At 40.8% G+C, this 125,295-nt stretch overlaps 1 protein-coding gene, 1 long non-coding RNA gene and 1 pseudogene across 2 annotated transcripts, besides 11 other annotated features; all 3 read left to right on the forward strand.

Moving 5' to 3' along the window:
• Positions 18,047–18,630: an enhancer, noted in NCBI's record as "OCT4-NANOG-H3K27ac-H3K4me1 hESC enhancer chr2:118561637-118562220 (GRCh37/hg19 assembly coordinates)". NCBI's record gives its function as "activates a minimal SCP1, AML or CMV promoter by ChIP-STARR-seq in naive H9 embryonic stem cells {active_cell/tissue: H9 hESC(naive)}" and the evidence as "EXISTENCE:reporter gene assay evidence [ECO:0000049][PMID:30033119]".
• Positions 28,439–28,733: an enhancer, noted in NCBI's record as "tiled region #195; HepG2 Activating DNase unmatched - State 1:Tss, and K562 Activating DNase unmatched - State 1:Tss". NCBI's record gives its function as "activates a minimal TATA promoter and a strong SV40 promoter by Sharpr-MPRA in HepG2 and K562 cells {active_cell/tissue: HepG2 | K562}" and the evidence as "EXISTENCE:reporter gene assay evidence [ECO:0000049][PMID:27701403]".
• Positions 28,439–28,998: a biological region, named in NCBI's record as "Sharpr-MPRA regulatory region 195".
• Positions 28,461–28,998: an enhancer, noted in NCBI's record as "NANOG-H3K27ac-H3K4me1 hESC enhancer chr2:118572051-118572588 (GRCh37/hg19 assembly coordinates)". NCBI's record gives its function as "activates a minimal SCP1, AML or CMV promoter by ChIP-STARR-seq in primed H9 embryonic stem cells {active_cell/tissue: H9 hESC(primed)}" and the evidence as "EXISTENCE:reporter gene assay evidence [ECO:0000049][PMID:30033119]".
• Positions 28,544–28,673: an enhancer, noted in NCBI's record as "active region_16435". NCBI's record gives its function as "activates an Ori minimal core promoter by ATAC-STARR-seq in GM12878 lymphoblastoid cells {active_cell/tissue: GM12878}" and the evidence as "EXISTENCE:reporter gene assay evidence [ECO:0000049][PMID:35858748]".
• On the forward strand, positions 28,677–46,363 carry DDX18 (DEAD-box helicase 18). The gene is made up of 14 exons (NM_006773.4): positions 28,677–28,848; positions 31,430–31,714; positions 33,635–33,778; positions 35,147–35,282; positions 35,636–35,736; positions 35,848–36,047; positions 36,133–36,247; positions 38,555–38,694; positions 38,926–39,087; positions 39,433–39,585; positions 40,255–40,368; positions 42,935–42,991; positions 43,275–43,452; positions 44,568–46,363. The coding sequence occupies exons 1-14, from the start codon at positions 28,764–28,766 to the stop codon at positions 44,708–44,710; spliced, it is 2,013 nt and encodes a 670-aa protein (NP_006764.3). The 5' UTR covers positions 28,677–28,763; the 3' UTR covers positions 44,711–46,363.
• Positions 28,804–28,853: an enhancer, noted in NCBI's record as "active region_16436". NCBI's record gives its function as "activates an Ori minimal core promoter by ATAC-STARR-seq in GM12878 lymphoblastoid cells {active_cell/tissue: GM12878}" and the evidence as "EXISTENCE:reporter gene assay evidence [ECO:0000049][PMID:35858748]".
• Positions 28,874–28,923: an enhancer, noted in NCBI's record as "active region_16437". NCBI's record gives its function as "activates an Ori minimal core promoter by ATAC-STARR-seq in GM12878 lymphoblastoid cells {active_cell/tissue: GM12878}" and the evidence as "EXISTENCE:reporter gene assay evidence [ECO:0000049][PMID:35858748]".
• Positions 28,999–29,534: an enhancer, noted in NCBI's record as "NANOG-H3K27ac-H3K4me1 hESC enhancer chr2:118572589-118573124 (GRCh37/hg19 assembly coordinates)". NCBI's record gives its function as "activates a minimal SCP1, AML or CMV promoter by ChIP-STARR-seq in primed H9 embryonic stem cells {active_cell/tissue: H9 hESC(primed)}" and the evidence as "EXISTENCE:reporter gene assay evidence [ECO:0000049][PMID:30033119]".
• Positions 34,570–34,619: a silencer, noted in NCBI's record as "silent region_11892". NCBI's record gives its function as "represses an Ori minimal core promoter by ATAC-STARR-seq in GM12878 lymphoblastoid cells {active_cell/tissue: GM12878}" and the evidence as "EXISTENCE:reporter gene assay evidence [ECO:0000049][PMID:35858748]".
• Positions 34,630–34,699: a silencer, noted in NCBI's record as "silent region_11893". NCBI's record gives its function as "represses an Ori minimal core promoter by ATAC-STARR-seq in GM12878 lymphoblastoid cells {active_cell/tissue: GM12878}" and the evidence as "EXISTENCE:reporter gene assay evidence [ECO:0000049][PMID:35858748]".
• A 1,353-nt stretch (positions 46,364–47,716) lies between the features above and the next one.
• LOC107985939 (uncharacterized) lies at positions 47,717–55,642 on the forward strand. Its single transcript, NR_158150.1, has 7 exons — positions 47,717–47,783; positions 49,448–49,602; positions 50,371–50,510; positions 50,641–50,886; positions 51,644–52,337; positions 53,961–54,317; positions 55,238–55,642. It is a non-coding gene; the product is annotated as an uncharacterized LOC107985939 (long non-coding RNA).
• Positions 72,206–73,158: an enhancer, noted in NCBI's record as "H3K4me1 hESC enhancer chr2:118615796-118616748 (GRCh37/hg19 assembly coordinates)". NCBI's record gives its function as "activates a minimal SCP1, AML or CMV promoter by ChIP-STARR-seq in primed H9 embryonic stem cells {active_cell/tissue: H9 hESC(primed)}" and the evidence as "EXISTENCE:reporter gene assay evidence [ECO:0000049][PMID:30033119]".
• HTR5BP (5-hydroxytryptamine receptor 5B, pseudogene) lies at positions 73,413–117,666 on the forward strand (annotated as a pseudogene).

A 125,295-nucleotide genomic window follows, 5' to 3' on the forward strand; every position in this document is an offset into this window, starting at 1 on the left:
TAATGTTTTCAATACTTATAGTTTGTCTGTCTCAACCAAAATTGATTCAATCTCTTTATATGTAGTCTTCTACAAAAGAAAAAATGTTTTTTCTTGCCTTTCAGTTTGCTGCAACTTAACAAAGAAAATAAACATTTAGTATCTTCACATGAAGAATCCTCTCTGTTTCTCTGTTTAGATAATTTTAACCAAAAATATCGACCTTATACAACACCATGGTTAGTGTTTCACAATAAAAACTCATAAATCTGTGTATGATTCTATCTATTTACTTCTCCTCGGCACTGGGAAATGAATTACTGTTGAAGCAAATCTTTTAAATGTCAATATGTTGCTAAAAGTGGTGAATTTAATAGCATAAAAAGGACATAACTGATTTTCATCAAGAATTGCAACCCAGAAAAGGAGTTACTCAGTGGCCTATTAGAGTTAGAATACTCTACCCAGCCAGTTGAGATTGATCTAATAAACCACCTCTCTAAAGCTACCTGAAAGGTAGACTGACTATTTAGTAGAACCCAGATTCACCAAAGCACCTGCTCAAAGGTGCCTGTATTAGTCCATTCTCACACTGCTAATAAATACATACCAAAGACTGAGTAATTTATAAAGGAAAGAGGTTTAACTGACTCACAGTTCTACATGGCTGGGGAGGAAACTTACAATCATGGTGTAACAGTAAGCAAACAAGTCTGTATTCACATGGCAGCAGGAGAGAGAAGTGATGAGCAAAGTGGGGAAAGCCCCTTATAAAACTATCAGCTCTCATGAGAACTCACTCACTATCACTAGAACAGCATGTGGGAACTGACCCCATGATCTAATCACCTCCCATGAGGTCCTTCCCCCAACACATGGGGATTACAATTCAGATTACAATTCAATATGAGCTTTGGGTGGGGACACAGAGCCAGACCATATTAGTCCCCTACCCTTGGCTGAACATTATAATCAACTGGGGATTATTTTTTAAATGAGGAAACTAGCCTACTTACAGAGATTGTGATTTAATTGGCCTGGGCTGAGGCCAGGACATCCGTACTTTGTAAAAGCCCCTCGGGACATTCTTAAGGACAGCCAAGGTGGAGAACCACTGCATAGAGGATGCACTTATTCTCAAGACCCCCTAAGCAAGGCATTTCAGGCTGCTCCTATCTGACTGTAGCTGAGTCCATACTATAAAGTAGCACTTTCTTCATTCACCTTTCTCCACTTCTGATGTTTCTCCCTCTTTGTGATTATAATTACAATGCAAGATTATAATTGCAAGATTGTGAGGTAGTCAATAATAAGCTTTACCTTACTATTGAATATGTCATGTTTATAGCCAATTACAAATTTGAAAATCTCATTGTTCACAGAAATTATAAAAGTTGAGCTACACAGAAAATTTTGGAGTTATAAAGTTGGTAAGTTAGTGTTTTTTATGTTGTCCAATCATCAGATACTGAAGTTGACTGGGGAACTTCTCTGCAGGGTTTTGTTGTAAATTAATAACCTTTTGAAACATTTTGATCCTTGGCTTCTGTGACACCACATTCTCTTCTTACCCTGCCATTCTCTCTGGTTACTCCTTGCCATTCTTATACTCAGTGTTCTCACACTTTAAGCAGCATAAGAATCATCTGGAGGCCTAAAACACAGATAGGTAGGTCCCAGCCCCAGTGTAGGTCTGGGGTGTGGCCAAAAAATGTACATTTCTTTTTTTTTTTTTTTTTGAGATGGAGTCTTGCTCTGTTGCCCAGTCTGGAGTGCAGTGGTGCAATCTCGGCTCACTGCAACCTCCACCTCCTGAGTTCAAGCGATTCTCTGGCCTCAGCCTCCAGAGTAGCTGGGACTACAGGCATGTGCTACCACGCCTGGCTAATTTTTGTATTTTTAGTAGAGACAGGGTTTCACTGTATTGGCCAGGCTGGTCTCAAACTTCTGACCGCAAGTGATCCACCTGACTTGGCCTCCCAAAGTGCTAGGATTACAGACATGAGCCACCACACCTGGCCAAGAATGTACATTTCTAACAAGTTCCCAAGTGATTCTGCTGTCATTGGTCTGGAGGCCACACTTTAGGAACCACTGTCCTACATTACATGTTGAAGTTGCTCAAGGCTCTATCCTAGGCTCTCCTCTCATTTTAATCTACACCCTCTCCTTCACAATTACAGCCAAGAATGCCCCCAATATTACAAAAATAATCCCACATTTCTATCTCTGGCCAGACTTCTGGTAAGTTTCTTCCAGGCTCCAATTGGCTACTCAACACCTCAACTTTGCGGTCTTATCAGCATCACCATCTCAACGTTCCAAGGCCAGATTTGTGGATCTTGAACCTACCCAAGCCTGGTTGTCTTCCTCTTCCAGCATTCTGTAACATAGTGAATGCCTTCATCACTCAATTGTACAAGCCAAAATCTTTTTTTATTTATTTTATTATTATTATACTATAAGTTTTACGGTGCATGTGCACAACATGCAGGTTTGTTACATATGTATACATATGTGCCATGTTGGTGTGCTGCACCCATTAATTCATCATTTAGCATTAGGTATATCTCCTAATGCTATCCCTCCCCCCACCCCCCACTCCGCAACAGTCCCCGGTGTGTGATGTTCCCCTTCCTGTGTCCATGTGTTCTCATTGTTCAATTCCCACCTATGAGTGAGAACATGCGGTGTTTGGTTTTTTGTCCTTGAGATACTTTGCTGAGAATGATGGTTTCCTGTTTCATCCATGTCCCTACAAAGGAAATGAACTCATCATTTTTTATAGCTGCATAGTATTCCATGGTGTATATGTGCCACATTCTCTTAATCCAGTCTATCATTGTTGGACATTTGGGTTGGTTCCAAGTTTTTGCTATTGTGAATAGTGCCGCAATGAACATACGTGTGCATGTGTCTTTATAGCAGCATGATTTATAATCCTTTGGGTATATACCCAGTAATGGGATGGCTGGGTCAAATGGTATTTCTAGTTCTAGATCCCTGAGGAATCGACACACTGACTTCCACAATGGTTGAACTAGTTTACAGTCCCACCAACAGTGTAAAAGTGTTCCTATTTCTCCACATCCTCTCCAGCACCTGTTGTTTCCTGACTTTTTAATGATCGCCATTCTAACTGGTGTGAGATGGTATCTCATTGTGGTTTTGATTTGCATTTCTCTGATTACCAGTGATGATGATCATTTTTTCATGTGTTTTTTGACAAGCCAAAATCTTATGATTCATCATTGACACCATCCTGTCCCTCCTGCCCATGACTAATAAGCAATTTATTCCAAGGTCTATCTATTTTTACCTTATAAATTTTTTAAAATTTTTATTTTAACTTTTCTGCATAATAGTAGGTAGATATAGATATAGGTATATATGGGGTACATGAGATGTTTTGATACAAGCATGCAATGTGTAATAATCACATCATGTAAAATGGGGATATCCATCTCTTCAAGTATTTATCCAAAAACTATAATTGAATTGTTTACTGCCTAATTTTTTTGCAAATATGTTCACTTTTCTCATAACTGCTACCTTCACCCTAATCCAGACCATAGCCATCTCTCACCTGGACTATTTTAGTTTGTTTTGTGTTGCCATAACAGAATACCTGAGACTGGCTAATTTATAAAGAAAAGAGGTTTATGTAGCCCATGGTTCTGCAGGCTGGGAAGTTCAAGGACATGGCTCTGACTTCTGAAGAGGGCTTTCATACTGCATCAGAACACAGAGGAGAAGATCAAAGAAAAAGCAGACACATTGAAAGAGAGAGAGCTCAAGGGGCCTCCTGGCTTTATAAAAATGCACTGTCATGGGAACTAATCCATTCCCACAAGAACCAATCCAGCCTCACCAGAATGAGAACTCAGTCACTACCAAAAGAAAGGAACCAAGCCATTCAAGATCATTCAGGATCTGCACCCATAACATAAACACCTCTCACTTGGCCCCATCTCCCAACACCACAACATTGGAGATCAAATTTTAACATAAGTTTTGATGGGACAAACCACATCCAAATGGAATACTATTATTCTCCCATATTCACACCACATTCCCTACCCCATCCCTGCACTCCAGTTTTTTCTCTACACTACAGGCAGTTATTTTTCCAAATGAAAATCTGGTATTACTCTCTTCCCTTCACTGGCTTTCCATTGACTTTTCAACTAAAATGAAAGTCTAATTTAACTTAGTTCACAAGTTCTGGAAGGCACTGGCCTCCACACACCTTAATAGCCACTTTTGGCTCACTCTATGAACACCAGCTACAGGATCTGCCTTTCAGCTCTTTGAACTCTTTCCTAGTGTCACCCTCCACAAAGACCCCACCCATATCATCTGACACTACACACAACCTCACAACCTCTCCCCTTCTACTCACGCACTTTCTTTGCCTAGTTAACCCAAGCTCATCGTTCAGCCCTCAGGTAAGATGTTCCTTTTTCTGGAAAGTTCTTTGTTATACAATTAGGCTTCTTGACTCCAGAAGACCAAACTCATTTTTCTAAAACAAATATTTGTAATGTCACCTTTATGGTCCTAAAATTAAATTTACAGATTATTTAACCTCCCTATACATATAGTTTAAAAACAACCAGTGCAGTGCCAAACCATAATATGAAGCAGAAATAACAGGAAAGCAATTAATAATTAAAAAATTCAATATGTGACTGCCTAGTCATGACCACCTGAAAAGATTCAACAAGGTAATCTCATGCTTGTATATGATTTCATGTATGGAATAATTACGAATGAAAGAGACCGAAATGCAGATCAATACAGGTTTGTTGTGTTGGTGACTCAAACGCCATAAGCAGCTTTGCCATCAGTAACATGATTTCCCAAAATGATGAACAACTCTCATTAAAGTTGCAAAAAAGATGAAGTACAATCTTCCCTCAATTTACGCTGAATTAAAACTATAACCTAACAGTATCAGGAAGGATTAAGGGGAGATTTGATTTAAAAGGAAATGTTTTCTATCATTGCACAAAGTTTAAAAAGCTTAATATCTTAAAATTAAAATATAGCGATATGTAAGTTGGGTACCATTTCTAGATACTTAAAAATACAATGGTACCCGCCAGGCAAAAGAGCTTAGAAAGTTAAAGCAAGTTGTCACTGGGATGGAGATTGGAGTAGAAGACTTATTTTCTACATGTTCAAATCATGCAAACATATTTTGCATTTATATGTAAAATGGAGTTTTACATATAATGAGTTCCAAGCTCAGGTAATTAAACACATGAATCTCTAGAGGATATTTGAAAGTCACGTGTGAAGGGAGACAATCCTTTGAATCAGCTCTGTCCTGGGAGGTATAGGGTGTCTAACACTCTGTTTCTCTCCCACTGAATGCCTCCAATCATATGTGAGGAGAAACAAAGATGCTCCCACAAATTCCCAAAGTTCCTTCTAGGTGACAGAGCTGCCCCCATGACAAACAATGGCTATCATTGCCTTCAGCACTTACACCATACTCTGTCCCAGAACCCTGTTTTTCATTTGTAATAACATGTTAACCTGAAAATATTCAATTAGTGCCTGATGCCTTCCTAGACTCTCAGCAGTGGGAGAACCGCGAGTGTCTAAATTTTACTCCCTGTTGTGTTCCTGGTGCTTTGCATGATGCCAGCATACAGTGAGCACTCAATCGGTTTGGCTGAATGAATGATTGCACACGATTTCTCTCATGCTGAGTGCCACAAGAGTGAAGAGCTCTATGCGTGGCTCCACAGTAGTAGCAGAAAGGGCACTAACTGGAGTCCAGCACAGCCAGTAAGGAATGCTGCCTTGATGAGAGTTCCTATGCATCATTCCTGTTAAATTTAATGTACTTCCTTTTTTCTTAAGAACTATCAAGTTAGGCTTATACTTCCATTTCCACCAATGCCAAAGTGAGAGCCAAACCACCTGATTTGTTAATCTTTTTTTCTTTCTTTCTCTTTCTTTCTTTCTTTTTCTTTCTTTCTTTCTTTCTTCCTGTCTGCCTTCCTTCCTTCCCTCCTTCTTTCCTGTCGTTCTTTCTTTCTTTTATTTTTTTTCTTTCACAGGCTAGAGTACAGTGACACAATCATAGCTCACTCCAGCCTCAAACTCCTGGGCTCAAAAGATCCTTCCACCTTAGCCTCCTGAGTAGCTAGGACTACAGGTGCATGCCACCATGTCCAACTATTTTTTAAATTTTTTGTAGAGATGGGATCTCACTATGTTTCCCAGGCTTGTCTCATACTTCTGGCCTCAAGCAATCTTCCTGCCTCGACCTCCCAAAGTGCTGGGATTACAGACGTGAGCACCACGCCTGGCTGTAAGTCTTTAGGCTCTCAAATATGGTCAAAAAGCCACAACACAAATTGTTCATAAAAACCAAATCTGGAAGAGTTAACAAAAAACTTCTGGTTTAATTCTCTGCCTTCAGATTATTCACAAATAATGAGTAGCCAGGGCAGTTAGACACCCAAAAATACATTCAGATCACTATTGCTTTATTTCATATATGATTATCAGGAGCAGAAAGAGAGGCTAGATTACTCCAAGTTAAAAAACACATTGAGAACTGGCCAAAATCAGGCTGGATTCATGATGGGGTGACAGAGAACTTTTTCTGCAACAAGTCACATATGAGAAAAAAAACCATATAATTTATATGTATATAATTACATGTATCATAATTATATAATATAGTGATATTAACATATTACATATTGTGATATATAATGAGAAAGACCTTATAATCTTCCTCATTATAAGTGAAATACAGCTAACTCTCTCCCCTCAACACACTTCTTACTATATTGGAGGAGATATTTATCAAACCACATAATTATGCCCCAACTTATTGAAAATGTTGGCATTAGGTAACAGGTCCAAGAGCAAACAGACGAGATTGAAGAAGTAGGATACAGACATCCTTATAAAATTAAAAATAGGCAGATAATAAGTTATTTAAATGAAAAGCAAGACAATTAATGTGTCTGAGAAAGACAAAAATCTACATGTCTCTGTAAGGATAATATTTGCGTGGATACAATGAAGAGGGCATGAATAATTAATAATTAAAAATAGTAACATAACTCTATCAAGAAGGATTAAGATGAAGACTTATTAAAGGGACGAAAAGTGTCCTATAATTATATAAAGTCAAAAAAATCTAGATATTTAAGATACAGCAATAAATGAACTACTTAGAAATATGATATTTACTTAGAATTTAAAAGAAAGAGCAGAAAGTTAAAGCAAGTTTCCACTGTGATGAAGACTGGAGTGAGAGATTTATTTTTTCCCTTGTAAATGTCACAGTACTTTTTATTTTTATTTTTACAAGTATTATCTTGATAACTTTTTTTTTGTTTTTGAGATAGGGTCTCACTCTGTCACCCAGGTTGGAGTGCAGTGTGTGATCATAGCTCATTGCAGCCTCAACATCCTGGGCTCAAGCAATCCTCCCGCCTCAGCCTCCCAAGTAGCTGAGATTACAGTCGCTCACCACAACACCAGGCTAATTTTTTTTTTTTTTTTTTTTTTTTTTTTTTGGTAGAGACAGGGATTTGCCATGTTGCCCAGACTTGTCTCGAATTCTGGACTCAAGAGATCTGCCTACCTCGGCCTCCTAAAACGCTGAGATTACAGGCATGAGCCATTGAACCTGACCTCTTGATAACTTTTTAATATTTACATTTCTAAGGAGATCTCTAATCAAGCACTATGAGCCACGTGAACTTTTAAATCACGTATTTATTCAATTCTGAGCCCTGTTAAAAGTATATGATTTGCTGGGCGTGGTGGCTCACGCCTGTAACCCCAGCACTTTGGGAGGCAGAGGCGGGTGCATCACCTGAGGTCAGGAGTTTGAGATGAGCCTGGCCAACATCGTGAAACCCCATCTCTACTAAAAATACAAACGTTAGCCAGGCGTGGTGGCAGGTGCCTGTAATCCCAGCTACTTGGGAGGCTGAGGCAGGAGAATCACTTGAACCCGGGAGACAGAGGTTGCACTGAGCCGAGATCATGCCATTGCACTCTAGCCTGGCAACAGAGCGAGACTCTGCCTAAAAAAAACAAACAAATAAACAAGCAAAAACAAATTATATGATTTAATATATTGTTCTAGTCACAAAAATCCAAATTCTCAAGACTGCACATACTGTACAGAACTTGAGCGATGATGGATGTATTTTCTCAGACTTTTGTTTAGGAGCAGACTGTGGACTAGAAATTTTAAACCCAGAGCCATAATGACTTAATGGCAAACTACATATTTCTAGGTGACTTCTTGGCCATAAGTTACTTTAGGTACTGAAAAGGGTGAGCTAGGTCTGCAGGTTTAGTCCATAGTTCTGTGTGTATTTGAGAGAGAGAAAGGGAGAGAATCCCTTACCATGATTCCTTAAAACATTTCTTTTTGGTAGCTGAATAGGTATAAATAATTGAGGTGCACATTGTTGATGGAAAAGAGATTGTAATCCTTTTTTTGAGAACCTTCATATTAAAAAAAAAAACAGAACAGCTTATCATAGAAAAGTCCTCTACCCTAGGGAAAATTATGATTTTAAAGATTATGAACCTGTCAGTCTATAAGTTATGAGCTAGAGGCAGCATCTGAAGTCTTGATTAATCTGCTCATTATTCAGTTGACCCTACTTGCTAGCCTTGAAAAATCAGTAGTGCTAATGTTACTTCAAGTAGAAAAACATGGGAGTCACTTCTCAACTGCAAGAGTCTGTGAAGTTTTCTTAATGGTGAAATCTGTACAGAAGTGATCTACTAAAATGGGTCCTTGGTACTTTATGGCTTAAAGTCTGTGCTTCCAAAAGGCTCTATTCTTCTCCCGCCCCTTGGAGAATTTCAAGCCAAGGTTTCTGAGCTGTACTGTGTGACTCACATGTCTGTATGAAAGGAGGCATGCCTATAGCCAAGAATCTAAGCAGGACTGAGAGCATTTTCATTCATTCATTCATTTTCTATTGAATCTCAACCATGTGTCAGCCACCATACTGCATGCTAGAAAAACAAAACAAATATAATAAGATATGTTCCCTGTGGCACCACGAGCCCAGAACCCACAAAGCACATCTTTGACGAGCTCTCCAGCTACTTTCAGCCTGCTTAAGGCTTTCTTTACAAACACAAAACAGCAAACCAGAGAAACACCTTAATGATACCTGCCAATGTTTATTGAGCTATTTTCTGTATACTAGGATTGTTCTAAGCACATGACACATATTGACTCATTTCACTTTCTCAGTGATCCAATGAGGTAGTTACTAACATCATCCCCATTTTATAGATAAGAAAATGAAGCACGAAAATTTAAGTAACTTGTCCCAAGTTTTTATAGCCTGGCTCCAGGTCTTGCAGGTATAATTATTCCTTTCACACAGGTGTAAGGCAAACCAAATGAAAAGGGAAAAAAGAATAAAGAGGCATTCTTCTTTCATAGTCACAGAGGTAAGTGACTATGTGAGTGAGTTTAACCCAAGATAAAGGGAATCAATAATGGCCAGTTACCTGGACATGCTGTCAGCTAATACCACCACATGCATAGTTTAGGCCTTCCTTTGCCTCCACCTTTATCCTTACTCTAGGAAGTCTTATGCATACGAATTCACAGACAGCTATTTGCAAAAAACAAGCCTATGGGAATGAAGCACTAAATATAATACTTTTTAATATTAGGTTGAGCTGAGAAGACAACAAAAATAGAAAATAACTAATGATGTACACTTTTTAGTACCATTTGCTCCATTTCAATGCCTTATCTAAGGAACCTAGAGGGAGATGAACCACTACAGGGGTTAGAGGGCCCAAAATGTGTAGATAATATTGATGCTATAGACTCACAGGTAACCTCTACAGCATGGGACAATGAGGCATGTACATGACAGGAAGACACATTGAGAATGCAAATGTGGGGACGTGGGGGTCAATTAGAAGATGCAGGTGAATCTCAATAAGAGCCACCAATACCTATGGAAATTTCTTAGAATTGAGCCCCTTGTTGGATGTGAAGGACCTCTTCAAGGAGAACTACAAACCACTGCTCAATGAAATAAAAGAGGATACAAACAAATGGAAGAACATTCCATGCTCATGGTTAGGAAGAATCAATATCGTGAAAATGGCCATACTGCCCAAGGTAATTTACAGATTCAATGCCATCCCCAACAAGCTACCAATGACTTTCTTCGCAGAACTGGAAAAAACTGCTTTAAAATTCATATGGAACCAAAAAAGAGCCCGCATTGCCAAGATAATCCTAAGCCAAAAGAACAAAGCTGGAGGTATCACGCTATCTGACTTCAAACTATACCACCAGCCTACAGAAATCCAAAACAGCATGGCACTGGTACCAAAACAGATATGTAGATCAATGGAACAGAACAGTGGCCTCAGAAATAACACCACTCATCTACAAACATCTGATCTTTGACAAACCTGACAAAAACAAGAAATGGGGAAAGGATTCCCTATTTAATAAATGGTGCTCAGAAAACTGGCTAGCCATGTGTAGAAAGCTGAAACTGAATCCCTTCCTTACACCTTATACAAAAACTAATTCAAGATGGATTAAAGACTTAAACATAAGACCTAAAACCATAAAGGCCCTAGAAGAAAACCTAGGCAATACCATTCAGGACATAGGCATGAGCAAGGACTTCATAACTAAAACACCAAAAGCAATGGCAACAAAAGCCAAAATTGACAAATGGGATCTAATTAAACTAAAGAGCTTCTGCACAGCAAAAGAAGTGACCATCAGAGTGAACAGGCCACCTACAGAATGGGAGAAAATTTTTGCAATCTATCCATCTGACAAAGGGCTAATACCCAGAATCTACAAAAAACTCAAACAAATTTACAAGAAAAAACTAAACAACCCCACCAAAAAGTGAGCGAAGGATATGAACAGACACTTCTCAAAAGAAAACATTTATGCAGCCAAAAGACACATGAAAAAATGTTCATCATCACTGGTAATCAGAGAAATGCAAATCAAAACCACAATGAGATACCATCTCACACCAGTTAGAATGGTGGTCATTAAACAGTCAGGAAACAACAGATGCTGGAGAGGATGTGGAGAAATAGGAATGCTTTTACACAGTTGGTAGGAGTGTAAACTAGTTCAACCATTGTAGAAGACAGTGTGGCAATTCCTCAAGGATCTAGAACTAGAAATACCATTTGACCCAGACATCCCATTACTGGGTGTATACCCAAAGGATTATAAATCATGCTACTATAAAGACACATGCACACGTATGTTTATTGCAGCACTATTCACAATAGCAAAAACTTGGAACCAACCCAAATGTCCATCAGTGATAGACTGGATTAAGAAAATGTGGCATGTATACACCATGGAATACTATGCAGCCACTAAAAAGGATGAGTTCATATCCTTTGTAGGGACATGGATGAAGCTGGAAACCACCATTCTCAGCAAACTATCGCAAGGATGGAAAACCAAACACTGCATGTTCTCACTCATAGGTGGGAATTGAACAATGAGAACACTTGGTCACAGGGCGCGGAACATCATACCCCGGGGGCCTGTCATGGGGTGGGGAACAGGGGGAGGGATAGCATTAGGAGAAATGCCTAATGTAAATGATGAGTTAATGGGTGCAGCAAACCAACATGGCACATGTATACCTATGTAACAAACCTGCACATGGTGCACATGTACCCTAGAACTTAAAGTATAACAAAAAAAAAAAAAAAGAATTGAGCCGCTTGTCTTTGGAATTCACTGGGGACTCTGCTTGTCCAGGTCTTCAGGCAAAGAGGTAGATGAGGAATGGTGGCTAAAAAAATAGGGAAAGTAACTCTCTACCACCAATATATGGTTGTTTGCATAAGAAGAAAGCCACCCAAACCAACAAAGAAAGTAGAACCAACTCTCCATGGAAAATCAAAAAAGGAAATGACTTTCTGCCTTTTTTTCTCTCCCTTCTCACTGCAATGCTCAAGGAACAAGCACAAGCAATAGAAAGGAAGAGGAAAGCTTGCAGGCAATGCATCATTCCTCACCTTCAAATCTTTGGAGAACCTAGCCTGCTCTGGAAGGGGAACGGACATTTGAATTGAATGTGAGAGTGAGACAATAGGCCAGACGTTTTAATAACTAAAGATAGCAGAAATGATAGAACCAAACTGAAATATAATTAAGGTATCTCACAGCGTAGTGTGTTTAGAGATCTGACGGGACACGGTAAGAGTTAAAAAGCCATACTCTACAATGTTTGCACCCCAAAGGGTTTGAGTGAGGTCCCTCAATCCCATCAGCTTCAAGCTGATCTGTTTTATGAGGTGAAAAAAAAATCATCAGTTAATGTAGAAGTAATCTCGAGATGTATCTTAAACTACCCCAGTCCAAAATATGTGACACTCATAAAATCCTAGTGCAAATAATTCTAGTTTGAGGCTAACTCAATGGCTAATTATGAATGGCTAATACCATTGATAAATACCTGATATAAGTATGTCCACTGTGTACTGGACAGAGATGAACAATTTTTTCTTCAATCAAATGCCTATGTGACATGAGGGCAGCAATAAATATCACAATTTCAAAGGAAAAAATGATTTACATTTGGATTTCTGCCTGAATTCTGGGCCAGACTTGCCACTGAGCCATCATCAGTATTTCCTTTTTTTTTTTTTTTTTTTTTAGTATATATATGAGACAGAGTTTTGCTCTGTTGCCCAAGCTGGAGTGCAATGGTGCAATCTCGGCTCACTGCAACCTCTGCCTCCTGGGTTCAAGTGATTCTCCTGCCTCAGCCTCCTGAGTAGCTGGGATTTCAGGCATCCACCACTACCGCCCAGCTAATTTTTTGTATTTTTAGTAGAGACAGGGTTTCATCATGTTGGTCAGGCTTGTCTTGAACTCCTGACCTCAGGTGATCCACACCCCCTCGGCCTCCGAAAGTGCTTGGATTACAGGCATGAATCAGTATTTCTTTTGGGGTTTTTTTGGGTTTTGTTTTGTTTTCTTTTCTTTTCTTTTGAGACGGAGTTTCGCTCTGTCGCCCAGGCTGGAGTACAGTGGCGCGATCTCGGCTCACTGCAAGCTGTGCCTCCCAGGTTCATGCAATTCTTCTGCCTCAGCCCCCGAGTAGCCGGGATTACAGGCGCCCGCCACCACGCCTGGCTAATTTTTTGTATTTTTTAGTAGAGACGGGGTTTCACTGTGTTGGCCAGGATGGTCTGGATCTCCTGACCTTGTGATCCGCCCACCTCGGCCTCCCAAAGTACCGGGATTACAGGCATGAGCCACTGTGCCCGGCCCAGTATTTCTTGTGGAATATCCCAGTTCATATTTTTTGTGGATAGTGATTGAAAAATAACTTTTGAAGGACAAACAGATTATTATATTAAATAATTTTAAGAAAATATGTTATTGTTTCATTTTGCATTTAAAAATGATATTTTAACTTGAAAGTGAAGGTTAACACAGGCTCAGTATTGAAAGGACAAGACGTGGAGATCCCATTAATATTGAACCTAATTCTCCCTTCACGATACTCGGGTACAGGGCCCTTTTGTTTTAATGGAATTATTCTCTTTGTCTAAAACCAGGTATATGATGCCTGTTTCACTGCCTCCTTTCAGTGTGTAGGAAATACATATGAATATATAATCAATTGCTTTTAATCAGCAGGCCTAAGGTTCATGACAGAGAGTACTCAGCTCTATCTTCTCCATGCTCCAATCCCAGAAGAAAGGCCTTTATAGCCCCCCAGCCTCTGCTTTGCAAGGTATATACTAGATACCCCCAACCCTCTTTCCAGCTCCAGCAATCCATGAATCCTTGTAACAACAGTACTTCTGCCTTTCCTATCCCAGATCAGGCTCCCGATACCCCTCTTTGAGAATATAAATCAGACATTCTGTCAAATACGAGGAGTTAGTCTCTGCTTATCTTTGCATAAACCCAAACAGGAAACTTTTGGTGAATTGCAACAGGCTATTCTCTGTCATAGGCTGGAGAATCAAACCAATTACCCATTAATTTCATATGTTCTATATCATGTTCAGCTAAGGTATATGGAGATACTCCTTTTGGTTTTTGATAACCATTTCATTTTCATCTTCTGAAAAGGGATATCCAACATCAGTTTTCAGCATGGGGCTTTAAGAAAACCTCATCTCAATAATCATAACCCTAGACTCATAGCTAACACATTCTTTTTCCTAGGATGCTGAAAGGTAACTCTGGTTTGGGTATATTATTCCAGATTAATCATATTAATGTGGTTATTACTTCAACACAAATTTTCTGTATAAAACATAGAAATTCTTCATGCTTTGGTAATTATAGTTATCTTTAATTTACTCAAAAGTAATTACATGAATGTATACGAGATGTTTCCCTTGTCCGTAATTTCTGACCCTGGCAGAAATTCCTATCTTCAGCTCAAAGGCTTTCTCATAGTTGTTGGTTTTAACTGGCTGTTCCTATTCCTGAATAACTCCCGATTAATTCTATTATGTGTGCATGAATAATAGGGACTATCGTCATTTAATAAAAGCTAAGCATCAAGCTACAATGTGCTTAACATACGACCTCACTGAATCCTCGTACAACTCTGTGGGATAATTATTACTATATCCTTGAGTAGATAAAGAAATTGAAGCCAAAAAAAGGTAAATATTTGCCTAAAGTCACATAGCCAGTAAATGACAGAGCTGAAATTCAAGCCTATATCTCTCTTATTCCAAACCTTGAGTGCTTAACCGCCCCATTTTATTTTTTTCTTGGAATCTAAGTATTTTGTTTGAAAACTGTAACATGCTATATTCATATGGTTATAGTTTCTAAACTAAATGTTTACATATTTGTATATAACATTGTATATAATTGTATATACTTATATATTATGATATACTCTATTATAGATTTATGTTGTATAATGTACATGAGAAATATTATATATAAAATATATATATATGTATTTTTACATATTTATATATATTGCATATACATGATGCTGTTCCTGACTGACTTTATTACCTTCAAAACAACTCACCACTTCCACTCCACCCTCAATGAATATATGCATTCTATAGGTGACAGTTCTTTCCTTAAATTATCCAGTAAATATTATCAGTTATGTCCTCCAAATGTATCCTTAATTCACTTTTCTTTCCATTCTTCCGTCATTAATTTATTCAACATAAATCAGAATCAATTTACTGAATGTCTACTATATGCTCAACCCAGTTCTGGAACCCACAGGTAGTTATCTCTACCCTTAAGGAACTCAGTGTACTAGAAAAGAAAGATACTCAAGAGAGTACATTACCATCCAGTGTGAAAAGGGCATCCATAGAAACCATATACAACACATTGGCAGCCATCAGGAGGGCATAAGAGTTATGGGAGCTTTCCAGGGGAGGCTGCATTGAAGCTGAGTCTGGAAGGTGACAGGTGGGTAAAACTAAGTGGAAGCAGAAAAGACAAAGGAGGATTGCCAAGAAATGGAGGTCATACAGGGGCATGAAACAAGCACTCGAACTCTTTCCAATTCATTCCTGAATTACCAAGCCAGTCACCAGCAGGTCTCAACGCTCCCCCATTATCCAAGCCCACCTGAACACTGCTGACAAATAGATCCTCCAAAAGCATAACTTTGATCATCCCACTTCCCTTCTCATTAATCTAATATCGCCATATATCATCAAAGTATGCCCACACTGCCACCTCTTGTTAGAGACCTCATGATGTGTTCCCACATATCCTTATCTTGACTGTTACTTACCAGTGCCCCTCAAAAACTGCTAATGAGTCTGCTCCTTGTTGACAGGAGGCACAACTTCTATTTGTCTTATTCCCCAGCCAAATTCTATCCAGGCTTAGGATCCAGCTCATGTGCCACCTGTTCTTGGCCCTTTTTTACCTGCTCCAGTTGCCAACACTGTTGGGCAGTTTCCATCACAGACTCAAAATTGTATCTACAGAACAAATTTAGCCCCAGTGAGTTCAACTTCCTCATCAATCCACAGTTACTCAAGTTGTGATGCATTCCTTCCTTTACTCATTCAAGAAGTATTTGTGGGTCATCTTTTATATGGAATTCTTTTCAAACTAAATGTCCCATACCAAATTAATTATCTTTCCCATTTTCTCCTTTCCCTTCCTCCTTTCTACCAGCATTCTCCAAACTTGTTTCCTCTTCCTGTATTCTATATAACACATCCCAAGCTGGAAAATTCAGAAGCATTCTTTACTTCCTCCTCTCACTTTACTCCCATATCCAATTGGTCACCCAGTTATGTTCATTCTTTCTCAGAAAATATACTTAAACTCACTCTGTTCTGACCCTGTGAGCTTCATAACATCCCTGCTGAACTGTTGTAACAGTCACCTGATTGATCATCTCACCTCCATGCTCTCCACTGCTACCAGAAAGCATCTTCTTAAAACAGGATGCCAAACATTTATTGAGTGCCCACTAAATGCTAGGAAATATGTGGGGCATTAGAAGTCTAAATGTGACTAAACATGTCTTTGACTCTTATCAAAGCATGAGCATTTTGAAGATGAGCGCTTTGGTTAATTTCTCTCTATCCCTAGCACCTAGACAATTTCCCAGCATATTATCGTTGATAGTCAATAATGGTTTGAAAATATGAATGAATGGAAAGTTCTAAGTGTGAGTGGTCTCTAAAGATAAATGAAATAACATTCCTGTCCTCAAGTAGGTAAAATTAGCTGAGACGTTATAACACAGGAAGGTAGTTTGATAGATTTCATGAAAGCAGTTGCTGGGGAATCAGAATTCTCATTCATTTTGTTGGAGTAAAATAGCTAGGTAGAGGGTTGGGATCTAGTAGGTGCTTCCCTAAACTCATTCTCCAAAAGTGGTCCGTTTTCAAAAATGTTTAAGGAAATAAGTTGGTGGGATGATTGTAAAAATTATTATGAAAGGATGATCATGTAAAAATACCAACACTACTTCAAGAGGGTAAGGGGTTGGCATGGAGGAGGGAGACCATAGGTTCTACTAGGTAAAGTGAAGAAAGAGTTAAAAAAAAATGTGGTAAGGACTATGGGGTGGAAGTTAGCTTCTGGCTGGTAGTCACACCCCTCATTTATTCCCAAATACAAATTGTTTAGGAAATGGCAAAAGTCACATTTCAGAAAATTTTCTACATACAATATGGTAACCTGGATTAGATCCTGAGACAGAAAAAGGAAATTAAGTGTAAGGAAGAGGTCCAGTTTCAGTTTTCTGCATATACAAAAAAATAACTCAAGATGGATTAAAGATTTAAATGTAAAACCCAAAACCATAAAAACCCTAGAAGAAAACCTAGGCAATACCATTCAGGACATAGGCATGAGTAAAGACTTCATGACAAAAATGCCAAAAGCAATTGCAACAAAAGCCAAAATTGACAAATGGTACCTAATTAAATTAAAGAGCTTCTGCACAGCAAAAGAAACTATTATCAGAGTGAACAGGCAACCTACAGAATGGGAGGAAACCTTTGCAATCTACCCATCTGACAAAGGCCTAATATCCAGAATTTACAAGGAAATTAAACAAACTTACAAGAATAAAACAAACAACCCCATCCAAAAGTGGGTAAAGGATATGAGCAGACACTTCTCAAAAGACGACATTTACGCAGCCAACAAACAAATATGAGAAAAAGCTCAACATCACTGATCATTAGAGAAATGCAAATTAAATCCACATTGAGATACCATCTCATGCCAGTCAGAATGGTGATTATTAAAAAGTCAGGAAACAGGAATAGGAACAGCTCCGGTCTACAGCTCCCAGCGTGAGCGACGCAGAAGACGCTCATTTCTGCATTTCTGCATTTCCATCTGATTTCTGCATCTCCATCTGAGGTACCGGGTTCATCTCACTAGGGAGTGCCAGAGAGTGGGCGCAGGTCAGTGGGTGCGCGCACCGTGCGCGAGCCGAAGCAGGGCGAGCATTGCCTCACTTGGGAAGCGCAAGGGGTCAGGGAGTTCCCTTTCTGAGTCAAAGAAAGGGGTGACGGATGGCACCTGGAAAATTGGGTCACTCCCACCCGAATGCTGCGCTTTTCCGACGGGCTTAAAAAAACGGCGCAGCACGACCTTATATCCCGCACCTGGCTCCGACGGTCCTACACCCACGGAGTCTCGCTGATTGCTAGCACAGCAGTCTGAGATTAAACTGCAAGGCGGCAGCGAGGCTGGGGGAGGGGCGCCCGCCATTGCCCAGGCTTGATTAGGTAAACAAAGCAGCCGGGAAGCTCCAACTGGGTGGAGCCCACCACAGCTCAAGGAGGCCTGCCTGCCTCTGTAGGCTCCACCTCTGGGGGCAGGGCACAGACAAACAAAAAGACAGCAGTAACCTCTGCAGACTTAAATGTCCCTGTCTGACAGCTTTGAAGAGAGCAGTGGTTCTCCCAGCACGCAGCTGGAGATCTGAGAACGGGCAGACTGCCTCCTCAAGTGGGTCCCTGACCCCTGACCCCCGAGCAGCCTAACTGGGAGGCAACCCCCAGCAGGGGCACACTGACACCTCACACAGCAGGGTACTCCAACAGACCTGCAGCTGAGGGTCCTCTCTGTTAGAAGGAAAACTAACACAAAGGACATCCACACCAAAAACCCATCTGTACAACACCATCATCAAAGACCAAAAGTAGATAAAACCACAAAGATGGGGAAAAAACAGAACAGAAAAACTGGAAACTCTAAAAAGCAGAGCGCCTCTCCTCCTCCAAAGGAACGCAGTTCCTCACCAGCAATGGAACAAAGCTGGATGGAGAATGACTTTGATGAGTTGAGAGAAGAAGGCTTCAGACGATCAAATTACTCTGAGCTACGGGAGGACATTCAAACCAAAGGCAAAGAAGTTGAAAACTTTGAAAAAAATTTAGAAGAATGTATAACTAGAATAACCAATACAGAGAAGTGCTTAAAGGAGCTGATGGAGCTGAAAACCAAGGCTCGAGAACTACATGAAGAATGCAGAAGCCTCAGGAGCTGATGCGATCAACTGGAAGAAAGGGTATCAGCGATGGAAGATGAAATGAATGAAATGAAGCGAGAAGGGAAGTTTAGAGAAAAAAGAATAAAAAGAAATGAGCAAAGCCTCCAAGAAATATGGGACCATGAGAAAAGACCAAATCTACGTCTGATTGGTGTACCTGAAAGTGATGGGGAGAATGGAACCAAGTTGGAAAACACTCTGCAGGATATTATCCAGGAGAACTTCCCCAATCTAGCAAGGCAGGCCAACGTTCAGATTCAGGAAATACAGAGAACGCCACAAAGATACTCCTCGAGAAGAGCAACTCCAAGACACATAATTGTCAGATTCACCAAAGTTGAAATGAAGGAAAAAATGTTAAGGGCAGCCAGAGAGAAAGGTCGGGTTACCCTCAAAGGGAAGCCCATCAGACTAACAGCAGATCTCTTGGCAGAAACCCTGAAAGCCAGAAGAGAGTGGGGGCCAATATTCGACATTCTTAAAGAAAAGAATTTTCAACCCAGAATATCATATCCAGCCAAACTAAGCTTCATAAGTGAAGGAGAAATAAAATCCTTTACAGACAAGCAAATGCTGAGAGATTTTGTCACCACCAGGCCTGCCCTAAAAGAGCTCCTGAAGGAAGTGCTAAACATGGAAAGGAACAACCGGTACCAGCCGCTGCAAAATCATGCAAAAATGTAAAGACCATCGAGACTAGGCAGAAACTGCATCAACTAACGAGCAAAATAACCAGCTAACATCATAATGACAGGATCAAATTCACACATAATAATATTAACGTTAAATGTAAATGGACTAAATGCTCCAATTAAAAGACACAGACTGGCAAATTGGATAAAGAGTCAAGACCCATCAGTGTGCTGTATTCAGGAAACCCATCTCACGTGCAGAGACACACATAGGCTCAAAATAAAAGGATGGAGGAAGATCTACCAAGCAAATGGAAAACAAAAAAAGGCAGGGGTTGCAATCCTAGTCTCTGATAAAGCAGACTTTAAACCAACAAAGATCAAAAGAGACAAAGAAGGCCATTACATAATGGTAAAGGGATCAATTCAACAAGAAGAGCTAACTATCCTAAATATATATGCACCCAATACAGGAGCACCAAGATTCATAAAGCAAGTCCTGAGTGACCTACAAAGAGACTTAGACTCTCACACATTAATAATGGGAGACTTTAACACCCCACTGTCAACATTAGACAGATCAACGAGACAGAAAGTCAACAAGGATACCCAGGAATTGAACTCAGCTCTGCACCAAGTGGACCTAATAGACATCTACAGAACTCTCCACCCCAAATCAACAGAATATACATTTTTTTCAGCACCACAACACACCTATTCCAAAATTGACCACATAGTTGGAAGTAAAGCTCTCCTCAGCAAATGTAAAAGAGCAGAAATTATAACAAACTATCTCTCAGGCCACAGTGCAATCAAACTAGAACTCAGGATTAAGAATCTCACTCAAAACCACTCAACTACATGGAAACTGAACAACCTGCTCCTGAATGACTACTGGGTACATAACGAAATGAAGGCAGAAATAAAGATGTTCTTTGAAACCAATGAGAACAAAGACACAACATACCAGAATCTCTGGGACGCATTCAAAGCAGTGTGTAGAGGGAAATTTATAGCACTAAATGCCCACAACAGAAAGCAGGAAAGATCCAAAATTGACACCCTAACATCACAATTAAAAGAACTAGAAAAGCAAGAGCAAACACATTCAAAAGCTAGCAGAAGGCAAGAAATAACTAAAATCAGAGCAGAACTGAAGGAAATAGAGACACAAAAAACCCTTCAAAAAATTAATGAATCCAGGAGCTGGTTTTTTGAAAGGATCAACAAAATTGATAGACTGCTAGCAAGACTAATAAAGAAAAAAAGAGAGAAGAATCAAATAGACACAATAAAAAATGATAAAGGGGATATCACCACTGATCCCACAGAAATACAAACTACCATCAGGGAATACTACAAACACCTCTACGCAAATAAACTAGAAAATCTAAAAGAAATGGATAAATTCCTGGACACATACACTCTCCCAAGACTAAACCAGGAAGAAGTTGAATCTCTGAATAGACCAATAACAGGAGCTGAAATTGTGGCAATAATCAATAGCTTACCAACCAAAAAGAGTCCAGGACCAGATGGATTCACAGCCAAATTCTACCAGAGGTACAAGGAAGAACTGGTACCATTCCTTCTGAAATTATTCCAATCAATAGAAAAAGAGGGAATCCTCCCCAACTCATTTTATGAGGCCAGCATCATTCTGATACCAAAGCCAGGCAGAGACACAACAAAAAAAGAGAATTTTACACCAATATCCTTGATGAACATTGATGCAAAAATCCTCAATAAAATACTGGCAAAACGAATCCAGCAGCACATCAAAAAGCTTATCCACCATGATCAAGTGTGCTTCATCCCTGGGATGCAAGGCTGGTTCAATATGCACAAATCAATAAATGTAATCCAGCATATAAACACAGCCAAAGACAAAAACCACATGATTATTCAATAGATGCAGAAAAAGCCTTTGACAAAATTCAACAACCCTTCATGCTAAAAACTCTCAATAAATTAGGTATTGATGGGACGTATTTCAAAATAATAAGAGCTATCTATGACAAACCCACAACCAATATCATACTGAATGGGCAAAAACTGGAAGCATTCCCTTTGAAAACTGGCACAAGACAGGGATGCCCTCTCTCACCACTCCTATTCAACATAGTGTTGGAAGTTCTGGCCAGGGCAATTAGGCAGGAGAAGGAAATAAAGTGTATTCAATTAGGAAAAGAGGAAGTCAAATTGTCCCTGTTTGCAGACGACATGATTGTATATCTAGAAAACCCCATTGTCTCAGCCCAAAATCTCCTTAAGCTGATAAGCAACTTCAGCAAAGTCTCAGGATACAAAATCAATGTACAAAAATCACAAGCATTCTTATACACCAACAACAGACAAACAGAGAGCCAAATCATGAGTGAACTCCCATGCACAATTGCTTCAAAGAGAATAAAATACCTAGGAATCCAACTTACAAGGGATGTGAAGGACCTCCTCAAGGAGAACTACAAACCACTGCTCAAGGAAATAAAAGAGGATACAAACAAATGGAAGAACATTCCATGCTCTTGGGTAGGAAGAATCAATATCGTGAAAATGGCCATACTGCCCAAGGTAATTTACAGATTCAATGCCATCCCCATCAAGCTACCAATGACTTTCTTCACAGAATTGGAAAAAACTACTTTAAAGTTCATATGGAACCAAAAAAAGAGTCCGCATTGCCAAGTCAATCCTAAGCCAAAAGAACAAAGCTGGAGGCATCACGCTACCTGACTTCAAACTATACTACAAGGCTACAGTAACCAAAACAGCATGGTACTGGTACCAAAACAGAGATATAGATCAATGGAACAGAACAGAGCCCCCAGAAATAACGCCGCATATCTACAACTATCTGATCTTTGACAAACCTGAGAAAAACAAGCAATGGGGAAAGGATTCCCTATTTAATAAATGGTGCCTGGAAAACCAGCTAGTCATATGTAGAAAGCTGAAACTGGATCCCTTCCTTACACCTTATACAAAAATCAATTCAAGATGGATTAAAGACTTAAACGTTAGACCTAAAACCATAAAAACCCTAGAAGAAAACCTAGGCATTACCATTCAGGATATAGGCATGGGCAAGGACTTCATGTCTAAAACACCAAAAGCAATGGCAACAAAAGCCAAAATTGACAAATGGGATCTCATTAAACTAAAGAGCTTCTGCACAGCAAAAGAAACTACCATCAGAGTGAACAGGCAACCTACAAAATGGGAGAAAATTTTTGCAACCTACTCATCTGACAAAGGGCTAATATCCAGAATCTACAATGAACTCAAACAAATTTGCAAGAAAAAAACAAACAACCCCATCAAAAAGTGGGCGAAGGACATGAACAGACACTTCTCAAAGGAAGACATTTATGCAGCCAAAAAACACATGAAAAAATGCTCACCATCACTGGCCATCAGAGAAATGCAAATCAAAACCACAACGAGATACCATCTCACACCAGTTAGAATGGCAATCATTAAACAGTCAGGAAACAACAGGTGCTGGAGAGGATGTGGAGAAATAGGAACACTTTTACACTGTTGGTGGGACTGTCAACTAGTTCAACCATTGTGGAAGTCATTGTGGCGATTCCTCAGGGATCTAGAACTGGAAATACCATTTGACCCAGCCATCCCATTACTGGGTATATACCCAAAGGACTATAAATCATGCTGCTATAAAGACACATGCACACGTATGTTTATTGCAGCACTATTCACAATAGGAAAGACTTGGAACCAACCCAAATGTCCAACAATGATAGACTGGATTAAGAAAATGTGGCACATATACAGCATGGAATACTATGCAGCCATAAAAAATGATGATTTCATGTCCTTTGTAGGGACATGGATGAAATTGGAAATCATCATTCTCAGTAAACTATCGCAAGAACAAAAAACCAAACACCGCATATTCTCACTCATAGGTGGGAATTGAACAGTGAGATCACATGGACACCAGAAGGGGAATATCACACTCTGGGGACTGTTGTGGGGTGGGGGGAGTGGGGAGGGATAGCATTGGGAGATATACCTAATGCTAGATGACAAGTTAGTGGGTGCAGCGCACCAGCATGGCATATGTATACATATGTAACTAACCTGCACAATGTGCACATGTACCCTAAAACTTAAAGTATAATTAAAAAAAAAAAAAGTCAGGAAACAATACACGCTGGCGAGGCTGTGGAGAAATAGGAACACTTTTACACTGTTGGTGGGAATGTAAATTAGTTCCACCATTGTAGAAGACAGAATGGCGATTCATCAAGAATCTAGAAGCAGAAATACCATTTGAATCCATAATCCCATTACTGGGTATATACCCAAAGGAATATAAATCATTCTACCATAAAGACATATGCACATGTATGTTTATTGCAGCACTATTTACAATAGCAAAGTCATGGAACCAACCCAAATACCCATCAATAATAGACTGAATAAAGAAAATGTGGAACATATACACCATGGAATATTATGTAGCCATAAAAAGGAATGAGGTCATGTCCTTTGCAGGGACACAGATCAAGCTGGAAGCTATCATCCTCAGCAAACTAACACAGGAACAGAAAACTGAACATCACATGTTCTCATTCATAAGTGGGAGTTGAACATTGAGAACTCATGGATACAGAGAGGGGTACAACACACACCAGGGTCTGTTGGGGGGTTGAGGGTGAAGGGAGGGAACTTAGAGGATGGGTCAATAGGTACAGCAAACCACCATGGCACACATATACCTATGTTACAAACCTGCACGTTCTGCATGTGTATCCCTTTTTTTTTAGGAGAAATAAAGAAAAAGAAGAAGAGAAAAAAAAGAAAAAGGACATTAGTGGAAAAACTAGTGAAATCTGAATAAAGTCTAATTTAGTTAATAGTGATTCACTAACGTTAATGTCTTTATTTTGATAAATGTATCACGGCTACATAAGTTGTTAACGTTAGGGAAAACTGGGTAAAGGGCACTGTTTTTGCAACTTTTTTGCAAGTCTAAAATTATTCCACATAAGAAGTGTATTAAAAATAAATTCATTTCCATCCTCTTATTTCCGCAACATACTGTACAAGCAAGACTCAGTCTGTGATTCAATCATCAGTGGTCAGACTATGACTCGAAGGGAAGGAAGTCAAATGCAGTTCATTTTAACATTGTCACTATCCCCTTATTCACTCAAGCCTGACCCAGCCCCTAGACTCTTTCCCCCTGCAAATCTCCTCTTATGCTCCTGACTACAAATCTGCTCTTGATCCCTTGAATTGTTACTTAATAGCATATTAAGACTTGTCTTTGACAGCCTTTTCTCTGACCTTAGATCTTTGCCTCCTCAAAAAATACCTCCCACCTGAATAGCATGCTGTCCTGCCCTCCCACCCATCCCTCTTTATTATATTGCATTGTCTGGTTGTAATGTCTTCCCAGCATTTAGCTTCATGCAAAGGTATCTTGTTCAATCACAAGGTTTACTTATACCTGTCGTCTCTTATCCAGGCTGTAATCTCCCTGGAAATGAGGACTTTTCCTGTCTTGTTTACTGCTGATCCCTGAGGCCTAAAACAGTACCTGGAATGGATAGATGGTATTTTTTTAAATTAATAAATGAATAAACTTCTTGACAGAAAAGTTTCTGTTATATGTTTCTGTATCCTCTCCAGCTCCTAGGACCACTGCAATAATGACTTGTCATGAATTGTGGTGATGCTCTTTAAAATAATCTCTCACTCTTATGTCCATCAGTTCACTGAAGAAAACCTTTCTTAAGTACCAGCCATCTGCTTTCTACAATGTAGAAATACACAGAACCAGATGCTGGTCCAGGAAAGTCAGGTAATGTGAAGGAGGCAACATCATGCTTATTTACAATAACATAGCACTTTTTAAGTTCCAATACACAACAGAGTGGTTAACCTTATAGAAAATAGCATTTGAAAGTTCCTAGAAAATCACTTCAAGAGTCCTAATGCAGTGATCCGAGAGGATGAGTCAGTTATTTCTGGCTCACAATTCTATGATGTTGGTGAAATAGATTGATTTCTTTTCCCAGTGAAGTGGGACGTTTTTAATTTGAATGACAAACTACACAAATCTGCGTTTTATTTTACAAACACTTGTCTCAGGTTTAAGGATCTCAAGTGAAAACTGAAAAACAAAACAGCATGAATAAGACCTGTTCTATGTTAAACTTAATTATTTTTAGTCAGGAGGTAAAAGACAGAAACTCCTGGCCAGGTGCGGTGGCTCATGCCTGTAATCTCAGCACTTTAGGAGGCTGAGGCGGATGGATCACCTGAGGTCAGGAGTTCGAGACCAGCGTGAATAACATGGAGAAACCCTGTCTCTACTAAAAATGCAAAATTATCTGGGTATAGTGGTGCATGCTTGTAATCCCAGCTACTTGGGAGGCTGAGGCAGGAGAATCACTTGAACCCAGAGGCGGAGGTTGCGGTAAGCCAAGTTCGCGCCATTGAACTCCAGCCTGGGCAACAAGAGCAAAACTCTGTCTCAAAACACACAAACAAACCAACAAAAAAAAGACAGCAACTCCCTTCCTGCTTCTGCCTGCTGCTGGCTCAGTCCCTATGCATAATGAATATTGAATGACAGACTCCATCCCCAGACCCCTTCCCAAGGCTAGGATGTTGCTCCTGTGATGTGCTTCCTTTTCACTGCATTCATCATAGTTTACCATAATCGTTTAATTTTCTGTCTTCCTTGTAAGCTCTGTAAGCTCCACCTAGGCGAGCCAGGTCTATCTTGTCCACCATTTTATACCCAGGATTTGGCACATGCCTACCACACACTCTTAGCACAAAAATGCTCAAAAAATAGTTGCATAATGACTATATTATGCGATTGTTTTATGGCGAATGACCATATTCTGAAGAGAGAGACCTCTGTGATGGAGAGCCCAAGCAAGAAGTTTTAAAGACTGAAACGCATTCTGAATAGATACTGGGATAGGCTCCAGCTGTGAAGAACAACAGGCTTTTCAGAAGCACGTGATTGTTACCTCATCCTCACAGGTAATTTTTGAGTAGCTAACCCAATGACATTGTTTTCTTTGCTAGAGTAACTGATGATGTGGCCTTGGAAATTCACTCTGTTAAAAATAACTCTCAACCCTAATTTTGAGAGTTGATTTGAAGTTATAATTTCTCATTCTTCTTCTAAAAATCCAGAAGAATTGGCATCAGTAGCTTTATCTATGTTTCTTAAAAGGTTATCAATCCCTAACGTTAAGCATTTCCATGCACCTGAAAGGATCGGCTTCTCTGATCTAAATGTCTTAAACACCTCGTAAATGTGGGTTTTTTTGGTTTTGAGGAAATGACTGCCAATCTTCACTACTAGCTAGAAAAAGTCACACTCTAGAAAAAAGGGAGTACCTTTCCATTACTACTACCAAAACATAGCCCCACAAATTTAAGTTACAACATAAAAGAAATAACAAATTTTGAGCACTTTCTATATATACTTCAGTTGTATCTATTTCAAAGTCACAGACCCAAAACTCACACATGTAATCAGGTAAATATATATGTATGTACATAGAGCTATAGAAATAGATACATATGTGTATATGCATATATATACTGATATATGCATAAATTTAAACTGGCATATATATTTACACTGAGATAAATGTTTGCGTGTGTGTGTGCGCTCTTACATTTCTGAATCATTCTTCAGCCTGCCTGATCATTAACAAATTAATCTAAGCACATTATTATTTGTTTGTCTTAGTTTTCCAGTCCAATCCAATGTGATTTCGAAGTCAATTCCTTCACATTCTGTTTAAACTCCCTCCCAAGTTTTCTCCCTCTCTGTTCCTCACTATGATCAGGTCTAATCTCCAGGGTCTCATGTTCTGCCCCTCCAAGTAAACAAATTAATCCAGGTTTCATGGACTCTTCCAGTTGTTCAGCTCAAATTGATTACTGTTAAGGGGAATTTGAGGGCATTGGGCCAATTTTTAAAGACAAATATGAATTTTTATGGAAATCTCCAAGTATTTTAATGTTGATAACAATTTTTTTAAAAATTAAATACTATATGCATACCCCTGTCTTCCTCCCCATCCCAAAAAAGAGATGACTATTAGCTAGCCACATTGCAATTTCTGTCCTGGACTGCTGAAGGGTCCTTGGGTATACTTAAGGAATATATAAACCTCTTTTTCAAACTGCAGTCAACCTATTATTAATGTAGTAAAGTTAATTTAAATTCATAGGAATCAGTATTTTTAGTAAGCTAAAAAGAATAATTTAGGATGGAATGAATGGAATTGAAGGAAAAAGAGTGAAAAGCAAGAATATTATTTTGAGAAATGTTATATTTATGTGTGTATGTGTACCAAGTGACACAGAAATTGTATTTCTGAGGAGAGTGGCCAAACAAGTTTGGAAATGCATATATATAATTTAGTTCTATTCAGTTTCCCAAATACAGTTGTCCCTCAGTATCCACAAGGGATTGAGTCCAGGACCCTCTATGGGTACCAATATCTTAGGATACTCAAAACCCTTATATACAATAGTGTAATATTTGCATTTATTTTACACACAACATCCTGTATACTTTAAATCATTTCTAAATGACTTATAATACCTTATACAACCTAAATGCTATGAAAGTAGTTATCACACTGTATTATTTTTAATTGTTTTTTTTTTAATGTTTTCAATGGGGGAGTTGGTTGAATCCACAGACAGGGAATTCAGGTACAGGGAGGGCCAACTCTAGTTCTGCACCCACAGAGGATAGGAACATAAAAATGCGGACTCCCTAAGGCCTCCTTCCCCTCCACGTTCTTTCTTCAGTCTTCCTCTAGGGGGAGCTCAAGTTAGCTTTAGCACAGTGTGAAGCCAGTGCAGCGTCTCGCTTCCACTTCTCCAGGGGGCGCTGCAAAGATTTTGGTCGCCAAAGATATCACGGTGCGCGCGTCTGGAAGCATTTCCGCTCTGGAGCATTTTCGTTCCGCCGGGTGCCAGCGTTCCTGTGACGCGTTTCCTGTTGGCCGAGCTGCGCACGTGCGGCCGGAAGGGAAGTAACGTCAGCCTGAGAACTGAGTAGCTGTACTGTGTGGCGCCTTATTCTAGGCACTTGTTGGGCAGAATGTCACACCTGCCGATGAAACTCCTGCGTAAGAAGATCGAGAAGCGGAACCTCAAATTGCGGCAGCGGAACCTAAAGTTTCAGGGTGAGATGCGTTGACTCGCGGTGGCTCAGAAGACCCACGCGCGAGCCCTGGCGCGTTCGGGCGGCCGGGGGCCCAGCTGCTCTGTGTGACGGAGGCAGCTTCCCCTGCAGCGTGTGTGATTGGGGAGAGTGAAAAGGCAGCTTCCACTCGGGACCCGCGCTGCTGCCCACTCGTCGCGTGGCTCCAGCGCTGCTCCTGACCTTTCTGAGCAATCAGTGTCTTCTTACAACGTTAGAGCGGGAGGACTCCCCGTTCACTTCTAGGCTTACGACTAACCCTGCCTTTTGCATTTCCACCTTAGCTTTTGGTTCCCTCACCACCTGCAAGTCGCACCTCACCTCATCCCTCATTTCCGGTTATGCTGCATGAAACGTCTCATTTCCACCCACTTTTCACATCTATTTAATTCCCGTATTTCTTTCCCCAAAAGCCCGTCTGGCTGTTTCCACAGAGCTTCTTTGATACTATTGCCTTCCTCTACCCACTTCCACACGTTCTCGTAGCACTTTCTCACCAGAGCTTCTACGTATTTGTGTCCCGCACAGTGACCTAAATGAAAAGGATTTTATCTGAATGTCACCTTTCTTACCTACCTCATTTGCAGTCCCAGTGTCCTGACAGTGGGGCCACAGATCTTGAAGTAATTGTGTTAACCTGTTGTCCAGGTTAAGATACAAACTCCCCGAGGGAAAGTTTGGAGGCACAGTGCCTTGCCCCAGTTGGTTTTCAACAGACATTAATTGAAAAAAAATTCTGCAGGAGGCAATAGGTTTGTGAATTTTAGGAATATGTTTTGAAATACTCTTGTATTTCTAATTCCTATAGAATAATACTACAGCATTACTACTTTTCAGCGCATATGTAAGTAAATTTGAACAAAAGATGGTGTTTTATCTTTTTCAGTAAACAAACAGGGAACCTTTGGTAAGGACATTCTCAGGTACAGTCATGCATCGCATAACAGGAGGGGGGATACATTGTGAGAAATGTGTCATTAGGGGCTTTTGTCGTTTTGCGAACTTTATCTAGTTACACAAACCTAAATCTACTACACACCCAGGCTACATGATATAGCCTGTTGCTCGTAAGCTGTCATCCTGTACAGCATGTTACTGTACTATACTCAGAGAATTGTAACACAATGGTAAGTGTATGTATGGCTAAATATATCTAAACATAGAAAAGGTACAGTAAAAAGACTATGACATGAGAGATTTAGAAAATGGTACCTCTGTATACAGTACTTACCATGAATGGAGTTTGCAGGACTGGAAGTTACCCTGAGCGAGTCAGTGAGCGGTGAGTGAATGTGAAGGCCTAGAACATTACTGTACACTATAGACTTTATAAACACTGTACACTTGGGCTACACTGTTGAGTTTTTTAATACTTTTATTCTTAAATTAACCTTAGCCTGCTGTAACTTTTACATTATAAACTTGTTAAATTTTAACCTTTTGACTTTAATAACACTTAGCTTACAACACAAGCACATTGTACATACAGCTGTACAAAAAGTTTCCTTTTGTCCTTATTCTATGTGATTTTTATTTTATTTTTTTTTCTTTTTAAGCTTTTTGTTAAAAATGTAAAGACACAGACACATTCAGTTTCACTGTCTTCCGCTTCCACATCTTGTCCCACTGGAAGATCTTCAGGGGCAACAATAGGCATGGAGCTGTCATCTCCTATGATAACAGTGCCTTCTAAAATACCTCTCTCCCTGAGGCTCTTTTACAGTCGACTCATTTTTTTTTAATAAGTAAAAGGAGTAAACTCTAAAATGATGATCAAAAGTATAGTAAACACATAAACAAGTAACATAGTTTATTATCACGTATTATGTATTGTACATAATTATGTGTGCTGTACTTTATACGACTGGCATTACAGTAGATTTGTTTATACTAGCATCACTACAAACATGAGTAATATGTTGCACTACGACATTGCAGTTACTGATGGCACTAGGTGATAGGAATTTTTTAGCTCCGTTATAATCTTATGGAGCCACTGTATATGTTGTCCTTAATTCACAGAAATGTCATTGTGCACGCATTACTGTATTTGCATATGATAAATATTGGAGCAAATAAGTGGTCTTATCAACTGAATTTTCAACTCACTGCAGTCTAGAAGAGTTGGGGTTGAATGTTTTGAAGTGGTATGAAAAATAGTACTTGTGTGAATGAGTTGTAAATGTCTTTTTCAATATATCAGTTAATCATATGTTTATCAAATACTTATGTTTATTCTGTAACTGCCATTATCTGACCTCATCTGTTTAAATATTTGACCTCATTGAAGTTTTCCTGTCCTAGACTCCTTAAAGTCAGATGTACGGTCTTTTGCAGTTAAGAAATCAATATAGCTTTCCCTTTTCCAGTATTTTTTCTTTAAGATAACTTACTTTCCCTATAAGGGAACACCATAAAACTATAAGTTGTTTTAATTACATGAAAGAGAAGAAAATCTAAATAATTTGTGTCAGGAAGCCATGGAAGTTCTCATTTGGGATTTCAGTGTTTCTAAGTAAACTTCTCCTTCTTTGTCACAGTATATGTTCTGTTTATTTAAACAGGGGCCTCAAATCTGACCCTATCGGAAACTCAAAATGGAGATGTATCTGAAGAAACAATGGGAAGTAGAAAGGTTAAAAAATCAAAACAAAAGCCCATGAATGTGGGCTTATCAGAAACTCAAAATGGAGGCATGTCTCAAGAAGCAGTGGGAAATATAAAAGTTACAAAGTCTCCCCAGAAATCCACTGTATTAACCAATGGAGAAGCAGCAATGCAGTCTTCCAATTCAGAATCAAAAAAGAAAAAGAAGAAAAAGAGAAAAATGGTGAATGATGCTGAGCCTGGTAGGTATTTATTATCTTTGAACTTCAGCCATTTAGTTTTTCACAGACGGTTATTGTTCCTCTTTCTATTACTATTGTGTGCACATGACATGAGAATTCCCTGTACTCACCAGTATGTTAGAGATTAGCCTGGTAGCTAATGGAAACATTTTATTGGCAGAAGCGGGGAGTCCATTTCAACTTTTCTCAAAATATTGAGGAATATATTTTTAATTTCACTAACCTTGAAGAAAACCTCTCTCAGAAAAGACTCTCCTTAGAATTCTAGAAATTTTCTCTTCTTTTTAAGTTACCTTTTTTCCTGCTTGATTCTTCCCATTTTCCTTCCATAAATTCCTCCCTTTGAAAGGAATATTAGTTACAAAGTATATAAAGTAGGAAACTTCTGAATAAATGGAACATTAATTTCCAAGTGCTAAGAATGGCAGGAGGAAAAGGAAGGAATGTTTTTTGAAGATGATGGAATTTCAGTAAGCTCGGATGAAAGAATGGACATTATAATTGAGATTTGTATAAGCAGAGATATCAAGGTAGGATAAGATAGGGGTCAGCAAACTATCCCTCCTTCTACCTGTTTTTGTAAATAAAGTTTTACTGGGTCATAGCAATGCCTATTTGGTTGTGTTTATGGCAACAGAGATCATATGACCTGCAAAGCCTAAACTATTTACTATCTGGCCCTTTGCGGAAAGTTTGCCAGCCCCTGAGTTGGAACATCCTATTCATGTATTTTACCTGAAATAAGGGTTTTATTTAGAAAGGGACTTTGAACTTTTCCAAACATGCATTACTGTCTTCATGATGCCTACACACAGAAGTCATTGTAATCCTGTTCTAAAATTATTGCCTTCACAATTCTTGTTTTGAGTATGCCCCAGGAAGTGGTATTATTTCTGCTCCCAAGCATTGAATCACAATGCTGGGCGTTTTAACCTTATGGGTTTTTTGTTTGTTTGTTTGTTTGTTTGTTTTATTATGAGATGGGGTCTCACTGTGTTGTCCAAGCTGGTCTTGAACTCCTGGGCTCAAGTGATCCTCCCACCTCGGCTTCCCAAAGTGCTGGGATTACAGGCAGAAGCCACCACACCCAACCACCTTATGGGTACATTTTAGGAACTATTCCAGGGAAAACAAAATAAGCCATGGAGACCAGCTGAAGATATCTGTGGCTTTTGAACATGTAGGTCCTACAAAGTTGACTCTTTCCTGGAAGGGTGGCCGTCAGGTACAGGGAGGAGACCAGTACTGAGCTACAGAGAGTCCTGGGTTGTGGTCTAAGTTCTTTTCAAACATCACTAATTGCCATATAGTTTTATATAAACACAGCATGTGGTTAATCCATTTGACCCAGAGTCGAACATTGAAAAGAGAAGTGAGAGGTAGGACTGAAAAGGTAGTTGGGGCCACATGAAAGTTGTGAATGTAGAAATGAGGGTGGGAAGAAGCCCTGCCTTTCCTCCCACCCTCATCCCTGATAGCCAAGGCACAGTCCAGTGTATGTCAGCCAGGCAAGTGGGTTGTTGCCCTTCCTTTACAGTCTATCTCTAGTAACATGAAGAGCCTTTGATAGTGATTGGCGTGGGAAGAAAAATGACTACTTATAATGAGTTTTTAAGGATTATGTTAATCAGGTATGCTTCCTTTCCCCTCAGTGGAGTATGTGAAACTTATAATTGGTATGTTTATACTGTTTAGTTGAACAAAAGCCTAAAAGGTTTTGTCACCAAGTCTGTCTGTACCCTGGGTTTTTAAATACAACCACTCATTTTTCACCAAACAGAATTCTTAACAAATTAATACAGCATATACTTAGCTTTTGAAAATATACGTCTTTATATCAGAGATCTTCTGTTTGTTGATCTCATTTGGAATTCTATTTTAAGGAAAAATTTTTTCGGATTTTGTCTTTTAAAACCAAAGATACGAAAAAAGCAAAAACTGAAAACAAAGGGAAATCTGAAGAAGAAAGTGCCGAGACTACTAAAGAAACAGAAAATAATGTGGAGAAGCCAGATAATGATGAAGATGAGAGTGAGGTGCCCAGTCTGCCCCTGGGACTGACAGGTAACGTCCAGGAAGTTTTCTAGAGGTAACTTCTTTAAAATGTGCCTCTCTTAGAGGATTATAGGTTTGAAGGTTCAGTTGTGACTTTCAGTTTACCTGAAAAAAGTAACTATCAACAAGAAACTTTTTTTATATCTTTCTGCTGCTTTTTCTCTTTATCTTCTATTTTGTGGTGTTTTAGTTCTTTTTGTTCCCTGTTTTTTTCCTTTTGTTCATTCCTGACACCAAATATTTTATATGCACACTAGCAGCTTCTAGGATTCCTTGGTTTGTCCTTTTCTGAGTCTCATTCTATGTTGTAATAGGAAAATGATTGGCCCTGTACGAGGTTAACCTCCTTTGGCCTTTGTTCCTTTATAAAGTTGAGTTTAGGCTAGAATTCACTGCTCCTAACCAGATATGTCTAGGAGTTACTTGAGTTGTTTATTTGGTTTGGGTTGGTTGGTTTGTTAAAATGTTGAGGCCCAACCCTAGACCTGCTTAATCCAAATTGCAAACGTTTTGGTAGTAGCTCTCGAGCAGGGAAATTCGCCCCCCGAGTAAGAAGAGTAACTCTTCCTGGTTTGCCCAGAACTTTAACAGTTTTAGCACTGAAAGTTCTGAATCCCAAGAATCTCCTCTGTCCCTAGCCTACTGAGAAGATTGGTCATCCTAAGCCTAGGAGACATTTTTGGTTCTCAGAGCTAGGAGCAGTCTGCTGGGATCTGGTGAGTAGAGGTCAGAAACACTGCATAATATCTTATAAGGCACAGGATAGTGTTTCACAGCAAAGAATTATTCAGCCCAGATGTCAGCAATGCCAAGGTCAAGAGTGATTGGTTTACACCCTGGGCATGTGGAGTATGGGGAACCCCCAGGTGATTTTGATGCCTTCTGCTGAACCACCACTGTATTACTTGATACGTAGGCTCAGCCTAACATTCTGTGGCTGTATCTGACTCTTCTGTGTCTTGTTGGAGTGAGATTAACAGGTTTTTTTTTTATTATTGACTTCACACTCAGTTTTTATTAATGCTCAATGTTTTCACTTTTATATCAGATTTCTTAAACATTTCATTTATCTCTGGACTCTCATTATTTTCCTTGTTTTGGTATTTTTATTTTATATAAATTCCTTGGTTATACCTCCTCTCTACCCCTTGTTTTGTTATAGTATGGTCTCTGGACTATAACTCACACAGCCGTTAACAGTGGAGAAACTTGAAAGATATAGGGTCTTTTTCTTGATATTATCACATATGAATAATTAAGGTTTAGCCTTTTCTTACTGCGGGAAGCTTTTCTAAGCAAAATAGATTTAGGCAACTGTAGCAATACTTTTTTAAAAAAAAAGATAAATTTGCTAATGATAAATTGTCTTCTGTTTAGGAGCTTTTGAGGATACTTCGTTTGCTTCTCTATGTAATCTTGTCAATGAAAACACTCTGAAGGCAATAAAAGAAATGGGTTTTACAAACATGACTGAAATTCAGCATAAAAGTATCAGACCACTTCTGGAAGGCAGGTATGATTAACATTGAAGCTTAGATATTGGCATCTATTTTTAGAACTAGTAGATGATAAAGAACATACCAGTATATTCTGTTGATTTTGTACTATATGTTGGGTCATGTATCCAGCATACATTAAAGGCTTTAAGTTAATTACTGATGTTTGAAGGAAAGTGTTCGAAAGGTGTTCTGCTTCTGTTGTAGCACAGTTCTGACTTATGATTTCAGTATATAACCCAGGTGATCAATTTCAGCACTGTAGACGTTTCTTGTTCATGTTCTAGCCGTAGTGCCTAAGGTGTGTGTATGTAGTACGTCGTAAATGAGTAGGCTAAATGTCTTTCTCCTTTCCCTTTTTAATATTTAGGGATCTTCTAGCAGCTGCAAAAACAGGCAGTGGTAAAACCCTGGCTTTTCTCATCCCTGCAGTTGAACTCATTGTTAAGTTAAGGTTCATGCCCAGGAATGGTAAGCGTTCATCTGCTTGTTTCTGCCATTATTTCACTAGAGGTTTATTGTAGCTGTTACGGACTCAGTGGTGACAGCCACATTTAGACTTCTACCATATATCATTTTTAGGAACAGGAGTCCTTATTCTCTCACCTACTAGAGAACTAGCCATGCAAACCTTTGGTGTTCTTAAGGAGCTGATGACTCACCACGTGCATACCTATGGCTTGATAATGGGTGGCAGTAACAGATCTGCTGAAGCACAGAAACTTGGTAATGGGATCAACATCATTGTGGCCACACCAGGCCGTCTGCTGGACCATATGCAGGTAAGAGATGTAGTGCTTGTCTCATTGTCTTGTATGAAACATAAACTGACAACTAATGGTTGTTCTTTGTCCTTTGTTTTGTTAGAATACCCCAGGATTTATGTATAAAAACCTGCAGTGTCTGGTTATTGATGAAGCTGATCGTATCTTGGATGTGGGGTTTGAAGAGGAATTAAAGCAAATTATTAAACTTTTGCCAAGTAAGTAGGTAGCATCTGCATTTGGTTTGCAAAGTATCTGTTGGAGGTAGATAAGAGTTGTTCCTATAGAAAAACTGTACTAATGCCAGAACTTTACCATAGCCAAGTGAGGTAGTTGTGCCAATTAACCCGAAAGGTAATTTGGAATACAAGCATCAAATGTATTATAACTTGATATAATAGTTTTGCTGTTTTAGAAGTTATAAGGCACGTTAAGCAGTCTTCACATAGGTCCTGTCCTCCACCTCTTGCCCATTCTTACCTCATCTAACATCCCCCAAGAAGCCGCAGATTTTTTGCCTTACTTGTACATACCTTGGTTATAGTACTTGCAACATTATGAACTGGTTATAACTAAGACCATGGTTTCCTTCATTATATAATTTATTTTTAAAAGCTTTGTCAAAGTATAATTATATCTACCCATTTATAATGTACAATTTGATGTTCTTTGATTTGTTTACCACTGTGACATCATCGCTGCAATCAAGAAAATGAACATGTCCATCACAGTCAAAGGTTTCCTCCTGCCCCTTTTCAATTTCTCCCTCCCACCCCTCCTTACACGTATACCTTGTCCCCAGGTGAGTATTGATCTGTTTTCTGCTGCTAGATTAGGTTGCATTTTCTGGAAATAAAGTTGCTGTGAACAGTCATCTACAACTCTTTGTAGAGGCATATATCTCCTTTTCTCTTAAGTAAACCTAGGAGTGTCCTAGTTGGTATATGTTTAGTGTATGTTTAACTTTTTAAAAAACTGCCAGATGTTTTCCAAAGCGGCTGTACCATTTAACATTCCTATGAGCAGTGTATGAAAGTTCCAGTTCCTCCTATTAAGTCTTGACCATCAGGTAATGTTAGCCCCAAGTTTGTTCTCTTTTAAAGTTGTGGTATTCTTGTCCTTTGCTTTTCTATATAAATTTTAGAATTGGTTTGTCAGTTTCTCCCCCTTCCCTCCAAAAAAGTCTCAGATCTTGACTGAGATTTTATTGAATAGAGATTATTGGAGGAAGACAGTATTGAGTCATGTAACCCATAATAAGGTATATCTCCATGTATTCGATATTTTCTCTATCATATTTAGGGGGGTTCGGGATACAGGTTTATTCACATCTTTTGTCAGATTTATCTCTGAGTGTTTCATTAAAATTTCAAGTTCCAATTGCTCGTTGCTTTAATATATACATATATACACACACACATATACACACATATATATGCACACACAGTTGAATTTTATATTGATCTTGTATCTAGCAAGACAGTTAATCCTGTACCGAATGATTATTCAGTATGACTTTCCAGATGACTGTAGCCTTTTGGATTTTCTATATAGGCAATCATGTGCAGATAAAGACAGTTTCACCTCTTTATTTAATTTTTTTTTCCTGCCTGATTGCCCTGGCCAGAACCTCCAGTATGGTGCTGAATAGAAGTGGTGAGAGCAGACATCCTTATCTTGGTTCTGATCTTAGGGGAAAGCATTCAGTCTTTTACCATTAACTACATATGAAGTTAGCTGCAGGTTTTATATAGATGCCTTTTATCAGATTGAGGAAGATCCCTTCTGTTCCTAGTTTGCTGAGGATTTTTAATCAGAAATAGATGGTCAAATGTTTTTTTTCTGTCTGCTGAAATAATCATGTTTTTTCTTTAGTTAACATAGTGAATTGTATTGGTTGATTTTTCAAATGTTGAACCAACCTGCATTTCTAGAATAAACCTGATCCATTTCTAGAATAAACATGAGCCATTATCCTTTTTATATATTGCTGAATTCACTTTACTAAAATTCTATTTCAAATTTTGTATATGTGCTCACGAATTGTATTGGTCCATAGTTTTCTTGTCATGTCATGTCAGGTTTTTGTATAGTGTAATGACTGACTTCGAAGAATGAGTTGACATGTAAGCCCTCTTTTTAATTTATTGGAGAGTTTGTGAATAATTGATGTTTTTTTCTTAAATGTTCAGTAGAATTCACCAATGGAATCCATTTGGGCCTGGAATTTTCTTTACATGAAGGTTATAACTAAAATTTCTTTAGTAGATATAAGGCTATTTAAAGTTTTCCTATTTTCTTCAGTTGTTTGTCTTCAAAGGAGTTTGTCCATTTCATCTAAGTCCTCAAATTTATAGACCTAGTGTTTCATGATATACCCTTTTTACCTTTTGTAATATTTGTAGATTCTGTAGAAACATCATATCTCCCATTTCTGATATCTCTACCTAGAATATTTGTAGTTGTGAGGCAATTGTAAAGATTCCCTAAAAGATTGGGGTTATTTTTATATGTATCTGTTTCAGCACGTAGACAGACTATGCTCTTTTCTGCCACCCAAACTCGAAAAGTTGAAGACCTGGCAAGGATTTCTCTGAAAAAGGAGCCATTGTATGTTGGCGTTGATGATGATAAAGCGAATGCAACAGTGGATGGTCTTGAACAGGTACTTTTTATCAATAACTGAAAACTGTAGGGATCTTACTTGGTGTTTTTATGTAATTGTTGGAAGGATCATTCAGAAAGCAAATGGGTTAATGAACTTTTAAAATGCTGTAGGTGAGGCATGACAGTTTACACACTGTGTTTATCAGTGCTCTTGATGAAATTACACAAGTTAGGAAATGGAAAATGTCCACTTGGTTCATTTGTATCTGTCTGCTTAAACGCTTTCTAGGGATATGTTGTTTGTCCTTCTGAAAAGAGATTCCTTCTGCTCTTTACATTCCTTAAGAAGAACCGAAAGAAGAAGCTTATGGTCTTCTTTTCATCTTGTATGTCTGTGAAATACCACTATGAGTTGCTGAACTACATTGATTTGCCCGTCTTGGCCATTCATGTAAGTGATGATGATGAGCTCATTGAAAACAGGGTATGCTTATTAAATCCTATAGATTGTAGGATTGGAGGTATTGCCCTCTCCTGGAAACATTGTTCTGAGTAGTTTGATCACCACTAGATGATGGATCCTGTGTGGGGGAGCGCTGCTGGGTGTGGAGGGGTATGAGGACTTTCGAAGAGTGCAAGACACCATCCTCCTTGAGGGGCTTGCGGAACAGTTGGGGAAATAGGACATAGGCCAAGGGATGAGCTCGAAATAGGGTAACAGTTCCACAATTTGGGGGTTCTACTGCTAGTCTTCCTCAAGATTCCAGCTCTAATGGATGTTTTTATTTAATTCTAGGGAAAGCAAAAGCAAAATAAGCGTACAACCACATTCTTCCAGTTCTGCAATGCAGATTCGGGAACACTATTGTGTACGGATGTGGCAGCGAGAGGACTAGACATTCCTGAAGTCGACTGGATTGTTCAGTATGACCCTCCGGATGACCCTAAGGTAACTGGCATCTTTGGAATATCTTCAGAATGACTCTGCATTAAAAGTTCACTTATTCTCCCAGTTCCCTGACGGAAACTGCATTCCACATTCAAGGTAAAGATCCCTACTATACAGTGACTGCAGTATTTCTCTGGTATTGAAAAGTACTTAAGGCTTTTCAGGGCTCAAACGGGCTGTGCCAGAGGATTGAAAAGGATCAGTGGGACTTAAGTTATGAAAATGAGATCCTTGGAATGATCTCTTAAGAACAGCAGATGCCTGAAGGAAATAAAATTGCTTAAGGAAGTAGATAAACTTCTGTAGTATATGTGGTAGAATAAGCTTCATTGAGAAGTATTTTCAACAAACACTGGATTAAAGCCGTTTTGATGATGAAGCACACATAATACTCATTTTATTAGATCGCTGTTAATGCAAACATCATGTCCAGCCTTTTTTTTTTTTTTTTTTTTTTTTTTTTGGGCCTCAATCATTGGCCTATTGGGGGTGATGTGCACAGAGCGATTGCTGGCCCAGCTTTGTGGGGGTGTGGTGAAGGTGTGTGTGGCCCAGCACCGTGGGACTACACCATCTCAGTACAGACATGCACATACTCAGGATGCAGATACGCAAATGGGCTCATGTGGAAGTCACTGCGTTAACTCAGATTTTCTTTCTCCACCAAAGGAATATATTCATCGTGTGGGTAGAACAGCCAGAGGCCTAAATGGGAGAGGGCATGCCTTGCTCATTTTGCGCCCAGAAGAATTGGGTTTTCTTCGCTACTTGAAACAATCCAAGGTAAAGATCTGTACTTGGAGAAAGATTTCTCTTGGTGTAGGGATTGTTAGCAAGCAACATTTCTACATGTGTCAGAGGAGTCTCGAGTCTGGCCAGTGCTGTTACAACCATTCTTATGGCAATTAAGCAAGTAAGGTTTTATGTACTTCTAGCCCAAGAAGTGAGCACAGAAGGAACTGCCCACATGGCTCGGCTTTCTAGCTCTGTTACCCAGCAACACCTCTGTGTCCCAGCCTCTCCTTTCCTGTTCCCTCCAGCCCTCTTTGAAACCTTCTCCACTCCTTTGAAGCTCCCTCACACCTAGTCATCTCTGCTTCTGCTCCCCTTCTTTCCTCTTACCTCATGTGAAGCAGTGGGGAATCCTTGTTCGCTCTAGCCTCTGCCTCCTCCCCTGCCCTCTGTCTCCTATTCATCAACTCTTGGCCTACAGTCTCTTCCTTGCGGTTGGCGCTTTACCATCTCAAATTTCTCACTGTAAAAAAGTAACTTCAACCTTAAACCTGTTCTTCTACCCCTGCCTGCAGGAGCTACTGTCTGTTGCCTTTCCTCAGTCAGCCTTACTGGAAAAATGGCTTATATTCTTGCCATTTACCTCCCTCTCAGTCCCTAACCAGCCTAATTTGGCTTTAGCTTTCTACTATCACACCAGAATTGAATCCATCAGGACCCTAAGTGGCCTCTTCATTGCTAGGCCATGTGGGGGATGCATATCAGGCCTTCTCCTGCCTGACATTTACATCCTCATTGGCCTTTCTGGCATAGTCTTGATGATAGGCTTCCTCTACCCTGTAACTGCAGGCAGTTCCCTGAAATTGCTCTACAGCTTTTGCACACTTTGTCCAGAATGCTTGGTTTCAGCTCGCCTCTGTCTTTGCTGGGAAGCCATCGCTGATCTCCTGCCTCCTTGTTCCCACAGCACAGGTGCTCATCAGGTTGACATTTCTTTCTTTCTTTCTTTTTTTATTATTATTACACTTTAAGTTCTAGGGTACATGTGCACCATGTGCAGGTTTGTTACATATGTATTCATGTGCCATGTTGGTGTGCTGCACCCATAAACTCGTCATATACGTTAGGTATATATCCTAATGCTATCCCTTCCCCCTCCCCCCACCCCACGACAGGCCCCGGTGTGTGATATTCACCACCCTGTGTCCAAGTGTTCTCATTGTTCATTTCCCACCTGTGAGTGAGAACATGCGGTGTTTGGTTTTCTGTCCTTGCAATAGTTTGCTCAGAATGATGGTTTCCCGTGTCATCCATGTCCCTACAAAGGACATGAACTCATCCTTTTTTATGGCTGCATAGTATTCCATGGTGTGTATGTGCCACATTTTCTTAATCCAGTCTGTCATTGATGGGCATTTGGGTTGGTTCCAAGTCTTTGTTATTGTGAATAAACATACATGTGCATGTGTCTTTATAGCAGCATGATTTATAATCCTTTGGGTATATACCCAGTAATGGGATGGCCGGGTCAAATGGTATTTCTAGGTCTAGATCCTTGAGGAATCGTCACACTGTCTTCCACAATGGATGAACTAGTTTACAGTCCCACCAACAGTGTAAAAGTGTTCCTGTTTCTCCACATCTCCTCCAGCACCTGTTGTTTCCTGACTTTTTAATGATCGCCATTTTAACTGGTGTGAGATGGTATCTCACTGTGATTTTTATTTGGATTTCTCTGATGGCCAGTGATGATGAGCATATTTTCATGTCTGTTGGCTGCCTAAATGTCTTCTTTTGAGAAGTGTGTGTTCATATCTTTCGCCCACTTTTTGATTGGGTTGTTTGATTTTTTCTTGTAAATTTGTTTAAGTTCTTAGTAGATTCTGGATATTAGTCCTAGCCAAAATTGACAAATGGGATCTAATTAAAGAGCTTCTGCACAGCAAAAGAAACTACCATCAGAGTGAACAGGCAACCTACAGAATGGGAGAAAATTTTTGCAATCTACCTATCTGACAAAGGGCTAATATCCAGAATCTACAGGTTGACATTTCATTACTTATCTTTCTCCCCCTCAAGACGGCAAGCTCTCTGAGGGCAGAGTCCATGAGTTAGGTACCTATTTTCTCTCTAGCACCTGGCACAGGCCTGTTGCTTTTCTAGTTATCTAATGAGTGATAACTGATGGCAGATCCATCCTGTAGGAGTTTGTGGTCATCATGGCCTCCAGTGTCACAAGCCTCAATACAGGACTGTGGGGGTATTAGGGCCCCTCTTCTGACATGGAGAAAAGGGGCTGATGGCCCTTCTGACTAGAAGCTTCAAGCTGATTCATGGTTGCAAATAGTCAGGATTATAGAGATTCTTACAGAAAAGTGCTTTACTGACTGTGTCCCTATCCAGTTCCTTGCCTTTCAGAAAGAAAGAAGTGCAGATTGCCTAACTCAGCAGAGCAAAGATGTAACTTTCCCATCAACATTGGGAGACTAGAAAAAGCAGATTTTCCTTTCTGTCCTGAGGGAATTTCATAGGCCGGTTCATCCTTCCCTGTCTTCAGTACCCAGTATCGGAATGCTGATCATCCTGGTTTACTAATCTTAATACTTTTGATTTCTAGGTTCCATTAAGTGAATTTGACTTTTCCTGGTCTAAAATTTCTGACATTCAGTCTCAGGTATGTGCTTTTTAAACGTTTGTGAGTAAACAGGAACCTTGTCCCAGCACTCTGTTTGTAGTGATTCACTGGGCAATCACTGTCCTTTGAAGTCTACCCTGTCCTAAAGTGAGGATCAGGCTGTGTAGTGTATAAGGTTTCTTGCTATTCTAGTTATCACCACTCTGTGCCCTCTTTAAATGTTTTCCATGGAGTGGCTTTGCTCTAGGATATTTAAAATCTGGTGTTTTGGAGGTTTTTGTTTGTTTTTGTTTATTAAAACCAGTGTTTCTTTCTATTTCAGCTTGAGAAATTGATTGAAAAGAATTACTTTCTTCATAAGTCAGCCCAGGAAGCATATAAGTCATACATACGAGCCTATGATTCCCATTCTCTGAAACAGATCTTTAATGTTAATAACCTAAATTTGCCTCAGGTTGCTCTGTCATTTGGTTTCAAGGTGCCTCCCTTCGTTGATCTGAGTATCCTTTTCTTTAATGAAGTTATCCTGTGACTAAGGAACAAAAGCTTGACAGAGGGGCATTTGGGGCTTTGCAGTGGATTGGTATGTGTTCTGGCTCAGACTGGAGGCTCCAGTGTTCACCCTGGTCGATGTCTGCTTTTCTGTGCTAGCACAGGACATAGAGGTTGGATGGGGTAAGCAGGGCTTAATCATTAGGATGGGGTTACAGGGACAAGGCAGCTTATGCCTTGAGCCTTCAAAAGACAAAGAAATTTGACTGTCAAGGAGAGACAGAGACAGTTGTGTGTTCCAGGCAGAAACACAGGTTAAAAAAATCAAAACTTCAGTGTTTGCTGAGGCTGCACTGTGCAGGGTACTTAGGTGAATGGGGTGTTTTGAAGCTAAAGAGAGGATGGGACCTTTCAAGGAGTTTTAATCATCTTAGAACCCCTGAAGGATTTTATGCAAGAAAGTGGCAAGTTCAGCAAAAGAAAATAAAACTTAGGTGTTGCTTAAGATAAAAGGCAGGAGTACTTCCAGTTGCTTCAGTTGTGATTTATAATTTGTGCCTTTCAGAAGAAGAAACTGAGCAGCTGAAATGAGGCCTGTGCTTCAGTGCCATAGGGGTAACTTCTGAGGGAACTAGAGGACCAAATTTTGGGTCACCATCCCCATTGTCAGCATTGAGTAAATGTCAGCTGAAATGAATGTATGTCGAGTCCTGTGGAAGGAAGAGCAGCTCCTTCACTTAGGCATTCCTAAATCAATTCCGAAGAGAAATGATAGTCATTTGTTTTGACACAGGAGGTGTTTTTTTAATGTGCTCCTACCAACTTCCTGATTAAACTCATAAATCCTTATTCACTGTCATGAATTTCATCGTGTGGAAGAAATAATTAATATGACTATTACACACCGAAGTTTAAAATCATACCTGCTAATTTAAGTCCACAGTCACGTGGCCACTCCTAATTTTCTGGAAATTTATTGCATAGGCTTATGTTCCCACATTTTCATTGTTGAGAATGGGGTTGTGGAGGAACAGTAGTGTTCATGCCGGTTTTTTTCTCTGTGTAGATGTTAGATTGGAGTTCATTATCTTTTTTGCTTGATTTCCTTAATGTTTGCCTCCAGACGTCAACAGTAATGAAGGCAAGCAGAAAAAGCGAGGAGGTGGTGGTGGATTTGGCTACCAGAAAACCAAGAAAGTTGAGAAATCCAAAATCTTTAAACACATTAGCAAGAAATCATCTGACAGCAGGCAGTTCTCTCACTGAACACATGCCTTCCTTTCATCTTGAATAACTTTGTCCTAAAATGAATTTTTTTTCCCCTTGATTTAACAGGATTTTTGTAGACTTTAGAATTTGGACTTACCTAACAAGAGTATAAATTGACTTGGGTTGCAAGCACTGAGCACTGTTACTTCTATCACGTCTCTCTTTTATTTCTGGGATATAAAACAGGCTTTAAGTTTCTTGGTTGCCCAAGGGCAGAGCAAGGAATATCTGGTGTTTCTTGTGATGATAATATTTTAATTTTAAATATCCCTCCCTCATACAAGTGTATGTTACCATTTTAATATAATTCTTTTTGTACCTTTCCTTCTTGTTTTGCGAAGATTTTTGTGGCATGGATTGCTGTGCTCACTGCTGTAAAAGGTGACCTAGTGTACTGGGCAGCTGGTGGCGGTGCAGAAAAGAGTCTCAGGTTATTTTTTGTTTTTAGTTATTTCTTGGACCTTGACAGTATCTAATGACTCCTCCTGAAAATGCTGCAGTATAAAAGAGCAAAGAGCTTTGGGAAATACCTAAGAAGCACCTTAAGATTAGGGTGGCATTGCTTTTATAGATTCTTGATTTTAAAGCAACAGGCCTTTCTCAGGTGTTGCATTTTTTGGAGCAAAAACTATGGGTTGTAATTTGAATAAAGTGTCACTAAGCAGTTATAACGTTTGATGGCTGGGGGGTAGGAAGAGGATGGAATTGAGATGTTTGAGCCTCATTTACATCAATAGAGGTGTAATGTACTGCATTTCTTCATTTGGTAACATAACAAAGACTTTCATACAAAGAACGATGATGCTCCTCATTAAGATTTGTTTAATTCAAGGTGGTTTGGATTTGGTAAGCCTTTGCACTCTGTAGAGTACTTAGAAGACAAGGGCAACTTACTTGGAGTTAGAGCCAAGCTGTCAGACGGTGCCCAGCACACATTAATGTTAGCTTCTTTCTGAGAAAAAAATACCTCTTCCAGGCCCTGAAACAAAAAATACATTTGCTGTGAAGATTGAAAATGAACAAAGTTAGAAAAAAAAACAGCAAAATCAGTGATTTAGTCAGATGAGTTTTTCGTTGTAGGAGCACTTGATTTCTAGTGTGTTTTGTACAGTATATAACTACAAGATAGTACATTTTGTAGCAGTTCAAAGCCAAAGTTGCTAGCATCATTTTGCTGTTGTGCCAGTTAATCATAGGATCCCATTAAATAAGTGTGCTAACATCGAATATAGAGAAAACTGGTAAAGAACATTCCAGTAGGAAAAGAAAAGAACAATCTTCCATTTCTGGGCTTGGCCACCATCACCCTGGTCGGACCTGTCCTGGACTTCCAACCTTGACTGCTGAGCTCCTGGCTTAGCTTCTTGGGTTCCTAATTCCTGGTGTTTAATAATTCTCTCCACGATCATGTTTTTCTGATTTTTTTTTTCAGAAATAATGTTTTTTAAAAGACAAAAACAAAGGGAAGAATATTTAATTACTGAGCAGAAGTAAATACTGTTGGCATTTTGTACATAATCTAATTTTTATATGCATGTTCATGCTTTTTAATTTTTTTATCAAAAATTAAGTCATCTACCTACTACTTGTAACCAGCTTGTTTCATAACATGTTATTTTCCTGTGTCATTAAATAATTACTTCAATGTTGTATTTCGTTTATGGATGCTTTGTTGACCCTTGTTTGGTCTGCCAGGATTTAGGTTCAAGATACCTACCTGAATGTGCCAAACTGGCTGTCCCTATCTCAGTATGTCTTGTGCTCAGTAGTCTTGAGATTGTTTACCTCTAGTATGAGTCAGTCTCTAGAGGTTTTGTGAGAAAAGCATATAAACAAAGTGGACAGGGTTGGCCCTGCTGTATGAGAACTTACTTCAGGTCCATTAGCAGCCTCATCTATGATCTCCATTACCTGTAGTCACAATAAGATACTTTGAGAGGCCACATTTACATGACTTTTTTTACAGTATATTATAATTGTTTTATGTTAATCTCAGTGTGCTAATTTATAAACTAAACTTTGTCACAGGTAATGTATAGGAAAGAACAGAGAGAGGGTTCAGTGTTGTCCACAGTTTCAGACATCCACTGGGGATCCAGGAATGTATCCCTGGAGGATAAGGGGGAACTACCGTATTCGCTGGGTGCTGTTTGTGATTGTAGTGGCAGGATGGTCCAGGCTAGGGACAAGAGACAACCAGACTTGACCAGCCTGGCCAGATTCAGATATGAAGGAGCCAGTTACTGGTATCACGTACAGTGAGTGAAAGCAGCACCATCTGCAAGGCTCGTGCACAGTAAGAGCTTCATTTGGTGGCAAATGTGAGCGTTTGACAGGTGGAATTAGGTGGCTGCAGCCATGAAGGTTCGAAGGCAGAATGTGAGGTGGGGGAGCCAAGCACATCACTACATGCAGGTAAGTCTTTGGGTCCTGTGGGCTGCAAGTGATGACACTGCTATGTCTAAATTTATTTAGTCTCAGCCAGCTTTGTATAAATAAAACAAGATACCCAAAACAGGATCCCTAAGTTATACAGGGCTTAAAAGTGAGAGCTCTGTAACTAGAATGCCTGGATTCAAATTCCAGCTGTGCCACTTGCTAACCTCAGGGCCTGATTCATGAGTGAAGCAAAAGTAATACCTCCTTCAGAAGGCAGTGCTCAGGACAGTGCCCTGGTGCTGAGTGCTCTGTCCATGGTACCGGCCTCCGTGCATCCTACGTGAAAAACTTGCTGCCATACAGCAGCAGGTACAGAGGCTCATCCCAAACCGTGAGCCAGTCTGGGCTTTGGCATACAGGATTTCTAACAGTCTGGATCTCTTGGAATTCTGGAGAGCAGACTTGGGCTTTGGAAAGCGGTCCAGTCCTGCAGCACCTTCCTAAGGTAGCTGTCAAGTATATTAATGCTGTTTTCAAGGTTACTGTACTGAGTATGGGGTGGCAACAACAACAGTGTGCGTTTGGATAACCTAATTCATCATAAATTAAAAGCCTGTTAGATGTCATAAACTGCAGAGGACACAGAAGAATACGCCCAGATCCTTCTTGGGATGGATACAGATTAGAGAAGGTAGGCATAAACAGTTGCAATATTGTTTTCTAAATGATGTGATAGATGCAGGCAAATATTCCAGCTATTTTTATTAAGCCTAGAAATCCTGCATCCTCGGGTCCTAGTGGACTATGATTTTCTTGCCCCATCTCTAGGAGATTCTGATTCAGTAGGCCTTTGCCAGGGCAGAGGTATGTAGGTGATGCTCACGCTCAGCTAGGTTTGGGAGCAACCAGACTAGAACCCATTCACATACAGACTCTTAGTAAATGTTTTCTGCTCTCATCTTGCAAAGTGAAAGTGCCCAGCACAGGCAATGGTGTTAGTACGTTGTAGTCATTCACAAACTAGGGCTGCCCAGAAGAGAGACAGGCTGGGACTTTCGAGAGAGAAACAGCTGTTTCATTTGAATGCCTGGTGTGGGAAGAAGAAGGACAGCCTAGCTTCATGGAACCTTCTTGCACCAAACAAAGCCTCCAGATCCCTCCACAGTGCTCCATTCAATCCCTGTCCATTGGTGGTGGACCAAAGAAGAAACCAATTTGCCTTGGCCACATGTCTTTGAGAAAAAAAGCCACTCTCCCTTCTGGGACTCAGAGCATCTGTACCTGTAATATAAGAGGGGAATGTGGAAAATTCTAACTGGATGATCACTTTTCTGTGGAGGGAAAAACACATTTTTTGTTTTAAGGGGCTAGCCAGCATCAAACCTTTTTTTGAGATGGAGTCTCGCTCTGTCACCCAGGCTAGAGTGCAATGGCACTATCTCCGCTCACTGCAACCTCCGCCTCCTGGGTTCAAGCGATTCTCCTGCCTCAGCCTCCTTAATAGCTGGGATTACAGGCATGTGCCACCACGCCCAGCTAATTTTTGTTGTTTTGTTTTGAGACGAAGTCTCGCTCTGTCGCCCAGGCTGGAGTGCAGTGGCGCAATCTCGGCTCGCTGCAAGCTCGGCCTCCCGGGTTCACGCCAGTCTCCTGCCTCAGCCTCCCGAGTAGCTGGGACTACAGGCGCCTGCCACCACGCCCGGCTAATGTTTTTTTGTATTTTTAGTAGAGACGGGGTTTCACCATGTTAGGATGGTCTCAATCTCCTGACCTCGTGATCTGCCCGCCTCGGCCTCCCAAAGTGCTGGGATTACAGGCGTGAGCCACCTCACCCAGTCCGCATCCAACCTTTTATTTGGAGACAATACCTTTCAAGTACTGGTGGGTTACTGAGATCACCTCCCATCAGACAAGCAAAAACGCCTCCCATGCAGCCAGGGTGGGGCTGTGACCTGGGTTTGGCTAATCACATACATTTGCCCAGAGTGAATCAGATACTAACTAATAAAACAGGAGCAGAAACAGTAGATGTAGCAGCTTTCTCATCCAGGGTCCAGAGGCAGCTGTGTTGGGAACAGGCAGCTCCAGCTGTGGCACCCCGCAGCAGCCGTGCTCACACCAGGTTGAGAGTGACTGAGTGTGTGCCATGACTTTGTCCAGGGTCCTGCCCTTTAGCTACCTGCCCTTGTTCCTGCCTATTTTGCAAGCCTAGTTCTGCAGCCATTTCATATCCTTTCAATTAATTCTGTTTCAGTTTAAATTACTGAGTGGCTTTTTGTTGCTCATAATTAGCCCAAGGATACAATAACCGCTAAGGTCTGGTTTCTCTCTCCCTCTTTTTGTCAAAATGTCCAGGTTGCTTGCCACCATTCTTGTCCTCCCTGCCTGGAGCCTCCTGCCCCTCGGCACAGGGAAAATTGGACATTTTGAGCAAGGCCAGGACTTTGAAACATCTAGGGCAAGGATGCGTCGAAAAAAGAACAAGTGGCAAACTCACCACCTCGGGACAGGTCATGGGGAAGCTGCTCTGGAGGTTTGGGAGGCAGGCAAAAGCAGGATGCTTGGCATCGCTGAGAGCCTCTAGAGGAGTGTCCACAGCTGGGAAAGGGGGAACCAAGGGTTGTCAGACCTCCCAAGGCAGCACTTTCTGGAGTCAGGCAGAATGTACAGGAGCCTTGGAGCAAGTGAATTCCCTGCTCTGTGCCTCAGTTTCCTCATCCGTAGAATGGAAGGAATGAAAACACAAGGATTAGGTGTACAGTCAGGCCAAGTCAGATCTTAGAAACAAGACCTAACGACACTATTATCAGGAACATCAGGAAAAGGGGAAGAAGGTCAGAAACAAGAGTTTTCTAGGACTTACCGGTTTCTCACACCCTCTCCCCACCATCAAAATCATGGTTTCAGAGGCATTAGGCCAAAAAACTGCAAAAGGGAGCCTCCTTCTGGGAAGTCTCCGGCCCTTCCGCGGCTCCCGGCGTCTCCAGCAGAGGGCTCTCGGCTGTGCCGACTCAGGACAGCTGCTGCGACGGGGCCGGCTACGCTTGTCAGAGCAGCAGCTGGTGATTTTGGACTTGCCTTTGCTGGCAGGGGAGCGCTATCGAGGGTTCATTTTATCCAGCTTGAGGAAAGAAAGGTCGGAGTGTAGGGGAAGAGTGGGACAAACACGCGACCCAGTCATGCCGAGAGCATGCGCTGAGGGGGACGTGGAGCGAGGAGTGGGGCTCCAGGCTGCTGAGGCTCCGGACCAAGTGCCCCCTGCACTTTCAACGCCGTAGGTCTCCCGGCAGCCCTGGAAGGACAGTCTTACCCGGACGCCACGGTGGTCTCCCGGCAGCCCTGGGAAGGACAGTCTTACCCGGACGCCACGGTGGTCTCCCGGCAGCCCTGGGAAGGACAGTCTTACCCGGACGCCACGGTGAGGGAGGAGAAGCGCAGAGTCAGCCGCAGACGGGAGGGCGATGGCCTAACCCGGACGCCAGCGCGGTTTGCTCAGCCCTAGGGCCGGGCGCTTTCCCGCTCCCTGACCGCCTCCTGTTCCTCCGCAGGCCGAGCTGCCCTTCCCTCCCTGCTGCCCCCAGGGAAGGCTGCTGGTGTCCTCAGATGCGGGCAGGAGGAACCCGCCAGCGCCTGAGAGCCTGGCCCGAACCAGGCCTGGAGGTGCTGGGGCGAAGACACAGAGGATGTGGCCTCCATCCCTGGTAACAGACGGTTACCAGGGCGGCTTTGGGTGAGGACATTGAAAAAGGTCAGACTCCCTGGGAGCAGCGCCCTGGACTCCATTCTCATCACAGGTATATTTGTGTGGCTACTAAGAGTAAGAGCCTGGGGGTGCAGGAGTGATTCCAGCCCCCTCCTACAAAGTCATGTGAGAGGGATCTGAAGAAAATCCAGGGGAAAATGTACCACAGCGAGGAAATCGCCATCTAAAGGGCTGAACGCTCAAGAACGGCGTTGGGTGGGCTCCGCGTTGGAGTTGAGTCCCGAAGGATGTTCTAACAGCAAAGGGGAGAAAGGAAGAGAGAAGCCAAGGCGTGCGGGCAACGTGAACCGCATGAGCCGAGGCAAAGGGGCAGCGTGGGGCTGGACCCTGGAGTCTGCTCCTGTCTGAATTCTAGTGCTGTCACTGACTAGCAAGGAACTTCCCTGTGCCTCGTGGCTGTCACATGGAAAGACAGCACCGCCATCCAGCCCTTATACCGTAAGGGTTATATGAACTAGCACTGTGGGCATTAGCAGAGCATGCTGTACACTTTGGTATATTGTGAGAATGAAATAAATCAACAAATGCAAAGCAGGTTTTGCATAACAAAGACTAAACAAGTGTTAGTTAGCTCCTTTCCTCCTTCCCGCCTGTGAAAATGCTGTCTTATGATGTCCTTTAATTATTTCGTGTGGTTAAGCTTCAGCTTATTGGCCAGTTCATCCTTGTAGATACAAGTATTTTTAAAGCCTCCAATTTTAATTTCCTCACAGACCATTGCTGTACTTGTCCTTACATCTACTTCATACTGAAATTTTCTTTCTGTTTCTTTATGTCTCTGCATCTAGACCAGTGGTTCCCAATTGAAGTCAGTTTTGCTCCTCAGGGCACACTTAACAACATCTGGAGACATTTTTAATTGTCCTGACCGAGAGGACAATGCTACTGGCATCTAGTGGACAGAGGCCAGGGATACTGCTGAACATCCCGCAGTGCACAGGACGCCTGCAACACAGATTATCCAGCCCCAAACGTCAATAGTGCCGGAGTTATGGAACCCTAATGAAGACAATTCTTGAAGGCATAGACTGAATCTTATTTATCTTTGTTTCCCTCATGTCTCACAAGCAGAGTATGAGTTCAGCAAATAGGAGTTGAACAGAAATCAGGAGGAGGTGCTGATTGACAGGAAAAAAGAAAGATTTAGTTTAGAGCTGAGAATTCAGCTGGACAGCCATAGGGGCTCTGGCATGGAGACTGGAAGTCAGAAGAGAATTTGCAGCAAGACATTTAGAGCCATTTATCCAGCCATCATAATTTTATTGAGTAACTATTTTGTGTGAGGCACTGTACTGGATGCTTTGGCAACAGAGATAAGCAAGGCAACCCCTGTGAATAAGGCACTCCTGGTCTACACACAGTGGGAGAAACATAGAAATTCATCTCTTCTGAGCGGAGCCTGTGGGAACCCAGAGGATGGACACCCAGCGTGGTCTGAGGAATCATGGGCCAAAACAGGAGGCATCAGGAGAGATCTCTTGGGTAAAGAAGAGTGAGGGCTGGAAGGATATTCCAGGCAGTGGGAACAACTTACATAAAGTGAGAATATTGCAAATGCCTAGCGGGTCTGTAGTGAGAGGGTCATGAGGCGGAGGAGTGAGGTGCGTAGCAAGGAATAGCAGGTGGGGCCAGAGCAGTAAAATTAACCATTGTTCTATTTGAAGAAGGGTAGGACGCATTTTTAGGTTTTTTGGCTATTTCTCCTTTTGGTAATAGCATCTATTTTCTTTAGAGAATTATCTCTTCCCCCTCACTCCTCTCCTAGTGGAGGTACAGGCATGAGAAAAAGCTAAACCAATGACATGTTCTCAAATATAACTTACAATCCCAGGAGTCATGATGAAATGGTTGAAAAAAAAAATAGTTGAAGCTCACTAACCTTAGCATCACATTTCAATGAGATTGTCAAATAATTCTTGTTTCCCAGGCCCCCAGAGCTGCCGAGTTTCTGACTTCTCTAAGCCAGGTTCACAAGCCTTCCCTTCAATTCTGTGAGGATTTTTTTCCCCATTTTTCCTGAAGTTACGTGGTCACTTTCTGTTACTTGCAACCAGAGTAACTTAATTGATAAAGTCAGTGAGGAAGGAATAGAATACAACAAATGGCTTAAAAACAGAAGGCCAAGCGTGATGGCTCATTCCTGTAATCCCAGCACTTTGTGAGGCCGAGGCAGGTGGATTGCTTGAGCTCAGGAGTTCAAGACCAACCTGGGCAACATGGCAAAACCCCATCTCTACCAAAAATACAAAAAATTAGCCGGGCGTGGTGGCTCACACCTGTAGTCCCAATTTCTCAGAAGGCTGAGGTGGGAGGATCACTTGAACCCAGGAGGAGGAGGTTTCAGTCAGTAGAGATTGAACTACTATACTCTAGCCTGGATGACAAAGTAAGACCTTGTCAAAAAAAAAAAAAAAAAAAAAAAAAAAAAAAGAAGGATAATCAAGACAATGAGCTAACACAGAAGCCATAGTGGACTTTCTTCAATATTTTAAGAAAGGTGAAAAATAGCAGGAATTTAACCTCTCAAAAATGCTATTCCCATTATCTATTCTTCCTCAGCTACAAAGCCCCTGATTTCACCTAGGCACATGGCTGCCCAAAAAAGACAACCCTGTCTGGCCCCCCTTAAACCTGATTGTAGCTATCTAAGTTGTAGCCAATGAGGTGTCAGAGGAAGTACCATGCAGTGCAACTTCTTAAGTAGCCTAGAAAGATGGGGTCACATCCCCCTGGGTTGTTTCCTTCTTTGTGTCATTTTGATCTCTCTCGCTGGAAAACAGAAATGATGTCTGGAGTGTAAGCAGCCATCTTGGGCTAGGAGACTACATGCTGACATGGTGACACACCACCCAGAAAGAATCTGAGTAGTCGATGATCACAGAGCTACCATATCAGCACTAGACTCTCTACCTCCACATTTTATTTGTGTGACATAGAAATAAAGTTTAAGCTTTGTTTTTTCTGGGGTGTATGTGTGTACACATGTGCGTCTCTGTCTGTCTCACATGCAGTGAGACCTAATTCTAACTGATATGCCGGTAGGATGGGGGGACCTTGCCACAAGGTATAATTGTGGTGGGATGGCTGTGTCTTGCTCCCATTCAGGATCCATGGAAAGCTCCTCCTCCTTCCTGTTCCCCTGGATGCCAAGCGATGGGCCTGAGACCCTGGCTTTGCCATGTGGATGCTCCCCCTCAGGACTTTGGATGTGCAGTGATTGCTACAAAAAGGGCAATGAAGATGCCTGGACCACAGCCACACAGTCTCCATCACAGCAGTGGTATTCTGTGGAATGAGTACTAATTTTCTGGCCACATTTTCTGTTAAAAACTGGTTGTTGAGCTGCCCACTTGTCTTGGTCAAGGGATGCTGGAGTGGCCTGGGAAGGCAGTGTTGTTTGCTTTTCTTAGGATGGAACACACTTAGGCATATTTTTGGTCAAAGCAAAAGAAGAATTCAAAGGTGAGAGAAGTTGAAGATAAAAAGGGGAAAATGAGGGTAGCAGATGAAGCAAAGTCACACAGAAAGCTGGCAGGCGAGTAGTAGAATCAGAGTACAGGCTGAGCATCCCAAATCTGAAAATCCAAAATCGGAAGTGCTCCAAAACCTGAAACTTTTGGAGCACCAACACAATGCTCAAAGTAAATGCTCAGTGAAGCATTTTGGATTTCATATTTTCAGATTTGGGTTTGCCCAACCGGTGTAATACAAATATTCCAAAATCAAAAAAAAAAAAAAAAAAAAATCTAAAGTCTGAAACACTCCTGGTCCCAAGCATTTTGAATACAGGATACTCAACCTGTATGACACTTTCCTATTGGACCCTCTTTCCTACCCCAAATAATACTTAATAAGTTTTTGTTTCAAAAGTGCCACTCTGAGCATCTTTGGCTATAAGGAGCAGAGTCACATTCTAGCTCCCCTGGCACCTGCTTCACAGGAGCCCATGTGAGAAGACCAGGTTCTGGTCAGGACAGGCATACCTGAGAGCTGTTGGGGTCTGTGATCTGCTGAAAAATGACTTCTCAATGTTCTTCACATCCTAATCCTCAGAAACTGTGAATATATTACTTTATATGACAACAGGGATTTTAAAGATGTGATTAAGTAAATAGTTTGGAGATGGACAGATTATCCTGGATTATCCAGATGGGCCCAATGTAAACACAAGGGCCCTCATGAGAGGGAGGCAAGAGGGTCAGAGAAGATGCTGTGACAGCAGAAGCAGAGGACAGAGAGTCGCAGAGAGATTTGAAGATACTACACAGCTGGCTTTGAAAATGCAGGAAAGGGCCATATCTGTTGCTTCACACCACTAAGTTTGTGATAATTTGTTACAGCAGCAGTGGGAAACTAATAGAGCATCTTTCCTTTTTTTCTAGTTAAAGGACTCACTTGTACGTGTACACATTTCTCAGGAGTCCTGTCAACCACTGGGAAGAAAGAGGCTGGACTTCTGCATTGAACCCAGGAACGGGGTTTCACAGCAATGGAAACCTGGGGTTAAATATCAATGGAACCTTACATGACTTGAAGAATCTTTAATACAAGCTAGGTTTTGACCCCAAATTAGACATTTGGCAGCCTCTCATTACAGTCTATCTTGCAAACCTCAGTGTGGCAAGGAATCAGATTCACCCACACTCCCTAGTCTAAAGGATTGTCCTCTGATCCTTCCAGGTGGATTAAGCCCTTTCTAATCTGTCATGGACAGAGCAATGTACCTGCCTTTGTTTGTTTTCCTTAATTCTTTCAAGTGCCTTTGGGTAATAAATGGTTGCGTACTCAGGTTTTTAGTCCAAATTTTTTTTCTTCAACTCTAGGTAATTGCTTTACTTGCCAGAATAGGTTACCATAGCAATATTTTCTGAGCAATAGGTGAACTGAATTGTACTATTGAGGAAGCCCAGGAGAAAAATACTAATAACAACCTGAGAAAGTCTAATCACTTTATGGAGCCTCAGGGCTGTGAAGAGGGGGATAAGACGGACTCCCTGGGTGATTAGGAAGTGCTGCTGCCAGCTCACACAGGACGCAATGTGAGAAGCCACCCATGGTCCCCAAATTCCCCCATCTCCTGATATCCAAGTCCCCCATCCAAGCTGCTTAAATGACAAAAGACAAATGTAAACTGGGGAAACATTTGAAATGCATATCAAAAAGGGGTATTTCACAAAGCTCTCCAACAGGAGGCCTAGGAAGATGGTAACAGCGATACCAGAATAATGTTTGGATCTTCCAGAGTGCCCATGTGAAAACAGAGCAACCAAACTGAAAAGCCATGGACAACAAAAGTCGGTGACAAAGTGTCACCTTGAATCCTGAAATACAAGTAAGTGGAATTGCTGGTCGTAATTCTACGATTAGCTTATTAAGAAACTGCCAGCTTTGCACAGCAGCTGCACCATTATTTATTACATTTCATGAGAGCTGCAAGTTTTTTGCCTCCTTGCTAACACTTGTTATTTATATTTTTCATTTTTCTTATAGCCATCCTGGTGGGTATAAAATAATATCTCATTATGGTTTTGATTACATTTTCCTAATGACTCATATCACTTAGCATCTTTTTAGGTGTTTGTTGGCCATTTGTATATCTTCTTTAGAGAAATATCTTTTCAGATCCTTTGCCCTTTTAAAAATTGGGAAATTTAAATTGCTGAGTTGAAAAAGTTCTTCACATATGTTGGATACTAGACTCTTATCAAATATATAATTTGCAAATATTTTCTCCCATTCTGTGGGTTGTCTTCACTTTCTTAGTAGTGCACAACTTGTCAACTTGTCCTTTGATGCACAAGTTTCAAATTTTGACAAGCCCAATTTATCCATTGTTTTCTTTTGTTGCTTGTGCCTTCGGTGTCATAGTTAAGAAACCAGTGCACAAGCTACTGCTCTGAAGAGTTTCCTCTATGTTGTCTCCTAAGAGTTTTATATTTTTAGCTCTTAACTTTCAGTCTTTGATAGATTTTGAGTTAATGTTTGCATTAGGTATGAGATAAGGATTCAACATCTTTCTTTTACATGCGGATGTTCCAGAACAATTTGTTGAAGAGAGTGTTCCTTTTCCCATAGAATGGTCTTGGCACTGTTCAAAAATCAATTGACCATTGATATATGAATTTATTTATGAACTCTCAATTCTGTTCCATTGGTGTATATGTGTATCCTGATGCCAGAACCACACTTTTTTGATTACTGTAGCTTTGCAGTCAGTTTTGATCCTGTGAATTATGAGTCATTCAACTTTATTCTTTTCTCAAAATTGTTTTGGCTATTCCAGGTTCTTGAGATTCCATATAAATTTTAGGACTGAGTTTTCTATTTCTGAAAAAAAAAGGCTGTTGTGATTTTGATATGGATTGCATTAAATCTATAGATTGCTTTGAGAAGTAATGATACCTTAATAATATAATGTTGTCTTTCAATGTATGAATATGGCATGTCTTTTCATTTATTTAGTTCTTTTAAAATTTCTTTCAGTGATGTTTTTTAGTTTTCATTTACCAGCTTTGCAACTTTTTGGTTAAATTCATTCCTATGTATTTTATACTTTTTAATGGTATTGTAAGTAGAATTGTTTCTTAGTTTTATTTTGAATCATTCATTGTTTGTGTATAGAAATACAACTCATTTTTAAGTGTGGATCTTGTATCCTGCAACTTTGTTGAATTAATTAGCTCTAACAATTTTTTGTGGATTCCTTAGGGTTTTCTATATATAATATCATGTCATCTGCAAATATAGTTTTACTTCTTTCTTCCCAATTTGGATGCCTTTTATTTCTATTTCTTGCTTAATTGCTGTGGCTAGAACTATGCTTAACCGAACTGGCAAAAGTGGGCATCCTGGTCTTCTTCCTAGTCTTAGAGAGAAAGCTTTCAGTCTTTCACCATTGCATATTATGTCAGCTCTGGCTTTCCATATACGATGATGGTCCTGTATCATGTTGAGGAAGGTCCCCCCAACATTTTTTTTTTCTTTTTTTCTTTTCTTTTTTTTTTTTTTGAGACAGTCTCACTCTGTCACCCAGGCTGGGGTGCAGTGGTGTGACCTTGGCTCACTGCAACCTCCACCTCCCAGGTTCAAGCGATTCTCGTGCCTCAGCCTCCCAAGTAGCTGGGATTACAGGCATGGGCCACCATACCTGGCTAATTTTTGTATTTTTAGTAGAGACAGGGTTTTGCCATGTTGGCCAGGCTGGTCTCAAACTCCTGGGCTCAAGCAATCCGCCCACCTCAGCCTCCCAAAGTGCTGAGATTATGAGCCATCACCATACCCAACTGGAAGTTCCCTTTTAATCCTAGTTTCTTGGATATTTTGTCTTCAACTGATGTTGAAATTGTCAAATGCTTTTTCTACATGCAAGTACAACTTGTTTTATTTTATTTTTTTATTTTTTTTGGAGACAGAGTCTCGCTCTGTCACCCAGGCTGGAGTGCAGTGGTGCGATCTCAGCTCACTGCAACCTCTGCCTCCTGGGTTCAAGCAATTCTCCTGCTTCAGCCTCCCGAGTAGCTGGGACTACAGGTGCACACTGCCATTCCTGGCTAATTTTTTGTGTTTTTAGTAGAGACGGCGTTTCACCATGTTGCGCAGGCTGGTCTCGAACTCCTGAGCTCAGGCAATCCGCCTGCCTCAGCCTCCCAAAGTGCTAGGATTACAGGAGTGAGCCACCGTGCCTGGCTGCAAGTACAACTTTTTAAAGAATTAGAAACAATACCCGGAGGTTGTCTTGTCCCTTCTCCTATTTCATGCTCAAGCCATGCAGGAAAGGGAATCAAGTTTTATTTTCTACTGTGATTAACCGTAATTAGCCCTTCTTGACGTCATTAGTGAAAATAATAGTTAATATTTGCCCAAGAAAATGTTTAAAGAACAACAGAGAATTTCCAGAATTTGTCTTGGAAATTTGTCATGACAGAGTGAGGGCTGGGGCTGGTTGTGTGACTTCCATCACCTGTATCATTTCACCTAGAATACACTAGGCGTTTCATATCTTGGCAATAGAATATAAATGTTACTCAAAAAAGACAATAAGGACTAGCATCTCTTTTGACTAGATGAGTTCAACTGTCAAATGGCTCAGGAAACAGCGAAATCTCCAATGGACCGTACAGGCAAACACAAGAAACTTGAAAAAGAAAAACAGAGAAAACAAGAAAATCCTCCATGACAAGATCATCTGGGAGCTGAAAAGCAATTTGGATGTAGTGCTTCATAACACAAAACATAAGCTCCTTTAAAGCAGTGCAAGTCCCATTAAGTCTTTGTGATATTTTTGCATTTCTTCACACATGATTTAAAATTCACCTATTTCCAAAAAGATGTACAATGAAAAAAGAAGACAATAAACAATAAAAATAGAGATAATTTATAAAAGTACAACAAAGGAAGGGAAAGATATATGCAATTAATAATTAAATATGAGCCACAGTGAGATACAAGGAACACTGACTGAGATGGCTATAATTTAAAAAGAAAAGAAAAAATGGAAAATAACAAATGTTGCAAGAATGTGAAGAAATTGTAACCCTTATACACTGCTGGGGGAGTGTAACATGGCACAGCCACAGTGGAAAACAGTTCACCAGTTCATCAATAAGTTAAACATAGAATTATCATATGACGCAACAATTCCACTCCAAAGGAAATGAAAACAGGGACTCCACCAGATACTTGTATGTCTATGTCTTTGCAGCCTTATTTACAATAACCAAAAGATGTAAACAGCCCAAATGTCCATCAACAGATGAATCCAGAAATAAAATGAGGTTTATATATTCCAACGGAAGATGAAAAGGGATGAAATTCTGACACATGCTACAAGATGGATGAACCTTGAAAACACTTTGCTAAGTGAAAATAGCCAGACACAAGAAGACAAATACTATACAATTTTACTTAAAGTATCTAGAATAGGCAAAACTAATAGAAAAATAAAGTTAATTAGAGGTTACCAGGGGTTGGGAGAAGGGAAAATGAGGAGTTATGGCTTCATGGTTAGACAGTTTTTGTTTGAGGTGATAAAAAAAAGTTTGGGAATAGTAGTGGTGGTTGCATATGTTGTGAAGGTAATTAATGCTGCTGAATTGTACACTTTAAAATGTTTAAAATGATAAATTTTATGTTTATAAAATGTAATATGTATATATGTGTGTATATATATACATATATATATATGTAAAACCACAATAAAAAATTAAATTAAATACCGCTCTAAGCATCCTGATGCCCAAGGCAAAGCGGGGAAATGAGGCTTCCATGCTAACAAGTTCAAGGCTGCTGGCTCTTGTCCCCATGGGCTAGATACCCTCCAACTGAGGACAGTTCTGATACCAACTGCGTCCTAGTCGCACACCAGATCTGCAACCCTATTCACACCCTTTGGTCACAAGTTATAGCGACTGTGCATGGCTCAGGGCAAACCATTTGCCTTCATGAGAAAGAAACTCAGAGTGAGGGGGTGTGGCCTCCTTGTTGAGGTCAGTTCATTTTACCCCAAATATGTGAAGTGGGATAATTTGGGAAGCAAGAGTGAAAGGGACAGATATGCTCTGGGCCTTACCAGGCGACAGCACTTTTGGTCCATTGGAAGGATGGGGTCTGGAAGCCCCTGGAGCCTCAGATTCCAACTACCCACTCCTACCCCCATCTTCCCTGTTTAAAAGTTCCATCAGGCAGAATTGAGCTCTCTTTGGCAATTCCAATTAATCTGGCCAATTCCCTCGAAATGTTTGTTCTTGTCCTTCTCCATTGCCCTTGCCTGGGTCCTTGTTCCTTTCACTCCCCGCTTGGATCCGTGGAAATTGTCACCCAAAAGGTTTCCTCCCTTCAAAGTAATCCCAGCACTAACTCATCATATAGACTGCTGGTAAAATAATACTCCTGCACACACAAATGCAACAGGAAAAGTCTGGTGGTGCCGTCAAGCAGCCTCTCTCAAACTCCCATCATAATGTGCCAACAGCCGGGAGGGGGAGGTGTCACTGCAATGGAGCTGTCGACAGTTGCTAAAACAGCCACACACCTTGTGAGACTTGAGTCACTGTTCTATTAGGTTGGTGCAAAATTAATTGCGGTTTTGCAAAACCACAATTAATTTGGCACCAACCTCGAATGTTGTAATACTCTACAACAAAATGAAAATGTAGTAATTTTCTTAAAAATAAGTAAAATTAGGAGTGATTGTTTCAACTACTGGTATCAACTATGATCATGAAATCTCTGCCACCCAGCCTAAACAATTATTCAGCATCACCTCCACCTAAATAACATTCAAGTCCCTCTTCTGCACCACTATGTCTCATTGTTCCTCACTGCTTGGGGGAGCTCAGGCATCTCAACCTGGCTGTCAAAATTCTTCCAAATCTAACTAAACACCATCTAGCTTATCCAAACCACATGTCTGCTTTGCCCACATAAAACTCGCCGTATCACAAACTAAGGATGTTCATTTTCAAATTGCTTAAGCAATTCCCTACCTAAAGTCCTCAGCGTTGTTCCTCCTCCTTTTCAATTCCTACTACCCACGAACAACAGCTCTCACTCCACCTCCTCCAGGAAGCTTCCCCTGACTACTCTCTCCCATTGATTTTTTTCCCCATAAATATGTTGTTTGAATGGAATGCTAAGTGATGACCTTTCATTGGTCACCATCTTTTATCACGATGGACCTGTTGAGTGTAGATTTCTTTTGTCCATTGAATTGTGCCTTCTTTATCCTACCTCATCATGATTCTTGTAGGTCAGGTTCGCTAGGACACAGACACTGAGACGGGGATTGGTATGCAGGGAATGTAGGAAGATTTGGGCCAAGGGGGAAGCTGAGGCATGACAGTTTTGACAAAAGTCACAGCTAACCCCACTGGGAAGTTGTGAAGCTGATCAGACCCTTCTGAGCCTCAAGTTGGGGCTGGGGCCTGGGCCTTTATATGCTGTGTTGATCATGTCTGAGGGCTGCTCCTGGAACAGGCAGCAGCCTTGTGTGAGGTGATTCCAGAAGAGGCTGTGTGGTGAGGTGAAGGCTGTTTGTGGAAGCTTTCCCAGCAGCCGAGAAGGGGAGTGATACGGTTTGCCTGTGTCTCCACCCAAATCTCAACTTGAATTGTATTTCCCAGAAAGGGACCCAGGGGGAGGTAATTGAATTATGGGGGCCAGTCTTTCCCGTGCTATTTTCATGATAGTGAATAAGTCTCATGAGATCTTATGGGTTTATCAGGGGTTTGCACTTTTGCTTCTTCCTCATTTTCTCTTGCCGCCGCCATGTAAGAAGTGCTTTTCACCTCCTGCCATGATTCTGAGGCCTCCCCAGCCATGTGGAACTGTAACTCCAATTAAACCTCTTTTTCTTCCCAGTCTCGGGTATGTCTTTATCAGCAGCTTGAAAATGGACTAAAACAGGGAGGGAGGGACAACTCAGTCCTTCAGTCCTGAAAGGGGGATCTTGGTGTCAACTATGATGGCCTTAAAAAAAAGAGAATGAAAGGAAAGGAGGAGAACGGAGGAAGAAGAGGAAAGACAGGAAACATCCATCACACTTGTTTGTCAGGTCTTATTTGGAACAGAGTGTGCCAAGGCAGTCACTCCCTGGAGGAGAGAGGCAAGCTGCAAGAAGGCCATGGGGACAATGTGCAGAGCAATGAAGCCTCCTGCCCATAGTGACTGTACCCGCGACCTGGTGGTGACCAGGCAGGCATTTGCACCTGCTGGGCTCCAGAGCTCCCCTTCTTTCTTCACTCGGTGACAGCAAACCAAGACTTGGGTCACATCATTTCTGGGTAAGTATGCGGAGATGCTGAAAGAACAGTGGGAGCAAAAAGAACAAGAATCTTGAACGTCTTCTGTTTTCTCTATGACCCTTAGAAACCCAAAGAAAATTTCACAGTAGGAAAATAATCCATTGCACAAACTGTATTTTTAAAGGTGAGAGCTGGCCGGGCGCGGTGGCTCATGCCTGTAATCCCACCACTTTGAGAGGCTGAGGTGGGTGGATGACCTGAGGTCAGGAGTTCAAGACTACCCTAGCCAACATGGCAAAACCCCATCTCTACTAAAAACACAAAAATCAGCCGGGCATGGTGGCGCATGCCTGTAATCCCAGCTACTCAGGAGGCTGAGGCAGGAGAATCACTTGAACCCAGGAGGCGGAGGTTACAGTGAGCTGAGATCGCACCATTGCACTCCAGCCTGGGCAACAAGAGTGGAAACTCTGTCTCAAAAGAAAAAAAAAAAGTGAAAGGTACGTTTGCTTAGAGGAAGGGGATCCAGAGACTGGATTTCTGTAAAGTCCAGAAAAAAAGTTCAGATTTTGCAAGATAAAAACCATGTGCCTGGAATGTGCTGGAATCAGAAATTATAAACATCAAAGAAACTCTGAGGAGGAGGCGTGGTAAAGACTCTCTCCTACCACCCATAGGAAATCAAATTCCAGCAAAGACAAAGATCAGTACAGGAGAAGAAAGCCTGGGCGGAGAAAACGAGGGAACCCTGACGGAACCTGGGCAACTGGAAAGTATTACTCCTTCGAAATTCTGAAGTTCATTTACAGCTGCCAGTCAGCACACCAGGGAATCAGAAACCACCAGAGCCTTTCTCTGCAGCTGGAGAATTTGAATTCATTTCAGAAACTTCCTGGAGACGAATGAAAGGCAAGGGCTTCCAGAAATCAGAATACCTTCTGCCCCAGGGTCTTGGGCAGAATTGCCATTTTCATCACAGCACGTGAAGTAAGATAGTGAGTGAGGGGTTTTTCTTAGAATCTATACTTAAACTCATGCATTTTTCAAAATATTTCATGCTTTTCTCTAAAACCTTATAGCTATCATTCACTGACAAGCAATGCATGGGTAAGATATTTCTTTATGGCCCTCTATTGTCATCCTATTAATCTAGACATTAAACTTATAAGTATCATCTTGTCTTGATTTATTTTTCTAATCTATACTTTTCTCAATGATGTGTTTCCTAATTGACATTTCCAAATTACGAGCCTTGGGGTTCTTTTAATCATTTTGGTTTTTAAGCACTTTTTTATTTTGCTTCTCCGAAGTTAGTTAGAAATTGCAACTACTGGTTATTCCAGGGCTGATGGTTCAGTTACAGGCTCTGGGGCTAAATCCCCTGGTCCTGGCTACCCTGAACTTCACGCAGCTCTGAGTAGGGGAGTAAATTAGCCTGCAGGGGGAATGTGGGTAATTCTCGACCTCATTACAGCCCTCCTTTCCAATTTCGCCTTCCTACGAGCAGCTTAAAATGCAGAAGAGATCAGCTGAGACACACACTCTCCTCCACGTGCTCCCTCTCCCTCCCCACCTGATCCTGCTTCTATCCCCTCACCCCTCCTGATGAGGGAGGGAGGAGAGCACAACAGGTGGAAAGATGAGCCAGTGAGAATTTCAAACCCAGCGGAGTCCCCGCCCATGGGATGTGACCTGTTTGTACAGGATTCTTGCAGTTATTGGGTGGTCTTTATTATCATTGTTGACTCTGGGAAACTTTTCATTCTTGACCCAGAGTCTTCATTAGAGATCTTTTCATGAGAAAAAGGGCATTTTTAAGAGCTGAGGTTTGAATGCATGGAAATTTTTAAAAACTACCTTTGGTCATGTGAAAAGAAAGCAGCTGGCAGGTGGTGGGGGAAGGAGCCCATCTGCTAATTAAAACTCCAAGAGTAGTAGGAGGAACAACTACTCTAAGGCACTATCTTTCCCCACGTTCCTGCAAACAAATTAGCTTCAACACCCACACACAGTAGGAAAACAAATGCCAATTATGCCTCGATGTTTCCTTGAACCTGTTTTCTTTTCCCTGTCTCCAACTGATCCTTAACACTGCTTTGATAGTGGGCTGGAGATAAGCCCATTGCTTATCTGGAGAAATGATTTCCACCCACTTTTATTCTAAAGCAAATCCGCAGCACTGAGGAGGCTGGGACCAACATCAAGCCCAGATCCGTTTCCACACATAGAGCAAAACTCTTCATTTTGGTTGAGTACCAACAATAGTAGTTTATAACATAGGAAAGGAGTGTGCCTTTAATTATTGTATTTCAGTGTAAAACATAATCAGAGGTTAAAACAGTTTTATGAAGGCAGATAACATTATGGCATATATTAATGTATAGAGGATGCACATCCATTTATTTCCAACTGCAGATATAATGGGGTACCTGACTGGGACTAGATCAAATGATTTTGGCTTTATTCTTGGTTGCTTCCCAGTTTTGGCAAGTACGCAATTATGAATAAATATGCTACAAACAACGATGTGCAGGATTTTTTGTGTATATAACTTTATTTTCTCCATATGATTTTCTAAAATCCTGGTGGAGACAAGCAGTGGGTGAGGAAGAAAGATGGCTAAAGTTGCAGGCACTTTTTCAGTTTCTCTGGAGGCAGAGGTCTGAATTTCACCTGTGATGTCAAGCAATTTCTTTGTCTAAGCCTTTTGGTAATGCCAAAGTAAAGCAGCAATCCCTTCTGGAACAGAGAGGTTTAGGAGCAACAAGGAGGGAAACAGGGCTGCTTGGCCCCATAAAAGAGCATTTCCCTATATGTGGCAGGCTTCTCTGTTCATCACATTCCCTTTAGGGGAAAAAAATTTCTCTAAATGTGGATTTAGACTATCCCTAAAAAAATTTTGCTTGTTTCCCAGAGGGGTGTGTGTGTGTGCATGTGTGTTGGTGTGTGCACACCGACTTTCTTGTTCAGGAACTCACCCGTCTGTGTGGTTAGGAGCAGAATGAAGCTATGAAGGGAGCAGGAAGGATGAGGTGGCATGTCTTCATGACATGCTCTCTTTTTTAAACTTCACACCAGGTATCCTGGCAGATTTAATAACTCTGACCTCAGGAAAGTTCCCTCTTTTGGGGGTTTTGCACTGTTTAGGTGAGGAGAAGGACTAAGGCAAGGCCTTAGAAGGATCCTTTGTTTCTGATGGGAGTAGACATTCTGGGTACCAGATACCCTGGAGATGGGCTGGAATGTGAGGTCTGAGGAGTTGAGTCTCAAACTTGAAGGTGGAGAGAAATCCTCAAGGACCTTTGTGTTGAGATGTTTAACCCTTCCAATATTGGTCATTTGGAACAGCCATATCCAGTGTCTGGCGGTTTTCTCTGATTCCTTGTGAAAAACATTGATTATCACATAGAGCACTAAGGCAAGGGCTGTGCCAGTGCTGCAGACCTTTCTCTGGGAAACCACAGGAGGGAAACCTGGCAGGACTAACACTTCCTGGTTGAACGGGATGTTTAAGAGAGGAAATGCCTGCTAGAGACATCTGAATTATCTAGATCAATGGTTCTCAACTGGGTTGATTCTGCTCCCAGGAGATAACTGGTGGGGTCGGTGGTGGCTACTGGCATCCAGGGAGTAAAGAACAAAGAAGCTGCTAAACATCCTACCACATACTTGATAGCACCCACCCCACCCCCAACAAAGAATTATTCAGCCCAAAATCTCCATAGTGCTTAGGTTGAGAATCCCTGACTCAGGAGGAGTTAGTGAAAACATTTAGATGTTCATATGTAAATACAATAAAAGCTGAATCTCAAAAGTAGGAATAATGTTGATCTAAAAAGAAAAGTTTACCTGGCGAAAGACAACACAAGGGATATTTATTGAGAGTCTAATATGCGCCAAGTTTTATTCCGGTTTCTAGCAACCAACAAGACAACTTCTCATTCTCATAGAATTGATGTTCTGGTTGGGAGGGAAGACCTCTAAAATATCATATATATTTCAGATCATAATTACAATAAGAGCCCCCTTGTGAATTGTTTCATTTAGTCCTCCCAACAACCCTATGAGATTTGTGCTATTATAATCTCCATTTTAGAAGACACTGAGGCAGAGGTAAGTGGCTTGTCCAAGGTCCACAACAGATAGACTCCGTCTGGCTTCTTCAGAGCATTTAAAGTTCCTCTTATGGTCAACGGACTTTAGAGCTTAACTAGCTACATGATGTGGGGGGTATGACTTAATTTCTCTTGATTCTTCCTTCATGTGTGGCATGGAGGTAATAAAAGTATCTCATAAGATTGTGTAAAAACTGAGTATTTTGATTTATAGAGAGTGCTTAGAACAGTGTTTGGCATACAGTGAGAGCTTATAAGTTATATAAGAAAATGGAAAGTAGGTAGAGAATGACTGAGAATCCTACTTTACACCCGTGGTTCCCAAAGCATGGTCCCTGGATCAGCAGGACCAGCATCCCCTGGGTACTTGTTAGAAATGCAAATTCTTGGCCCCTAGCCCATGTAACAAGAAAAACCCAGAATCATACAGAAAAACCATCTCCCAAGCTGGGAGGAAGCACAGAGACCAAAAAGTGACTCAAACAAGTACAGCTTGGTGAGTAGATGAGTTTATTAGAGCTTGCATACAAGGCATTCTGGGGCAGCAGCAGGGCAGCTCTAGAGATGTGTGCCCTCTCCCATCTCTAAGCTGTTTTAAGCTAATTTTCTGGCTCTTTGCCTACTGTGTGTGTGTGTGATGGGACTGTTTTCCTTAGTAGGGTCTCAGATACTCCCTGGGATGTTTGAGTTATCAGGGACATCTGCTCCTCAGTGGGGCACCATGGCCTTGGCTCATCACCTCTAGGGTTCCGGCAGCAGACACATACCTTTAAGTAATCTGATGGGGGACTCATCACATTACAGCCCAGACATGACTCTGGGGTGGCCCCAGCAATCTGCTTTAACAAGCTTCCCAGGTGACTTTGATGTCAGCTGAAGTTTGAGAACCCGTGAATTAGGCCATTCTGAGGAGGTGATGTTTGGACTGTGATAAAGGAGTTTGTCTTGACCCTGCCCTAATGCCTTCCCTGACTACAAACCTTTAAAAAGAACCAAAACTCTGTATATGTCCTCCCTTCTCTTGTGCTATTTAATTCTACTTGGCTTTAGGCTTAGATAGCTTCTTCTCGGCTTCTAAGACCAGATGTCTTCCTTGATATCCTTAAACACCCTCAACTGTTCTCCATCCTCAGTAAGCTGGTTCTTGGTTCTCTTCATATCTTTCCTCATTCATTCATTCATGTGAGTTTATTAAGCCTAATCCAGGCCTTGGGTGAGGTGGAAGTGGGGTGCATGGCAGGGAAAGCTGAGAGACACTTGGTGCCCAGCCATATCCTCGGGGAGCCTGCCAGGGAAAGCTGAGAGACGCTTGGTGCCCAGCCATATCCTCGGGGAACCTGCCAGGGAAAGCTGAGAGACGCTTGGTGCCCAGCCATATCCTCGGGGAGCCTGCCATCTAGTAGAGAGGCAGAAGTGCATCCCTGTGTCAGCACTCGCTTCTGGGGCCAGTCACAGCAGGGGCACCAGCTAGGACTGGGACTGGGGCAGATGTAGGGATCAAGACCACCTTCTCGAAAGCGGTAATGCTTGATCTGAGACTCAATGAGCAAATAGAAATAAAAAAGCCCCGATAAAACAATATTAAAAATCATCTGGAAGAACACACAAGGGAAATAATATTGAAGAATGAATGTTTTTTAATAACAGCAAAAAAGGTAACTATGGGAGATACATGGAATTACTACAGGCAAGGAATCAGCTGAGTGAAAATGATAGAAATGTTCTACGTATACTTTCTTTAAAATCAAAAATTGACAAGCCTGAAGTGAATGAACAGCCATCTAGTCAACATTGGGTACTCACTGATTATTCTTATGGTTTTGTTTTGTTGTTGTTCTTTTGCCTCCAGGCATTTGCTCACCCTCCTCTCGCCAAGTATTCCTCCATCCTCTTCTCCCCACACTTGCTGGTGAAAATCTTCCTCATATTTAAGGTTCAGATCAAAAGCTGCCTCCCTCGGAGGACTTCTCTGATCCTCCTCATTGGAGGTGATTTCTATCCCCAGCAAGGCCAGAAACCCTTGTTGGTGCTGCTAATCAACTGTTAGCACATTTTGCTGCGTCGTGGTTATTCGGTAAGCAGATTTTATTCTGTGATAGATGAAAGAGCCTCTGAGATCAGGAAAGCATCACACCTATCTTTGTACGACCAAGATGTCTTGCCCTCAGTAATCAGTCCCTTCCCTAGATAAGATTATATACAACATGCAGGTAAGAGGGCCGAGCCACCACCTCCTGCTACATTCAACAACCACCACAGGGGGATCAAAGAATTACACTTTTAATCTAGTCATAAACTTTAATAACACAAATGGAGGACAGGAAAGTGATTTATGATTACTGAGTAAGTTGAAGATATTAATGGAGACAAGAATTAATGTGTTTTATTACATAAAAAATTTATTCGACAAAATGTAATAAACACGAAGAGTAATAGAGAAAAATTACGTGACAAAAAACTGATTAAAATATGCTCTCTAAATGCATTAAAGTTGATAAATATTCATAAAATCAACACCCATATTCCTTTATAGAGTAGTTTAAAGTGAATAAACAGCTTTTATGCAAGAATACATAGATAATAAACACCATATGGAAATATGCAGCAGTTTTAGCAATTAAAAATGCAAATCAAGCTGGACATGGTGGCTCATGCCTGTAATCCTAGCACTTCAGGAGGCTGAGGTAGATGGATCACCTGAGGTCAGGACTTTGAGACCAGCCTGGACAATGTGGCAAAACACCGTCTTTACTAAAAATAAAAACATCAGCCAGATGTGCTGGTGTGCGCCTGTAATCCTAGCTACTTGGGAGGCTGAGGCAGGAGAATCGCTTGAACCCAGGGGGCAGAGATTGCAGTGAGCCAAGATCTCGCCATTGCGCTCCAGCTTGGGCAATAAGAGTGAAACTCTGTCTCAAAAAAAAAAAAAAAAGCAAAAAGCAAATCAAAACAATTAAAATACATCATTATACACCAATTGAACATTGTTTTTAATGATAAAAAATTTGCTTTAGCAAGGCTGTTCGTTTCTTTCTTGTTTCTCCAAAGCCAGGGCTAAGAAAACTGACACCATTAAATTTTTCTGAGGTACAATTTGAAAATGCATAAAAAGAACGGTTACACCATTCCTATATTTTAACTCCATAATTAAATTTGGGAGAAAATGTATCAAGAAAATAAACCCAGGCAGAGCACCTGTAATCCCAGCACTTTGGGAGGACTAGGTAGGCGGATCACTTGAGGTCAGGAGTTTGAGAGCAGCCTGGACAACATGGTAAAACCCCATCTCCACTAAAAATACAAATATTAGCCCAACGTGGTGGTGCATGGCTGTAATCCCAGCTATTTGGGTGATTCAGGCAGGAGAATCACTTGAACCCAGGAAGTGGAGGTTGCAGTGAGCCAAGAAGACGCCACTGCACTCCAGCCTGGGTGACAGAGGGAGACTCCATCTCAGAAAAAAAAAAAAGAAAGAAAGAAAAGAGAAAAGAAACCCAAAAGAGAAAAAAAGTGCTAATTGTAATTTTTAAAAATCAGTAAACTGAATGCCTGTCATGTACTGTGCAGGGTTGAGATTTTACCCTACTTGCAAGCTCACAAGCCACCCTGTTACAATTTCATAGATGCTGGCAGAAGACATTAGACTCCTGAGTCAGAGAAAACAAACTTTAATACACTAGGCAAAAGCCATAGCCAGAGCTTCACCTTTGCTTGTGATAGCTCTCCATGTTTCCCAGTTCTCATGCGGGTGATAGAAAGGGCTCATGCTGAATTCCTGCCCAGTAGTGAGCAGAGTCACAGAGAGAAATGCTGAGCTTGGAATTCACCACTTTGACATTAAGTGGAAGCAAGCATGCCCCTTGCCCAGAGGAGAGGTTACTTCATCTTTTAAGGTTGCTTGCTACAAACACAACACTCAGGAATGGCCTAGGAAATGAGCAGTCAGGGCCTTGCATTCTTGGCACACACGAGGAGAAGGTTCAGGGGATGCTCAGGGCCTATGAACCACGTCTCCCAACAATGCCTCATTTATTTATTTAACTCATTCCAATGTATTGAGTCAACTACTATGTGCCCGGCACAGAATAAGATGCTAAGGATATTGCAGTGAACAAATTCCCTGCCCAAGAAGAGCTTATATTTTAGTGGGGGAAGGCATTTAGATAATGGAAAGGGAATTAAATAATAATATGATGTCACTTCTGTGAAGAGCTATGAAAAGAGAGTGGTAGGATAGAGGGGTGGGAAATGGGGGTCAGATAGTGGAGTCCCAGCTATCAGTCTCAAAGCAAGTGTCTTGGTCTGCTCAGACTGCTATAACAAACACCTTAGACTGGCTGCCTTAGACAACAGAAATTTATTTCTTACAGTTTAAGGGGCTGGGAAGTCCAAGATCAAGTTACCAGCAGATTCATTTCCTAGTGGGTACCCTCTTCCTGGCTTGTGGGCAGAATCCTTTTCACTGTGTCTTCATATGTTAAGGAGAGACAGAGTGAGGTCTCTGGTGCCTCTTATAAGGACACTAATTCTATCAAACCAGGGTATTACCTCTTTGTAGGCCCTCTCTCCCCATACAGGCACACTGAGAGTTAGGGCTTAAATATATGAATTTGGGGCAACACAATTATGTCCATAGCAGAAAGTCAACAAATCTCTCTTCATTTCTTCTTCTGCAAATGAGAATGATGCCTAAAATGACTGTGGGTAAGATCAACTGAAATAAAGTGGTGAAAGTGTTTTGTTGTTACAAATATTTTAGAGAATATACCTATCTAAAAACATAATCTACCTCAAAGATCAGAAGATAACTGAATCTAAGGTTTAGACTAGAAGTTAGAAAGAGCAGGAACAGTCATTATTTATTGAACACTTACTCCTGTGCTACTGGCTCTAACTCTAGTTTTATAATGATCTCATGACAAGTATAATTATCCCCACTTTTAAGATAAGGAAAATGTGTCTCAGAAAGCCTAAGTTGCTCAGAGTCTCCCAGCTGATAAATGGTACCCTATAACAAGTGGAACTATGAAGACAATATATAATAACATGAAAAGTGCTAACAGAAATCTGTAAATAAAAAATTGATTTTACCTATAGAAAATGTACGTGGAGGTGGGTGCGGTGGCTCACGCCTGTAATTCCAACTCTTTGGGAGGCCGAGGCAGGCAGATCACGAGGTCAGGAGATCGAGACCATCCTGGCGAACACTGTGAAACCCCGTCTCTACTAAAAATACAAAAAATCAGCCGGGCGTGGTGGCAGGTGCCTGTAGTCCCAGCTAATCAGGAGGCTGAGGCAGGAGAATGGCGTGACCCCGGCAGGTGGAGCTTGCAGTGAGCTGAGATCGCGCCACTGCACTCCAGCCTGGGTGACAGAGCGAGACTCCATCTCAAAAAAAAAAAAAATGTATGTGGATAGGGACAAAAGATGAGAGTAAAAGCATGTGATGCATCTGGCTAGTGCAATATGAATGTTTTAACATTTCTAATATTCTTTGCTCTTATAATGTTTTCAATAAAATGGAGAGATATTGTAAAAATATTTCAAAGGCTAGTCTTCCTTTTCTTCTAACAAATTCTCTTCATCAGGTCAATTTTCTCAAAATCTTCTCAATTCCAGCTTTCTCCATGTTGGAAACTGAAAGGACAGGGCTGGGTGGAGAGTGCGCGTATGTGGGGGGTGAGGACATGATAGGGGAGGTTAGAGCTGGCGAAGATGATGGTATAAAGGGTTCCTCTTCCAGATCTCTGCCAGATTGCTCAGAAGCCGCGTTCTTTCCTCATAGAGCCAGGGAGTGAATTTCTCAAGGCGTCACCAAGCCCTCGCCGGGCAGCCGTGCTGGAAGCAAAGCGGCGGCAGGATGGGGCTGGGCTTAGGAGCTTTCTGTTTTATATACCCCAATACCTGGGTTTCCCATTTCGGGTATAGGTAGAATCGAGATTACAGGAAACCCGAAGCCCCCTGGCCGGGGCAGAGCGGGACCCTTGTTTCCCAGTGTCAAACCGTGCCACCAGCAGGTCCGAGGGGTCCGCAGAGGTGGTGGCAAGGGACTTTCTCCCCATTGTAAACCTTTCCCGGAGACCACCTCAGTTAGGGTTGTCTCTGCTTGGCACAGTCAGGGAGACCAGCGGGGACAGTGTTGAAGGCCTGGCTCCTGTTGGTGGGCTCTCCAGCTACCCCGGGTTGTCTCTGCTTGGCACAGTCAGGGAGACCAGCGGGGACAGTGTTGAAGGCCTGGCTCCTGTTGGTGGGCTCTCCAGCTGCCCCTTGCTCCCGCCCACCCCCGCCCACTGCAGGTGCAGCTCGTCTCCCGACGCCGCTGGGTGGGGGAGGGGCAACTCTCCAAGCACAACCCGCGCTCTGTCCCTCGGCCGCGCTGATTCCCAACCCCCTGGCGGCCGGTGGCACCCGGGACCGCTAAGAGAGGTGGTAGGAGGGACTGGCGAGCCGAGCGGAGCTAGACTGAGGGGTCCTGCTCTCTCTTACTCATTCTCCTGGAAAAGAGGATCTACGGGGGCTGCAGGCATACGTGCCAAAGGTGGGCTGCTGCCCGCAGGAGGGATCAGGATAGGACGACCTGGACCCCTCTTCCAGCCTCCCCCGGCAGGCAGTACCCCCTCCACGCCCGCACCTGCCCGGTCCACGCCGAACTCACTGAGGACTCGTGTGCCCCCTGCCCTGGAGCTGCGATCCCAAGCGCCATGGAGGCCGCTAGCCTTTCAGTGGCCACCGCCGGCGTTGCCCTTGCCCTGGGACCCGAGACCAGCAGCAGGACCCGGGACCCCAAGCCCGAGAGGGATACTCGGTTCGACCCCGAGCGGCGCCGTCCTGCCGGGCCGAGGGCCGCCCTTCTCTGTCTTCACGGTCCTGGTGGTGACGCTGCTAGTGCTGCTGATCGCTGCCACTTTCCTGTGGAACCTGCTGGTTCCGGTCACCATCCCGCGGGTCCGTGCCTTCCACCGCGTGCCGCATAACTTGGTGGCCTCGACGGCCGTCTCGGACGAACTAGTGGCAGCGCTGGCGATGCCACCGAGCCTGGCGAGTGAGCTGTCGACCGGGCGACGTCGGCTGCTGGGCCGGAGCCTGTGCCACGTGTGGATCTCCTTCGACGCCGGAGCCTGTGCCACGTGTGGATCTCCTTCCACGGCTGTGCTGCCCCGCCGGCCTCGGGAACGTGGCGGCCATCGCCCTGGGCCGCGACGGGGCCATCACACGGCACCTGCAGCACACGCTGCGCACCCGCAGCCGCGCCTCGTTGCTCATGATCGCGCTCGCCCGGGTGCCGTCGGCGCTCATCGCCCTCGCGCCGCTGCTCTTTGGCCGGGGCGAGGTGTGCGACGCTCGGCTCCAGCGCTGCCAGGTGAGCCGGGAACCCTCCTATGCCGCCTTCTCCACCCGCGGCGCCTTCCACCTGCCGCTTGGCGTGGTGCCGTTTGTCTACCGGAAGATCTACGAGGCGGCCAAGTTTCGTTTCGGCCGCCGCCGGAGAGCTGTGCTGCCGTTGCCGGCCACCATGCAGGTGAGGGGTGGGCTGAGGAACGTTGCTATGGGGAAGCGGTTGCTAGAGAAGGAGGCAGCTTCGCGAATGGGAGAGTGGGCGGAAGCTTGTACTAATGGAGCGCGCGCCCAGAGATCACCTGGGGCGCACGAGGACAAGTTTGCCATCAGTTCTTCTGAAGCGGGCACCGAGGGGCTTGTCACCGGCTCACCTGGCACGCAAGTGAGGGGTTCGCCAGCTGCGTACTTGGTGCGCGCAGAGGAAAGGGTTTCACAATCTGCACGTTAGGGAGGCAGATCTGACACCGACCCACGACGCACGATATGGCCGGAGGGGCTTGTAGGTTCAGCCCGTCTCAGTAGCGATGAGGGCACATCTTGTTACCTGCACTATCTGTTGTTTTCCCCCTCAAGGGCCCCTGTCCATGTGAGTCCTGGAGCCGCCGGCTTCCTTGTCCCAACTAGACCTAGAGGGGATGCAGTGGACTGGGAATTCGTCTTTCAGAAATTCCTGTGACCAATCACGCCTTATTTTCTGTCTCCACCGTACCCCAGTCTATCCTCTGCAGTTCAGAGACTATTCCCCAACTCCATTAGCCAGCACCCTGCCAAGGGGAATAGTGAGGATTTTAAAATATAATAATTGGTGTCACTTTGCTTTCCTTATCTCAACCCCGGAGCTATCCTCTAGTGATTTAGGAAAGAGAACCATGGATTCAAATCCCAGCTTGGGACATTAGGACAGTTGCTTAATATCTGTGGGTCTCATTTCTTCATCTTTAAACATGTTCATTCGTAATTGATAGGGCTCTTGGTGAGGATTACGTGAGATGAAGAATGTAAAGCACCTGGCATAGTGGCTGGCACACACTGGGTGGCAGACTGGCTGGAGAAAGAAGGGGTTCAACAGGATATTGCCTGGCAGTCCATAAGGAGGAGGAAGATAATGCTGGAAATGTAATGAGATGAGCAAAATTGCAGTCGGCAGATCTTCTCTCACCGTATTTATTATTCTGTCTGAAGCTTTCTGCCTTTTGGCCAGGATCTAATAGGTGCTCAGCATCCTTCTCACTCTGGAAGCCTCAACTTTCTCTTTTGAGGGTATCAGGTGTTTCAAGTAACATGCTCCCGGTCCTATAGATTAACAGGATTTATTGCCCTTTGCAAATACAATACATGGGTGAGGGAAGAGGTGCATATGAGAGCAAAAAGAGACAAGGAAAGTTTTTTGTTGCTAGTTTTGTTTTAATTTTGGAAAATTAACTCAGATACTTAGAATACAGGACAAATACATGTGATTTTTAAAGTAGGCCTTTTTTCTTCTACATTAAATGGCAGAGGAATTTTGCAGCATAAAATAGGAATGTCAAGACTATAACTGGAAGTGTTGGTGAGGGAGAGTTTTATTCAGAATTAATGATGTTCTTTGAAAGGTCCCTTGGAAATGCCTGGGGTGATTATAGCTTTTCTGTCTGATTGCCGAGCTAGGGCTGACTTTTAATAGCTACGTCAATCCAATGCGCACTTAGAGAAATCACGGTGAAATGGATGCCGGAAAACCTTGCCAAGCCTGATTTTAGTGTTCATTTTTGACAGTTCCCATTCAGGCAGGTGACACAGGGAAGAGGTGCCTGGATGAGAGGCTGGCCAATCTGGAGTGTCCATTGGTGGATAGAGAGAGCTCTGAGAGGAAGAGGAACTGTTAAAAATTTAGCCACTCCCGGCAGGAGGACCTGGGGCAAGCCCTTCCCCACTTTGGGCCTCAACTTCTCTAACATACAGTATTCTTCTAAGTCATGTCTAAGGGCCTTGAATCACAGGATGCTGAGATTGTAGATGGGGTAGTGTTCAGGAGCATGCTGCTTCTATGGGTCACAGCAAGCCCTCACTCAAACTTCTGGGTAATGTTCCTGAGTCCACGTTTGCAAGCCTTCTGGAAACAAGACATCTAAACAAAAGTGTAAAACACCGCGCCAGGAATACTTCCTCTCTACTTTCCCCCACCTGCATCATTCTACTCTCCAGGCGAAATGAGTTGTATTGTGTTTAGGCTCTGCAAAGTGTCTGTACTGTTTTCTGCAGGGAACAGGAGCCTATGTGAAGCCTGAAGGCCTCTGTTGATGAGGCTGTGTAAGACCTTCATCTTTTTCAGAATTCCGTGTCTAGGTCCCAACACTAACATATTATAAGACAGGGGTCTTATCAGAATGTAGTTTTTGGGCAATGATTAATCCTTTGGGGCAAAATGCAGTTTTTCAAAGTTGAGAAGGGAAAAAAATGTTTATTGAGTGAATTGTCTCTTCCAGACACATTTCTGATGCTTTACATTCACCCTTTCATTTCATTCTCACAATTCAGTAAAGTTGGCATTAAGTCTCTATTAGTCAGGATAAGCTAAGGCATGCTGTGGTAACATGTAACCCCAAACCAGAAGTTTATTTCACTCTGACTTAAAGTTCAATGTGGGTCTGCATACCTGCACAGCTCTCTTCCAGGCAGTCTCTCATGATTTTGGGCCATTTATCATTTTTAGCTATGCTGCCTTGCACATGTGCCTTCCAGATTTATTGTGGGAGAAGAGCTATGTATGGAGATATGCCAGCTTTTTACTGCCTTACCCTGAACTGGAAGCATGTCATCACTATTTGCAGCCCATTGGCCAGCCATTGGCAGTGAATTGGAAGGGAGCATGTAGCTATCTGGTGAGCACTGTCTTTGCCATAAGGCCCTCATTTTACAGATGAGAAAACTGCAAGAGAAAACTATGGTAAGGCACCACAAACCTAGTTCATCCAAAACCACGCAGTTCCTGGGTAGAGAGTCTGAAGGTTGTACCAGATCTAAGAATCACTATTTTTGGCCAGGTGCGGTGGCTCATGCCTGTAATCCCAGCACTTTGAGAGGCGGAGGCAGGCGGATCACGAGGTCAAGAAATCGAGACCATCCTGGCCAACATGGTGAAACCCCATCTCTACTAAAAATACAAAAATTAGCTGGGTGTGGTGGCACATGCCTGTAGTCCCAGCTACTCTGGAGGCTGAGGCAGGAGAATTGCTTGAACCCAGGAGGTGGAGGTTACGGTGATGCGAGATCGTGCCACTGCATTCCAGCCTGATGACAGAGCGAGACTCCGACTCAAAAAAGAAAAAAGAAATCACTGTTTTCATTACTCCATGCCATCTCCAGGGACTTGACTTCTGAGGCCTGCCCCTCTGCTCATGGGTGTCTCTGCTTGAGAGGAATGAGGCAGTCACAGCCCAGTCAAGGTGGGTCCCACGAAGCAGGATCTCAAAACTACTCAGGTGAACTCTCCTTTTCAGGAGAGCTGAACACAATTGAGCACAAAAGCCTTGCCTGCTTCCCTCAGGGGACAGGTTTAATTCCTGCCCTGGTGTCTTTTCTTTCAACATCTTAAACTGAGACTCTGAGCATCCCATGTACACTATAATCTGCTCCCCACCCCAAAGCAAGCCCCATGGGTTACGATTACTTCCTACTGCCCTGTGCCCTTCACTGTTTAGAAAAGAAGAAACATTATTTCTTTGGCTTTTAAAATGTGACATTAAAAGGGTTTTTTTTTTTTTTCCTATCTCTCTCTCTTTTCTTTGCTATTGCTTGTTTGATTTCTGTGTGCAATTTGATGCTGGGACCTAGTTATCCATCAGGCGTAGTAGTCATACTACTTAGAACCAGAATTCTTTTAGGGACCCATAGAAATATTTTAATTTTAATTTCTTTTAAAATTAGAGGAAAAATGAATATAACACTAATGAATATATTATAATGAATCCAGTCTTGCTTATACTTGCTTATACTAATGTTTAACATAATTTTCAGTATTTCTTAATGAAGGAAGGGATACATTAAGGCAAAGATGTCTAGGGACCACACAAATTATAATGAAGCCTTGGTTAATATCTTGCCCTCATTCTTTTTTTTAATCGTACTATTGCTTTCTTTTTAAAATTTTTAAATATATTTTTTAATAGCTTTGGGGCTACAAGTGGTTTTTGTTTACATGGATGAATTATATAGTGGTTAATTCTGAGACTTTAGTGCAATTGTCACCAGACTAGTGTCCCCTTCTAAGTCTCCAAAGTCCATTATATCACTCTGTGTGCCTTCCCATATATTCATAGCTTAGCTCCCACTTATAAGTGAGAACACATGGTATTTGGTTTTCCATTCCTGAGTTACTTCTCTCAGAATAATGGCCTCTAGCTTCATCCAAGTTGCTGCCAAAGACATTATTTTATTCCTTCTTATGGCCAAGTAGTATTCCATTATGTATATATACCACATTTTCTTTATCTACTCATTCGTCAATGGGCACTTAGGTTGGTTCCAAATCTTGGCAATTGTGAATTGGGTTCTTGCACTCATTCTTAATAAATATATATTGGGAGATAATGTACACAGTGGTTAAGAACATGGGACTTGGAAACAAAGAAACGTGGGTTTCAATTTTTTTGACTGCCACTTATTAGCACTTCAGCCAAGTGACTTAATCTACATCTGCAATTCTGCATATGTAAAATGGAAATATTACCACGTGTCTTTTAATATTCTTGTGAAGAGCAAATGAAATTCTATCATATGTGGAGTCCCTTAAGTAGTAAACCATAAATAATAGCTACCGCATTACTTTTGTTATTTTTCTATTTCTCTTTAATAAGAAAAGTATTATTTTATTTCTCTTATTGCTATTCCTCATAATCATAGGTAGATTATTTATTGCTTGTGTAGAAAATTATCCCACAGTTTAGTGGCTTAAAAGAACAAACATGTATTAATTCACAGTTTCTGTGGGTTGGGCATTCAGAATGGCTTAGCTGGGTGGTTCTGACTTGACATCTCTTTTGGCTGTAGGCAAGATGTTGCATGGGGCTGCAGTCATTCAAAAGCTTGACTGAGGCTGGAAACTTTGCTTCCAAGATGGAGCACTCACATGCCTGTTGACAAGAGGCTTCAGATCCTTGAGAAAAGGACATCTCCAAAGGGCTGCTTGGGTGGTACCACATGATAGCTGACTTTCCCCAGAGCAAGCCGTCCAAGAGAGTGAAGCAAGGAGGAAATTGCAGTGCCTTTTATGACTTAGTCTCAGAAGTCACATATGATTATTTTCTATTCATTAGCAGTGAGTCACTAAGTCCAGCTCACACTCAAGAAAAGAGGAATTAGGCTTCATCTTCGGGAGAAGTATTTCCCAAAACATATTGAATGTAGTGTTCAAAATTACTCGATTGACTTACTGATCTTATGTACCAGGCAATGTCCTCTGAGGTTTCAAAGAATGAATAAGCACTTTCCTGCTCCCAGTGGATTTTTAGTAGATTATAATTATAGAATTATAAATGCAATAAAGTCTTATAAGTGCTCTGCTAGAAATCTGTCCAAAGTACAATGGTATCTGAAAGATTTAATAGTGTATGGGAAAGCACTATGTAAACTGTGAAGGGCAAAGTAAATGTGAGGTATTGAGCTTTAGGGTTTATGGCAACTTGGAACATAGATTTTAGATTATGCTGTATTACAAAAATTTGACTTTCTAAGCCAGTCCTCTTTGTTGACGTTTTGTTTGAACAATGACACACTGCCATAAAGGTTATGTGCAGTAGGCCCCAAGTGACCCAAAATCTGTACAGAGCCATTTATGTTTATATATTTATTTTAAATTGACAAATAATAATTGTATATACTTATGGGATACAATCTAATTTTTAAAAATTTTGTATTTTTAATTTTTGTGGGTATACAGTAGATTTATATTTTTATAGGGCACATGAGATATTTTGATACAGGCATGCAATGTATAATAATCACATCAAGGTAAATGGGCTATCCATCACTTCAAACATTTATCCTTTTTTATGTTACAAACAATCCAGGCCAGGTGTGGTGGCTCACGCCTGTAATCCCAGCACTTTGGGAGGCCGAGGTGGCCGGATCACGAGGTCAAGAGATTGAGACCATCCTGGTCAACATGGTAAAACCCCATCTCTACTAAAAATACAAAAATTAGCTGGGTGTGGTGATGGGCGCCTATAGTTCCAGCTACTTGGGAGGCTGAGGCAGGATAATTGCTTGAACCTGGGAAGGCAGAGGTTGCAGTGAGCTGAGATTGTGCCACTGCACTCCAGCCTGGCAACAGAGTGAGACTCTGTCTCAAAAAAAAAAATACAATTATACTATTTTAGTTATTTTTAAATGTACAATAAATTATGTTTGACTATATTCACCCTATTGTACTATCAAATACTAGATCATATTCATTCTATCTAACTGTATTTTTGTACCCATGAACCCTTCCCTCTTACCCCCTCCCACTACCCTTCCTAGCTTCTGGTAACTATCATTCAACTCTCTATCTCCATGAGTTCAACTGTTTAAATTTTTAGCTCCCACAAATAAGTGAGAACATGTGAAGTGTGTCTTTCTGTGCCTGGTTTATTTCACTTAACATAATGACTTCCTGTCCCATCCATGCTGTTATGATGGGATATCATTGTTTATATGTATGTACCACATTTTCTTTATCCTTCATCTATGAATGGCCACTTAGGTTGTTTCCAAATCTTGGCTATTGTGACTAGCACTGCAGTAAACATGGGAGTGCAGATATCTCTTCTATATACTGATTTCCTCTCTTTTAGATACACAGCTGGCAGTGAGATTGCTGAGTGATATGGCAGCTCTATTTTTAGTGTTTTGAAGACCCTTCAAACAGTTCTCCATGGTGTCTGTACTAAGTTACATTCTCACCAACAGTGTACAAGGGTGCCCTTTTCTCCACTTCGTCACCAGCACTTGTAATTACCTATCTTTTGGATACAAGCCATCTTAACTAGGGTGAAATGATATCTTATTGTAGTTTTGATTTGCATTTCTCTGATGAGCAGTGATGTTGAGCACATTTTAGTACACCTGTTTGCTATTTGTCTTTTTTTGAGAAGTGTCTATTCAAATCTTTTACTCACTTTTTAATCAAATTATTTGATTTTTTCATATAGAATTATTTGAATCCCTTATATATTCTGGTTATTGAATCCCTTATATATTCTGGTTATTAATCCCTTGACAGATGGATGGTTCACAAATATTTTCTTCCATTCTATGGGTTGTCTCTTTGTTGATTGTTTCCTTTGCTGTGCAGAATCTTTTTAACTTGATGTGATCCTACTTGTCCATTTTTGCTTTGGTTGCCTGTACTTGTGGGGTATTACTTAAGAAACCTTTGCCAAATCCAGTGTTCTAAAGAGCTTCCCCAATATTTTCTTGTAGGAGTTTCATAGTTTGAGGTCTTAGATTTAAGTCTTTAATCCATGTTTAATTGATTTTTACATGTGACAAGAAGCAGGTGTCTAGTTTCATTCTTCTGCATACAGATATTCAGTTTTCCTAGCACCATTTATTGAAGAGACTGTCCTTTCCCCAGTGTATGTTCTTTGAACCTTTGTCAAAAATGAGTTTGCTGTAGATGTATGGATTTTTTTCTGGGTTCTCTATTTTGTTCTATTGGTCTTTGTGTCTGTTTTATGACAGTTCCATGCTGTTTGGGTTACTATAGCTTTGTAGCACAGTTTGAAGTCCGGTAATATAATTCCTCCAGTTTTGTTGTTTTTGCTTAGGACAGCTTAGGCTACTCTGGGTCTTTTGTGTTTTTATATAAATTTTAGGATTGTTTTTTCTATTTCTGTGAAGAATGTTATTGGTATTTTCATAGGGCTTGCATTGAATCTGTAGATTGCTTTAGGTAGTGTGAACATTTTAATAAGATTTATTCTTCCAATCAATGAACATGGAATACCTTTCCACTATATTGTATCATCTTCAATTTCTTTTTTTTTTTTTTTTGAGACAGAGTCTCACCCTGTTGCCCAGGCTGGAGTGCAGTGGCGTGATCTCGGCTCACTGCAACCTCTGCCTCCTGGGTTCAGGTGATTCTCCTGCCTCAGCCTCTCAGGTAGCTGGGATTACTTGTTATCTTCAATTTCTTTCATCAGCCTTTTATAGTTTTTATTCTAGAGATCTTTTACTTCTTTAATTCCTAGGTATTTAATTTATATGTAACTATTGTAAGTGGAATTACTTTTTAAATTTGTTTTTTCAGATTATTTGCCATTGAAATATAGAAATGCTACTGATTTTTGTATGCTGATTTTGTATCTTGCAACTTTACTGAATTTGTTTTTTAGTTCCAATGGTTTTTCAGTGGAATCTTCAATTTTTTCCAAATCTGCAAGTAATGACAATGTAATTGGACTTCTTCCTTTCCAATTTGTATGCTCTTTATTTCTTTCTCTTGTCTGATTGCTCTAGCTAGGACTTCCCATACTATGTTGAATAACAGCGGTGACAGTGTCTTTGTCATGGACAATGTCCATGTCATGATCCAGTGTCCTTGTCATGGACAATGTCCTTGTCATGTTCCAGATCCTAGAGGAAAGAGTTTCAGTTTTTTCCCATTCAATATGATAGCGGCAATGTTTCTGTCTTTTATGGCTTTTATTGTGTCGAGATATGTTTTTTCTATACCTAATTTTTAAAGGGTTTTTATCATGAAGACATGTTGAATTTTATCAAATGCTTTTTCAATATCAATTGAAAAGATGATATGGTTTTTGTCCTTCATTCTGTTGATACGATGTGTCACATTGACTGATTTGCACATGTTGAGCCATTCTCGCATCCTGGGATAAATCGCGCTTGGTCATGATGAATGATATCTTTAATGTGTTATTGAATTTGATTTGCTAGTATTTTGTTGAGGATTTTTGCATCAACATTTATCAGGGATATTGGCCTATAGTTTTTTGTTTGTTTGTTTTAATGTGTGTTTGTCTGGTTTTGGTATCAAGATAATACTGCCCACCATATAATGAGTTTGGAAATATTCCTTCCTCCTCTATTTTTCAGAATAGTTAAAGTAGGTTTGGTATTAGTTCTTCTTTTAATGCTCGGTAAAATCCAGCAAAGAAACCATTGGGTCCTGGGCTTTTCTTTGCTGGGAGACTTTTTATTATGGCTTTGGTCTTGTTACTTGTTATTGATCTGTTCAAGTTTTGGATTCTTCATGGTTCAACCATGGTAGAAGGCTATCCATTTCTTCTAGGCTTTCCAATTTATTCGCATGTAGTTGCTCATAGTAGCCTCTAATAATCCTTTGAATTTCTGTGCTCTCGGTTGTAATGCCTCCTTTTTCATCTCTGATCTTATTTATTTGGGTCTCCTCTCTTTTTTCCTTAATCTGGTAAAGGTTTGCTGGCTTTGTTTATATTTTCAAAAGATTAACTCTTAATTTTCTTGATGTTTTTATTGTTTTCTTCATTTCAATTTCATTTATTTCTGGTTAGATCTTTATTGTTTATTATCTTCTAATTTTGAGTTGGGTTTGCACTTTTCTGGTTCTTTAAAATGCATCATTAGGGCTTTTTGTGAGTTTTTTTTTTTTGATGTAGGCAATTATAGCTATAAATTTTTCCTCTTAATACTGCTTTCACTGTGTTCCATAGGTTTTGGTATGTTGTGTTTCCATTATCATTTGTTAAATAATTTTTTTTTTCCAGACAGAGTCTCACTCTTTCGCTAGGCTGGAGCACAGTGGCAAGATCTTGGCTCACTGCAACCTCCACCTCCCGGGTTCAAGCAATTCCCCCGCTTCAGCCTTCCGAGTAGCTGGGATTACAGGCACATGCCACCATGCCCAGCTAATTTTTGTACTTTTAGTAGAGACGGGGTTTCACCATGTTGGCCTGAATGGTCTCGATCTCTTGACCTCGTAATCTGCCTGCCTCAGCCTCCCAACATGCTGGGATTACAGGCGTTAGCCACCACGTCCAGCCTATACATTTTTGAATTCCTTCCTAATTTCTTCATTGACCCACTGGTCATTCGGGAGCATATTGTTTAATTTCCATGTGTTTGCATAGTTTCCAAAATTCCTCTCGTTATTGATTCCTAGTTTTCTTCCATTATGGTCAGAGAAGATACGTAACATAATTTCATTTTTTAAAAATTAATTAACACTTGTTTTGTGGCCTAACATATTGTTTATCCATGATAATGATCCATGTACTGAGGAGAAAAATGTATATTCTGCAACCGTTAGGTGAAATGTTCTGTAAATATCTATTAGGTCCATTAGGTCTATAGCACAGGTTAAGTCCAAAGTTGGTTTGTTGATTTTCTGTCTGGATAATTTGTCCAATAATGAAAGTAGAATGTTGAAATCTTCAGCTAATACTGTATTGTGGTCTATCTTTTTAGCGCTAAAAGTATCTGCTTTATATATCTGAGTGGTCCAATGTTGGGAGCATATATATTTATAATTGTTATATCTTCTTGCTGAATTGACCCCTTTATTTATATAATAACCTTTTTTGTCTCTTTTATAGTTTTTGTCTTGAAATCTATTTAGTTACATATAAGTATAGCTCTCCTTTTTACTTTTTTCCTTTTTTTTTTTTTTTTTTTTTTTTTGAGATTGAGTCTCACCCTATCACCCAGGCTGGAGTGCAATGGTGCGATCTCAGCTCACTGCAACTTCCACCTCCTGGATTCAATCGATTCTCCTGCCTCAGCCTCCTGAGTAGCTGGGATTTGGCATGTGCACCTCACCCGGCTAATTTTCTGTATCTTTAGTAGAGACGTGGTTTCACCATATTGGCCAGGCTGGTCTCAAACTCCTGACCTCCTGATCCTCCCACCTCGGTTTCCCAAAGTGCTGGGATTACAGGTATGAGCCACTGTGCGCGGCTTCCTCCTCCACTGCCGCCGCTGCCTCCTCCGCTGCCACCGCCTCCTCCTCCTCCCCCTCTCCTCCTCCCCCTCCTCCCCCTCCCTCTCCCCGCCGCCGCCGCCGCCGCCGCCTCCTCCTCCTCCTCCTCCTCCTCCTCCTCCTCCTCCTCCTCCTCCTCCTCCACCGCCTCCTCCTCCACCTCCTCCTGGTTTCCATTTGCATGGAATATCTTTTTCCATCTCTTTATGTTTACATGCATCTTTATAGATGAAGTGTATTTTTTGTGGGAAATAGATTGTTGGGTCTTGTGGCTTTTTTTTTCTTTTATATTTATTTATTTGTTTATTTTTCTTATTTTATTATTATTATACTTTAAGTTTTAGGGTACATGTGCACAATGTGCAGGTTTGTTACATATGTATATGTGTGCCATGTTGGTGTGCTGCACCCATTAACTCGTCATTTAGCATTAGGTATATCTCCTAAGGCTATCCCTCCCCCCTTCCCCCACCCACAACAGTCCCCGGAGTGTGATGTTCCCCTTCCTGTGTCCATGTGTTCTCATTGTTCAGTTCCCACCTATGAGTAAGAACATGTGGTGTTTGGTTTTTTGTCCTTGGGATAGTTTCCTGAGAATGATGGTTTCCAGCTTCATCCATGTCCCTACAAAGGACATGAAGTCATCATTTTTTATGGCTGCATAGTATTCCATGGTGTATCTGTGCCACATTTTCTTAATCCAGTCTATCGTTGTTGGACATTTGGCTTGGTTCCAAGTCTTTGCTATTGTGAATAGTGCTGCAATAAACATACATGTGCATGTGTCTTTATAGCAGCATGATTTATAATCCTTTGGGTATATACCCAGTAAAGGGATGGCTGGGTCAAATGGTATTTCTAGTTCTAGATCCCGGAGGAATCGCCACACTGACTTCCACAATGGTTGAACTAGTTTACAGTCCCACCAACAGTGTAAAAGTGTTCTTATTTCTCCACATCCTCTCCAGCACCTGTCGTTTCCTGACATTTTAATGATCACCATTCTAACTGGTGTGAGATGGTATCTCATTGTGGTTTTGATTTGCATTTCTCTGATGGCCAGTGATGATGAGCATTTTTTCATGTGTTTTTTGGCTGCATAAATGTATTCTTTTGAGAAGTGTCTGTCCATATCCTTTGCCCACTTTTTGGTGGGGTTGTTTGTTTTTTTCTTGTAAATTTGTTTGAGTTCATTGTAGATTCTGGATATTAGCCCTTTGTCAGATGAGTAGGTTGCGAAAATTTTCTCCCATTTTGTAGGTTGCCTGTTCACTCTGATGGTAGTTTCTTTTGCTGTGCAGAAGCTCTTTAGTTTAATGAGATCCCATTTGTCAATTTTGGCTTTTGTTGCCATTGCTTTTGGTGTTTTAGACATGAAGTCTTTGCCCATGCCTATGTCCTGAATGGTATTGCCTAGGTTTTCTTCTAGGGTTTTTATGGTTTTAGGTCTAACATGTAAGTCTTTAATCCATCTTGAATTAATTTTTGTATAAGGTGTAAGGAAGGGATCCAGTTTCAACTTTCTACATATGGCTAGCCAGTTTTCCCAGCACCATTTATTAAATAGGGAAACCTTTCCCCATTTCTTGTTTTTGTCAGGTTTCTCAAAGATCAGATGGTTGTAGATATGTGGCATTATTTCTGAGGGCTCCGTTCTGTTCCATTGATCTATATCTCTGTTTTGGTACCAGTACCATGCTGTATTGGTTACTGTAGCCTTGTAGTATAGTTTGAAGTCAGGTAGCGTGATGCCTCCGGCTTTGTTCTTTTGGCTTAGGATTAACTTGGCGATGCAGGCTCTTTTTTGGTTCCATATGAACTTTAAAGTAGTTTTTCCCAATTCTGTGAAGAAAGTCATTGATAGCTTGATGGGGATGGCATTGAATCTATAAATTACCTTGGGCAGTTATGGCCATTTTCACGATATTGATTCTTCCTACCCATGAGCATGGAATGTTCTTCCATTTGTTTGTATCCTCTTTTATTTCATTGAGCAGTGGTTTATAGTTCTCCTTGTAGAGGTCCTTCACGTCCCTTGTAAGTTGGATTCCTAGGTATTTTATTCTCTTTGAAGCAATTGTGAATGGGAGTTCACTCATGATTTGGCTCTCTATTCGTCTGTTATTGGTGTATAGGAATGCTTGTGATTTTTGTACATTGATTTTGTATCCTGAGACTTTGCTGAAGTTGCTTACCAGCTTAAGGAGATTTTGGGCTGAGACGATGGGGTTTTCTAGATATACAATTCATGTCATCTCCAAACGGGGACAATTTGACTTCCTCTTTTCCTAATTGAATACCCTTTATTTCCTTCTCCTGCCTAATTGCCCTGGCCAGAACTTCCAACACTATGTTGAATAGGAGTGGTGAGAGAGGGCATCCCTGTCTTGTGCCAGTTTTCAAAAGGAATGCTTCCAGTTTTTGCCCGTTCAGTATGATATTGGCTGTGGGTTTGTCATAGATAGCTCTTATTATTTTGAGATACATCCCATCAATACCTAATTGATTGAGAGTTTTTAGCATAAAGGGTTGTTGAATTTTGTCAAAGGCCTTTTCTGCATCTATTGAGAAAATCATGTGGTTTTTGTCTTTGGTTCTGTTTATATGCTGGATTACATTTATTGATTTGCATATGTTGAACCAGCCTTGCATCCCAGGGATGAAGCCCACTTGATCATGGTGAAGCTTTTTGATGTGCTGCTGGATTTAGTTTGCCAGTATTTTATTGAGGATTTTTGCATCAATGTTCATCAAGGATATTGGTCAAAAATTCTCTTTTTTGGTTGTGTCTCTGCCCGGATTTGGTATCAGGATGATGCTGGCCTTATAAAATGAGTTAGGTAGGGAGGATTCCCTCTTTTTCTATTGATTGGAATAATTTCAGAAGGAATGGTACCAGCTCCTCCTTGTACCTCTGGTAGAATTCAGCTGTGAATCCATCTGGTCCTGGACTTTTTTTGGTTGGTAAGCTATTGATTATTGCCACAATTTCAGAGCGTGTTATTGGTCTATTCGGAGATTCAGCTTCTTCCTGGTTTAGTCTTAGGAGGGTGTATGTGTCGAGGAATTTATCCATTTCTTCTAGATTTTCTAGTTTATTTGCATAGAGGTGTTTGTAGTATTCTCTGATGGTAGTTTGATGGTAGTTTTTATTTCTGTGGGATCAGTGGTGATGTCCCCTTTATCATTTTTAATTGCGTCTATTTGATTCTTCTCTCTTTTCTTCTTTATTAGTCTTGCTAGCGGTCTATCGATTTTTTTGATCTTTTCAAAAAACCAGCTCCTGGATTCATTAATTTTTTGAAGGGTTTTTTGTGTCTCTATTTCCTTCAGTTCTGCTCTGATTTTAGTTATTTCTTGCCTTCTGCTAGCTTTTGAATGTGTTTGCACTTGCTTTTCTAGTTCTTTTAATTGTGATGTTAGGTTGTCAATTTTGGATCTTTCCTGCTTTCTGTTGTGGGCATTTAGTGCTATAAATTTCCCTCTACACACTGCTTTGAATGTGTCCCAGAGATTCTGGTATGTTGTGTCTTTGTTCTCGTTGGTTTCAAAGAACATCTTTATTTCTGCCGTCATTTCGTTATGTACCCAGTAGTCATTCAGGAGCAGTTTGTTCAGTTTCCATGTAGTTGAGTGGTTTTGAGTGAGTTTCTTAGTCCTGAGTTTTAGTTTGAATGCACTGTGGTCTGAGAGAGAGTTTGTTATAATTTCTGTTCTTTTACATTTGCTGAGGAGAGCTTTACTTCCAACTATGTGGTCAATTTTGGAATAGGTGTGGTGTGGTGCTGAAAAAAATGTATATTCTGTTGATTTGGGGCAGAGAGTTCTGTAGATGTCTATTAGGTCAGCTTGGTGCAGAGCTCAGTTCAATTCCTGGGTATCCTTGTTAACTTTCTGTCTCGTTGATCTGTCTAATGTTGACAATGGGGTGTTAAAGTCTCCCATTATTATTGTGTGGGAGTCTAAGTCTCTTTGTAGGTCACTCAGGACTTGCTTTATGAATCTGGGTGCTCCTGTATTGGGTGCATATATATTTAGGATAGTTAGCTCTTCTTGTTGAATTGATCCCTTTACCATTATGTAATGGCCTTCTTTGTCTCTTTTGATCTTTGTTGGTTTAAAGTCTCGTTTATCAGAGACTAGGATTGCAACCCCTGCCTTTTTTTGTTTTCCATTTTTTTGGTAGATCTTCCTCCATCCTTTTATTTTGAGCCTATATGTGTCTCTGCATGTGAGATGTCTTGTGGCTTTTTAAAAATCATTCAGCCACTCAATCTCTTTTGATTGTAAAGTTTTGTTTATTTACATTCAATGTTATTACTATAAGTGAAGACTTACTTCTGTCATTTTGTTACTTGTTTTCTGGTTGTTTTGTCGTCTTTTTTCCTTCCTTCTGGTCTTCCTTTTAGTGAAGGTGATATGTTTTAATTTCTTGCTTTTTATTTTTTGTGTATGTGTTGTGTGTTCTTTTACTTGAGGTTACCATGAGGCTTGCAAATAATATCTTATAACCCAATACTTTAAACTGATGACAACACTGGTTGCATAAGCAAACAAATAAGCAAAAAGAAAATGAATAAAAACTCTATACTTTAACTTTCCTCCCCTGCTTTTTAACTTTTTGTTGTTTCTATTTATATTGTGTGGTACTATGTCTTGTAAAGTTGTCATAGTTATTTTTTTTTTGGTTTCTGTTTTAGTCTTTCTGCTCAAGATTGAGTAGTTTATACACCACAATTACAGTGTTATAATATTCAGTGCTTTTCTATGTACTTACAGTTACCAGTGAATTTTGTACCTTTGGGTGATTTCTTACTGCTTTTTAACCTACCTACCTACCTTCCTGCCTTTCTTTTCTTTTCTTTCTTTCTTTTCTCTTTTTTTTTTTTTTTTTTTTTGAGTTGGAGTCTTGTTCTATCACCCAAGCTGGAGTGCAGTATCTTGGCTTTTTGCAACTTCCCCTTCCTGGGTTTAAGTGATCCTCCCACTTCAGTCTTCCAAGTAGCTAGTGTGTAACGGATCTTGGAGCCCCCAAATCACCAGGCTAAAGGGAAAAGTCAAGCTGGGAACTGCTTAGGGCAAACCTGCCTCCCATTCTATTCAAAGTCACCCCTCTGCTCACTGAGATAAATTCATATCTGATTGCCTCCTTTGGAGAGGCTAATCAGAAACTCAAAAGAATGCAACCATTTGTCTCTTATCTACTTATAACCTGGAAGCCTTCTCTCCACTTCAAGCTGTTCCCCCTTTCCAGACCCACCCAATGTTCATCTTACATATGTTGGTTGATGTCTCATATCTCCCTGAAATGTATAAAACCAAATTGTGCTCTGACCACCTTGGGCCCATGTCGTCAGGACTTCCTGAGGCTGTCATGGGTGCACATTCTCATCCTTGGCAAAATAAACTTTCTAAATTAACTGAGATCTGTCTCAGATTTTCTGGGTTCACACTAGGATTACAGGCATGTGCCACCACTCCAGGCTATTTTTTTTTTTTTAAGTAGAGATGGGGTTTTGCTATGTTGGCCAAGCTGGTCTCAAACTCTTGGCCTTAAGTGATCTGCTCAACTTGACCTCCCAAAGTGCTGGGATTACAGGCATGTGCCACCGTTCCCAGCCTATCCTTTTCTGTCTGATTGAAGAACTCCCTTTAGCATTTCTTATAGGACAGGTCTGGTGTTGAAATCTCTCAGCTTCTGTGTGGTAAAGTTTTTATTTCTTCTTCATGTTTGAAGGATATTTTGCTGGATATGCTATTCTAGGATAAAAGTTATTTTCCTTCAGCACAATAAATATGTCATGCCACTGTCTCCTGGACTGTAAGTTTTACACTGAAACGTCTGCTGCCAAATGTATTGGAGCTCCCTTGTAGGTTATTTCTTTTCTCTTAATGCTTTTAAGATCTTTTCTTTATCCTTGACTTTTGGTAGTTTGATTATTAAATGTCTTGAGATAGTCTTATTTGGGCTAAATCTGCTTGGTACTGTATAACCTTCTTGTACTGGGTATTGATATCTTTCTCTAGGTTTGGGAAGTTCTCTGTTATCTCTTTGAATAAACTTTATACTCCTCTCTCTCTCTGCCTCCTCTTGAAGGTGAATAACTCTTAGATTTGCTATTTTGAGGCTATTTTCTAGATCTTGTAGGCATGCTTCATTCTTTTCTATTCGTTTGTCACTTTTGACTGTGTATTTTCAGATAGCCTGTCTTCAAGCTTACTTATTCTTTCTTCTGCTTGATCAATTCTGCTGGTAAGAGACCCTTACGTTCTTTAGTATGTCAGTTGCATTTTTCAACTCAAGAATTCTGCTAGATTCTTTTTAATTATTTCAATCTCTTTGTTAAATTTATCTGATGAGATTCCAAATTCTTTCTTTGTGTTACCTTGATTTCATTGAGTTTCCTCAAAAGAGCTATTTTGAATCATCTATCTGAAAGATCACATATCTGTCTCTCCAGGGTTGGTCCCTGGGGCCTTATTTAATTGATTTGGTGAAATCATATTTTCCTGCATGGTCTTGATGCTAGTCAATGTTTGTTAGTATCTGGGCATTGAAGAATTATGCATTTATTGTATTCTTCACAGTCTGGGCTTGTTTGTACCCATCCTTCTTGGGAAGGCTTTCAAGGTATCCAAAGGGACTTCAGTGTTGTAATCTAAGTTTTCAGTCACTACAGCCATATCTGAATTAGGGGGCAATGCAATTCCAGTAACGCTGTGGCTCTTGTAGGCTTGTAGAGGTATCACCTTGGTGGTCTTGGTTAAGATCTGGAAGAATTCTCTGAATTACCAGGAAAAGCCTCTTATTCTCTTCCCTTTCTTTCAAACAAACAAAATTGCTCTGTGCTGAACTACCTGGAGCTAGGGACGCAGTAACACAAGCACCCCTGTGGCCACCAGCACTGGTACTGTGCTGGGTCAGACTTGAAGCCAGCACAGAACCAGGTCTTGCCCAAAGCCCACAGTAACTACTACCTGGCTACTGCCTAGGTTCAGTCAAGGCCCTAGGGCTCTGCAATCAGCAGGTGGTGAGGCCAGCTAGGCTTGTGTCCTTCCCTTCAGGGCGACAAGTTCTCCTAGGCCATGGGCAGGTCCAGAGATTCTGTCCAGGAGCCAGGGCCTAGAGTCGGAAACCTTAGAAATCTACCTGGTGCTTTATTCTACTGCAGTCAAGCTTGCACCCAAGCCACAAGACCATGTTCTTCCCACTCTTCCCTCCCCTTTCCACAAGAAGAGGAGTCTCTCTCCATGGCTAACACCACTTTAGGCCTGTGGTGAGTACTGCCTAGCTACCATTAATATTCACTAAGGCCCAAGGGCTCTTCAGCTTGTGGTCAATGCTGCCACGCCTGTGACTCTCCCTTCAGGGCAGTGGGCTCTCCTCTGACCCAGGACAGGTCTAGAAATGCTGTCCAGGAGCCAAGGTCGGGAACTGGGGATCTGAAGAGTCTGCTTGGTGCTCTACCCTACTTCGGCCAACCTGGTATCTCAGCTGCAATACAAAAGCTCCTTTACTCTTTCCTCTCCTTTTCTCAAGCAGAAGGAGTCTCTCCTCATAGCTGCCACAGCTGGGAATGTGCTGGGTCACACCTGAAGCCAACACATCCCTGAGTCTCATCCAAGGCCTATGGCTTGTACTGCCTGGGTATTACTCCTGATTATTCATGGCCCAAGGGCTCTTTAGTCAGCAGGTGATGAATCCTGCCAGGATTGGGTTCTTCCCTTCAAGGCAGAAGTCCTCTTCTGGCCCAGATGTGTCAAGAAATGTCGTCCAGGAGCTAGGATCTGGAATGGTGGCCTCAGGACTCTGCCTGATGCCATATCCTACTGTGGCTGAGCTGGTATCAAAGCTACAAGACAATGTCATCTTTACTCTTCCCTCTCTTCTCCTCAAGCAAAGGAAAGCAGTTTCTCCTGAAACTGTAACCTGTGCTGCCTAGGGTTTGCTGAGGGGTGACACAAACCAAACAGTCCCTTGGCTGCCCTGGTTAGTGTCTCACTAGGTTACTTGCCCCCAAAGTCCACTGGCTCCAAGTCCAGCAAAGCACCAGGACTTGCCCAGGAATTATAGTCCTTGTGGCCAAGATTGCCTTTTAAGTTTATTTAGAGCCCCAGAACACTTTAGGCCTGCAGTGGTGGGACTTGCATGAAGTCAGGTTCTGACCGCTGGTATGGGCAATTCTCCTGTGGTTAGGCTAGGGTTGGTCTAAATGCTTCCTCTGTAGGCATCAGCTGAGTTCTGCCTGGCATTGCTTTCTGCTGTGACCAGACAGCACTGAGTTTTAATGCAAAGTCCCACAATCACTGCACTTTCCCTCCAACAAGCACACAGATTCTCTCTCCACACCACATAGCCACAGCCAGGGGATGCCGGAGGGGTGGCATCAGCAATTCAAGGCTGTCTTTCCTATCGTCTTCAGGGCCTCTTTCAGTGATATGAAGTTAAAACCAGAAACTGTGATCACTCACTGTGATGGCTAATATTGAGTGTCCACTTGATTGGATTGAAGGATGCAAAATATTGTCCCTGGGTGTGTCTATGAGAGTGTTGCCAAAGGAGATTAACATCTGAGTCCATGGACTGGGAGAGGCAGACCCACCGTCAATCTGGGTGGGCACCATCTAATCAGCTGCCAACGTGGCTAGAATAAAAGCAAGCAGAAGAACATGGATGGACTTGACTCACTGAATCTTCTGGCCTTCATCTTTCTTTCTGTGCTGGATGCTTCCAGCCCTCAAACATCTGACTCCAAGTTCTTCAGTTTTCAGACTCTTAGACATACACCAGTGATTTGCCAGGGGCTCTTGGGCCTTCGGACACATCCTGAAGGCTGCACTATCGACTTCCCTACTTTTGAGGTTTGGGGACGTGGACTGGCTTCCTTGCTCCTCAGCTTGCAGATGGCCTATTATAGGACATCACCTTGTGATCATGTGAGTCAGTACTCCTTAATAAACTCCCCTTCTTATATACATCTATCCTATTAGCTCTGTCCCTCTAGAGAACCCTGACTAATACACTCACCAAATTTTGGGTTCTTAGGAAGGTGCTTCTTTGTGTGGATAGTTGTTCAATTTGTTGTTCCTGCAGGGAAGACAATAAATGAAGACTTCTATTTGGCCATCTTTGCTCTGCCTCTGAATGAACAATGTAATGTTTTGGGATATACATACATACATACATACACACACACATACACAAGCACATATTATGGATATCAAGAAAATTAACATATTTATCGCTTCACATGTTTTTTTTTTGTAGTGACAAAATTTAAAATATATTGTTTTAGCAATTTTTAAATATTCATCACATTATTATTAACTATAGTCACTTTGCTGTGCAATAGATTTTGAAAGCTTTTTCCCTTTGTCTAAATGGAACTTTGTACCATATAGTCAGTCTCTCCATTCTCCAGTCCCCCTACCCCCTACCCTCCAGCCTCTGTAGCCGCCACTCTATTTTCTACCTCTACAAGTTTGATTTTTTTAGATTCCACATAAAAGTGAGATCATGGAGTATTTGTCTTGCTGTGCCTGGTTTATTTCAATTGGCATCATGTTCTCCAGCTTCAACTGTGTTGCAAAAAATAACAGAATCTCCTCCCTTTTTAAGCTAAATAGTATTGTGTGTGTGTATATATGTATATATATATATATACACACACACACACACCATATTTTTCTTATTCATCTATTGATGGACACTTAGGCTGATTTAATAGCTTGGCTATTGTGAATAACTCTGCAATGAACATGGGGTGGAAATATCTCTTCAATATACTGATTTCAATTGGAATTGAAATACCCAGAAGTGGGATTGCTGGATCATACGTTAATTCTCTTTTTAGTTTTTTGAGGAACCTCCATACTGTTCTCCATAATGGATGTGCTAATGTAAATTCTCACCAACAATGTGCAAGCGTTTTGTTAGTTCCATATCCTTACCAACACTTCTCTTTCATATTTTTGATAATTGCCATTCTAACAGATAATGATGTGATATCTCATTGTGATTTTAATTTGCATTCTCTGATTAGTGATGTTGATTTTTTTCCATAAACCTCTCGCCCATTTGTATATCTTCTTTTGAGAAATATCTATTGAAGTCTTTTGTCCACTTTTAATCAGGTTATTTGTTTTCTTGCTGTTGAGTTTTTCAAATTCCTTATATATTTTAAATATTAGCCCCATATTAGATATATGGTTTTCAAATATTTCCTCTCATTCTGTGAGTTGTCTCTTCACACTGTTGTTTCTTTTGCTGTGTAGAAGCTTTTTGGTTTGATGTAATCTCACTTGTCTACTTTTGCTTTTGTTGCCTGTGCTTTAAGGATCATATCCCAAAAATCATTATCTAACCCAATGTCAAGGAGCTTTTCCCCTATGTTTTCTTCTAGTAGTCTTATAGTTTCAGGTCTTTCATTTAAGTCATTAATATATTTTGAGTTGATTTTTGTGTAAGAGGTAAGATAAGGGCCCAATTTTGTTCTTTTTTATGTGGATATCTAGTTTTTATTAAAAAATACCTAGTTTTAGTTTCATTTTATATCTACTATTTATTGAAGAGACTGTTTTTTCCTATTGTGTGTTCTTGGCATATTTATAGAAAATCAACTGACCACAGATACATTGATTTATTTCTGGACTCTCTATCCTGTTTCATTGGCCAAAGTGTCTGTTTTTTATGCCAGTGCCATGCTGATATGGTTTGGCTGTGTCCCCACCCAAATCTCATCTTGAGTTGTAATCCCCTTGTGTCACAGGAGGGACCCAGTGGAAGGTAATTAAATCATGGGGGCAGTTTCCCTCATGTTCTCATGATAGTGAGTGAGTTCTCATAAGATCTGATGGCTTTATAAGTGTCTGGCATTTTCCCTGCTGGCACTTCTCTCTCCTGCTGCCAAGTGAAGAAGAAGGTGTTTACTTCACCTTCTGCCATGATTGTAAGTTTCCTGAGGCCTCCCTGGCCATGCAGAACTGTGAGTCAACTAAACCTCCTTGCTTTATAAATTACCGAGTCTTGGGTATTTCTTCATAGTGGTGTAAAAATGAACTAATACAGTAAGTTGGTACTGAGGTAGTGGGGTGCTGCTATTAAAGATATCTGAAAATGTGGTAGCAACTTTGGAACTGGGTAATGGGCAGAGGCTGGAAGAGTTTGGAGGGCTCAGAAGGAGACAGGAAAATGTGGGAAAGTTTGAAACTTCCTAGAGACTTGGAGGGCTTAGAAGACAGGAAGATGTGGGGAAGTTTGGAACTTCCTGGAGACTTGTTGAATGGTTTTGACCAAAATGCTGATAGTGATATGGGCAATGAAGTCCAGGTGGTCTCAGATGGAGATGAGGAACTTCTTGGGAAATCATCTCTTGCTATGCTTTAGCAAAGAGACTGGTGGCATTTTGCCCATGCCCTAGAGATCTGTGGAACTTTGAACTTGAGATGATTTATGGTATCTGGCAGGAGAAATTTCTAAGTGCCAAAGCACTCAAGAGGTTGCAAAGCATAAAAATTTGGAAAATTTGCAGCCCGATGATGTGATAGAAATGAAAAACCATTTTCAGGGGAGAAATTCAAGCCTGTTGCAGAAATTTGCATAAGTAAAGAGGAGCTGACTCTTAATCACCAACACAATGGGGATAATGTCTCCAGGGCATGTCAGAGACCTTTATGGCAGCCCCTCTCATCACAGGCCTGGAAGCCTAGAAGGAAAAAATGGTTTCATGGGCTGGACCCAGGTCCCCACTGCTCTTTGCAACCTCAAGACATGGTGCCCTGCATCCCAGCTGCTTCAGCTTCAGCCATGGCTAAAAAGGGCAAAGGTACAGCTCAGGCCATTGCTTGGAAGGTGCAAGCCCCAACCCTTGGCAGCTTCCACGTGGTGTTGAGCCTGCAGGTGCACAGAAGTCAAGAATTGAGGTTTGGGAACCTCTGCCTAGATTTCAGAGGATGTGTGGAAACACCTGAATGTCCAGGTAGAAGTTTGCTGCAGGGGCGGCGCCCTTATGGAGAACCTCAGTAGGGCAGTGCAAAAAGGAAATGTGGGGCTGGAACCCCTACACAGAGTCCCCACTGGGGCACAGTCTAATGGAGCTCTGAGAAGAGTGCTGCTGTCCTTCAGACCCCAGAATGGTAGATTCACCAATAGCTTGCACTGTGAACCAGGAAAAGCTGCAGACACTCAATGCCAACCTGTGAAAGCAGCTGAGAAGGGGCTGTACCCTGAAAAGCCACAGTGACAGAGTTTCCCAAAGCCATGGGAGCCTACCTCTTGCATCAGTGTGACCCAGATATGAGACATGGAGTCAAAGGAGATCATTTTGGAACTTTAAAGTTTAATGACTTCCCTATTGGATTTTGGACTTTCATGGGGCCTATAGCCCCTTTGTTTTGGCCAATTTCTCCCATTTGGAATGGGTGTATTTACCCAATGCCTGTATTTCCATTGTATGTGGGAAGTAACTAACTTGCTTTTGATTTTACAGGTCCATAGGCAGAAGGATCTTGCCTTGTCTCAGATGAGACTTTGAACTTGGACTTTTGGGTTAATGCTTAAATTAGTTAAGATTTTGGAGGACTGTTGGGAAGGCATGATTGTGTTTTAAAATGTGAGGACATGAGATTTGGGAGGGGCCAGTTATGGAAGGATATAGTTTGGCTGTGTCCCCACCCAAATCTCATCTTGAATTGTAATCCCCACATGTTGTGGGAGAGAGTCAATGGGAGGTAATTGAATCATGGGGGCAGTTTCCACTATGCTGTTCTCAGGATAATGAGTTCTCATGAGATCTGATGGTTTTATAAGTGTCTGACATTTCCCCTGCTGCCACTTCTCTCTCCTGCTGCCATGTGATGAAGGACATGTTTACTTCCCCTTCCACCATGATTATAAGTTTCCTGAGGTCTCTCTAGCCATGTAGAACTATGAGTCAATTATAAATTACAAATTATCCAGTTCTGGGTATTTCTTCATAGCAGCATGCAAATGAATTAATACACATGCTATTTTGGTTACTATAGCTTTGTAGTATAATTTGAAATTCGGTAGTGTGATGCCCCCAGCTTTGTTCATTTTGCTTAATTACTTTGGCTTAGGGTTGTTTGTGGTTCCATATAAATTTTAGGATTTTTTTTCTATTTATGTGAATAATGCCATTGAAATTTTGATAGGGATTGCATTGTGTCTCTAGATCACTTAGTTAATATGAACATTTTAACAATATTAATTCTTCCAGTCCATAAACTTGGCATATCTATTTATGTCTTCTTTATTTTCTTTCATTAATGTTTTATAGTTTTCAGTGTACAGATCTTTCACCTCCTTGGATAAATTTATTTCTAAGTGTTTTGTAAGCTATTGTAAATGAAACTGTTTTCTTAAATTTTTTCAGGTAGTTCATTGTTAGTGTATGGAAACACTACTGACTGGTGTATATTAATTCTGTATCCTGCAACTTTACTGAATTTGTTTACTAGTTCCAGGTTTTTTGGTGGTGTATTTAGGGTTTTCTATATATAAGATTATGTTGTCGTCTGGGCACTGTGGCTCATGCCTGTAATCCCAGCACTTTTGGAGGCTGAGGCAGATGGATCACGAGGTCAGGAGATCTAGACCATCCTGGCCAACATGGTGAAACCCTGTCTCTACTAAAAATACAAAAATTAGCTGGACGTGGTGCTGCACGCCTGTAGTCCCAGCTACTCAGGAAGATGAGGCAGGAGAATTGCATGAACCTGGGAGGCAGAGATTGCAGTGAGCCAAGATCACACCACCACACTCTAGCCTGGGTGACAGAGCAAGACTGTGTCTGAAAAAAGATATGTTGTCAAAAAACATGATTTTCACTTCTTCCTTTTATATTTTGATGCCTTTTACTCCTTTCTCTCTCTTTCTTTTCTTTCTTTTTTTTTTTTTGCCTCATTGCTCTGGCCAGGACTTCACCAGTATTATATGTTGAAAAGAAATGAGACTGGGCATCCATGTCTTGTTCCTGATATTAGAGAAAAAGCTTTCAACTTTTCACCACTGAGTATGATGTTAGCTGTGGGCTTGTCATATATGGCCTTTATTGTGTTGAGTTGAGGTACATTACTTCTATGCCTAATTTGTTGAGAATTTTTATCATGAAAAGATGTTGAATTTTGTCCAGGATTTTTTCTACATCTATTGAGATGATCATATCATGTTTGTCCTTCATTCTGTTAATGTGATATAGCACATTTTTTGACTTGTGTATGTTGAACCATTCTTGCATCCCAGGGATAAATCCCACTTGATCATGGTGAATGCTCCTTTTAATGTGCTATTGAATTCAGTTTGCTGGTATTTTGTTGAGGATTTTTGCATCTAAGTTCATCAGACATATTGGCCTGTAACTTTCTTTTCTTGTAGTGTCCTTGTCTAAACGTTTTATGTTTTTACTGCTTTTCCAATGCTTACTTGTAATCTGGATCACCTGAAAGACTGAGCAGCTGGTGGGCTTGCAGATAGAACCACAAATGAGAGCTGGGTTCAGCCTGAGCTCAGATATGAAAAGAGGATGGTAGAAAACCACCACCCTTCTTCTGATTCTATTTTAAAAACTGTGGGCTCAAACACATTCTCATGCCAGACTGCAAGGTTATTTTAACTTTAGAAAATTAAATGTTATGAATTAAATTGTATCAGTGATAACAAAACATCTGGCTTATGGTTCGATTCCTTTAAGACCGGCACCTAATTGCCTTAAAATGTTCAAAAATACTTGGATGCATCAAGTATTTTCCCTACACCTTCAGAAATATCCCTGGTTCTCTAAGTCTCTATAAAGTTCTTCCTTGTTCCCCCTACATCATTATATTCACCCTGCCTCTTTACCTCTGTTTCCTTGTCTATTTTCTCTTATTGGATTGTTAGAGAATAACGGAGGAGGATGGAGAGAAACAAAAGAGATATAACAAGTATGGCATAGGGATCATGTCTCCACATATGGCCTTGCAAAAAGCTATTTCTTCTATCTGTGTAGTTTTTGGAGAACATTGGACTTCTCAGTGGAAAAATGAGACCTAAACTCCATGCTTCTTAACTTTTTGGGGTAGGTCACAGAATTCCCTTGAAACATTAAAGAAAGCTTTGAACTTGTTACTCAGAAAGCTATCTAGCTGCTAGCTTGTCCAATTTGCATACAATTCCTAAAGCCCTTCCCTGGAGGATGAAGCTCAGCCTTCTGCAGTGCTGTCTCACCTGTGAGAAGGAACCCACAGTGGGTATTAACTAGCTCTCTTGGAGGCAGGGGTAGTCTTCTATCCTGGAGCCCTTGCCCTGTAAGGCACATATCAGAACACTGAAGCTAAATAATGCATGTGAAAAAGACAACTTCTGCTCTCCCCATTTCATCCACCCCCTGTACAAGGAATCAGCTTCCACTAGTAAAGGGGGATGATTTTAGATTAGATGATACCAGAGCTGAAAACACAAATGTACTTAACCTTAATTAACACACTTGATTACACCTTCCCCTTCTCAGCATTAACTCCAGTAGGTCTTTAGCCATGCCAGGGTGACTAAACCCCCAACCAAAAAACAAAAAAAAAAAACAAAAAAACAACAACCATGTTTTCCAAATAGCAATAGCAATTGTGCCTTATGTTATGATCATACCCAAGAGCTTAGGAAGACTACATTCTGTAGTGGCTATAATTACACTAAGGGGAAAGTTTATTTTCTTCAAGCCTAGCAGTGTTCTCCTTTTGTTTTTACAAGAAAATCTCCTTAAGAAACATCTAAGAAAATCTTCTGTTTTAGGTTCTAAAATAAGCCAGCCACATTTGTTTACTTCGGGGGCTATTTTGATTAGTTATCTCCTTAAAGTGCCTTGAAGAGAAATAAGACTTGTGCTTGGTTAGCTCACTAAACCTTGGACAGACAGAATAAAGCCCCAGGTGTTCTAAGCCCTGATCTGCAAGATCTGGTGAGAAATTGTACTTTCCAGTTATAATCCAGATGACCTTCAAGCTTAACTGGAAAGTTCTCAGTGTCTTCTCCTCAGATGTGGTAGGACTTGAGTCGCTGTTAGGATTAATGTGGTCCACTGACACCAACTTTGTAAAGCGTCTTGCTATAGTCAGTGTGTGACCCTTGTGGTCACAACACAAAGTGGTAAGTTCCACAAATGATTAAGGAACTATCCTCCTCCTTTCCAATATTTTTCTATTTCTTCTTCCTAAGACATTTATCTGACAACATTAGAGGATTGAAGGTTTGTAGGTTTTTTTCTGTGGCAGCTGGCATTTTTTAGAGGGGTGGGAAGAGATGGGTGCCATGAAGTTGACCTTTACTGAGGGCCTACTCTGTACCACTGTCTCCTTCAGTCCTCACAATGAGCCTGTGATAGAGGTAAGGTTCTTCCTGGTGGGAGATTAGAGATGGGGACCCAGCTTGGAGGTGGAGCTAATCTTTAACGTGCTCTGAGCCTTGGTTTCCTCCTTCCTTCCTTACATGGTTGCTGCTATAACTGAGTAGGACTGTGTGTGGAGCCACCTAGCCAAGTGCTAGACATATGTCAAGAACTATGAAGGGTCTGAGATTTTACCCTGCCTGCAGGCTAACAGGTCAGCCCGCCATTGCCGGATGCTGGCAGAAGACATGAGGCTCTTGGATTGGAATTGAAAGACTTTGCTACACAGTGTGAGCCTCAGCTATGGATCGGTTCCCCTTTCACTCAAAGTCCGACAGGAGTGATTTGGATGGTTCTGATGGATTTGCATCACAGAAGAGAACTCCTAGATTAGGGAATCTGAATCCCTTTTGCCTAGTGTTGGACAGTAAACAAGCCTTCCTTCTGTTCTTATTTTTTGTATTATTATATTACACATTTCTTACATTATAAAAGAAGCCTGCATCTTTTATAATGGGTTGCAAGCAAGTTTACCCTCTCTTCCACTGGCAGATAGTGTCTCTATCTTCCAGAGCTGTTTGCTGTACAAACGTCCTTGAAAAACTGGTTTATAACAAAGGTTGCCAGAATCTTTGCTAGCAAAATGTGCAGGAATGCAAGAAACTCGCAAGAGAATTATCTCTCCTAAACATTTCTTTATTCAATAGATGTTTATTGAGTATTTACTGTATACCATATATCACACCAGGTGCTAGGGACTTCAGTGGACAGAATACTCAAGGTCCCTACCCTCGTAGAGTGTTGGTCATGACACAATATTCTGAATGACATCTCCAAATTCATGCCCCAATATCAGAGTACTTATGGGAATAGTGGGACAGAATATTTAAAATTGAAACCTCATGAGAAATTTCAGTACATTGTCCCTATGCACACAGTAGGTGATCAATCAAGGTCTGAGCATTTGTTGTCTGGCAGATTTGATCCTTAGTTAATTTTGAATGGAACAGCCCTAGACTCTATAAAGGCATTTAGGTAAATTCATCTTTCAGGTCATGTTTTAGCATGGTGGAAAGAAACCCTGTGGTCCTGGAACCACAGAGACTGGGCAGGCGCCTTGGTTCTGCCTTTCCCTGCATGTGTGGCCTTGTTTATAGAGTTCCCTCTCTCCAGCCTCTGTATTCAGAGCACTTCTCCTTGCACAACAGGACTAGAAAGTGCCAGGTAGTACTGGTTGTGTGGATTCAACAATTCATATTCTCACCTTCCTGATGAGCAGATTCTAAATCCAGGGTCAGAGGCCTCTTGACCATGAGTGATCATCAGACACGTGTGCAGAGGGGGCATTGAGGGCCAAAGGCTGAGGAGAGACAAGAGGAAAGAGGGAGACTCTGGGTGCCCCCAGAGCTGGTTGCTAGAGGCCCCAAGAATTGCCTGAGGAGCCATAGATGCCCACTCTGCAAAGCTCCCCAACATAAATATGACCTTTAAAATCGATTCTGTAGGAACCCATTCAGATCAATCACTTCTACTCAAAGATGCAGAGTAACATGTAGGGGTTAAGAGTGTGGACTCTCCTTCAAATTACCCAAGTTTCACTTTCAGCTCTAACAATAAGCAACTGTGCGACTTTGGACAAAGGTATCTCACCTTTCATAGTGGTTTCTCAGCTGTGAAGTGGGGATAATACAATTCCTTAATGGTCTGGTGTGAGGAAGAATGAAAGTCATCCATTGCAGGCATGCAGCACAGTATCTGTTTCATAGCAGCTTCTCAGGAGTTGTACTGCTTCCTGTTTGTTTCTGTTGGTTTCCTAATAGACATTACCCATTGAACTGAAAGAACCAGCCTAGTCATCTCCTAGCAAAAAAATAATAATAATAATAATAATAATAATAATCACCCACAATTGGCTCATTTTCTTTGGGGCTGTTTCTGGAAAGATTCCATTGCCTTACAGCATCACTCTGCACAGGCTATGCCAGGCTCAGGCTGAAAATCTGTGAACACAGGGCTTCTAGCAAGCAGACACCTTGACGGACCACAGGTGGACCCTGCTCAATACTGCAGTGGTAGAGCCGGGTGTGTTTCAAATGAACCGATTTAATCAGACTTGCCTTTTCTGTTTCTCTTCCTCCAGGATCTCTTTTAACTGAACTTACCCCTTCAATTTGCTTACTTCAATAGCTTAACGAGGATTTGGAATTTCATTACACAGTGGAGGAACTCAAGTGCTTGGAAGGTCATTTAGGTCAGCAGAGAAATGGCTGGAAAAGTGCCTATTACTGAGCTTAGTGGGAGAAAAATAACAAAATCACTTTCCACTTCCTTTCATGCTCTGATGATGTTTTTTCTCTCCCAAAAAGGGATTGCTAAGTATTCACGGGGTGATTTCAGGATGCCACGTTTTGTCATTCAGACTTTCTCTGGTGACTTGATGAGAGTCTACAAAGATGTGGACGGGTCAGTATTATCTCTTGTAAATGGAAAAAGTGATGTGCAGCTCCCACTGCCTGGGGACTGGGAAACCTTGGAATGGCTCATTAAAGAGGGGCTCTGGCTGGCAGGCCAGTTCTCAGCTGCCTCTTCAGAGAGTACGTGTTTGCCATCCCAGATGAGGGGGATACTGTTTGTTCTCTTTCCCTCCAAGTAGCAGGTGGGGAGGATGCTGGATGTATACTGGCAAAGGAAAGGACTCTCTGTCCTCATCTCCATGATCTGTTTTTGGGCTGGCTGAATGATTTTCCAAATGTAGGATAAACACATCTGACACAGTAACTGAAGCATGCCCATAGAATGACCCTATATGGCAGATGCACATGAATGTGTTTCGAGCTAGAGAATCCAGCAGTGGCCAACCTGCAGATTCATTCCTTGTCTCTGAGGAACAACAACTGAGCCCCCGTCCCATCCCATCCTGTGGGACCTGGGCCATACAGGGGATTCAGGCCCTGAGTTTTGGGTTACACGAAGGTTTCCAGGTGGAGGTTGTTAAGAGGAGGGTGTTCAGTGAAAATGCAATATAAACTACATGCTGTTTGCAAGCGGTTGTGGTTTTCTTGTCCAGCCCACCACTGAAGGCAAGACAGTTCTCCTGCCCAGCCCACCACTACTGGACTCTCTCCCCTGTATGTAAGCCCCTGATAAAACCCCATGTCTCATTTGCTGGCTCTTGGTCTCTTCTTCAGTCTCTTGAACCTGGTGCCTCCCCAACTGAAGTTCATAAGGGTTCACTACAACACAAATAGTTAGATCCAGGGAGTGCTGGGGGGAGTAGAAGAAGATGCAGGATCTGAAGGTAGTATCGAGAACGAGGAGTCTTGAGTTTGTGAGAGCCAGGCCAGTAGAGCCCCTTGCACTCACTCAGCTTTGGCCACCCTGATGCAGGTGACAGGAGGCAAGTGCATCAGCCATGAACCGCATCAAGTGCCCACAGTTGAGTGGTCATCCTGATAGTTGCTTCTAGTTGTGCCTGGGAGAAAAGCTAGACACAGTCGTTGCTGGGAGGCTCTGTGTCTGTCCGTGCAGCAGTACCTGAGGCCATCCCTGGCAGCGTTCCGAGGGGGAAGAGAAATAGGTCACTCTGCTGTAACAATACACCATTAGTGATAGATATTTACTGGGCACCCACTAGGTGCCTGTGCTGTTGCCAGGTAGGTAGGAAGACACTGCCTTTGTTCAGCTTGACCTGGGACGGGAGAGCCAGACATCGGGCAAATAGTCACACAAATCACTGCAAAGGAGGAAAACATGGCACCAAACAGGGAGCCGTGGTTGAGTCTGGAGGATCAGGGAAGATGGCTCTGGGAGGACTGGTGGTCTTTAAGCTGAGACCCAAAAGGTAAACAGGAGTTAACCAACAAATGGAGGTGAAAGGTGTGGAGAGTAATGCCGGAGACTCCTTAATTTGAAGGTAGTTATGATCACAAAGGCATTTACAGTCAGTTTTCTTTTTATAAAGCTGGACAGTGCAGAATTATCACCTAATTTAAACTGAATCTGTTTACCACAGTAATTATGCAATCTCTTGCAATATTCATGTTTACAGGCTGTCTCTCTAGCTGTAACCTTTTTGAGGGGCAAGATTGAGTCTGTTCTATTAGTGGTCCTAGTCCCAGCCTCAAGCCCGCTCCATGTGTACGGAATAGGTGAATGCATATGCCAGGCAGTAGTGCTGGGCCCAATCAGGCATTCCCAATTCATTGGCAGGACATCCTTAGCTGGGGAGAGGACTTTCATCACCCAGCATCATAGCTGGGGAAACGGGCTTAGACAGGCAGAGGCACTTTCCCCATGGTCTTGGGACTCCAGCCTAGGTCTGACACCAAGGCTCCCGCTCTTAATCGCCCCCCTTCCTGTTTATATCATATTATTTGAGGTCGTGGGGACCATCATTCTCTCTCCTTGACGAATCTTCGGATATTATTTTAACCTACAGTTTCAGTGACCTTTTCACCTAACATTGTTTGATGGGCTATGGTATAAATGCATTTTGAATGAAGTTGGAGGAGAGGTTCTGGACAAGACTGGAATAACCTCCCATTGCTTTAATCATACAGTATTATAGTTTGTCTATGGCCATACCACCCTGAATGCATCTGATCTCATAAGTATTATATTTTACTTATTTACTTAAATTAATAAAGTTAATTTTTTAGAGCAGTTTTAGGTTCCCAGCAAAATTGAATGGAAAGTATAGAGAGTTGCCATATACTCCCCACCCCCACACACATACAACCTCCCCCACCATCAACATCCCACACCATAGCAGCACATTTGTTAAAATTGACAAACCCACATGGACAGTGACAATAATTATCATGAAAAGTCCATAGTTTACATGAGGGTTCACTCTTTGTGTTCACATTCTATAGGTTTGGACAAATGTATAATGATATGTATCCACCACTGTAGTTATCATACAGAGTAGTTTTTCTGCCCTAAAAATCCTTTGTGCTTTGCTTACTTGTCCCAACCTCTAGCAACCACTGACTCTTTATTGTCTCAGTTGTTTTGCCTTTTCCAGAATGTCATACAATTGGAATAATACAGTATATACCCTTTTCAGATTTGTTTTTCTTTTTACTGAGTAATATGTAGCTTTCTCATTGCCTTTCCATGGCTTGATAGCTCTTTTCTGTTTGTCACTGAATAATATTTCACTGTCTGGATGTACCACAGTTCATCCATCCACTTACTGAAGGACATCTTGGTTGTTTCCAGGTTTTGGCAATTACGAATAAAGCTGCACTGCCATAAACATCTGTGTGCAGGTTTTTGTGTGGACATTAAGTTTTTAACTCCTTTGGGTAAATACCAGGGATCACGATTGCTGCATTGTATGGTAAAAGTATGCTTAGTTTTGTAAGAAGTCACAAAACAGTCTTCCAAAGTGGCTCTACCATTTTCCATTCCCACCAGCAATAAATGAGGGTTCCTGTTGGTCCACATCCTTACCAGCATTTGGTGCTGTCAGCATTCTGGATTTTGACTATTCTAGTAGGCGTGTAGTGTTATCTCACTGTTTTAGTTTCACATTTCCCTGATGACATATGCTGTGGACCATCTTTTCAAATGTTGATATGCCATCTGTATATCTTCTTTGAGGTGTCTATTAACGTTTCTGGCCCATTTTTTAAATGGGTTGTTCATGCTCTCATTGAATTTTAAGAGTTCTTTGTGTATTTTGGATAACAGTATTTTATCTGATAAGTCTTTTGCAAATATTTTCTCCCAGACTGCGGCTTATCTTTCGATCATCTTGTCAGTGTCTTTTACAGAGCAGATTTTTGTTGTTGTTTTTGATGAAGTCTAGCATGTCAATTCTTTCTTTACTGGATTGTGCCTTTAGTATTGCATCTGAGAAGTCATCACCAAACCCAAGGTCATCTAATTTTTTTTCCTATGCTATCTTTTAGGAGTTTCATAGTTTTGCATTTTACATTTAGCCTGTGATCCATTTGCAGTTAATTTTTGTGAAGGGTGTAAGGTCTAGTTCTAGATTAATTTTTCTTTTCCAATGAATATCTAGTTGTTAAAGCACTATTTGTTGAGTAGACTGTCTTTTCTCTGTTTATTGCCTTTCCTCCTTCATCAAAGGTCAGTTGACTGTATTTATGTGGGTTTATTTCTGGGCTCTCCTTTCTGTTCCATTGATCTATTGTCACTATTTTTTCACCAATGCCTCTGTCTTATTTACTGAAGCTTTATAGTGTGTCCTCAAGTCAAGTAGTTATAATCCTCCAAAATTCTTTTCCTTCAATATTATGTTGGCTATTCTAGGTCTTTTGCTTCTCCATATAAACTTTAGAATTAGTTTGTCAATATCCACAAAATAACTTCCTGGAGTTTTGATCAGAACTGCATTGAATCAAGTTGGAAAGAACTCACATCTTGACCTGATTGAGTCTTCCCATCCATGAACAAGAATATCTCTCAATTTATGTGGTTCTTTGATTTATTTCATTAGAGTCTTACAGTTTTCTTCATACAGATCTTCTACATATTTTGTTAGATTTATGCCTATTTCATTTTTCAGATACTAGTGTAAATGGCATCATTTTTACTTGTGCATTGTTAACGTACAAGAAAATGTTCAATTTTTTTTGTATTAACTCTTATCCTGCAACCCTGCTATAATCACTTATTATAATAGTTCAAAGGGTTTTTTTTTTTTTTGGTTGATTCTTTCAGATTTTCCACATAGATAATCATGTGACGCGTGAGAAAAAGGCAGTTTTGTTTCTTCCTTCCCAATCTGTACAATTTTTATTTCCTTTTCTTGTCTTATTGCATTAGTTAGGACTTTTGAATATGATCTTGAAAAGCAGTGGTGAGGAGGAATATCCCTGCCTTGTTCCTGACCTCAGTGAGAAGCTCATTAAGTGTGATGGCAGCTGTAGGTTTTTTGGTAGATATTCTGTACCAAGTCGATGAAGTCCCCCTCCCTCTATTCCTACTTAAGAGTTTCTTTTAAAAAATCATGAGTAGGTGTTGGATTTTGTAAAAATGCTGTTTTTGTATCTATTATTATTATATATTTTTTCTTTTTTAGCCTATTGATGTGTTAGATTATATTAATTGATTTTTGAATGTTGAACAAGAATTGCATACCTGGGATAAATTCCACTTGATTGTGGTGTATAATTCTTTTTTTTTGTACATTGTTAGATTAATTTGCTAATATTTGTTGAGAATTTTTGTATCCATGTTCATGAGATATTGATCTGTAGTTTTCTTGTCTTTGTCTGATTTGGGTATTAGGATAATGCTGCCTCATAGAATGTGTTAGAAAATATTCCCTTCTGTTTCTATTTCCTGAAAGAGATTGTTGAGAATTGGTATAATTTCTTCCTTAAAATGTTTAATAGAGTTTTCCAGTGAATCGATCTGGGCTTGGTGTTCTCTGTTTTGAAAGGTTATTAATTATTAATTCACTGTATTTAGTAGCTATGGGCCTATTCAGATTTTCTATTTCTTCTTGTGTGAGTTTTGGCAGCTTATGTCTCTCAAGCTTGTGTCTTTGAAGGGATTGGTCCATTTCATCTAAGTTATCAAATTTGTGAGCATAGAGTTGTTCATAGTATTCCTTTGTCCTTTTTTTTTTATCCCGAGATGGAGTCTTGCTCTGTTGCCCAGGCTGGAGTGCAGTGGGAGGATCTCAGCTCACTGCAACCTCTACCTCCTGGGTTCAAGTGATTCCCCTGTCTCAGCCTCCCCAGTAGCTGGGATTACAGGCACATGCCACCATGCCCAGCTAATTTTTGTAGTTTTAGTAGAGATGGGGTTTCACCATGTTGGCCAGGCTGGTCTCGAACTCCTGACCTCATGATCCACCTGCCTTGGCCTCCCAAAGTGTTGGGATTACAGGCGTGAGCCACCGTGCCCAGCCTCCTTTGTCCATTTAATGTCCATGGGATCTATAGTGTTATCTCCTCTTTCATTTCTGGTATTTATAATTTGTTAGATTTTTTCTTAGCCTGGCTAGAGTTTATTAATTTTCTTTTTTTATTTAAAGAACCTGCTTTTGGTTTCATTGGTCTTCTCTATGGATTTCCTGTTTTCACACATTGATTTCTGCTCTAATTTTTATTTTTCTTCTGCTTATTTTGGATTTAATTTGCCCTTGTTTTTCATCAGTTTCCTCAGGTGAAAGCTTGGATTAATGATTTTAGATAGTTGTTCTAATATATATAAATATATAAAGTGTTATAAATTTTCATCTAAGTACTATTTTGCAGCATCACACAAATTTTGATGTTTTCATTTTCATTTAGTTGAAAATATTTTAAAATTTTCCTCAATTTTTTTCTTTGACCCATGTGTCATTTCAAAGTGTTTTTTAAGTCTCCAAGTATTTGAGAATTTTTTATTCTTTTTGTGGAAAAAAAAAAAACAGACCTTGCATGCTTTCTCTTCTTTTAAATTTGTTAAAATGTGTTTTATGGCCAAATGTGGTCTGTCTTGGTGAATGTTCTAGGTGAGCTTGAGAGGAATGTGTAATCTACTGTTGTAGGTTGTGTAGTACTATAGATGTCAATTATATCATGTGATTGATGGTGTTGTTGAGTTCAACTATGTCTTGTTGAGTTCATCTATGTCTTTACTGATTTTCTACCTGCTCTATTTGTCCATTTATCATAGAGAAGTGTTGAAGTCTCCAACTATAATAATGAAGTCATCTGTTCCTTCTTGCAGTTCTATCAGTTTTTGCCTCACATATTTTGGTTTTGTTTTTAAGCACATACACATTAAAAATTGTTATGTCTTCTTGGAATACTGACTTTATCATTGTGTAATGTTCCCCTCTGTCTCTGATAACTTTCCTTGCTTTGAAGTTTGCTCTGCCTGAAATGAAATTAGCTACTCCCTCTTTCTTTTGGTTAGTGTTAGCATGGTATATCTTTTTCCATCCCTTTACGTTTAATCTATATGTGTCTTTATGTTTAAAGTGGGTTTCTTGTAGACAACATATAGTTGTCTTGTTTTTTTATCCACTCTGACAATCTCTTTTAGCTAATGCCTTTAGACCATTGATGTTTGGAGTGATTACTGACATAAATAAATATTTACCATATTTGTTACTGTTTCCTATTTGTTGTCCTTTTTCTTTGTTCCTATTTTTCTCTTGCACTCTTTTTCTGCCCCTTGTAGGTTTCTTGTTTGTTTGTTTATGTTGCTATGTTGCCCAGGCTGTTCTCAAACTCCTGAGCCTGAAGCAATCCTCCTGCTTCAGCCTCCTGAATAGCTGGGATTATAGGTCTATGCCACTGTGTTCAGCTCTGCCCTTTGTAGTTTTAATTGAGAATATTATTTCATTTTCTCTCCTTTCTTAGCATATTAGTTATACGTCTTCACTTTTTTTTTAGTGGTTGCCCTTGAGTTTGCAATACACATTTACAACTAATCCAGCTCCACTTTCATATAACACTATATTATTTCATGGGTAGTACACATATCTCATAATAAGAAAATAATTCTAATCCCTCACTCCCATTTCTTGTATCATGCTGTCATTAATTTCATTTACATATAGCTTACATAAGTGTGTGTATGTGTGTGTATATGTATATATATATATCTTCAAATACATTGTTGCTATTATTTTTTGAACAAACTTGTTAGATCAAATAAGAAAAGTAAAAGTTTTTATTCTATCTTTTCTTATTAATTATCTGATGCTCTTCCTTTCTTTACATAAATCTGAGTTTCTGATATATAATTTTCCTTTTCTGAAGAACTTCCTTTAACACTTCTTTCAAGGCAGGTCTACTGGCAACAGATTGCCTCAATTTTTGTCTGATAAACGTTTTTTTTTTTCTCCTTCATTTTTAAAGGATAATTTTGCAGGATATAGAATTCTAGGTTGGTGGATTTTTTTTCTCTCAACACGTTAAATATTTTACTTCACACTCTTGTTGCTTGTATTGTTTCTGAAGAGAAGCTGGATGTAATGCTTATCTTTGCTATCTATAGGTTTTCCCTTTGGCTTCTTCCAAGATTTTTGTCTTTATTTTTGCTTTTCTCAAGTTTAAATATGATATGCCTAGGTGTCTGTATTTTATATTTTGGCATTTATTCTTCTTTAACCTCCCTGGATCTGTGGTTTGGTGTCCGATAATAACTAGGGGAAATACTCAGTCATTATTGCTTCAAATACTGCCTATGTTCCTTTCTTTGTTCTCCTTCTGGTATTCTCATTAAGTGTATTTACAACTTTTGTAGTTGTCTCACCACTCTGGACTATTATATTTTTATACATCTTTTTTCTATTTGTGTTTTGGTTTCAAAAGTTTCTAATGTTATATCCTCAAGCTCAGAGGTTCCTTCCTCATCTGTGCCCAGTCTAATAAGGAACCTATGAAAGGCAAACTTCATTTCTTTTGGTGTTTTGATATCTAACATTTAAAAAATTCTTTTTTTAGAATTTCAATTTCTTTGCTTTACATTATTCTTCTATTCTTACATGTTGTCTCCTTTTTATTTTAAAGCCATTATTAATCATAGTTTTAAAAAAATTCCTTGTCTGAGCAAATGCTGAGAGACTTTGTCACCACCAGGCCTGCCCTAAAAGAGCTCCTGAAGGAAGCACTAAACATGGAAAGAAACAACTGGTACCAGCCACTGCAAAATCATGCCAAATTGTAAAGACCATTGAGGCTAGGAAGAAACTGCATCAACTAACGAGCAAAATAACCAGCTAACATCTAAATGACAGGATCAAATTCACACATAACAATATTAACTTTAAATGTAAATGGACTAAATGCTCCAATTAGAAGACACAGACGGGCAAATTGGATAAAGAGTCAAGACCCATCAGTGTGCTGTATTCAGGAAACCCATCTCACGTGCAGAGACACACATAGGCTCAAAATAGAAGGATGGAGGAAGATCTACAAAGCAAAGGGAAAACAAAAAAAGGCAGGGGTTGCAACCCTAGTCTCTGATAAACGAGACTTTAAACCAACAAAGATCAAAAGAGACAAAGAAGGCCATTACATAATGGTAAAGGGATCAATTCAACAAGAAGAGCTAACTATCCTAAATATATATGCACCCAATACAGGAGTACCCAGTTTCATAAAGCAAGTCCTGAGTGACCTACAAAGAGACTTAAACTCCCACACAATAATAATGGGAGACTTTAACACCCCACTGTCAACATTAGACAGATCAATGAGACAGAAAGTTAACAAGGATACACAGGAATTGAACTCAGCTCTGCACCAAGCAGACCTAATAGACATCTATAGAACTCTCCACCCCAAATCAAAAGAATATACATTTTTTTCAGCACTGCACCACACCTATTCCAAAATTGACCGCACAGTTGGAAGTAAAGCTCTCCTCAGCAAATGTAAAAGAACAGAAATTATCACAAACTCTCTCTCAGACCACAGAGCAATCAAACTAGAACTCAGGATTAAGAAACTCACTCAAAACCGTTCAACTACATGGAAACTGAACAACCTGCTCCTGAATGACTACTGGGTACATAACGAAATGAAGGCAGAAATAAAGATGTTCTTTGAAACCAACGAGAACAAAGACACAACATACCAGAATCTCTGGGACACATTCAAAGCAGTGTGTAGAGGGAAATTTATAGCACTAAATGCCCACAACAGAAAGCAGGAAAGATCCAAAATTGACACCCTAACATCACAATTAAAAGAACTAGAGAAGCAAGAGCAAACACAATCAAAAGCTAGCAGAAGGCAAGAAATAACTAAAATCAGAGCAGAACTGATGGAAATAGAGACACAAAAGACCCTTCAAAAAAGTAATGAATCCAGGAGCTGGTTTTTTGAAAGGATCAACAAAATTGATAGACCACTAGCAAGACTAATAAAGAAGAAAAGAGAGAAGAATCAAATAGACGTAATAAAAAATGATAAAGGGGATATCACCACCGATCCCACAGAAATACAAACTACCATCAGAGAATACTACAAACATCTCTACGCAAATAAACTAGAAAATCTAGAAGAAATGGATAAATTCCTGGACACATACACCCTCCCAAGACTAAACCAGGAAGAAGTTGAATCTCTGAATAGACCAATAACAGGCTCTGAAATTGTGGCAATAATCAATAGCTTACCAACCAAAAAGAGTCCAGGACCAGATGGATTCACAGTCGAATTCTACCAGAGGTACAAGGAGGAATTGGTACCATTCCTTCTGAAACTATTCCAATCAATAGAAAAAGAGGGAATCCTCCCTAACTCATTTTATGAGGCCAGCATCATCCTGATAGCAAAGCTGGGCAGAGACACAACAAAAAAAGAGAATTTTAGACCAATATCCTTGATGAACATTGATGCAAAAATCCTCAATAAAATACTGGCAAACTAAATCCAGCAGCACATCAATAAGCTTATCCACCATGATCAAGTGGGTTTCATCCCTGGGATGCAAGGCTGGTTCAATATACGCAAATCAATAAATGTAATCCAGCATATAAACAGAACCAAAGACAAAAACCACATGCTTATCTCAATAGATGCAGAAAAGGCCTTTGACAAAATTCAACAACACTTCATGCTAAAAACTCTCAATCAATTAGGTATTGATGGGATGTATCTCAAAATAATAAGAGCTATCTGTGACAAACCCACAGCCAATATCACTGAATGGGCAAAAACTGGAAGCATTCCCTTTGAAAACTGGCACAAGACAGAGATGCCCTCTCTCACCACTCCTATTCAACATAGTGTTGGAAGTTCTGGCCAGGGCAATTAGGCGGGAGAAGGAAATAAAGGGTATTCAATTAGGAAAAGAAGAAGTCAAATTGTCCCTGTTTGGAGATGACATGATTGTATATCTAGAAAACCCCATCGTCTCAGACCAAAATCTCCTTAAGCTGGTAAGCAACTTCAGCAAAGTCTCAGGATACAAAATCAATGTACAAAAATCACAAGCATTTTTATACACCAATAACAGGCAAACAGAAAGTCAAATCATGAGTGAACTCCCATTCACAATTGCTTCAAAGAGAATAAAATACCTAGGAATCCACCTTACAAGGGATGTGAAGGACCTCTTCAAGGAGAACTACAAACCACTGCTCAATGAAATAAAAGAGGATACAAACAAATGGAAGAACATTCCATGCTCATGGGTAGGAAGAATCAATATCGTGAAAATGGCCATACTGCCCAAGGTAATTTGTAGATTCAGTGCCATCCCCATCAAGCTACCAATGACTTTCTTCACAGAATTGGAAAAATCTACTTTAAAGTTCATATGGAACCAAAAAAGAGCCCGCATCACCAAGTCAATCTTAAGCCAAAAGAACAAAGCTGGAGGCATCACGCTACCTGACTTCAAACTATACTACAAGGCTACAGTAATCAAAACAGCATGGTACTGGTACCAAAACAGAGATATAGATCAATGGAACAGAACAGAGCCCTCAGAAATAATGCCACATATCTACAACAATCTGATCTTTGACAAACTTGAGAAAAATAAGCAATGGTGAAAGGATTCCCTATTTAATAAATGGTGCTGGGAAAACCGGCTAGCCATATGTAGAAAGCTGAAACTGGATTCCTTCCTTACACCTTATACAAAAATTAATTCAAGATGGATTAAAGATTTAAACGTTAGACCTAAAACCATAAAAACCCTAGAAGAAAACCTAGGCATTACCATTCAGGACATAGGCATGGGCAAGGACTTCATGTCTCAAACACCAAAAGCAATGGCAACAAAAGCCAAAATTGACAAATGGGATCTCATTAAACTAAAGAGCTTCTGCACAGCAAAAGAAACTACCATCAGAGCGAACAGGAAATCTACAAAATGGGAGAAAATTTTCACAACCTACTCATCTGACAAGGGGCTAATATCCATAATCTACAATGAACTCAAACAAATTTACAAGAAAAAAGCAACCCCATCAAAAAGTGTGCGAAGGACATGAACAGACACTTCTCAAAAGAAGACATTTATGCAGCCAAAAAACACATGAAAAAATGCTCACCATCACTGGCCATCAGAGAAATGCAAATCAAAACCACAATGAGATACCATCTCACACCAGTTAGAATGGCAATCATTAAAAAGTCAGGAAACAACAGGTGCTGGAGAGGATGTGGAGAAATAGGAACACTTTTACACTGTTGGTGGGACTGTAAACTAGTTCAACCATTGTGGAAGTCAGTGTGGCGATTCTTCAGGGATCTAGAACTACAAATACCATTTGACCCAGCCATCCCATTACTGGGTATATACCCAAAGGACTATAAATCATGCTGCTATAAAGACACATGCACACATATGTTTATTGCGGCACTATTCACAATAGCAAAGACTTGGAACCAAGCCAAATGTCCAACAATGATAGACTGGATTAAGAAAATGTGGCACATATACACCATGGAATACTATGCAGCCATAAAAAATGATGAGTTCATGTCCTTTGTAGGGACATGGATGAAACTGGAAACCATCATTCTCAGTAAATTATCGCAAGAACAAAAAACCAAACACTGCATATTCTCACTCATAGGTGGGAATTGAACAATGAGAACACATGGACACATGAAGGGGAACATCACACTCTGGGAACTGTTGTGGGGTGGGGGAAAGGATAGCATGAGGAGATACACCTAATGCTAAATGACGAGTTAATGGGTGCAGCACACCAGCATGGCATATGTATACATATGTAACTAACCTGCACATTGTGCACATGTACCCTAAAACTTAAAGTATAATTAAAAAAAAATTCCTTGCCTGATAATTCTCACATCATGGCCATCTATGACTCTGGTTTCTTGCTTGTTCAGTCTTTTCAAACTGTGTTTTTTGCCTTTTAGTGTGCTTTGTAATTTTTTGTTGAAAGGTAGGCATGATGCGCTGGATAAAAGGAACTGTGGTAGATGGGCCTTTAGTTAATATGGTGGTGAGGTATGGGAGAAGGGGAATTGTTCTGTAGCCCTGTGATTAGGTCTCAGCTATTTTTTAGCCTCTGTGCCTGGACTGTAAACTTCACTAGTGCTTCTCAGTCCTACTTCCCCCTTAGGTGGGGCGGGATGGCTACAGGGACTGGAGGTAGATATTTCCCTTCCTCCAGGTAGATTGGGCTCTGATAAAAGCCCTCAGGTTAGGCTCTGGTAAGTTAATTCTCATGATAGTAAGCCATATTAAGAACAGAATGGTTTGGCATAGTTCAAAATGGATTCTTTTCCCTTCCCCTTGCCAAAAGCACAAGGTGACTTTTCTCCAGTATTCACTGTGAGGACCTGATAGAGACCCTGGAGATAATAAAACATAAATGGTACACCTCTACCCTCTACCCCCTTCCATGACTAAGTCTTCCTGGATTTTTTAACTGTTAGATTTTTCCACACTGAGCCTCCAGCAATTTGTCAATTAGAGCTTATGTTTTCTTACCCCAGCACTGCTTCCTGCAGAAGTTTCTGGTTGTGGGTTTTTGCTCTAGTAAGCTGTGATGCTCTATATTCACCTGACCATTTTTGGAGCAGCATTTAGCCCTGTGAGCTCACTTCTCTGACAAATCTAAGAGGAGTTGTTGTCTTTCTGGTTTGTTCAGCTTCTTCCTTGTTTTTCTGTTTTATTTTTTAATTCCATTATTTTCTTTGTTCCAAGGTAAAGGAAGCACCTGATGAGGCTGAAGTGGTGTTCACGGCACATTGCAAAGCAACGGTGTCCTTCCAGGTGAGCGGGGACTCCTGGCGGGAGCAGAAGGAGAGGCGAGCAGCCATGATGGTGGGAATTCTGATTGGCGTGTTTGTGCTGTGCTGGATCCCCTTCTTCCTGACGGAACTCATCAGCCCACTCTGTGCCTGCAGCCTGCCCCCCATCTGGAAAAGCATATTTCTGTGGCTTGGCTACTCCAATTCTTTCTTCAACCCCCTGATTTACACAGCTTTTAACAAGAACTACAACAATGCCTTCAAGAGCCTCTTTACTAAGCAGAGATGAACACAGGGGTTAGAGAGACATGGGTAGATTTTAAGGAGGAAGGAACTTGGACTTTTTCGTCAGTGATCTGAGATTCTTCCCTCCACAGCTGAGTGCTAATGCTGTATTGAGAGTTATACCATTGGGCCTGGACTGTAGAAGCAGCAGAGCCAAGGTTCTCAAGAAAGACAGCAAAGGTCTGGCAGATGTTGTAACTATGCCTTCTTCCCATGTGCATGGCAGACATTGCCAATTGGTCATGGCTTGGCTCCCCACTGAGCAGGAACTTGGTCTCAGAATCCTTTCCAGGACAGCACCCTAGGCAGCTACTGTTGATTATTTAAAATTGATGCAAGACTTGAAGCTGATTTGTTTTTCCTTTGTCAATAGTTTATTCCTCAGAAGGGGGATTCTCTGCACAGGGCCCCAGTGATCTGTTTGGTGGCCCACTCAGGAGACTTTCTCCTTTGTGAAAGAGCCCTCTCTACATCCTTTATTCACCGTACTTAGCTTATCTTCCTCAGCCTCTTACGCTTCCCCAACAGGATAGTGTATCCCAATTTGTGAGAAGATGAGGATGCCTGAAGTTTTGTCTTAAAAAAAAGGTGTTCAGTGCAAACCATACCTACTGAATCAGGCTCTCAAAGAAGAGGTCTGGTAATCCATCTCTTCAGTTGTCTAGATGGCTTTCTTTTCATCAGTGAGAGATACTTCTGGATATTCAGGTTGCTCTTTAGGCCAACTAAATTAGTATTTCTGGGAGGTGAAACCCCAGGCAACAGTGTTTTTTAAAGCTTGCCAGGCAATTCATTTCTAGGCTCAGAATCATTCTTATGGTATACACACACCTGCATATGACACTGAGATGGGAAAAAATGATGCCTATTGTAGGATTCAAAACCAAAAACCCCTCACCCCCACCCAAAACTGCCATAGTGACTCATGGCCTTCCAGAAAATGTTAAATGTGGCCCAGATGTATAGGAATCCAAAGGATGGACTACATCATCTTGGCCACAGTCTACCTGATTTTGGAAGCAGAATAGCTGTCTATTGATTAGGCTTTTTAATTTGCAAAAAAGGGTCTGCTCCACCATTGTTTCATTTGATGTCTGAGTTATATAGATATTCTTCACCCTTACACTAAAGAGTACCAGTATTTTAAGGTTTATTAGAGAATACAGGCCCACAGTCCCTTTTCCAAAGCCTTTGGGACCAGATGTGTTTCAGAATCCAGAATTACTTTTTGGGTTTAAAAAGCCATATATAGTATGTAGACATGTATGGTATAGTCCGTAAGTTAGAAAACACCCTTGACTGGGTCTAGGACAGCAGCATGTAATCAGTAATTTGAGTATTTCTGCAGTAAGATGTATGAATATATACATTGTGAGAAAAGGACTAGAAATAGCCTCATATTAGTGCAGGTCATTTGAGTCAGATCAATTGTGTTGTAAAATGAGTTACACACACTTGTTTTCTCAACTCTTTGTATTTTCGCAATTGTGGATCATGGACCAGTATAACCGCAAGCCATATACAGTTCAGCCCTGATAGGTGCCAACCCTACTAAATGGAGGAATTCTGAAGAGAGTCTGGGAAGAATATATGGTCCAACCATTCCATTGTTGCTAGAGATTGGACATCATGAAGGTAATTAGTATGGTACCCTGGATGGCCTTCTTGGAGTTGTGTTTTGGAATTCTGTTCTTTTCATTGGAAGATACAGGAAACATTCTATATATATATATATATATACACATACATACACACACACATATATATATACACATATATATATACATATATATGTGTATATATATGTATATATATATACTTTAAGTTCTAGGGTACATGTGCACAACATGCAGGTTTGTTACATATGTATACATGTGCCATGTTGGTGTGCTGCGCCCATTAAGTGTCACTTACATTGGGCGTATCTCCTAATGCTTTCCCTCCCCCCTCCCCCCACCCCACAACAGGCCCTGGCGTGTGATGTTCCCCTTCTTGTGTCCAAGTGTTCTCATTGTTCAATTCCCACCTATGAATGAGAATATGCGGTGTTTGGTTTTTTGTCCTTGTAATAGTTTGCTGAGAATGATGGTTTCCACCTTCATCCATGTCCCTACAAAGGAAATGAACTCATCCCTTTTTATGGCTGCATAGTATTCCATGGTGTATATGTGCCACATTTTCTTAATCCAGTCTATCATTGTTGGACATTTGGCTTGGTTCCAAGTCTTTGCTATTGTGAATAGTGCCGCAATAAACATACGTGTGCATGTGTCTTTATAGCAGCCATGATTTATAATCCTTTGGGTATATACCCAGTAATGGGATGGCTGGGTCAAATGGTATTTGTAGTTCTAGATCCTTGAGGAGTCGCCACACTGTCTTCCACAATGGTTGAACTAGTTTACAGTCCCACCAACAGTGTAAAAGTGTTCCTATTTCTCCATATCCTCTCCAGCACCTGTTGTTTCCTGACTTTTTAATGATTGCCATTCTAACTGGTGTGAGATGGTATCTCATTGTGGTTTTGATTTGCATTTCTCTGATGGCCAGTGATGGTGAGCATTTTTTCATGTGTTTTTTGGCTGCATAAATGTCTTCTTTTGAGAAGTGTCTGTTCATATCCTTTGCCCACTTTTTGATGGGGTTGCTTTTTTCTTGTAAATTTGTTTGAGTTCATTGTAGATTCTGGATATTAGCCCTTTGTCAGATGAGTAGAGTGCAAAAATTTTCTCCCATTCTTTAGGTTGCCTGTTCACTCTGATGGTAGTTTCTTTTGCTGTGCAGAAGCTCTTTAGTTTAATGAGATCCCATTTGTCAATTTTGGCTTTTGTTGCCATTGCTTTTGGTGTTTGAGACATGAAGTCCTTGCCCATGCCTGTGTCCTGAATGGTATTACCTAGGTTTTCTTCAAGGGATTTTATGGTTTTAGGTCTAACATTTAAGTCTTTAATCCATCTTGAATTAATATATTTATTTATTTATTTATTTTTGAGATGGAGTCTCACTCTGTTGCCCATGCTGGAGTGCAATGGTGCGATCTTGGCTCACTGCAAGCTACGCCTTCCGGGTTCAAGCCATTCTCCTGCCTCAGCCTCCCAAGCAGCTGGGACTACAGGTGCCCGCCACCACGTCTGGCTAATTTTTTGTATTTTTAGTAGAGGCAGCGTTTCACCGTGTTAGCCAGGATGGTCTCAATCTCCTGACCTTGTGATCCGCTTGCCTCAGCCTCCCAAAGTGCTGGGATTAGAGGCGTGAACCACTGAGCCTGGCCCTGAATTAATTTTTGTATAAGGTATAAGGAAGGGATCCAGTTTCAGCTTTCTACATATGGCTAGCCGGTTTTCCCAGCATCATTTATTAAATAGGGACTCCTTTCCCCATTTCTTGTTTTTGTCAGGTTTGTCAAAGATCAGATTGTTGTAGATGTGTGGTATTATTTCTGAGGGCTCTGTTCGGTTCCATTGGTCTATATCTCTGTTTTGGTACCAGTACCATGCTGTTTTGGATACTGTAGCCTTGTAGTATAGTTTGAAGTCAGGTAGCATGATGCCTCCAGCTTTGTTCTTTTAGCTTAGGACTGTCTTGGCAATGTGGGCTCTTTTTTGGTTCCATATGAGCTTTAAAGTAGCTTTATGCAATTCTGTGGAGAAAGTCATTGGTAGCTTGATGGGGATGGCATTGAATCTATAAACTACCTTGGGCAGTATGGCCATTTTCACGATACTGATTCTTCCTACCCATGAGCATGGAATGTTGTTCCATTTGTTTGTATCCTCTTTTATTTCATTGAGCAGTGGTTTGTAGTTCTCCTTGAAGAGGTCCTTCATCTCCCTTGTAAGTTGGATTCCTAGGCATTTTATTCTCTTTGAAGCAACTGTGAATGGGAGTTCACTCATGATTTGGCTCTCTGTTTGTCTGTTATTGGTGTATAAGAATGTTTGTGATTTTTGCACATTGATGTTGTATCCTGAGACTTTGCTGAAGTCGCTTACCAGCTTAAGGAGATTTTGGGCAGAGATGATGGGGTTTTCTAGATATACAATCATGTCATCTGCAAACAGGGACAATTTGACTTCCTCTTTTCCTAATTGAATACCCTTTATTTCTTTCTCCTGCCTGATTGCCCTGGCCAGAACTTCCAACACTATGTTGGAGTGGTGAGAGAGGGCACCCCTGTCTTGTGCCAGTTTTCAAAGGGAATGCTTCCAGTTTTTGCCCATTTAGTATGATATTGGCTGTGAATTTGTCATAAATAACTCTCATTATTTTGAGATACGTCCCATCAATACCTAATTTACTGAGAGTTTTTAGCATGAAGTGTTGTTGAATTTTGTCAAAGGCCTTTTCTGCATCTATTGAGATAATCATGTGGTTTTTGTCTTTGGTTCTGTTTACATGCTGGATTATATTGATTTGCATATGTTGAACCAGCCTTGCATCCCAGGGATGAAGCCCACTTGATCATGGTGGATAAGCTTATTGAAGTGCTGCTGGATTTGGTTTGCCAGCATTTTATTGAGGATTTTTGCATCGATGTTCATCAGGGATATTGGTCTAAAATTCTCTTTTTTTGTTGTGTCTCTGCCAGGCTTTGGTATCAGGATGATGCTGGCCTCATAAAATGAGTTAGGGAGGATTCCCTCTTTTTTCTATCAATTGGAATAGTTCTTATAAAACTCATCAGTGCATTTCATATAAGGATGCAGTTAATTATCCTATTGCATTCTTTGTGAAGACATGTTTTCTTTTCATGATAATGAGGATTATTAATTGACTGTGTTTATGTTTTCATTTTGAGGAAGAAGAAGCACAGAACCAAATTGTTGGCTTAACTCTGGAATTTATATAAAACCCAGTAGCCTGCTTATTTGTGTATAATGTTTCCAGCCAGTCTATAATTCCAATTTTAGATTTCCCTATCCTAGTGTTTTATGTTCAGTTTATAGTTTACTGTTATTCTGCATGTTTCCTACAAGCCACCTCAAATCTCGTGAATTAAGGCAGGGAAGAAAGTAATAAGCAGGTGACTGACAACCTGTAGGAGGTGGAACAGGTAAGGTATGTAGTTACGAGTCAAATTATATATTCAGTCATCCATCATTGTTGTCTTTTAAGGGTCAGAGCTCAATCTTGGGTCTACTGAGGATTTTCCCTCATTGACTGAAAGATAATAGGGGGTATTAATAATCTCCCCACCTCTCCCTTCATAAAATGCACATTCAGGAATACATTTTTAAAAGTAGTGTTTATTGAGCCCCCATCATGCACAGCTGTTGTACTGGGTTTTATATACAAATGATCACTTACTCCTGCATTCACTCTGTAAGGTAAATATAGTCCTCACTTAACTATATTCTAAGAGGGTGAGTAGGCTGCCCATGGTCACATAGTGAGTACATAGCAGGCAGGTATTTGGACTCAAGTCTGCCTGTTTCCAAACATGAGAAAGATGAAAGGAACCTAATAGAAACCTGACTAGACTCCATGTTTCAACTTTGGCTTGCATTTTGCAGCATGAGATCTGCATGAACCTTTGCAGACTACACCTGATATAGTGAATCCTCTTGCATGATTCTAGTTGGATTCCAGGAAGAAGGTTTCAAGGAGAGTCTGGGTATCGTTGGGTAGGCACCTATAGAATTTTTTGGTTTACTCTTGCTATTGGATAGTGTGCTTTTAATGTTTATTTGGCAGGGGTTTGACTTAACGTGCTCTCATTGTGGAAGCATCTCAGGCAGACGGAATCACATGTATGTTTAGATTTCCTTAAAAGAAAACTATTTGCTTGCTAAGTTGGTGGCAACTTCTGCTGGACATTTTAGGCTTCAAACTTTTCTTCAGTTAGTAAAGCCTTCTTCAACTGCTCACAATAATTACAAAATGTTGAATTCCTGAAACGGATCAGTTGATGATTGACTTTATGCAAGGATGCACTTATGATTCCTTTTAATTCAGAGTATTCAGAATGGAATTCTATTGACAAAAACACATCTGATTTCCAGTTAACATTCTAGGAACATCCTTGGTAAGTGTAATGTCTCTGTCTTATCTCTGTCTCCTCTGCCTATAGAACATGACTAAGATGGAGTTGGGAGGCTGTTAGAGGAATTCATCTCTTTCCTGTGTGGATTTATTTTCTAAGGTATCACAATTTAATTTCACAAAGTTCCAGGTCTGTAGGATGGATGTGGCTAATGGAAGAGTTTTATTAATTTGGTCATGTATAATGTATAAAGTATGCTACTTTTCTCCCTTTGAATATGCCCTCCATGTTTCTTTTTTTTTTTTTTTTTTTTTATTATACTCTAAGTTTTAGGGTACATGTGCACATTGTGCAGGTTAGTTACATATGTATACATGTGCCATGCTGGTGCGCTGCACCCACTAATGTGTCATCTAGCATTAGGTATATCTCCCAATGCTATCCCTCCCCCCTCCCCCGACCCCACCACAGTCCCCAGAGTGTGATATTCCCCTTCCTGTGTCCATGTGATCTCATTGTTCAATTCCCACCTATGAGTGAGAATATGCGGTGTTTGGTTTTTTGTTCTTGCGATAGTTTACTGAGAATGATGGTTTCCAATTTCATCCATGTCCCTACAAAGGATATGAACTCATCATTTTTTATGGCTGCATAGTATTCCATGGTGTATATCATCTCACACCAGTTAGAATGGCAATCATTAAAAAGTCAGGAAACAACAGGTGCCCTCCATGTTTCTTTAGGCATGTCTGAGGGAATTTATTTTTTAATTTTTAAACATTTTTTTTAATTTTTCTTTTTATTTTTATACTTTTAAGTTTTAGGGTACATGTGCAAAATGTGCAGTTTAGTTACATATGTATACATGTGACATGCTGGTGCGCTGCACCCACTAACTTGTCATCTAGCATTAGGTATATCTCCCAGTGCTATCCCTCCCCGCTCCCCCCACCCCACAACAGTTCCCAGAGTGTGATGTTCCCCTTCCTGTGTCCATGTGTTCTCATTGTTCAATTCCCATATATGAGTGAGAATATGCAGTGTTTGGTTTTTTGTTCTTGTGATAGTTTACTGAGAATGATGGTTTCCAGTTTCATCCATGTCCCTACAAAGGACATGAACTCATCATTTTTTATGGCTGCATAGTATTCCATGGTGTATATGTGCCACATTTTCTTAATCCAGTCTATCATTGTTGGACATTCGGGTTGGTTCCAAGTCTTTGCTATTGGGAATAATGCCACAATAAACATACGTGTGCATGTGTCTTTATAGCAGCATGATTTATAGTCCTTTGGGTATATACCTAGTAATGGGATGGCTGGGTCAAATGGTATTTGTAGTTCTAGATCCCTGAGGAATTGCCACACTGACTTCCACAATGGTTGAACTAGTTTACAGTCCCACCAACTGTGTAAAAGTGTTCCTATTTCTCCACATCCTCTCCAGCACCTGTTGTTTCCTGACTTTTTAATGATTGCCATTTTAACTGGTGTGAGATGATATCTCGTTGTGGTTTGGATTTGCATTTCTCTGATGGCCAGTGATGGTGAGCATTTTTTCATGTGTTTTTTGGCTGCATAAATGTCTTCTTTTGAGAAGTGTCTGTTCATGTCCTTCACCCACTTTGTGATGGGGTCGTTTGTTTTTTTCTTGTAAATTTGTTTGAGTTCATTGTAGATTCTGGATATTAGCCCTTTGTCAGATGAGTAGGTTGTGAAAATCTTCTCCCATTTTGTGGGTTGCCTGTTCACTCTGATGGTAGTTTCTTTTGCTGTGCAGAAGCTCTTTAGTTTAATGAGATCCCATTTGTCAATTTTGTCTTTTGTTGCCATTGCTTTTGGTGTTTTAGATATGAAGTCCTTGCCCATGCCTATGTCCTGAATGGTAATGCCTAGGTTTTTTTCTAGGGTTTTTATGGTTTTAGGTCTAACGTTTAAGTCTTTAATCCATCTTGAATTGATTTTTGTATAAGGTGTAAGGAAGGGATCC

The sequence above is a fragment of the Homo sapiens genome, chromosome 2 (genome assembly GCF_000001405.40).
Source record: "Homo sapiens chromosome 2, GRCh38.p14 Primary Assembly".
NCBI lineage: Eukaryota > Metazoa > Chordata > Mammalia > Primates > Hominidae > Homo > Homo sapiens.

Bases quoted from the DNA above. Each gene is read 5' to 3' on its own strand.
- DDX18 (NM_006773.4), top strand. From the start codon at position 28,764: ATGTCACACCTGCCGATGAAACTCCTGCGTAAGAAGATCGAGAAGCGG. The intron at 28,849-31,429 runs GTGAGATGCGTT...TTATTTAAACAG, and splicing joins GCGGAACCTAAAGTTTCAGG to GGGCCTCAAATCTGACCCTA. The intron at 36,248-38,554 runs GTAAGTAGGTAG...TATCTGTTTCAG, and splicing joins AATTATTAAACTTTTGCCAA to CACGTAGACAGACTATGCTC.